General features: G+C 41.9%; 3 protein-coding genes across 3 annotated transcripts; all 3 read right to left on the reverse strand.

The window, feature by feature from the left end:
• Nucleotides 1–7,003: 7,003 nt before the first annotated feature.
• Nucleotides 7,004–13,844, reverse strand: LOC310998625 (homeobox protein Hox-D9b-like; the record flags this gene model as incomplete). Its single annotated transcript, XM_083988768.1, has 2 exons — nt 7,004–7,248; nt 13,145–13,844. 2 exons carry the CDS (start codon nt 13,842–13,844, stop codon nt 7,004–7,006), a joined length of 945 nt encoding a protein of 314 aa, XP_083844894.1.
• An 8,140-nt stretch (nt 13,845–21,984) lies between these two features.
• On the reverse strand, nt 21,985–120,396 carry LOC310998628 (uncharacterized protein; the record flags this gene model as incomplete). The annotated part of the gene is made up of 19 exons (XM_083988775.1): nt 120,269–120,396; nt 119,690–119,809; nt 77,391–77,510; nt 77,008–77,201; nt 72,920–73,191; nt 71,059–72,088; nt 70,263–70,794; nt 69,083–69,256; nt 65,061–65,234; nt 64,480–64,653; nt 62,793–62,966; nt 62,110–62,283; nt 60,409–60,582; nt 55,802–55,975; nt 43,659–43,832; nt 27,630–27,892; nt 26,660–27,007; nt 25,051–25,153; nt 21,985–22,078 (listed from the first exon to the last, which is right to left on the reverse strand). The coding sequence occupies exons 1-19, from the start codon at nt 120,388–120,390 to the stop codon at nt 21,985–21,987; spliced, it is 4,590 nt and encodes a 1,529-aa protein (XP_083844901.1). The 5' UTR covers nt 120,391–120,396.
• LOC310998551 (uncharacterized protein) lies at nt 88,620–116,661 on the reverse strand (the record flags this gene model as incomplete). The annotated part of the gene is made up of 7 exons (XM_083988660.1): nt 88,620–88,676; nt 88,882–89,050; nt 89,551–89,724; nt 90,517–90,693; nt 91,199–91,372; nt 105,556–105,729; nt 116,132–116,661. The coding sequence occupies 7 exons, from the start codon at nt 116,659–116,661 to the stop codon at nt 88,620–88,622; spliced, it is 1,455 nt and encodes a 484-aa protein (XP_083844786.1).
• Nucleotides 120,397–144,179: the final 23,783 nt, after the last annotated feature.

A 144,179-nucleotide genomic window follows, 5' to 3' on the forward strand; every position in this document is an offset into this window, starting at 1 on the left:
CATCCAACTTTATTTTCTATACAATTACTGAATTTTCTCTTTTTAAACCAAAAGTTAAAATCAATAAAAATCTATTCTTTTTTTCTGTTGAATCTCAATCGATGAGATTGATCGATTGATTCTGGATCAAAATGACGAGGCTGTGATAAATAATAATAATAATAATAATAATAATAGTGTGAATCCAGCTGTGAACATCTGCAGCTCCTCCTCCTGTTTCTGTTTCCCAGAAGCACCGAGTGTTTCTGACTTCTGATCAGTTTTATTGTCGCTGATAATCGATTAAGATCATGTGAGTTTCCACTGAGCTTTGAAGTCAGCGACACGCCGACAGGAAACACGACAGCGCCACCCAGCGGACACACACGGTCACCACACACACACACACACACACACACACACACACACACACACACACACACACACACACACACACACACACACACACACACACACACACACACACACATTAAAGGCTGCTGCTACTGTGTTTTTATATATTAACAAACACCAAATCTGCAGTTTATCGATACATTATTGATCATTTAACGTTAATAACACATTGATTTCCTCCTAAATACAAATATATATCAGTGAAACAACAGATTCTCTCTCTGTCTCAGCAGCAGCTCTGATTCTTTCATTATAAACTGATTAGACCAAAGTGAACAGGGATCAACGTTTAATTATCGATCAGCTCATTAGTTGCTGCTCGATTTAATTTCTGCAGCTCAGTAACTAACTGTTCCCTCCGCTCCTCCTTCCTCCTCCTTCTCTTCCTCCTCTGTTTCACCTGAACTATAAAAACTTTAATTGATCTGTTTAATCTGATATCAATATTTAGTATCTTATTATTGATTATTTTACACATGAATTAAAAAGTCATTCCTGTGACGTTTTACTTTGTAGTAATAGCGTTGTTGTTGTTGTAGGTTATTAATGAGACAGGGATCAACTAGGCCTACCTGAATAGTAAAACCAGAGGAACTGATCATCTATCTATCTATCTATCTATCTATCTATCTATCTATCTATCTATCTATCTATCTATCTATCTATCTATCTATCTATCTATCTATCTATCTATACTGCAAAAACTCAAAATCTTACCAAGAATATTTGTCTTATTTCTAGTCAAAATGTCTCATAAAGTCAAAACAAATCTAATTCTACTTAAAATAAGGCTCATCACATAAAAAGTAGCTTGTTTTTAGACACTTATTCTTTCTTATTACGAGCACAAAAAACTTGTTTTCACTGGCAGATTTTTCTACTCCTGTTTCAAATGAAAATTTGTTTGAAACAAGTGAAAATGATCTAAAAAAAAAAACAAGTTAATTTTCAATGTGATGAGTCTTATTTTAAGTGGAAAGAGATTACTTATGACTAGAAATGAGACAAATATTCTTGGAAAGATTTTCAGTTTTTTCTATCTATCTATCTATCTATCTATCTATCTATCTATCTATCTATCTATCTATCTATCTATCTATCTATCTATCTATCTATCTATCTATCTATCTATCTATCTATCTATCTATCTATCTTCACTATATCCATCCAGTCATGTGTTTTACATCATCAGCTCAGAACTTCTTCTCTGTGTGTTTCATTTAAACACATAGCCTACTCATGACGCCATAATGTAGAAACCAAAAGTTGCAGCTATTTATGAGGAGAAAATAAATTAATGATAATAATAATAAAAAAAAAGCAGCTTTAATCCAGTGGATCCTTTTCTCTTTTTTTCAGCTGTTTCTGAGACACATGAAGCTGTTTCTGTTTCTTTTTCTTTTTTCTCTCTCATGGTGCGTTCACTGTCTCCGCCTCAGTCAGACAATGACTTTAACATTAGGGAAGGACAGTTGGAGGAAGCGGCGACAATAAAACCATCCAGACTGTCTGGACTAAATGACTTTATGACTCTCTCTCCCTCTCTGTGTCTCTCTCTGTCGGGGGAGAAAGTCACGTTTATTCTCCAAATTCACGCTGTTGCTTTATGACCCTGCTGCAGGATGAGCTCGAGCTTGCGGGGCGGGTTATATGGCGGCCATAAAGGAGCTCGTGGAGATGGAGATGAGAGGGGTGCGGGGGGCGCGAGGCTGATTCGCGCGAGCTCCGTGCCTTGGCCTGCAGCTCTGACTTTGTCTTTCTCTCTCTCTCTCTCTGCACGTGGCGCACCTGAGCTCCAACACCTTGACGTTGGAATAAAAAATAAAAAAGACCGTGGTGATAGAATCAAAACCATAAAGAGAGTTTATAGAGCCTGTGTTGTGTTGTTTACCTGTTTGTCCGCCACTGAAACAAACAACAACAAGGAGTGTAGTTAAACCTGTATGCATGGGTGCAGAATAGATCCCGTTAATTGCCCCCCCCCCCCCCTCCCCCCAATAAAAATACCCCAAATTATTCAAAATTGAACAAATGTATTTTCAGACTTCACATTCTTCACATTTTAGATTCACGTCTAAAAAGAAATGATTGAAATGGTGGAACAAATCATGTTTGACAAATGTATTTCTGACTCCACATCCCATCATGGTCTGGTCTCCTGCAGTACGATGCAAATGAATGGGTAGTTCTTTAAAAAAAAAGAAAAAAAAAGAAAACGACCCCCTCAATCTTCGGGCTTCATATTTTGATATTCATCCATATCAATGAATCATGTATAATAGTAGTAGCCTACTGTAGTCCCATACACTGGGAGAAAAGGAAGATGGTGAGAAGAACTGGGGATCTGGGAGGCGAAAGAGAAGAACATGAGTAGTATTATTATTATATTATATTACATGTCCGAGACCCTTAAAATGGCAAGGCAAGGCAAGGCAATTTTATTTGTATAGCCCGTTTTTACAAACAGTTTGTCTCGTCAAATAAGGGCTTCACATGGCATCGTAACAACATCTTCTGTCCTTAGACCCTCACATCGACTGAGGAAAATGATAATTTACCATAATATAACAGCAGTGATACGGCTGTTGGCTGTTTAGGACAAATAAACAACACAGGTATAAGCACAATAAATGATTCCCTGTGCAGGACTTTATGAATGATATGCCGCCGAGCCTCTACCAAGTTGAGATTTATGCTGCCATGGCTGCAAACGGGAAAAAAAAATCTGCAGCCCTGCCTGTATGTCATAGATTTTCTTTTACTTTAGTTTAGTCTTTATTTTTTATTTAATTGTTGCTGTATTTCTTTATATTTGTTCATGTTTAAATCTCTCTTTTTTTCTTATGTTCTGTGCAAGTCAACTTCCTGTTTACTGTGATAAAAGCAAAACAGTTTGTTTTAATAAATAGAAAATGATGTAATTGAATTGACTATAAGATAATAATCCTTATGCATTATTAATATAAGTAGCAGTAAGGTCCATAACATTAATTAGGGTCCTATAAAGTAGCCTAATTAACCCTTTAAATTTAGACTGAAATAAAGAAATGAAAAACAAAAATCTGCAGTGAAAGCAAAAAAAAAAAAAAAAAAATCAATCACATGAAGTAACTCGTGTTGAACATCATTTATTTTATTTATTAATAAAAAAAAAAAAAATTAAAACAATTAATCACCGCGAGCAGCAGACGGAGGCGTGACGTCACATATCACGTGGCTATAACCCTCCATGTGACGTCACCGCCGTGGGCTAACATAGCCCGGAAGTGTGTCTGTTCTTCTCCCGCAGAGAATACACGTGTGTGTGTGTGTGTGTGTGTGTGTGTGTGTGTGTGTGTGTGTGTGTGTGTGTGTAGGGATACATAATCTGCTGCACATCAGACCCACAATAACAATACAACAATAACAACACACAAACACTTTACCATAGCAACAAGAACGACAACAATAACAACAAATATCGCCCGCGAGGCTTCATGCACATCAGTCTGTAGAAAAGAGGAGGAGGAGGAGGAGGAGGAGGAAGAGGTGGGGGTGTGGCTGGTTGTAACACGTCATCACTCCTCACCTGGACACGTGGTTTGTTTTGTTTTTACTTCCTGGTTCAGATGTTGCAGCGTCAGTTTACTTATTCATCATTTATAAAACATTGTAACTGCATTTATAATAATTATACTGTAGTTTATTAACACTGTTTAACGTGTAATAACCTCTTCTACTAGATATGGGTTTAATTATTGTATTTTCAAACCTAATAATAATAATAATTTAGCCTATAAATAAAGTTTTATATCAATAACAAACCAGCTATTTAGGCGACATCATGTGTAAAGTCTCAGTTACAATCAACATGAACTACATTTTTGTTTTATTTTTCTGTTATTTATACATTACAGATTAATTAGTCTAAATGTAGGTAGAATACTTTATAAATGATGAATTAAGTATTTAATAATGCTTCATAGTGTGGAGGTATTATAAACATTGATTCAAAGCTGATTAATAATCAATAGAATCGCTGTTTAAAAAGTCATTTAGATCCAGTTTTTATATAAACACACAGTCTTGTTGTTGTGTAATTGAGTCTATATATATTTATATCTGTCTATATATACGACCAATGAGTTTCTTCAGCTTTGGTTTTTTTTGCACATTTGTTGGTCACATGTGGAGCGTTAACAATCACATGGGAAACAGCCGCAGCTCAAACACGTGTGTGTGTGTCTGTGTGTGTGTGTGTGTGTGTGTGTGTGTGTGTGTGTGTGTGTGTGTGTGTGTGTGTGTGTGTGTGTGTGTGTGTTTTCTCTGAGTGTGCTTTGTGTGTCTGAAGCTTCATGAATTCATTAATTAACTAACTAACTATCTATCCAGCCGTGTAAACGACAAACAGATCGTATTCCTAAAGACTCTGGGAATCCTCTCAGAGAACTCCTAACTTAACATAAAAATTCCCAGTAAGGAGTTTAAGGAATGGACAGAAACTCCTGTGGTTGACCCCCGTTGCTAGGTATGAGTCATCATTTTAGAAGCTGTGATTGGTTGATCCTAAAAGCTAGATAAAAAATATACTTTTGGTGATAATGGGCAAAGGATAGACCCTCAAATCGATAAACGTAACCATAGAATCTAATCTCATGAAGACTGTGTAATTGTCAATAATATTTCACATAAGCTATAGCCTACTTTAAAATGATCCTACAAAATGTGTGAAATCGTAGGCCCACTTGCAGAGTATTCACATATGATAGTTATATTTATTTGCTTATATTATGTAATTGCCATGCTGGTAATTTTTGCACTTTCAACATTTCAACTCGAGAGTAAAATGTCTCAGTTTTCATCAATGTCTGTGATTTGCTGAGCAGACAATAAGAAGCTTTCAAATCTACCACAAACCAGTGAACAGCAGTGGAGAAGAAAAGAACAAGGAAACCCAACGGGACACAGGAACAGAGTGTTTGCTTGCGGCTCAATCTGTCAATGAGCATAAAAGTGTTTTAAGAGGTAAATTTGTCCGTCCGCCATTTTGTCCTCTGCTTAGGGAACTCGTCCTCTTCCCTGCTCTGAACAGATCTCACCTTAGGAGCTAGGATTCTTTAGGAATAGCTTTTATCTTTACTAGGATGAGGATCTACTCTTCACTTTTAGGGGAAATTCTAAGAAAACATCAGGATTTTCTAAGGATTTTCTGAGAATTTGGCCACGAGGAGCAAGTTAACTCTTTGCACCGAGAATCTTTAGGAATACATACGACCAAACTGAAGCTTCTTCTGCTTCTTATTCTCAGGGGAGGTGTGTGTTTTGTGTATGTATGTATGTATGTGTGTGTGTTTTTCAGAGAGCAGCTCATATTACTGTAAGATGCAACAGTTTCAGCTTTAAATCATAAAAAGCACAAAGTCGCATTTTAGCCCAAACTAAAAAAATAAAAACCAAGAAAAGAAAAGAAAAAGAAAACAGAGTTCATGTGGAGTCAAGTGTTTCCAGTCTGAGTGTGTGAGATCAAAACCACATGTGTGTGTTCATGTTCACTCTTTGATATCAACCACTGTGTGTGTGTGTGTGTGTGTGTGTGTTATTTACAGCTGTCCAGGGTCGCAGGTCGACCGTCTTCATGCTGGATGGAGGATTTCTACATCATGAGGTCAAAGGTCAAAAGAGGAACAAGATCTTGGAAAAAAGTTGTTTTTCTTTTCTTTCTTTTCTTTTTTTCTTCTTTAAAAACGTTACAACTCATCTCAGGTCTTTTCTTTTCCTTTTGTCGAGGCGGCGGCCATGTTGGTAACGCTTTATATTAAGGTCCTTGTAATATGCGTTAGTTAATAGGTAATAAGGCCCTTATAAGTGATTACAAGATGCTTATTAACATTATTATGCGTTTATAAGACTATATATGTATTAATAGTCTCATTATAATATAGTTTATAGCGGACTATAAGAGACTATAATAAGACATTGTTCTCGCTTTAGATCCAGTACCTGCAAAAAGCACAGTTAACTGTAAACAAGTGCATAGTTAACTTATAATAGATGAGCAATAAAGTATATATTAATGTTAATAAATCAAACAAAAAGAAGATTAATAAAGGCATGACAAAGTGTGTTTGTAATGTTATTATGAACAATTTTAAGATACTACAATTAACTATATTATAATGAGACTATTATTACTTGTAAGCACTTATAAGAGCCTTATTACCTATTAACTAACGCTTATTACACGGACCTTAAGATTAATAAAGGCATAACAAAGACATAATGGTTGGGCTAGTTGAAATGGATCACACACACAAATCTTCTCACAAGTAGTATTGATCACTGATTCCACCTTCCACCTATAGTCCGCTATAAACTATATTATAATGAGACTATTAATACATATATAGTCTTATAAACGCATAATAATGTTAATAAGCATCTTGTAATCACTTATAAGGGCCTTATTACCTATTAACTAACGCTTATTACAAGGACCTTAATATAAAGCGTTACCGCCATGTTTTTAGTCCCACAATGCACTGCTGCCTCCTCCTCCTCCTCACTCAGGCCATGCATGTGGATGTTGAATGTCTTTTTCTTTCTCTTTCTCTATCTCCTTCTCTCTGTGTGTTCAGTCGTTGATGCTCCTCCGCTCCCGGATCATCAGCTTCTTCATCTTCATGCGTCTGTTCTGGAACCAGATCTTGACCTGTCTCTCCGTCAGGTTCAGCAGCCCGGCCACCTCCAGCCGCCGGTCCCGGGTCAGGTACATGTTGTAGAGGAACTCCTTCTCCAGCTCCAGCGTCTGGTGCTTGGTGTATGGACAGCGCTTCTTCCTGGTCGACTTGGCGTAGATCCAGCTGGCCGATGGGTTTCCTACAGAAACAGAGAAAGACTTTATTTTAAAAGAATATAGTTCACCTAAAATTGAAATTTCACTCATTAATCTATCTATTTATTTATATAGAACATTTTAAAGTGCTGTTTTATAAGTAAAACACATAATAACAATAAAACTAAATAGGTCACACAGTAAAAACATGCAATAAAACAATGAAACAGAGGTGACTTTAAAATGCCAAGGAAGAATTTCACATCAACAACATCCAAGTGTAAATGCACTCAATTCTACTGTAGCCACACGGCTCATTTCCATTGATAGTCCCTCTATACTGAAATAAAAGCAACAGATTAAAGGAGACACAATATACCATTAAGTACAATATTTAAAACCATGGGGCATGTACCCCTTTTTTTCGAATAAAAAGGAAAAAAAAACAAACCAAACAAAACAAAGAAAGTAACACAATCATAATACAACATAATACAACTGTGTTTTACAGTAGACACAGAGGTAGGTGGTAGGTTAAAGTGCTAAAGTTGGGTAGTAAAGTGCTGGAGAAGAAGAGAAGTGTTTTTAATAAAGACTTCAAGGGATAGTTCACTCAAAATTGAAATTTCACTCATTATCTCCTCCCCCTCATGTGGACTAAGGGCTGGGAGAAGTTTCAGAGTCCTCCGTGGCTTCTCTGAGTTACAGGGGGTCTCGGCGTAGCAGTGCATGTCCATATAACGGTTGTAAATGGATACCAACTGTCTTCGTAACAAAAAGACACACCAAAAAACATCCAAATACCTCCATGCTGCTCGTATGTAATGTCCGTCTTGTATTGAAGCCCCGAAATGCGAAATTGTTCCGAAAAAAACTAAATAAGTCTATAGTTCAAGCTTGTTTTGTAGCGGAAGCTTCTCTTCCTGGTTCGTCCAAATCTCGCCCGAAAAAAATCCAAATACTGACGCCGGCGCAAATCTCGCAAGATTTTGATTTTTTTTTGAACAATTTCGCATTTCGGGGCTTCAATACAAGACGGACATTACATACGAGCAGCATGGAGGTATTTGGATGTTTTTTTGGTGTGTCTTTTTGTTACGAAGACAGTTGGTATCCATTTGCAACCGTTATATGGACATGCACTGCTACGCCGAGACCCCCTGTAACTCAGAGAAGCCACGGAGGAATTTTGAGTGAACTATCCCTTTAAATCTTTATTATAAAAACACTTCTCTTCTTCTCCAGCACTTTACTACCCAACTTTAGCACTTTAACCTATCACCTATACTACCTCTGTGTCTACTGTAAAACACAGTTGTATTACTGTTGTATTATGATTGTGTTACTTTCTTTGTTTTGTTTTTTTACTTTTTATTCGAAAAAAAAAAATAAGTACATGCCCCATGGTTTTAAATATTGTACTTAATGGTATATTGTGTCTCCTTTAATCTGTTGCTTTTATTTCAGTATAGAGGGACTATCAATGGAAATGAGCCGTGTGGCTACAGTAGAATTGAGTGCATTCACACTTGGATGTTGTTGATGTGCATTGTTCCTCTTGATGAAATAAAGGAAATTGAAATTGAAATTGTTCCTTGGCATTCCTTGTTTCATTGTTTTATTGCATGTTTTTACTGTGTAGCCTATTTAGTTTTATTGTTATTATATGTTTTACCTATAAAACAGCACTTAAAAATGTTCTAGATAGATAGATAGATAGATAGATAGATAAAGTGACATTTCTGTGAATGTGCCAGTTTTAGCTGAGCAGCTGAACTCTTGTGTAGCCTATATTAGTCCAGGTTGTATATATATATTATGTAAGTGTATAGTACTATTACTACTATTGCTCAGGGGTCATTACAATGAAAAATGAATTTCTGTGTATATAATATATTTTGGCAGCTTTACCTGTGTTTTATTCTTCAGCGTCATTTATTGATGTTTTCCTATCTGACTTATTCCTTTAAATTCTTTTAAAACTTTTTGAAACTCTTTAAACCAAATCTCTGCATAAACATCCCTACTGTTCCCAGCTTGTCTGTGCATAAAATGGCAAAATAAACTTCCTAAATCTTGAATTTATGCACTCATACACACACCATCCATACATGTAGCTACACACTTTTAAATAGGTATTAGCATATTTGTTGTTGTCAAACATATTTTGTTTTGGACAGTGTTGCTTGAATATTTATAAGGTGAAGCTTTGTCTTGGGTTTCTCTTTGCACTGTAGCTGTATCACTATATTTCTGTTTCTTTTTAAACTGTGCTAACTCTCGGAGGAACTGGTTTTTAATTAAATTTGGGCCGAACCATTTAGTTCTAATTTAAAAATGAGCCGATTAAAGGGCAGGGGAAATAAGTTTTCTTCATCCACCTGCTTCTTTCCAGACATAGAACGTGTAAATTATGATCTCTTAACATTTTGTAATGTATTAATTGAAAATGTCCATGCATGGAACAAATACAAATGAAAAATCAAACTAAACTAAACTAGCAGCTGTATCCTTGGACAAAGTGTTCACTGCCAGTCTGTAACACAACAACATATACAAATGACATGGTATATCACTTAAATAATACGACGTAAACAGGGCCGGCCCCTGGCATAAACACTCTATGCGGTTGTTTAGGGCCACAGCCGTTAGGTGGGGGGCCACATGATCAGAAAGGTACCGGGGTTCATCAAGTCATTTAAACATCCTGAGGTCTGCACGTGCAGCTATGAGCTTTATATGTCATTTGAAGTCAATAATCAGCTTCTTTTATCTCACATTTGAGACATTTGGTGAAAATAGAACGGCAGAATGACAACATTTGTGCTCAAAAAGATATCTTACAAAATTTCATTTTAGACTTGTTTTCTACACTTATCTATTACTGTATTCATATCCTGTTTCAATCACCAAAACAGTTCATTCTCATGACTGAAGGTGTGTTTTCACAAGGGATTTGACATTTTTCAAAAAGCAGACCTCAAATTTCCAGCATTTGGCCTAAATTATTTCTTTCTACAGTGTTCTAGGACAAATTGGCCTCAGTGTGCTTACAGCGGAGGTTCTAATATTTAGACATAAAACACTTGAGTATTGTTACATCTGCAAGTATCTTAAAAAGATACATTTAAGAAAATATGTAAAAGTCGAGAAAATGGCCTCAAACCTCAGAGGCATAAACACGTCTGTATTCAGTTTTAACCAGTGATTTGGTGTTTGCGCTTAGAGTGCAGGGCCACAAACAAAGATCTTGTTTAGGGGGCCACCAAAATCCTAGGGCCGGCCCTGGACATAAAAGTAGAAATGTCAGTAAAGAAAGTAGAAACACATGCAGCAAATAGAGACATAACATAAGGATGTAGCAGAAGAAGAAGAGGAGGAGGAGGAGGAGGAACACAACTAGAGCAGACCAACACAGTGTGTAACCATCATGCAACAAACATTTAAATAAGCATGAAGCCGAACAGAAGAGGAGGCGACAGCGACGTCAGAGCAGAGAAAGACAGGAGGCTGACCACCGACTGAAATATATAAATATAGACATCAACTCTCAGAGGAACTGGTTTTTATGAGGCTGCAACTTGTGGATCATTAGAAAGAGAAACAATAACACACACACACACACACACACACACACACGCTCCCATTCCCTTCCTTCATTTCAATAATTGAACATAATGTGACTGTGTGAATGATGTTTGCACTGGTGGATGTTTAAAGATGAAAATGTGTTTGGAAGGAGAGAGAGAGAGAGCAGCGATGAATAAAGAGTGTGTGTGTGTGTGTGTGTGTGTGTGTTGACGCGCAGCCAAAACTCAGAAATATATTAAACTGCAACATATTTGAACCTTTGACTGATATTAAAATGTTTTATCGACCACTTAAAGAGAAGCAGCCTCAGATTTCAATATGAACACACACACACACACACACACACACACACACACACACACACACACACACACACACACACACACACACACACACACACACACACACACACAGACAAGTGTGTGTCTTGTTAACAACGCTGCAGCAGCTTTTAGTCACTTATTGAATCATGAATTTATTATAATTAATAAAATATAATAAAGTGGACTTCAGCTTGGAGCTTCATTTAACACTATTTTTTTTAAATATATAAAATCTGAGTTTAAACTATTAAAACAAACATTTTAAAGTTTAAATAAGTTAAGTTTTTAAAATTCTGTTGCACATTTTAACAACAAACCAACACAAAATATAAAATGTGATCAGAAAAATCGATTCAAATAAAGAAAAATGTGCAACAAAAACATGAAATTGTTTATTCTAATCTAATATTTCCCCCCAAAATAACTTTTGCGGATTTGAAGTTTAACTTAGTTTATGTGCAGTAAATAGTTTATTATTTTATCTTATTAAGGATTTTATTTTATAATCAGGCCCTGTCCGGTCGCGCGCTCAGCTGCTCCTACCTGCGTCTTTGTGACAAATTGCTAAATAACAGCAATATGAGCTTAATTATTTTAATGGACAATAAAGTTTTATATTTTACCGTTTACAAGACATTTATAGGCCAATAAAAGTCACACACACTCACTTACTGACTTGGGCCACATTCACTGCTCTCTGCTACACACACACACACACACAGACGGACACACACATAGACGGACACACAAACACACAAACACACACACACACCTGTGTAATGTCACTTATAAGCGCTAATAAACATTCCTGTGTTTGGAGCAGTGCTGTAGTCTATGTGATACTCAGGTATACTCAGTATATCCACTGAAAATGCTTAAATATTTCAGTATACCCAGTACAACAAAACTATATTTTTCAGAAATGTTATCACTTTTTAAATTATTGTTTGACTTTTAAAAACATTTTTTTTTTACCACTTTTCCTAGAATTTTTGAGAATTTTTTTTACCAGTTTCTTCTTTTTTTTTTAACTATTGACTATATACTATTTTTACTTTTACCACTTGTTTTTATTATTGTTTGACTTCATTTTTTTTTTTTGTGGAAATGTTACCACTTTTTGAGAAATTTTACCACATCAAAAAAAAAATGCGAAATTGTATTGTATTGTATTTTTATAACTTTTTTGTTTATTTTTATTTTTTTAATCTTACCACTTTTTTCTAGAAATGTTTCAACTTTTTTAGAGAAATTGTACCACTTTTTTCCCCAGAAATGTCTCTATAATCTTTAAAAAAAATGTAGGCCTACGCCTAATTTAAACGTAGCTACATTGATTGTTTGTGTATTTCTGGTGTTTGCTTCAAATTTTTGTCCAATGGGGGTCCGTGGTCTAATTTGTGTCAATTTTCTTCCTCCTCTCCCTCTCCCTCTCCTCCTCCTCCTCCTTGAGAAATTTTTTACCAGTTTCTTCTCAATGTTTCTTTTCTACTTTTTACAATTTTTTTAAAAAGAAATGTTACCCCTTTTTGTATTATTGTTTGCCCCCCTTTTTACCACATTTCACCACTTTTTCTAGAATTCTTGAGAATTTTTTTTTTACCAACTTCTTAGAAATGTTTCAACTTTTTTGGAGAAATTGTATCACTTTTTTCCCCCAGAAATTTCTCTATAATCTTTCAAAAAAAAAAAAAAAAAAAAAAAATTACGCCCTAATTTAATCGTACATTGATTGTTTGAGTTTGCTTCAATATTTTGCCTAGTTTGTGTCAATTTTGGGGTCCTTGATGATGAGGTAAAAGGAGAAGGCTACAGAAAATTAGACTATACACCACTGGTTTGGAGGATCAGTCTTTACCCGGCTCAGCCTGCTGCTGCTGTGGTTGTTGTGGTTGATGTGTCTTCTTCCTCCTCTCCTTCTCCTCCTCCTCTTCCTCCTCTCCTTCCTCCTCCTCCTCCTCTTCTTCCTCCCGCTTCGGCTCTGGTGGTTTCGTCCCCTGCAGCTGCTGCAGCTCCTCCGCTGTGCCGAGCCGCTCCAGCACCGCGGGGCTGGGGGCTTGGGACGGAGGAGCTGGAGGAGCAGGAGGAGGAGGAGGTGGTGGTGGTGAACTCTCCGGCTTCACCGCCTCGTACCTCGGCTGGTTGGAGAGGTCACAGCCGGGGAAGGCGGCTGCTGTGGCTACGGCTGTGGCTGGAGCTCCTTCCCAGCAGCGGACGAACCTGCTCTCCGAAGCCGCAGAGGAGGCGAGGTGCTCGGCGTGCGTCTGGCCGTAGTAGGGGTGGTTGTGGTGGTTGTTGTGGTTATGGTGTGGATGTGGATGATGATGATGATGGTGGTGATGGGGGTGGTGGGGGGGTTGACTCAGGAGGTGATGTGGATGGAAAAGGCCGGAGATGGAGGAAGAGGAGGAGATGGAGGAGGAAGAGGAGGAGGTGTTGGTCCAGGGAGAAAACCCGTTCAGGCTCGTCTGTTTCTCGGAAGAAAAATGTGAGAAATCCGGTATGTGTGGAGCTCCGGTTGCCCCCCCTTCCTCCCCTTCCTCCTCCTCCTCCTCTTCCTCCACCACCACCGTCCCCACCGCTGCTGCTGCTCCCCGGACTGGCTTCACGCAGCCGGCCGTCGGCCCCTGCAGCAGGCTGCTGCCCGGGATGAAGTGCGCGCTGCCTCCGTACGGCTCCTCGCTCTGCAGCCCCATCATCGAAGAATAATAATTCGTTAGCGACATGTTTATTTTATTATTTCAAATAAAATATATATATATATATATATATATAAATATAAAATAAAAAAAAGACACTTAAGTGCGCCTGTAAAACGTTGGATGGAGGAGGGGGGGCAGCAGCTTAGCTATACAGCGGATCACATCCTCCCCAAAAATGGTAGTAATTTTTTTCCCCAGCCCTCACCTCCCTCCTCGGCCGCTGATTGGTTACACCGCGGACCACATGGTCGAGACTGTATTTACCCAGAATGAGCAGATAAATCAAGTCATTCTTTTGTGTTCAGAAATGTGATAGTGAGTGTGGTGGAGGTGGAGAGGGGAGGAGGAGGAGGAGAGGGGAGGGGGGAGAGAGGCTGCAGCCAGCCAGATGGACGTGAACGCAGCACGTAATGGTTTCAGGAAGAAGAAAAAAACGTTTTACAAGCTGGATAAAAGTAGCAGGAGGCCGTTTACAAGCCTGTTTGATGTGTGTGTGAGTGTGTGTGTGTATGTGTGTGTGTAGCTGCTTCTTCTGGTGCAGAATAAATAAGATATCCTGTGTTTTTTATTAGTGACAGGATCATTTAATATTATATGTATATTATAGGCTATATAGGATAGGTTGTGTTACAGTTTTTCTCAGTTGGTTTGGCTCGTATCTAGAAATTACATTCTCAAAACTCTAAGATCATTTGGTAAAACAGAGTTACAGTTCAGCACAACACCACAGATCACTGGCAAAAGCTCGTCTCTCTCTCAAAACAGTTCACTCATGTGTCAAAACTACATTTCCTTCTCATATAAATAGTCAGTTTCCCCCAAAATGCATCGTCCCTTTGGCCTCGTGTGAGCACTGCAAGTCAAAATGTTTAGATGTTTGTCACTATGGCAGAGGAGCATTGGAATATCCTTCATGTCCACTTAGCCCAGTGCTTAATTCATTGACAATAGTTACTGTATTATTTGAATTTTTTTGTCTAAGAATACAATTGTGTATAAAAATAAAACAGGATTTTAGGGTAAAAGTAGCCTATAAGGTTTGACATCACATATTGCACTCCTACTGCCAGGGAAAGGTAGCCATTTTTATTCACATATAAAGTAACTTCCATTCATCAGAGTAAAAAGAAAATGTATACAGCATAATATACTGTAATATAAACACAATGAACAAAAACAAGGACAATGATATGTAGCCTACAGTGCTGTAAATAAATCTATGGTATTCATGGTTTTATGTTCTTGACTAATTTAGACAGTTAACAGACTATTGTGCATGTGACGACTTACAGAATGAAAGTTTAGATCAACAAGATCTATTCTCTTGGACATTGTGCTACTGCAGCTATCTGTAGCCTACTTAACCATTTACAAAGATATACAAAGACATTTGCAATTTGATTAAATGAACAAGAAATACAACATTTTCCGAGTGGTTTGGAGGTTTGTCCGTGTTGTTTAGAGAAATGAGCCAAACCAACGGAGAAAAACTGTAAGATGCATATCATTTAGATTTGACGCCTTTGAAGTTCTTACTCCCAGTTCATTCATTAGTGAGGAGGAAACACACACACACACACACACACACACACACACACACACACACACACACACACACACACACACACACACACACACACACACACACACACACTGACAGTAACAGTCCTATATATTCAGACTGTTTGTGTTTGAACTTTATTGTCATGTGATGTTTTGTCCAGTTTCTCTCATTTAGATTTTCTTTTGTTTGAAACTGTGAGGAGATGATGTCTTCGTGTTTTAATTCAACTTCACTTCAGTCTCTATTAGATTTAAGATCATTAATATAGAATAGTTATGGACTTAAATAGAACTGATACAGGTTTTTTCTTGAACTCTCCTTGTTGATTTTCTGATGGGGCAAATACAGCATCTTAACTTTTCTTGCCTCATCAATAATGTTCTTAATAAAAGGCCAATCAATAGAGCTGATATGATCAATAATCAGTCTAATCAGTGACATATTTGTTAAACACTCTTTCTGTTTCTGAGTCAAACTGAACTTTCTGACTTCTCTGTGCAGCCTCAGCGCCACCTGCCGGTCAGAGGCGTCATTACAACCTCCTCCTGTCTGTGCTGCAGCACTGACTCACTGACTCACTCCACCTCATCATGCTGCTCTAACAGTCACAGTAACTACACTATAACCTTCAGTGGTTTTAGTATGTTTCTATTTAATATGTATTTATTTTACTGTCAGTGAAAAGTTCAGTTCTATAAACACTTGACACTCGTTCTTATAGGTATGTTACCTTATTTTATTTGGTGATGAATGGTTATATGTTATTTCTGAGTGCCAACATAATTTTGTTGTAGCAATGACAAATAAACATCCTTATGTCCTTAAAACTATAGGATACATTTGTATATAATATAATATAATATATGTAGGCTATATATACATACTGTTATAGTTTTATCTTTATATAGGTAATATAATCTATGAATATATTCATATTGTTATAGTTGTATCTTTATACTTTGTAGTTTGATCTTTTAAATTAAATATATTTGATTTGAACTCGTACAAATGTGCACAGACTGAACACTGTACAAATATGTTTGGATATGACTTCTTTAGGGTGTATTGCGCGCGCGCGCGCACACACACACACACACACACACACACACACACACACACACACACACACACACACACACACACACATATATATATACATATGTACATATTACAGATAAACAGATGTTTATAAATTGATGTTTTCTCCATTTAGTGAGTTTGTTCTCTGCACATTGTCAATAAAGTTGGACTTAAGCAAATTATTTCTTTTTCTAAGGAACTTTATTTATTCTGCATGATACACTACTGTATAAATCTGCTCTAAACCCTTTTTTATTATTAATTATTGAATCAGTTCTTTTGGTATTTCATGCAGATTCTGTAGATGATGTTTTATTGGTTTTCCTCCTCTTCCTGTGTGAACCTGGTCCAGAACTGGTCCGGCTCAGACTGGACTAAATATCACATCATCTTCATCATCTTAATCTTTTTTTTTCTTCTTGGGAACTTCTGCCTCTTTTATCAAAGTGAGTATAAACTTAGTAATAAAGTGAATCAGCCGTCAGTCGTGTGATTCAGTTCCTCTGGACGAAGACGAGGAGCCAGAGCTGGATTCGTCCCGGCTGCTCCTGGATCAGTGTTTGCTGTGTTAAAAAGTCACCGTCGTATAAATTTATAGGACAGCCCATAAGAAGTAATGAACGATGCTGGCAGCCGTCGCCATGGCGGCGCAGCAGCTGATGCCAACAGGGTTTTTTAAAGATGAGCATTAAGATAATCATTCAGTGAAATATCACTATTATTTATATTGGTGTTAAACCTCCTTCACTTCTACACTTCTACACTTCTAACCTGCTTGAACTTATTAATGGCTGCAAGGGGAGTTGTTATAGTTTATAAACATGCATTTTTTTTGTTTTTTACAGCTGCATTATCATGTTATAAACTATTTATTCCATGTTTATATGAATAGTAAATGTAGAGATTTAAAACTGATATTACTATGATCAGTCCTGCTATTAGTGCAGTAATACTTATTATTATTCATCGCCATGTTTCAGGCCTGAAGGTCAGTGTGTGTGTGTGTGTGTGTGTGTGTGTGTGTGTGTGTGTGTGTGTGTTTCTATATATTGATCCCTCTATAATATATTATTCATACTGATGCATGTGTAACACTTTACAATAAGGGTCCCTTAATTAACATTAGTTAGTACATTATTAAGCATTAATATATAAACTAATGTGTTAATTAATGCTGAGTAATGCATACATAATGATAATTAATTACATTATTCAACTTTTATTATGTAAAGTTTTTTTTTTTTGTGGCTTTTCATGCCTTTATTCTCTCAACACATGGGGCGGCTGCTCTACCTTTTATTATTACTTAATAATTTATTAACTAACTTTGAGTGGTAAACATGAATTAACTGCTAACTGGCTACATTAATTAATGTGTTTCCTAACCCTAAGTAATACATAATAATGATGGTTAATATATCTGTAAACAGTTAATTAATGCTTAATAATGTACTAAAGTGTTACTGATGCATGTTGTTTGTCCTGTTTTTGACTTTCATCACTTCAAGTTGCTTTAAAAATAAAGTTTTTATTATTATTAGCCTACTATCATTATTATTATTTTAACACAACGTGATCCTACTGCTTCTACAAACAGGTAACAGTGATAATCGCTGCTGCAGCTGCTTGTATTATTAATGTTAAACATCAGATAATACTGTAACATGGTGTTAATGTTTATATCTCTACTTTTTCTTCAACAACATGTCAGATAATCTGAACATTAACGCAGCTTCTTTAAGTCACATGACGTCTGTAAGCGCCACTAAACGCTGCTGCTGCTGCTGCTGCTGCTGCTCACCAGGCTCATCCTCAGCTTTATTGTGGCCATTAGGCTGAATGCCTTTAGTTCCAACCAGAAACAGAAACACAATCTCTCCTTTCATCTTTGTCTTTTTTTCTTTTTTTTGCGTCACACACTCATGCACAGTCCTGCTCACACACACACACATATACACACACACAAAGACAAAGGGGAGAGAGCAGACTGTCTGTATTGCCCCCAATAAAAGCCATTAAAGCGGAGGAAATGGTGGCGGTGTGGATGTGTGGTTGTGCGGTTGTGTTGTTGTGGTCGGTTTGCGGTTCAAGGTTCATTAGCAGCCTTGGACTCATTGTGTGTCATTGTGTGTCTCTGTTGTCTGGTCCCGTGTTGTTCAAAGTCTGGGTCGGGACTCAGAGACAAAGACAGAAAAAGAGAGGACACAACACAAAGCCCAGTGCTGCTGCTGCTGCTGCTACAAAAACACAACAAGAATCTTAGGTTTCTGTCATTTCTCTAAAAAACACAGACTGAACCTTTATTCAGCTTCTCCTGCAGATCTCAGATCAGTTCATGCTTCTCTCCAAACACTAAATCAAACGTTTAGAAAAACCTTGTTCATTTGTGTTAAAGCTGCAAAGTGAATTAAACTGTTTCCCTGAAAAATGAGTTAATCCAGGTTTAATATCATGTTATTAAATGTTGCAGCGTTTCATATAACTCAGTTTAGTTTAGTTCATTTATTTAAACTGAGTTAAAGAGAGGTTTAAATTTAATATTTCTACAGTTTGGTGCAGCAGGATTTAAACTTAGTCTGGTTTAAACTCAGATTTTTTGATGACTATAAAAAAAATGTTGTTAAAATATTTTAATTATTACTATTTTTCATTAATTATTAAAGGGACAACGAGGAGTTTTGGAAAAGCGAAGCGTTTTCACACTACATTTATGAGCCTCCGCGCACCGTGAAATTCTTTGACCGGCGCAAGACAGACTCATGTTTTCATTCATCAACAATTAAAGTCAGAGGTTGGAAGACGATCACATACCGTCGTAGTTCCGACCATAAACGGAGATTCGGCGGCGTTATTCTCATGACTCGCCACGAAACCGAAAGTAAAGAAACGCTGGTCGGCTCGCCCAGCATTTCCACCACCACTAATAATAACAAAATAACGATAGAGACAAAACGATATATTTATCGAAAATGGAGCCATTAACAAGTGGTAACGTAGATTCATCCACATTAATATGAGACTTTTTTATAACCGAATAGAAACTCCTCATTGTCCCTTTAATATTCACTGTGCTTTGAGTGTTACTGTATGAACATGTATTGACTCCTGGAGAAGAAGCTTCGCCTGAAATGTATTAAATTGAAAAATGTGTTTGAGTTTTGATGCAAATTGTGTTTGTTTTTTTTACATTACAAGAGATGAAACTGATCCAAAATCAATTTCTGCTCCTGTAATGATGTAATTTGTTTATCAGATATCAGACGGATCAATAGTTTGTGCGTCTGGTTTGTGGCTGAAAAAGAAGAGCGAGCTGATAACACAATAGTGGCTCAGCAGTTAAGATTCTTACACTTTAATATCAAATATCCTACAAATGTTTTTATATAATACATATATAATATATAGTTTTTACAGATTCTCACACTTTTTATTTCAAATATTCAGTGTGAAGTTGTTTCTGCTTCAAAAATCAACTTATATAGATTTTTATTTGAAATGTTTTTCTCTTTCAGTAGGAAGTGATTCACTTTGTGTGACGTTGCACCACCACCAATGATTATTATTATAAATAATTACAAAAATTAAAAAATACACATCTATATTATAAACCACAATCAGTATCTGTACATGAATTAAAGTGGATCAGAGTGGATCTCTAGTTTTTACTTTATGATATTTTCATTTTGCAGCAGATTTGAGGTAAGTTTTGAAAAATTGAGGAAAATATAGGCTATTATAAACATGTTTTACAAATGTACAAACTGTTTTCATGAGTCATCTGATACAACGATATAGTGATGATGATGTGTGTGAGATAAACAGCATTAAAACAACTGAGATAAAGCTAGATATAAAGTAAAAAAAAAACATTTGTACATTTTATATAAATAGTGTTCTTATTGTAACATTTTTTACAGTAAAATAAGAAAATGTCTAAATGACAAATTTTACATAAAAAATATAAAATTTAACAATTACGTAACATTTATTCATCTTCATCTCATATTGCTCAATATTTTAAATTGATTGTCTTCACTGTGCATCTATTGAATATTGATAAATAATAAAATCCAATATCAAAAGCATCTGCAGCACCGTTACATGAGGTAATTAGATAGATAGATAGATGATAGATAGATAGATAGATAGATAGATAGATAGATAGATAGAATGATAGATAGATAGATAGATAGAATGATAGATAGATAGAACGATAGATAGATAGATAGAACGATAGATAGAACGATAGAACGATAGCTAGATAGATAGATAGATAGATAGATAGATAGATAGAATAGATAGATCACAAATAGATAGATAGATAGATAGATAGAACGATAGATAGATAGATAGATAGATAGATAGATAGATAGATAGAATAGATAGATGACAAATAGATAGATAGATAGATAGATAGATAGATAGAACGATAGATAGATAGAACGATAGATAGATAGATAGATAGATAGATAGATAGATAGAACGATAGATAGAACGATAGATAGATAGATAGATAGATAGATACAGTAGATAGATAGATAGATAGATAGATAGAACGATAGATAGATAGAACGATAGATAGATAGAACGATAGAACGATAGATAGATAGATAGATAGAACGATAGATAGATAGAACAATAGAACGATAGATAGATAGACCGATAGATAGATAGAACGATAGATAGATAGAACGATAGATAGATAGATAGAACGATCGATAGATAGATAGAACGATAGATAGATAGAACGATAGATAGATAGATAGATAGATAGATAGATAGATAGATAGATATAATGATAGATAGATAGAACGATAGATAGATAGAACGATAGATAGATAGATAGATAGACAGAACGATAGATAGATAGAATGATAGATAGATAGAACGATAGATAGATAGATAGATAGATAGAACGATAGATAGATAGATAGAACGATAGATAGATAGATAGATAGATAGAACGATAGATAGAACGATAGATAGATAGAATGATAGATAGAACGATAGATAGATAGATAGATAGAACGATAGATAGATAGAACGATAGATAGATAGATAGATAGATAGATAGATAGAACGATAGAACGATCGATAGATAGATAGAATGATAGAACGATAGAACGATAGATAGATAGATAGATAGATAGATAGATAGATAGATAGATAGATAGATAGAACGATAGATAGATAGATACAGTAGATAGATAGATAGATAGATAGATAGATAGATAGATAGAACGATAGATAGATAGATAGATAGATAGATAGATAGATAGATAGATAGATAGATAGATAGATAGATAGATAGATAGATAGATAGATAGATGTGCAAGTCTCTTCAGTGTCTTTAGTGTCGTCCTCGTTTACTTCCTGGTTCTTGTAGAGTCACGTGACCTCAACGTTTCCTTGACAACGACGAGGAGTTGTTATTGATCGATCAGTTTGTTTGTACCTTGTATTTATATTTATCATCCGGCCAACATGAAGCAGAGTTCAGTCTTCTTCACCTCCGCTCCGTCAGAACAGATGGTACTGTGTGAAGAACTGCACTCTCTCTCTGTTCAGCTTCTTCTCTTTCATCCGCCTGTTCTGGAACCAGATCTTCACCTGTCTGCACAAACACAGCACGGTGAGTCGCTTTGTTTAAAGGGATAGTTCAACATTTTGTCCAATTGGCCTATTGCCATAATCCCTATCTATAGTCATAGCAGTAGGTTTGTTAGCTTTAATTGTCGGTGCAAGCTGTTTTTAGAACGGCGGAGCAGAGCCGTGAGCTGCTCAGAGCTACGCTACGGAGGCTCATGGGATTTCTTGGTTTCCCTCATCAAACTCATCAAATACACAATCCAACAACTCCACAACGCTCTGGTGGACAAGTTGTGAGCTGCACATTCACCACGCTATGAGATAATAACACAACGTTACCAGACAGAGTTGTTTTAGAGGGAAATTCAGAGACTGTTGATGAAAAACTGTCCCTGAAGGCAACACGCATCAGCGGTTTTGCATGAATTTCCCTCTAAAACAACTCTGTCTGGTAACGTTGTGTTATTATCTCATAGCGTGGTGAATGTGCAGGTCACAACTTGTCCACCAGAGCGTTGTGGAGTTGTTGGATTGTGTATTTGATGAGTTTGATGAGGGAAACCAAGAAGAAATCCCATAATGAGCCTCCGTAGCGTAGCTCTGAGCAGCTCACAGCTCCGCTCCGCCGTTCTAAAAATAGCTTGCACCGACAACTAAAGGTAACGAACCTACTGCTATGACTATAGGGATTATGGCAATGGGCCAATTTGCCAAAATGTTGAACTATCCCTTTAAATACACAAACATCAAAACATCCAACACAATGTGTGCATGGAGAGAAAATGTCATTTCCGCCTCAAAAACAAGCGTACAATCAGTTATGAATTAATCTGCTGGTTAATCTGGTTGATTAACTGAGTCCAATGTGTCTGAAGAACAGTTCCCATGCTCCTGAACGCCTCTCGGAGCCCGAGGTGACGTCTTTATCTCTCCGAGCCGCCGTCCAAACGCTCAGACTTATTTACAGGCGTGTAATGAATTCACCAGGGAACTAAATGTTTTCCCTTGTTTCTGTTTCTGTTTTTTTTCTCTGCTCCATGATGATTATGATCTGAGATCTGCTCGATAGCCGTCTCATAAATCCACAAGAACAAGAGCAGATTCTGTTTTACTCATGAAAACATTTCTCAGAAATCTAAAAGATAATAATCTGCGTAATTCAGTAAAACAGGGCAAACTGTTTTTCTCTGTCCCCCCCAGTGAACGCATCGCTGTGATAAAACTGATATAAAACAACACAGTTTGGCCCAATAGTCCAATCATTTTATGAAAAAAGGTTGAACAAATTGCAACAGAAGCAAAGCCCCGAAGAATCCCATTAGGGGAAAGTTTCGAAAAAGACCCAAATATAGCCCATTCATACGTCTATTAATTCTTTTTCTCACGTGAATAGGGTAAAATTTTTAACCTTTAGATATCTCCATGAAAAATACTGAGTTGATTACTTAGATTAAGACAAACAAAAAATGCATTACAAGTTTTTTGAAATTCTTTGTTAACATGAGCAAATCTGCATAAATGTGCATAATTCCACCATTTTGACGGCACATGTATACAGTAAAGGTGCTGTGGTGGTACCAGCATGAAAATTGGAATGAGTTGACTCCAGAGGTTCATAAAGGGCCTGCACTCATCTTGAAATTTAAAATGGTTTCTTGTTAGTTGACCAATGGAGTCAACTCATTCCAATTTTCATGCTGGTACCACCACAGCACCTTTATGTGGTCAAAACGGTGGAATTTATGCAAATTCATGCAAATTTGCTCATTTTAACAAAGAATTTAAAAAAACTTGTAATACATTTTTTGTTTGCCTTAATGTAAGTAATCGACTCAGTAATTTTCATGGAGATATCTAAAGGTTAAAAATTTTACCCTATTCACGTGAGAAAAATAATTAACAGGCGTATGAATGGGATATATTTGGGTCTTTTTCGAAACTTTCCCCTAAAGGGATACAATACCAGTTTGCTTCTGTTGCAATTTGTTCAACGTTTTTATGGTTAAAAACTACAGATCTAAACCTGATAATGAAGCTAAAAAGCAGCACAAAGAGCCGAACACTGTTGTTGTTCTGCAGAGCTGCAGCGTCGTGTCTGACACCTGGAGAGAGACTCATCACAGCCTGATGAGATGCGTTCAGGCTGCAGCTCGTATTTCACAGCTCCTCCTCAAAATGTGTGTGTGTGAGCGTGCATCTAAAGTCCAAAGCAACAAAAACATGTAGGAGAGAGAGAGAGGATTAGTGCACACAGACTATGGCAAGCAGATTTAACATTTAAAAGCTAAGTTTGACTATCTGGAATTAACATTGTAGATATCAACAACGTCTTTCTGACTGGTCGTAACTAAATTTTGAATAGTTGGATTTTTCATTCAAGATATCTGTAATTCAGTTTTGCCTCATCAAAAAGAACATTTCAGATATCCACAACTACGTTCTTTATAGGACAAATGACGTCACTTTTGCCGCTTTTGACTGAATTACAACTATTCCTAATTCCAGTTTGAGATATCTACAATTTGATTCTGACTTGTCATAATTCCATTTACAGATATGATCTACAACATAATTTCGCCTAGTCAAAACTTAATTTAAGATATCCAAAAAGGGACATGTAGATATCTTTAATTGAGGTGAATTAAAGATATCTTGAACTGGAATTATGACTAGTCAGAATCAAATTGTAGCTATCTCAAACTGGAATTAGGAATAGATATCTGTAATTCACATAGCGGATATCTGCAACTAAATTGTAGATATCTGTAATGACAAACCCCCATACACATGAATGCTTAAAGTGACATAATTTGTCCTATAGGAAGAACGTAGTTGCAGATATCTGAAATGTTCTTTTTGACTATAGGCAAAACTGAATTACAGATATCTACAACACATATCCAGTCTGGCTTTTACATGTTAAAATGGCTTGCCATACACAGACACACACACACACAGACACACACACACCGGTCTGTGAGGAGGAGGAGGCGGGACAGCTGCAGCCGTCTGTCTTTGTTGATGTAGACGTTGTAGAGGAACTCTCTCTCCAGCTCCATGATCTGCTGCTTCGAGTACGGACATCGCTTCTTCCTCCTCACTGACGATACACAGGAAGTAGAAAATGTAAAATATAACATATAAAATAAAAAAAAACAGGGACAAAACTGAAAGAATATCACAGAGTCCATGTTAATCTTCTACTGACCATGACTTTAATTGATTTAAACTTTTAATTGAAGGTGAATGTCAAGGTCTTAATGAAAAACAGTGAGCGTGAGACGTTCACTGTCACTGGTGTTTGTAGAGTTTTTAGGCTACATCTTATTATCATTAGAAAATAAAAATTTGAAATTTATTTAGATCTAATAACTAATAGGTGACTGTTTCACTAAATAAAACTACAATTAAAAAACCAAGTGGAAATTGAAATATTAGTGAACTTTTTTTATTGTTATTATTATGAATAAAGTTTGTGCAATTTGATTAGAGTAGCTAATGACAACATTTAGCAGCTTGATGCTACATTAAAAATAAGAAAAATCTATGGAAATGTAGTTTTGAATATTAAAAGTGTGGTTTTTAAAACTTAAACAAGCAGATCAATAAATACAGATTATTTAAATGCAAGTTCATTTAGCTATTATGTGTATTATTGATTATTGTTGTTAGCTAACTTTAAGTGAGTTTTTATTTTGAAAAGAAAAACATTAACCCCAGAAGTGGACAAAAGTATAAATGAAAAGATAAATAAAAGCAGTATTTTGTACAGTACCTGTGACCTTTGACCTCTGACTCTCAGATATTTTCTGTTCATCTCAGTCTCAGTGAGTTTCTGTTGTCTGGAGCTTTAAGTGTAAAGATAGGCTGGCTAATTCACATTTTACTGGATCGATCAGTAATATCGCTGTAAAATTAACTCTCAAGCTAACATGTAGGAAGTTTTCTATGTGTTCTGATTCTGTGAAGTGTTCTCTGTCCAGAACTTACATAACACCTTTATACACTGCCCAATTGTGGTCCAATTATAAGCAAAAGAGCATGCAGAGGCTCTAGGTAGCATATAAGGATGCAATGAGGTTACTGCTTTGTGTCCCATAGTGCCAGTCATTTGTTTGTGTCTAATAGAGTGCCAACTTGTGAGGCACTCTTAAGAGAGCTGATGTTTAGCTATTTGTGTTGCCTAGACAAATCAGAGAATCACATAATTGAAGCCCTAGTCAGCCCATTAAAAAGCTGCTACAGATTCACTTCTAGGCTAAGGTGGCATTGGTGCAATAGCCTGTATATTTTATGAAATACACTATTCTTAAAAGCATTCCAGGACATTTTGGAGCTATTTGTGTATTGAATGACATGTTATATATTTAGGCCTAATGTGTGTTATTGTGTGATTTCATGTGGTTTTATGTGGTGAAGCCAAAGACAAATTTCCACATTGTGGCCAATAAAGATATTGAATTGAATTGAATTGAATTTTCCTTTCTTTTTACTACTATTTATATTGTATGATGTGTGATATGGACCTGTGTCTGAAATAAAGCTTCTATAGGCTATCAGTTATTAGCTATATATTATTTATCATAATTTCAGATGAATTCTAAACCTGTGTGTGTCTCTCCGTCTCCTCCGCCGCCGCTGGATGATGAAGGCCCGTCCTCCTCGTCCTCCTTCCCGGCCGGAGGTGACGCTGACCCCGCCCTCTCCTCTCCGCTCTCCCCGCTCCTCGCGGCTGCAGCTGCTGCACCAACAACAACATCAGACCCTCCTCTGCTTCCACTTCTCCTTCTCCCATCACCGCCTCTCTGATCCTGCTGCTGCTCCTCGAAGAACCGGTCGAACACCGGCGGTAGGACGCTGCGCCGGTTCCTTCCCACCGGGAGGAACGGGAGCTGCGAGTCCGAGTCCTGCTGCTGCGGCCTGAAGGCGCCGCAGGCACCGTACGGGAACCGGTCTGTGGTCAGTGGTGGACAGTAACGGAGTAAATTTACTTGAGTACTGTACTTCAGTAGGCTACATTATATCCAGAGGATTTGTACTTGTATTAGATTTCTTTGGTAGCCTACTTATTACTCTTACTTGAATACATTTCCAAGACAAATATTTTTACTTTTACTCGAGTTAATTTCTAGGAAGGCTGAAAAGTACTCGTTACTTTCAGGTCTGCTCTTTTTTTTCTTTCTAAAATACTATTAACTATTAACTAGCCTACTATATAACACAAGTGTTTGTCAAAGAAGGAAACCCTAACCCCTAAAAGCAGCACGGGTTTCAAAGAGTTAATTCTGAGAAACAAGAGTTAAAACCTCCTTAAATTCATTTAGAAAAATTATAGTCCTAATTCATTGATGTGAAAAATAAAGAAATTTACTCTTACTCTTATTTTTACTAATAATAAGTTAAAAATAATGCTTGCTTTTAAATTTAAAAGCATGTACTTTTGGATACTTAAGTAGGATACCTTTAAAAGCAAGTTACTCTTACTCGAGTAACATGTCGACTGAGCTACTTTTACTTGTAACGTAAATTTTGACCGGTAGTATTTGTACTCTTACTCAAGTACTGGGGTCGAGTACTCTGTCCATCTCTGTCCGTGGTGGTCGTGCTGGTGGTGGTTGAGTCCGGCGGTGTGAAGCTGCTGAAGCGTGGAGCGGCGGTGAGGATGGAGCCGCCGCTGGCCGCCGGGTAGAAGCTCCATGAGGCCGCGTCATGGAGGCAGAAGCCCCGGTACTCGGTGCTCAGCCGCTCCGGTAAAAACATGGAGGAGAAGGAGGAGGAGGAGGAGGAGGAGTGCGTTTTAGAAACTGAACTTTTCCTCCCAGTGCCACATAAAGTAGGCCTAGAAAAAACACCAACCCCAATAAAATACAGTAAAACCGTTGCTATAGCAACAGCAGCATCATGCACTGATAGAAACTATAAAAAAAAAAGGCCTCGAACCTGCAGCTCAAGAGTCTGTGACCTCGTCCTCCTTCAGTCAGTCAGACACACACACAACTACTGTATCTACTACACCTACAGGATGTGTGTTTTTGTAGTCAGTCAGGCCTGGCCAGCCCCGGATACACACACACACACACAGCAGAGCTACAGTTCAGTCTTTATGGTGTGTGTGTGTGTGTGTGTGCTCGCTCCCTTGCTGTATAAAATATAAACACACTGCCAGGGGGGATGAAATTGAAATGTAACTGTCTCATGCATGCAGGGAAAACAAAGACGTCCTCAGAGCCAGTTCGTGTAGGCTACAGCCCATAATAATACCAAATCTGTTCTTCATCTGCACCATAGATTGATTATCTACAGGCCTGTGTGTGTGTGTGTGTATATGTGTGTGTGTGTGTGTGTCATAGGATTTCCAAACACACCTGAAGTTCAAAGCAGATTTCCAATAAGTGCAAAAACCCCCCCCCCGCAAAACACAAACAGGTTCTGGAAAAAGTCTGAGAGCTTGAAAGAGTCCAGACGACGTGTGTGGACATTTACGACGAGGATGAGGCTCAAAGAGCTTTTATCTCCTCTACATGTTGAAGGGAAACATGTCAGAGCTGAAGGAGGAGGAAGGGGAAGGAGAAGAAGCTGCAGTGAAAAATCTAAGTTTTATCTGCTCATCTGAGTCGTGTATCATCACAGAGACGATGCATCTGCAGCCAAAGTGAGAATAATAATAATAATATTATTACTGACAGACTCACAAACTGAGTTTTATGACGCTGCAAATCTTCAGGGTTGTTGAATTTCAGCTTCACATTGCTGCTTAAAAAGTTTAAGAATAAAACTGGATTGCAACATGGAAGATAAACTTTCTATATGCATCTTTAGTCTTCTATATTCTATATTCTTATCTGTAAAATGATCAATATGCAACTATAGATAAGACAATATTGAGAGTGAGAGCAGCAGTGACTGGTGGTTCATAAAGAAATAAACTGGATGTCTCTAATGTTACATACATTTTTACAGCTGAACTAGGACCAGTCTAAAATTTTAATCTCTAACAGAGAAATTAGTCACAAAATTAAATTATAAAGGCAAAACAAAGAAAAGAAAAAAAAATCCTTGTTTTTTAATTCTTGTGTGGAGGCTTTTTTAAATTATTATTCCATCCAAACAGAAAAACTAATGTTTTTTATATCCAGCAGATGTGACTCATAAAAGAAATAATAACCAACACTGATCCAGAATCTGCAACAGTCTACAGCTTTTAACTGAGTAAAAATGGTTTTCAGTCTTTTATTTTAACCTGAACTGTATTCTAACGTGCATTTTCTTTATATTGTATCTCATTCTGCTCTTTTTTTTGTTATTTTAGTTTGTTTGCTCATGTTACTAGTAGCCTACAGCATCTTAAATCTAGTAGGGTATATGTTATTGTTCCTCATTGGCAGCTTTGTTCTTTTCCTTTTATAGCTCATCGATCATCTTGAAGCTCTGTGAAAAAGTGCTTTACAAATAAAGTTTGATTGATTGATGATTAGATCTACATATGTACGTATGTACGAGCTGCTGGTGAAAAAACTTTGGGAACCTCAACAAACAAACTGAAGAACATGAAGAACCTTTTCCACCTGTCAACATATTTCAACACAGACCGTAAATGTGTTGGATGTAAATCACAGACTGAAGTGGCTTTTTATATCTTTATATATATTATATTATATATGTGTGTGTGATGTACAGTTACAGGACAGCTACAAACCTCTGTCATGAAGAATAAAGCAAATTAACAGCGTGTATGTTGGTTTTATACGGCGATAAACACAACAGACGTCCTGTCAGATGAACAACAGACCACAATAATAAAGTTATTACCGAGAAAAACACACAACAAAGGGAAGTTTTCTGTGTTAAAGAACATTTAGCAGTGAACATAAATGTCTCAGAGCTATGTGTGTGTGTGTGTGTGTGTATATATATATGGGGGGATTTTCCCATTTATTACACGATGCAAATATTCATGTGTGATTAAAACAGTGAGGCTGTTTGATGCTTGTGTCCTAATGGAGAGGTCGAACACGCTCTTTGATCTAATGCAGAACATACACACACTCGTGATAGTCTTATAGGAAACACACCAGGCGTCATCAGTATGTCACGGCCCCGAGCCATCATCATCATCATCATCATCATCATCATCATCATAGGTTATATCAGGTTGCATGTAAATATATAAATAGAGCAGTAAAGTGGAAATAAAGGCAGCATGCAGCACACAGTCGCCTTCAGGACACAGAGACCAACAAACACACTGTTCTGTTTCAGCTCTGACTGCAGCTCCACTGTCCGCCCTTATAATAATAAAGATTTAAAGGGATACGCCAATTTTTTTTTTTTTTCATGTCTTGCCTCACTCCCGCGAGTCCATGACCAGCAGATAGACACCATCCTTTCGACTGTGCGTGCAGTAACAAGGGAGATAGAGCCCGTATCGCCCGTAATTAGCTTAGCTCAAATGCTGGAAGTGTATGGGTAGTGTTAGCCTGCCTCTACCTAAAGTCGCTAATTAGCTTAGCTCAAACGCTGGAAGTGTATGGGTAGTGTTAGCCTGCCTCCACCTAAAGTCGCTAATTAGCTTAGCTCAAACACTGGAAGTGTATGGGTAGTGTTAGCCTGCCTCCTACCCGAGCCGAAATCAACAGTCAGAAGCTGATTTAATTTTAGCTCTAAACTCTGTAAATATATCACTTTATCCACATTTCAAACATTTTTAGGTGAGAAAGTAGCCGTTTAGATCAGCAGAGTGTCGTTAATTTGTCAAAATACCAGCTGTTTACAATTTTGTTCGCACGAATTCGGCGCTACTCAAGCTAGCCGTTGTGACCAACGCACTTCCAGTTACTTTCACAAAATAAAACACCCGTTGCCCTTTACATACAGAAAACCATGACGATAGAATTTGTGCTTTTACTTTGAAATAGGAAGCTAACCTACCCTCAATGTAGCTAGCTTGAACCAAAATAAACCGTCTTTGCTTGAACCCTCCGTTTTGACCGATCTGGTCCCGTTAGCGGCATTTGACCGCTCAAGATGCCTTACCGGAGAGTTTTGTCAGCTCTGAGACGAAGATCGGCCCGCCGGTTTCCGTTTAGAGTTGCTGAAGAGTTTCTCTGATGACTTTAGGTGGAGGCAGGCTAACACTACCCATACACTTCCAGTGTTTGAGCTAAGCTAATTAGAGACTTTAGGTGGAGGCAGGCTAACACTACCTATACACTTCCAGCGTTTGAGCTAAGCTAATTACGGGCGATACGGCGCTATCTCCCTTGTTACTGCACACACAGTCGAAAGGATGGTGTCTATCTGCTGGTCATGGACTCGGGAGTGAGGCAAGACACGTAAAAAAAAAAAAAATGTTGGCGTATCCCTTTAAAAAGCATAAAGTCAATAGGAACTGCACACAGCTACAGCTACAAGGTTTCCCTCGTTAACCTACAGTCAACACCCCATAATCACAAGACAAAAGAAGAATTTTAGAAATGTCAAATTTTCTAAAAAGGGAAAATGGAAATATCACGTACATCAGCTGCAGTTGTTTTTGTGATAAAGTTGAATTGTTGTGCATTGAAGCAGCAGTGTAAGTGTTGTGTTGCTACGGAGACGCCCTGGAGAACAAAATCCTTTGCTGAAGACGTAACACACTGAAATCATAAACATCTGCCAGTATAATCGCATTATGATGTGTTTTTTTTTTAGTCTGAGGACGCACGACTGCAGAGCCTTTAAACTTCAACTTCGTCTTGATGATCATTGAGACGTTCAGACTCCACCTGTGGTTAACTCCGCCCACTGGACATGATATAGAAAAGTATATAACACACCTACTAGCTATATTCTACATAAGGTCTCAGAGATCAGAGGTGGAGGGAGCTCAGTGGCAGGAAATCTTCTCCTCGGTTGGATGATACGACAACTCTGTGAACGTCCTTTAGAGATCCAGCTGTGAAACTCCTGGAAATGTCTCCACCAGGGTATAGTTAGGCTACTAAAACTAAGACTAAAACTATAGCAGTGAAAAAATAAATCTGCAAACTGAAATAAAAATGACAATTTTTCGATAACTAAATAAAAACTACAATGAACAATACAAAACTAACTAAAACTAAACTGAATGTCAGATAACATGAGCTATAGACACAGACGGCAAGCAAGGAAACGTCACTTCCGGTTAGGGCCGGGGGGGAAAACAAACCGTGTCCCCCATACACACTCATGCAAAAACGCGGCATTTTAAACCTTTGTCAAAGGCTTTTTCGCTGTCCTGTCTTAGTTTTAATCACATGTAGGGTGAATTCAGGTATATTGGGACAATTTTTGTAAATTCATTTTCTGAGCCATTTTTTGTCATCAAGATTAATAAATAACCCAACAAATGAGATATGTCTGGATTCCTCTAGGTGTCTGCATTCTTTATGTGAAACAATTATGTGCTAAAATTATTTTGTGAGAGCACAGCACTCTATTTTAAAGGTTTTGACACACAACTATTTTTTTGCAACTTGTTTGGTAAATTGGGACAGTAGGTTTGGTAATTTGGGACACAGGCTTATGCAATGGGATTTTGCATGGAGCTGCAATTACATTAAAAAAGACATGAATAGATTGCTTATTTATGTATATTAAGCCTATAGCCTATTATTTTTATGTTGTGTATTGTTTATCATCTCGTGATTTGTAACCAAATCAACCAAATATACGAATTATTTCAACAAACAGCAGATTTAATAGCCTAAAACATATTGCGAGCAGACTATTGACCTCAGGAGAAGCAAGCTAGTTTTAAAAATACATTAATTTTTATATTTTGTTAAATATAAATATATAATAAAAGATAACTCATGACATAATAAGAGATAAAACAATCTGACCTATTTTTGAACGTCACTTCACATATTCCACATTAACCGCTGATTTGATATTCTGAAATGTACAAAGGTACTTGTTTTCCCTATATGTGTAAGAATTTCTCACTTTTAAGCATGTAAGATATGACTACACTATTGAAATATTTCAATATAAACCCAGAAACACTGTCCCAAATAACCTGAACACGCTGTCCCAAATTACCATACCACTTTGGTAATTTGGGACAGCAAGAAAATGTCCAAATTAAGAAAATGTAAACATCCTCACAAACCAATGTTTGTTTATTTTAGTACACTAATGCATCACACATCTTAATATAACTTTCATACCTACAGTAAATTAGTCATACAAATGTAATAGCCTTATATTAAATTCCAACAAAAGCACATGCCGTTTTGCTGACCTCCTGATATTTGGGGTCAGCGTCCTGTTTGATGCTGACCCCACCCCCCTGTGTGATGTCACCCAAAATATTTAATGTGACTTTTAATGTAGACATCCAAAGGAATGTATCAGCACCTTTAACTTTGCCATAGCCCATTCAAGGCAAGTGGAAGCATTGTTTTTCCTTAACTGTCCCAAATTACCTGATGTCCCAATATACCTGAATTCACCCTATATGCTGACAGAGAGCTATATTTTTAGAAACTCATCACGATCTGGGTCGATTGTTGTCCGTACATTTAAAAATATTAGGTATTTCACAGTCAGTCATATTTGTCTTCCCCCACGGCTCTGACGCTCTTTTAGTCGCCGCCGGCCGGCTCTAGACACTCGTAGACACTGCCTGAGTTATTGTGTATTATTTTGCACCGCAAATAAATTCAAAAACCACAACCTGAACTTTTATATCGGAACTTCGCACATCTTCTCCAAACGTGTAACGCTCTGACCGGAAGTGAAGGTTGCCGACCCTGCTGACTCGGTGTAGGCTATGGCTGTGAAAACTTTATATTTTAAGATGTACGGACAGCAATCGACCCAGATCGTGATGAGTTTCTAAAAATATAGCTCTTTGTCAGCATATACATGTGATTAAAACTAAGACAGGACGGCGAACAAGCGTTTGACAAAGGTTTAAAATGCCGCGTTTTTGCATAAGTGTGTATGGGGAAAACGGTTTGTTTTCCCCCACGGCCCTAACCGGAAGTGACGTTTCCTTGCTTGCCGTCTGTGTCTATAGTTTTAGTTTTCAGAGATGTCTAAAGTTGGTCTCACAGAGGCTTTCTCCTAAAACCTTAAAAACTAAGACTATCAATTCCTCAAAAATAAAAACTAAACTAAAATTGCTTAAAGGGATAGCTCAACATTTTGGCAAATTGACCCAATGCCATAATCCCTATAGTCATAGCAGTAGGTTCGTTACCTTTAATCGTCGGTGCAAGCTATTTTTAGAACGGCGGAGCAGAGCCGTGAGCTGCTCAGAGCTACGCTACGGAGGCTCATGGGATTTCTTGGTTTCCCTCATCAAACTCATCAAATACACAATCCAACAACTCCACAACGCTCTGGTGGACAAGTTGTGAGCTGCACATTCACCACGCTATGAGATAATAACACAACGTTACCACACAGAGTTGTTTTAGAGGGAAATACAGAGACTGCTTGATGAAAAACTGTCCCTGAAGGCAACGCGCATCAGCGGTTTTGCATGAATTTACCTCCACTTCCTGTCTACTAAGTGGGCGTGGTCACCATCCTACCACCTCATGTTGTGGATTTATAAAAGTTGTCAGTAGAGGAAAGTGAGCTATTTATATTTTCTTATGATAACATTAAATATTCACACAGCTATTCAACAAGATATTCAACATTACCGCACAGATGCAGGAAACTAACTGTCTTTGTCTCAACTAAACACAAAGTACAGAGTCTGACTTCTTACAAAACTCTACTTTTGCCTTGTTATTATGGGATGCAGAGTCTGAATATAGGCTACTGTGTCAGTCCTCTGTATCTCTGTTATAACCTGAGTGGAGCTGCAGAGCTGGACCCTCCGCCTTGTGCAGCCTGTCAGCGTACAGTATTTCAGCAGATAGAGGCCGTAAACGTGTGTTGAGGATGTAAATCAATCATGGAGGAGAAGTGGCTTTTTGATGCACAGTTACAGGATTACAAACCACTGTCATGAAATATTACGCACATTTACAACACACAATGTTATATATATGTGCAAATGTATGGTTAGTTTTTCATGACTGAGGACATCAGATAACATATATATATAAATGAAGAATGCACGAATGTCAACAAGACTATGCAATGTGACACCCAGGAATTATAACTAAAGTAGGCCTATATGTAAAATCGTACACAATGCACCGTTTGTAGAGTAAAGACCAAATTTTTCAGTAGGCTATTTATGGGGGAGGATCCAAATACATCACATCTGCAATAAAATACTTTTTACACAACCACCTCTTTTTCTAAAATAGTAGACACATCAGAGTTATGTGCTTTGTTCTACCTCCAGTGAAGATATCTCAATAACTATAAGACTTTGTCCCAATAAATACTGTGAAACAACTGTCGTCATCACATCCTATTTGCATATCAGCCTGTCTCCACCTCTCCCTCCCGCTTCCTGTGTTCACGTGTTTAGCCTACATTTTCAACAGTTTTTGAATAAAGTTGAATTTAAAATAAAGCTGCAGCAAATTAAAATCAGTGACTCAAACATGGCGCCAGTTTCAGACACACCTTCAGGCACCTTCACCAACCACACAGGTGAGTTACAGGTAAAAAAAAAAAAAAAAAAAAAAACTACATTCATGCAGCACAATAGCCTATACTCACACTTATCGAGTCTTTTCATGGGCCAAAGTTTATCCAACAATCTTTACATTTGCCTTTCTGTACTTTTTCTTGAAAACAAAGTCTCTAAATGTCGCTGTAAACACGTTTATGTGTCAACACCGCGGACAGTAGCAGCGAAACGCCGCCATTATAGCTACACTTCCGGGTATTAATTTGAAAAGAGAGCCTAGCCAATAGGATCGCTCCATATCAGTCACGTGGTATTCAGCTGACCAATTGGAGTATTTAGCCAAACATTAGCGAACTTTCGCGATGGTCGGTGCTAAAAACGAGTTCACCCCTTGGACAAGGTTTGTTTTGTTTGTTGTGTTTATTACGTTTATGGTGATATGGTTGATACATTAAGTGACGTCACAGTGCAGCGATTCTTTGTAGCCTAATGGGCTTAAAAAAAAAAAATCAGCTTCAAACGCGAGTCAGGTGAGGATGCAGCCTGTAAAATGTGTTTTACAGGCTGCTATTTATAGAATATGTACATGACACTGTCACGGACAGATGAGCTGGTTAATGAGCAGAAAGCCCTCAGAAAGAAGAGAAAGAAGAAGAAGCCGTAAAGTTATGCATATCTCCGTGGTGTGGCCACGTGGGGACTTTCCCATTTAGGCTATTACATGATGCAAATATGTCTGATCAAAGGAAGCACGAGGCCGTCACGTGCGCTCAGCTTGTGTTGTAGGCTACAGTAGCTTAAACCAGAGGCTGTTAGACTAGAGCTATCTGTGTGTGGATATAAGGATATCCTATAATAAAGTAAGATAAACAGCTAAATTTATATATTTATTGTGTGATTCCTGCACAGACAGAGAATGAAAGAATGAATGGATGGATCGATGGATGGATGAAGGTCATGGTTTGTTGTATCGCGCAGGCCGTCCTGCTCTGTGTGAACAGTATTTAGACTAAAGATGCTGTTTGAAACTTGTGTAAAACGAAATATATTAATGTGTAAAACAAAACTTACAACCTATAAATGAATAATAATTTTCATATTTTAAATCACTTTAGCTTTTTTTTAAATTTGATTTGTATTGCTTTTCTTGCTGAAAATGGCTAAAAAGCATAATATTAAAATAAATAATAGTAGGTTAGGATACTTTATTATTATTATTATTATTATTATTATTATTATTATTATTATTATAGGACACGTGAAATTAACTGTTCGATCCTGACATGAATCCTCTTCCCGTTTAAATTAAATTAAATTAAATTAAACATTTAAATATTTGCCTATACCTAGGCTACATATTATTTCCTTTCACATTTTTTTCTAAATAATCAATGCAAGATTGGCAAACAGGTCGAAAATCAGGCGTAACTTTATGTAGTAGGCTAGGCCTACATATCCATAGGTTATTAGGCCTATAGGCCTGTTTCCTCCCATTAATGTAGTAGTATAGTAATAGTGTTTTAGAACATGTAGCCCTGTATAATTCCTCGGCTGTTTTATATTATAGAGCTGTTATAATGATTCATCTGTAATTTTAAATATGTCTTTTTCCCATTTACATAAATTAACGGATCAAACGTGTTGAGACTTCACGGCCTTCATTAAAATCCAGTAGCTGCTTTACGTTGCATTCAGTGTCGTGCAGGTCAAAGAGAGAAACCTGAGAGCTTCTAGGGATTTAATTAAATGACTCATTAAGGGACGTGATAAACAAAACAAAAAAGAGGATATTTATAAGAAAAGCTGCTGCTGCTGCTGCTGCTGCAGGGACCAAACGAGGCGCAGCAAGAACAAAGAAAGACGAGAACAGAAACGTAAACAAATGAAAACATAAAGTGAATAAACATGAATAATTAAAGTGAAGTGTCTAGATCTGCAGCTTTCTTTTTTATACTATATATATTTTTTAATAGAGACTCACTGTGAGAGGCCGAGAACCACCGCGTCCACTCCACAGTCCACAGTCCACAGTCCACGGTCCTTCTCGGTCCCAAAACAGGAGTCTCACTTCAGGACAACACACACTGACCGTCAAGTCCAGTAAATGGTCACCAACTATCACCCCCCCTCTAACCTCCACCCCCTCCACCCTAAAACCTCCAGCGCCTTTGAACCATGTGTCTGAAGGAGCCATAAGTGAAGATCCAGGCAATGGAGCAAATGGAGGTTTGTACTGACTCAGGCCTTGTGCAAAGACCTGCATGTATGTGCAGGATGTAGAAAATAAATCACATTAATATCAAAGTATCACAGATTTAACAGATGCATGTTAGATATTTAACATTTAAAGAAGGTGAAACATGAAAACACACATATTTGGGCTGATTACGCATGTTGATCGCTGTCATATCTGTAATAAAGAGGCTGCTGCAGGATGTTAGATCCATTCCTCTCTCACAGTTGGATAACTTCTGCACTCCAGACTGCGGAACTAAAACCCGCTGAATTAGTTGGTGCAAAGCTCGTGAAACGGTGTAAAATAGTAAATCCCAGTTATCCAGTGAAGTTCTGGTTGGTTTGGAAACCCGGTGCACGCGTGAATAATGAGATCTCACGCTGCTCTGGATTTAAAAACCACTGGAAGATTAAAACACAAAAAAATAGTGAATTCTCAACAGGCCTGTTTGATTTTATTGTATTTAATTTAGTCTTGATGGCCTTTTACATGATGTGATTACTGTTTTGGAGTCCTGTGGCTCTGCAGCAGCCGTCCGTCTGTCCCACTACACACGCACTCTACGCATCTGTGTGTGTGTGTGAGTGTGTAGGCTAAGTGTGTGTAAGTGTGGTACAAAGGAGTTGGAAAGGTCTTTGCTGTTCATTTCCATTCAGTGTTTAATTTATTACGGGTTAATGAATCGGAAATAACATCAGCATCAGGATTACTCATCATAATATACATCAACACCATATCGTGTGTGTGTGTGTGTGTGTGTGTGTGTGTGTGTGTGTGTGTGTGTGTGTGTGTGTGTGTGTGTGTGTGTGTGTGTGTGTGTGTGTGTGTGTGTGTGTGTGTGTGTGCGCGCGCGTGTGTGTGTGAGAGAGTGGGGGAAAGAGAGAGGTAGAGAGTGGTATAGAGAGAGAGTTTTATTAGGCTCATAACTCTGCAGCCTCTGGAGGAAGCTGTAAGCATTAAAGCTGAAGGCCAGATCTGTGCACACTGCAGAAACAGCTCAGGAGGGAGCTGCACGTGCTGCTGCATATTAGAAAAATGCCACAACATTTTTGCTATGGTGTGATAACACTGGAAAACACAGTGGGACGCAGTGTGTGTGTGTGTGTGTGTGTGTTTGAGGAGCAGAGCTTATAGGGCTTCAGTGTGTTCTCATGCAACTGGGATATTCTGCTGCCAAGATTTTTTATTTATTTTTCTTCTGCAGAGTTTTAAATAAAAATAGAAGAAAATGTACAAAATGTTCACTTCAGGTAACATCCGAGGCTCTGCAGGGCTTCATCCTGCAAACATTACAACATTTTGCATTTGATTGTATTGTAGCCTATAATGTGTAGCAACTCGTCACACTGGAGGAAAATGCATGAATACATGGTGACCATTAACTGAAAAACGAAAGCTGAGACATTATGACACTTTACTGACAACTCAATAAGAATCCAGGCTGTTCTCCTTTGTCCCAGCTGAAGAATGGGAGGTCACATGAAATAATACAATGGCGACATCTAGCGGCCAAACGCCTTAATGACAATATAGTCAATTGGTTTGGGCTTATTTATTTAGATTTTACATTTTTTAATATTGCTTATTTAAAAGGAAATATTAACATTTTAATATTACTATGAATATTTTAATGTAAATGTAGTTTATTTATACAGCCCTTTACAACAAACCTTTCGGTGTACCAAAGTGCATTACAGGAGGTAAGAAATGAGAACAATTAAAAAACAGTAAAAAAAGTAATAAAATACAGCAAAATCAAATAAGATAAAACAAGATAAAAGTGTTATCACGTTACTGGGTATTAAAAGCCATCCTAAGTAAATGGGTTTTTAGCCTAGATTTGAAGAGGCCCAGGTCAGAAATGAGACACATCTCGGTGGGGAATTAATGAATGAATGAAAAAAAATAGGCCTAAGTATCAAATCATAATAAAGGAGTAGGAAAAAGTATGCACTTTTTTTTAAATTCCCACCCCTTTCTACTCATCATGGTTTTTATATGTCTTCTACATACATATCCATACTACATAAAAATACAAAACATCCATACCAACCTGTAATATATGTTTATCTTCCATTCCATATACCTATTTAGAAATATTTTTTTATGCCTCTTTTTAAATATAGTTATTTTTGTACTGTACCCTAGAATTAGAGATACTCCCTTTGGAAAGAACAATACACTTATTTGACTCACCAACTGGACTGATCTCAAAGCTCAATACACGGATTAATGACTGTTAATGACACTTGAATATTAAGTACAAATGGGAAAAGGACTTGGATTCCAACTACAACAATCAAGAATTGGAAACAATCCTTAGGACTCACAAACCTTTTTAAGTTCAACTAAACACAGACTGACTCAATTTAATGTCTTGTATCGCACATATAACACCCCTTATAGATTAAACCACATGTATCAATCAGTCTCTTCATGTTGGACAAGATGCACTAATGATGGTAATCTAACCCACATGCTATGGGACTGTAAGAGCCTTCAGCCGTTTTGGCGGCTGTATACCCCTATGACCCCCTGGTAGCTATTCTTGGGGACCTAAACAGACTTCACAACTTCACACTGTATCAGAAAAATGTTATTTTATTATCCATTACAGCCACTAAAAATGCATTTTAAAAAATTTGAATACAGTAATATGCTTTATTGTCATTGTAAACAGCGTAACAACGAAATTGGTTTGGGATACCCTAACAATAGTGCAATACTATGACAATAAATGAGACAATAAATGTAAATGTAAATATAAAAGCAATAGTATATAAAAATGATAAAACACAGCATACTAAAACTATAAACTATCCCACCCACACATCATTCATTCACAACATCTTATTGTTCAAGAGCCTGATGGCACAAGCGTAAAAAGTAATAATAATAATGGATTACATTTGTGCTTTTCTATACCTGATACACAAAGCACTTACAGTACTACTAGTAACTACTGACGGAAGCGTGGCAGCCAAACGACCACCACCATGATCATTCATACACATTCACACAAGGCAAGTTGGGTAAGGTGTCTTATCCAAGGACACGACGACAGAGACTGTGTGGGATTCGAACCGCCAACCCTCTGGTTATTGGATGACCTGCTCTACCCCACTCTACGCCACTGCTAGGGCTGGGTATCGTTTGCATTTTCATCGATTCCGATTCCTATTTCGATTCCGATTCTTTTCGATTATCGATTCCGATACCAATATTAATTAGAAAGTAAATAAATATAGTATGTTTTTGTATAACGTTACTAGGGCTGCCTCCAAATAGTCGACCAAGCAAAAATCACTGACTGACCAAAATTTAATTGGTCGCAGGAAAACAACAACAACATTAAGGAGCTGTGTCTTGTCAAAATTAAGTCAAAATCAATATGACTGAACAGTATAAAGGCTAGGGGTGGGACGATATGGGTAGCTCACGATTCGATACTGTGGCGATATTTGGCCCACGATATAATGATAATATCACGATACACGATATCTGCGATATTCGATATATTGCAAGAAAGTTCATCAACGATATATCACGATATATGTGAATGAAAAAAAAAACATAAAAAGGAAAAAGTCTCATGCATTTATTCCAAAACTTTGTACAATGTACAAATGAATAAACACTGTACAGCTGGAGACATTAAAGTGCATGAACATTAATAACATGTCTTATGTAAACCAAGACAGTGCTTTATGATACTGAAAAGTCAGTAGCAACTTGTTTTATGTAATTTTCCATTCATGGTATTTAAAAATCATTTTCTGTAACATTATAAGACAGCGCCGCCCCCATTTTATACAAGTGCAAGTTACAACAACATATTTCAATTGGATTTAGGTCTGAAACATGATTTATTATTTTAAAAAAAAATTGAAAAAAAAAATTTTTTTTGAAATTTTTTTTTTTTGAAAAAAAAATCGATATTTAAATATTGAATATCGATATCGTATCGCGGTATAACGTATCGCGATTATATTGCCATATCGATTTTTTTGCCCACCCCTAATAAAGGCTATAGAGGGCTTTTAATTTGAAGGGCCAGATACAGGAAGTTGTGACACTCACTCGCTGTCAGTTTTTTGTTGTTGTTGTTGTTGTGGTTACACGGCACGGCAGAGGCCTGTACTGCGAAGCCAGTTTAGTGGGTTAGCGAGGTATGTTGAGTGTAAAGCCAGCCTCTCCTGTACTGCGAAGGTGGCTGTCTTTTAACGAGGCTAGATCACCATGGTAACTTACGTATGCTTAGCTCATAACCTGGTCCCGACCAGGTTATGTTCAGAGTTTAATCATAAAACCGGCTATAAAAGCGCCGCTGTTTCACTATTTTAACTCATTTACAGCTGGCGGCACCTTTACTTTGAAAGTCCAGTGGAGCTGGATCAGAGCGGAGCGTTTGTACGGAGGGAGAGATCAGCTGATCACTGCTGCTGACTTTCTCTCTGAGCGTCTCCGCTGAGTCTCCGCCTACAGTTGTTCTCCTCACCCGTTGAGCTGAGCGTCAGGAGCTCATTATATATTAGACTATAGCCTATATTTTACTTTTATATACAGTCAGTCACCACTGATAGAAGTTGTTCCCTAACTGCCGCCCCTAAAAGTTTGTGTGTTGCCTCTAGACCCTGTACCTCTTGCCAGAGGGCAGCAGGGTAAAGAGGCTGTGACCGGGGTGAGATGGATCACCGAGGATCCTCTTGGCTCTGTTGAGACAATTCTCTGAGCCTGTTTTATGACTCCCTGCGGGGCTTTCCTGTCCTTTACAGTGCGGCCGGCGTACCACACTGTAATGCCGTATGTCAGTACTCTCTCCACTGTAGAGCAGTAGAAGGTTTGCATCAGGTTTGCCTCCAGGTGAAACTTCCTGAGCATTCTCAAGAAGTGCGGTCTCTGCTGAGCTTTGCTGACCGTCGCTGTTGTGTTGGTGTTGGGTTTATTGATGGATTTGATTTCATTCTTCCAATTGTCAATCTCTCTCTCTCTCTCTCTCTCTCTCTCTCTTTCTCACTATGTCCTGTAGAGAAGAAGAAGCAGAAGTTTTAGGGAGGTGATGAGTCACAAACTCTTCAGTCAGTGATGTCATATCCCGACAGGTTCACCTGTTTACAAACATTTTCTCTTCACTGCTGCACTTTGCATTTTATTTTACTCCCATAATCATCAGCTGTGGAAACAGCAACCGATCAAACTCACATCACAATCGTCAGTCGAAAGTCTGGATTCTCTGCAAGGTCACGAAGCTGCTGCAGAGCTGAATCCTGCAGGTTGTTTCCATGCAGGTCCAGGTGTCTCAGGTGGGAGGGGTTGGACTTCAGAGCTGAGACCAGAGAAGAACAGCTGATCTCTGACAAACTGCAGCTCCCCAATCTGAATAAGGAATAAAAGAAGAAGATAAAGTGATTGATAATTGATCAGATGTGTCATGATCAATGATCAGTGTCTAAAATGAGTAGAGGGACTTTGTCCTTCTGTAGGAAGAACTACAACACTGACTACAACACTGTGATTCAGGACTGAACTGGATCAAAGTTTAACGGTCCAGTCCTGATCCAGGACTAAGGTCTTTCTTGTGTGTTGTGTGAGTTGTACCAGTGAGGACTGAAGTGAAATGAGCTGAAAGTGAAGAATCACTACCAGTGTGAGAGAAGAATAGAAACATGAGACAACAACTATTTCAAACGTCCTTCATTCATTAAATCAAAGTCAATGATTCAAGTTCTGAGTGAAGATCAATCAGGTTCAGTTGTGGATCAAAAATCTCAGATCTACAACAGTAACAGTCAGTGAACTCACTGTAGAATCTCCAGTCTACAGTCTGGACTCTCCAGAAAACCACTCAGATCCTTCACTCCTGAATCCTGCAGCTTGTTGTAGCCCAGGTCCAGGTGTCTCAGGTGGGAGGGGTTGGACTTCAGAGCTGAGACCAGAGAAGGACAGCTGATCTCTGATAAACTGCAGTCCACCAATCTGAATAAAGAGTAAAAACAGTGAATTGAGGACAAAGCTCCTTGTTGACAGCGTTCAGTGTTTCATTATCTGTTCAGAGCTGAAAAAGCTTCAGAAAGAACAAGTTTAGAAAGTGAAAGTCCAACATGTGAAGCAACAGGAAGCAGGTTAAACAGTCACATAGAGAGAACAGCTCATTAATATTCATGAGAAGCTGCTGCTGCTTCAACACAGTCGCAGTGACTCTGCCTCTTCACCTGTCAGCTCCACCTGTGGCTCCATCTAAACAAACTTATGTTGTGCAGCCACATTGATCAGAGATTTACTGATGATGCTGAAGTTTTCAGACAACTAACAAGGGCCGCGTTTCCCAGATTTGTTAAGAAGCTCTTAGCGCTAAGATCTTCTTTGGAGCGCTCTTAAGAGCGCTGTGAAAGAAGAACGTGTTTCCCAGAGTCGCTCTTAGCTTAAGAAGATCTTTCACTAAGAAGGAAATGTAAGATCGACCTGACCCACTCTTTTGAGTCGTCTTAGCGACTTTTTAGCACTTTTTCAAGGCAAATCAATATCACACTAAGCAAGATTTAAACAGTGCACATCGTATGTTTAAAACATATTAAATATGTGCCGAAATAAAAAATAGAGATAAAAAATAAAATAAGAACAATAACCTAAATATGAGGAATAACGTGTGCTCTGCACATCAGGCACACAAATAAAATTAATCATCATGACTATCATTTATCATAATTTTTACGCACACATCCACGTCCCATATCTGCATGAACATCAAAAACACAGCCGTTCTTAAATCAACCCCTAGTGTCGCTGTTGCATCGTGTTTTTATGCAGTGGGCAGCTTCTTGGTGTGGTGGGGGCATCGCAAGCAAGGGTCAGTGTCACGGAGTGTGGCAGCCGTGACACCGATCCTCCCGTGCCATTTTATGCTGGCACTAAAAAGACTTTCACTCATTAACACTCCACTGCCTAAATATATATGTAGCCTATATACATATGTATAGCATTGATCATTCAGTGATGATGAGAAAAGAAAAACGTGTTGACCACCAAAATAATTTTCTATTGGGTGGATTTGAACCCAGACCACAGCAATGCTTCAACTTGCAGTGGGGATACTCTATGAAGTGAGCTATTTGCTACCTTGTGTTTTCATCCTTTCCAGAGTTGTCTGGCTGTAAACCAGCCAGCCCCTGTGCACATTTTTATTTTTATTTTCACACACATCAATCACATGGTCACGCAGCCGTCTGGCCGCATCTTTACGCGGCTGTGCCGTGTCACCTACGGCCAGTCTGTCGCTGCCCGAGACCAACGCGGCAACAACAGCGGAGAAGTTTCTAATCAGGCCTGCCGACACCTGTGTTAACCCCATGTTTGACAAGTGGAAATCCCGTTTTCGGTTTATTCATCGCCCGTCGGTGCAGCTGTGCTTGTCACTGTGTGTGATTTATGTGCGTAATAGGTGGCGTGTGATATAATAATCGATTTGCCTGGCATCGATTGATTCAGTTTCAGTACTGTGGTGGTGGACAGCTCCCGTTAAGAGCTTCTTAAGAAGCTTCTTTGGCGTGATCTTAAGAAGGCAGTTAAAGGGATAGTTCACCCAAAATTCAAATTTCACTCATTATCTACTCACCCTCATGTCAACTAAGAGCTGTGAGAATTTTCAGAGTCCTCCGTGCCTTCTCTGAGTTACGGGTGGGGTCCGCGCAGCAGTATTTGTCCATATAATGGTTGTCAATGGACACCAACTTTCTTTGTCCAAAAAGACACACCAAAAAACATCCAAATACCTCCATAGTGCTCGTCTGTAATGTCCCTCTTGTCTTGAAGCCCCGACATGAGAAATTTTTCCGCCGGTCAGTGCAAATCACGCGAGATTGGCACTGACACAGGAAGAGCAGTGAACTGAGACACTGGGAGCTTCCGCTACAAACAAGCTTAAAATATAGACTTATTTATTTTTTTTCGGAACAATTTCTCATGTCGGGGCTTCAATACAAGAGGGACATTACAGACGAGCAGTATGGAGGTATTTGGATGTTTTTTGGTGTGTCTTTTTGGACGAAGAAAGTTGGTGTCCATTGACAACCATTATATGGACAAATACTGCTGCACGGACCCCCCCGTAACTCAGAGAAGGAACGGAGGACTCTGAAAATTCTCACAGCTCTTAGTTGACATGAGGGTGAGTAGATAATGAGTGAAATTTGAATTTTGGGTGAACTATCCCTTTAAGAACGCATCTGGGAAACACCCGTATCTTAGCGCTCCTTCTTAGCCGAACCCTTCTTAAGAGCCTTCTTAAGTCCTTAAGAAAGATCGAATCTGGGAAACGCGGCCCTTAGCGCTAAGATCTTCTTAGGAGCGCTCTTAAGAACGCTGTGAAAGAAGAACGTGTTTCCCAGAGTCGTTCTTAGCTTAAGAAGATCTTTCACTAAGAAGGAAATGTAAGATCGAGCTGACCCACTCTTACGAGTCGTCTTAGCGACCAACGCTCACTTTTTCAAGGCAAATCAATATCACACTAAGCAAGATATTTAAACAGTGCACATTGTATGTTTAAAACATATTAAATCATGTGCCGAAATAAAAAATAAAGAGATAAAAAATAAAATAAGAACAATAATAAACTAAATATGAGGAATAACATGTGCTCTGCACATCAGGCACACAAATAAAATTAATCATCATGACTATCATTTATCATAACTTTTTACGCACACATCCACGTCCCATATCTGCATGAACATCAAAAACAACCGTTCTTAAATCAACCTCTAGTGTCGCTGTTGCATCGTGTTTTTACGCAGTGGGGAGCTTCTTGGTGTGGTGGGGGCATCACAAGCAAGGGTCAGTGTCACGGAGTGTGGCAGCCGTGACACCGATCCTCCCGTGCCATTTTATGCTGGCACTAAAAAGACTGTCACGCATTAACACTCCACTGCCTAAATATATATGTAGCCTGTATACATATGTATTGCATTGATCATTCAATGATGATGAGAAAAGAAAAACGTGTTGACGACCAAAATAATTTTTTAGTGGGTGATTTGAACCCAAACCACAGCAATGCTTCAACTTGCAGTGGGGATACTCTATCAAGTGAGCTATTTGCTACCTTGTGTTTTCAACTTTTCTAGAGTTGACCCTCGGCACGTTTTTATTTTTTATTTATCAATCACATGGTCACGCAGCCGCCTCGGCGGCATCATTACGCGGCTGTGCCGTGTCATCTACGGCCAGTCCGTCACTGCCCGTGACCAACGCGGCAACAACAGCGGAGAAGTTTCTAATCAGGCCCGTGGACACCGGGACCTGTGTTAACCCCATGTTTGGCAAGTGGAAATCCCGTTTTCGGTTTATTCATCGCCCGTCGGTGCAGCTGTGCTTGTCACTGTGTGTGATTTATGCGCATATTAGGTGGCGTGTGATATAATAATCAATTTGCCTGGCATCGATTGATTCAGTTTCAGTACTGTGGTGGTGGACAGCTCCCGTTAAGAGCTTCTTAGGAAGCTTCTTTGGCGCGATCTTAAGGTTCTCCTAAGAAGGCAGTTAAGAACGCATCTGGGAACCCGTGTCTTAGCACTCCTTCTTAGCCGAACCCTTCTTAACTCATTGAGTGCCGCGCTCCTTTCCAAAGTTTTAGTCAAGTGTACCGGCAATTTAGACCATTTTTGACTTTTTATGTAGAGCCACAGTGTATTCTATATTATTGCCACCAACACATACTGTGGCTCAATTGAAAGGTTTACCTTAATGCTTCAAGTGGCCACAAACCGTTTGTTTCTACGTGCCTCTGTTCCTGAGAAAAGTCAAGCTAAACATGGCTGGGTTTCACCAAAATCCCTCCTTTTTTTCTAGAAAAGGAGATAGAGCGTCTTTTATGAAAGGTGCGCTGTTTGTGTCTGTCGCTCTTCTGACACTCGCATTTCTGGATCAAAGGGCTCGTATAAGATAAATATATACAACAGTTGTTGTTCTATTCACAAAACCACCATCGGGGGCGGGGGGGGCGCCACTAAACAACAATAACACAGACGCACCGTGCCGTGTCACAGCTTCTCCCCGCGGAACGTGAGGGTCTGTCGGCCACCGCGGCTCGGGAAGACCGGTCCCGCCGGTGGTCGCGGTCCTTCTGTGGTTCGGGTCGGTGATGCCGGTCTGCTTTGGTCCAGAGACCATCAGATTTTACCGCGGGAGGACTTTGGGGAGGACACGGTGTTGCTCCAGCTGAAGACCGGGCGGACTGTCGGCTGAGAGCTTCCTGGTTCAGCTCCGAGCAGCTGGAGCAGCTGGAGCAGCAGCGCGGGTGAGAGCAGAGCAGCTGCGCTGCATCTGCATGCAGAACTCCGTTTGCAGAAGCCGAGTTATGATAAAAACTTCCAGATCATGAGCTGTCATGTGACTTTGATCGTCATCTATTTCAGTTCTCCTCGTCGTAGAGTCCCCAAATTTACATATAATGTGTATTAAAGTGTCTATTTTCATAATTTAAAAAAAAGCAAAAAACGTAAAATTACGTTTTCGGCACTCAACGCATGGGAACGAAAAACGAGAAATTACGTGGTTGGCACTCAATGAGTTAAGAGCCTTCTTAAGTCCTTAAGAAAGATCGAATCTGGGAAACGCGGCCAAGAAAGGCTAAACTCTGTTGCCATGAGCCGGTGCATATTCTCATTTTTCCAGGTCATAGTATTTCAAAGGAGGTTAAATCGAAAGCAACTGGACTTAGTTATTTGTCTAAGAAGACGTTTCACCTCTCATCCAAGAGGCTTCATCAGTTCATGTAGCATCTGACCAGGCTGGGACTGGTCCAACTATCTGGTGTGGAGACTCACTATTTAACCTCTTGTGTGGGCGTTCACAAGGGGTGATGATGTCACTGGTTCCCTTTTGTGCTCCAAGTGCCAACGACAGTCGTTTAAATGACTGTCTTTGATGGAAAGTTGGTTTCGACTTCGTTAGTGCCTTATGTTGTTGTAACAACAGTCGTTGGAGGCACTTGCCACTTGTGAACAGTTGTTGTTCTTTGAGGCTAGATTGTTGAATCTCCTGGGAAGGGATGAAAGGGCAGCATTGTAATTTGGAGATAGGTGGTGTCTGAGACCACCTCCCCTGTTGAGGGATGGTTTCTCTATTTTTACATAGATGGCTTCTTTGACTCCTCTTTCAAACCATCTGTCCTCTCTGTCCAGGATTTGGACATTGCTGTCCCCAAAGGAGTGGGCTTTCTCCTTGAGATGTAAATGGACAGCAGAGTCCAGGCCTGAGGAGTTTGCTCTCCTGTGTTGGGCCATGCGTTTATGCAGTGGTTGTTTTGTTTCTCCAATGTAGAGGTCTTCGCATTCCTCGTTGCATTGGACTGCATACACCAGATTGCTTTTGTGGATGTGTGGTGTTTTGTCCTTGGGATGTACCAGTCTCTGTCTGAGTGTGTTGCTGGGTTTGAAATACACAGGGATACGGTGTTTGTTAAAGATCCTCCTGAGTTTTTCTGATACTCCAGACACATATGGAATGACTATGTTGTTTCTCTTGTTTTGTCTTTCTTTCTCAACCACTTTGCTGGTTTTCTTTCTGGAAGCAGCTGCAGTTTTCACAAAGGTCCAGCTAGGGTAACCACAAGTTGTGAGGGCGCCTCTCAGGTGCTTGTGTTCTGCCCCTTGGGCCTGTGAGCTGGTGGGCACGTTATCAGCTCTGTGTTGCAAGGTTCTGATAACACCAAGCTTATGTTCCAGAGGGTGGTGAGAGTCGAAAAGTAGATATTGGTCTGTATGTGTGGGTTCTCTGTATACCCCAATGTGGAGGCTCCTGTCCTTTTTCATATGGACGTCACAATCTAAGAAAGGCAGACTATTGTCCTTGACATCCTCTCTGGTGAACTTGATGTTTTTGTCCACTCAGTTAATGTGTTCGGTAAAAGCTTGTACCTCTTTGGTTTTGATTTTTTTTTTTTTTAAAGTATATTTTTGGGGGGGCTTTTTTGCCTTTATCTGATAGCACAGTGAGATGGACAGGAAAGGGGGAGGCAGAGAGAGAGGGGGAATGACATGCAGGAAAGGTCTGCCCGACGCGGGATTCGAACCGGGGACGCCTGCGTTGAGGACTGTAGCCTCTACATGGGGCGGCCGCTTCAACCACTGCGTCACGCACCGCCCCAGCTAGTTCATGACCAATATTAACAAAGAATTTGTTAAATTGTTCAGCTATCTCAAATGGACTGTTAAGAGAATTTACACCATCAAGGAAGACGGAAGGCAGCTCTGAAGCAGTTCTTTCTTTTTGCAACAACTGATTTATCACTTTCCATGTGGTTTTAATATCATTTGAGCAGTTCTTAAATTTTTCACTGTAGTATTTCTTTTTTACAAATCTAATGGAATGAACATATTTATTTCTATAGGCTTTGTAAGCACTATGGGTAAGAGGAGTAGGATTAGGGACTGTTCGTTATTTATCATCAGTGCCACCGGAGGGACTCACAGGACTTTTTTTTTTTTTTTACATGACCCCCCTGTTGGAGTCAGTAAATTTTAACATGACCCTGCATTAAGCCTTATCAAAAGATACATGACCCCCCCCCCCCCCCCCCCCCCTCAGCCATCGACACGTGACATCGCATCACGTAGCGCGTGACACTACATTATTTCATTTTGACAACTAGTGCAACACCTTCTCATCACAATGCCATTTATCAGCTGTTATTAAAACCCAACTCATCAATAACAGAATCGCGATTTTGGACCAGCTCACATTACACAACAAGCCATTAACAATTAATCCACACTCAAACCGAAGCAACAATAATGTGAACCGTACTCAACAACAACGTATTATTACAAGGTTTACGACAGATATGACAGACAACTGTGTGTGTGTGTGTGCGTGTGTGTGTAAGAAAGAGAGGGAAAGAGAGAGAGAAAGTACGTAAAACCAGCTAACTGTTAGCTACCGTAGCTCAGGCGTCGGTCTCCCGTCAGGTAAAAGCTGCCATTTATTCCTCAAATGTAGTTCATGAAGTTGAGCCTCTCCGGTACAGTTATCCATCACTGCAGTTGAATTAGCCGCTAAACTGCTGGACTCTAAAACCGAGGGGGCGTCTGTTTGTTTACAATTCACAAAAGCAACGTGAACGTACGTGCTGCTCAGACTATGTAGAGTTACGCAATGAGGCAGGCAGGCAGCGTAGCCTCTGTACGGTACTGAAGTTAAACTCACTCACCCATAAAATACGTGCTAAGCCGCGGGCAAAATCCTTATTGAGTTCTTGGCGAAGCGGTTAGCATCGTCGCCTGCGGTGCGGGAGACCCGGGTTCGAAACCAACTCAGGGCAGATCAGGGCAACATAAAATAACGTTGTGATTCGGGGGCTGTTGCTCTCATTGTCATCAGTGCTTGCAGCTTTGAAATGTCCCGTTTTTGTTTTGTTTTTGTTTTCTGCGGGCATTGCAGTGTCCTCCAGACAAAATGTTGAATGACCCCCCCTCACTGACCTTTTTTTTTTAGTGGACCCACCCCTCAACAAAGAATATTATGACATGACCCCCCCCCCATTTTCCTCCGGTGGCCCATTCCATAAATAACGAACGGTCCCTTAGAAACATATTTTCTGTACAGTTTGTTCTTTTTCCTTAAAAGTTTCAGCAAATCATTTGTAAACCAAGGCTTGTTGAAGTCTTGGCTCTTCTTAGTAAAATTACCAACTGGAAAACAATCATTGAAACAACCATTAATGACTTTAATAAAATGTTGATATGCATAGTCAGCATGATTTTCCTCATAAAGATCATTCCATGAGGTTCTGGCAAGCATATCTTTGAATTTAGAAATATTTCCTTTACTCATAATTCTTTTTTGCATTATTTTTTTAATAGGTTTAGGTCTATTTAATTAAAGAATACTGGAATATGGGGAAATGATCTGACAAGTCTGAGTACAAGACACCAGATTTCATTCCTTCACTTAACGAATTTGTTATAATATTATCGATCAAAGTTGCCGAATTTTCTTTTACACGTGTAGATTTATGAATAAGCGGGAAAAAGTAATTAGAATAAAGAGTATTGAGAAAATCTCCAGTTTGAGTATGAGATTTATTTTAAAAGAGATTTATATTGAAATCTCCTAGAATATAGCAGAATTTATTTTCATTGTTTATCAGGTAAAGCAAACTGGACAAACTATCATTAAAATCATTGAAAACAGAGTCAGGAGGGCGATATATAGCACCAACAATAATATTCTTTCCACCAGGGACACCAGAGAGCTCTATAAAAACAGATTCCACCTCAGGCCCATCTAACTTCAGAGAGAAGTCTTCTCTAACTTTAAATGCATAGTCTTCATGAATAAATAGAGACACACCACCACCAGATCTATTTTCTCTTACGTAGTGAACTGCATTGTATTTAGGTAATTTAAACAAGTCTTTAGAGGCTTCTGTAAGCCAGGTTTCTGATAAAGCAATGATGGAAAAATCATGTTTGAGTAAACATAAATAATGAATGAATTTATCATAATTGCTAGAAAGACTTCTTATATTCAAGTGGAAAGTAGAAAATGTATCAGAAGGCATAGAAACACTTAAATCATTAAATTGTGATTCATTATAAAAGCTACAGAGGTTTGAAACATTAAATAATGAAAGAAATGTTGGTCTGGGTCTATATCTAAATTGTAAGTGTCAATTGCAGAGAGATCAAAGGGATTAAAGGTCTGACTTTCAAAGACAGATGTATTATAGTCCATAAAATGTATAAAACAACAAACAACAACAATAACAACAAAAGATGTATAGTTAAGTAATCAAAAATACTGCATGTGTGTCAAGTAGTTAGTGAGCCAAACTCTGAGTGTTGGCCTTCCTTTGTTGTGATGAGTTTTGAGTAGGTGAATGAACAATAAGTTTATCGTATCTCAAGTATGCAATATCACCTCTCTCTCGAGCTGCCTTCATTGCTGGAAGAAGTTCTTTTCTTTTTTGCCGAACAGCTTCTGGGAAATCCTCATTGATGAAGATGCCGGAACCCTTTTTAGCTTTATCCAGAACAGCAAGTTTGTCTTTCAGCCGCAGGAATCTCACCGCAATGGGCCGGGGCCTTTCAGATGACGAGGGCTTCCCAGTCCGATGAGCCCAATCCAACTCTATTTTTAGATGATCCAGTTGTAACTTTTCAGCGAATAGTTTTCTCACTTTTTCCTCAGAATCAGACATCTTTTCTTTCCCAGACTCTTTAATGCCATCCACCACAATATTGTGGTGTCTTGACTGGCCATCCAAATAGTCTGTCTTGTCTGAGATAGACATCAAACTTTTGCAAAATGTGTCCAGATCTGCTTTGGTTTCACTGCAATGCTTGGACCAGGTTTTACATGAGTCTTTAAAATCATCAAATTCCTTTTGAGTCATCTCTAGACTCACCTTGAAGTCGTAAACTTGCTTGGACAAATCATCAATCCTCTTGTTTGAAGAATCCACTATAATCTGTACACAAGTCTTGAAGCTTTTTTCCTGTTGTTCAAGCAGAGTTTTGTAGAAGTCTTTTTGTTGGTCCAACAATTCACGCACTTGAGCCATGGTCACATACTCCTCAGTGATGTTGTTTGAGGCTTTAGGTGGCATGATGTAGACTTCAGTCTTCAAGGCCTACTAGGCCCAAAACTCAGCAGAATGGTCAAAAACCTCCAGCAGATTAAAAATAAATAAAAAATGTCCACAATTTGCTCTGTAAAGTTAGGTAAGCTCTATATTAGTCCACTCAGCAATACAGAACTGTGTTCTATGCAGGATTCCTTAGATTTTTGATAGATAGAAACCAGCAAATGGTTCAGAGCAGCAGAGCAGCAGCAGCACATGAGCTTGCCGACCTCCAGCTGCGGTTTTCTCCACCTCTAACCTGGCTATCTTCTCTCTATGGGCCCTCTCCTTTTCCCTCTCCTGGGATTCTCGCAGCTGCATCTCCTTCTTCTCAGCCATTTCCCTCTCTTTCTGCTCTCTCTCTCTCTCTCCCTGTTCCCTCTCTCTCCGCTCTATCCAGACCTCCTCCAGCCCCAACTCCGCTATCAACCGAGCTGCAATTTGCGGCTTTTTCATGCCTTCTTCCAACGAGACATCTTCCTCCTCGGCTAACGCTATCAGCTGCTCTTTCTTTAGCCTTCTGAACTGTTCTCGGGTCAGGTCCACGCCTGCCAACACGCCACCAGCCGAGCGGAAAAACAACCACACCGGAAAATACACGGCTACCAATGAGCTACGCTAGCCCCGCTAACAAACACCGCTAAACCAGACAAGAAAAAAAAACCGACACACGGGTGAACGCACCCACCTATGCTGTCACTTCAATCCAGTTCACTGTCCTGAATTTAGCAAAGCATCCCCACCACTGTTAAAGCTATCGCTAACCACCGGCTCTGCCAATGAAAGGTCCAGACTCGCTCAGCTGTTCTGAGCCCAAGTGTATACCCCTCAGTTTCTATCTAACCTGGCTGTGTACACTCTTTGATGAACCGCACAAAACGACTCCGTCGCCTTTCCTGTTTCAAAAACAGAGCCAAAACTAAGCTAAACAGAATAATCCTGACCTACCACTAATGCTATCGCTAAATGCTAATACCATCCCAAATATACTAACTCACAAACGGTTTAGATCCTTGGACGAGCCCCCATAAATATGTCACGACCACGCGCCACCCTGGCAAGTTAAATTACACAATCAAGGCTCTAACAAGTCTAGGCTTCAGGGCGGACACAGGTGCACATATTTCTATTACTAAAACCCTGGAGTCTGGTGGGACTTCGCTGCCATATCGCCCAATGGTTTTGACTCACCGGTTGCTTCACGGTCATCACCTGTAGCTTGGCCGGCGAATCCCTCTTAGCAGACCGGCGTCCTGCTGCGATGGCACCGGGCCGGCACCAGCTCGGCGTCCTGCGTGCATCGACCTCTGTCCGTCGTCACGCGGTCGTGGCTTTGTCAGTTCATTTGTGTTTAGACGAGACAATAACTAAACAATAATTCAATCTTGAGGTGAAACGTGTCCTTTCTCATCGTCAAGTTCCCTTGACTACTCAGCGGGGCTGCAGCCTCGTCTCCACACGGCTCCCACCTTGGCGTCTTCCCAGCATCCCTTGCTCCTTGCGCTCACGTCAGACTTAAGCGGACAGGTAGCCAGGCAACCAATCAAAACATTACACAATATGGCAGTACCCCTTCTCAAACCTACGAAAGTGACCGTAACACCATGAGAAAGAAATATGACCTCTACCTGTTTAAAACATCACATTTCATGCCGAGAAATCAGCAGTTTATCGTAAAACAGCAACAGAAGAATGTATTTTGTGTGACGACGCTCTACGGACTACAAATCTGGTGTCCCACAAGAAATACGTCACCAACTGACACGGGAAAGGGCGCCATTTTGTATGTGACGTCACCTACGCGACCTGTAGTCTTTCTGGTTACAGATTCTTCTGAATTTTATTTTACAATAGGTTTACAACAAACTGCTGATTTCTCGGCATGAAACGTGATGTTTTAAACAGGTAGAGGACATATTTTTTTCTCATGGCACAATTCAAATTAAGGACCCATGGCGCCGTTACTTCCTGCTTCCGCTTCGGCACTCTATAAAGTCTGGAACAACGTGCATCTTTTCTGCATTTTTTCCCCTTTTTTCCTTTTTGACACCGGTTCTCATCGGCAAGTGTTACATTAAAATGAGTAGGCGACTTGGCATCCTGGAAACCTGCCTGATTTTGGAGATATGCAGTGTTTGTTTGCCATTACTTTCATTATTTCCGCTACGATCACGCACGTGAGTGGGCGTGAGTAAATCATGCTTTGTGGAGTTTTGGCAGTAATTTAAATCAAAGTCAATGATTCAGGTTCTGAGTGAAGATCAATCAGGTTCAGTTGTGGATCAAAGATCTCAGATCTACAACAGTTAACAGTCAGTGAACTGACCTCAGCGTCTCCAGTCTACATTCTGGACTCTCCAGAAAACCTCTCAGATCCTTCAGGTCTGAATCCTGCAGCTTGTTCTCACTCAGGTCCAAGACTCTCAGGTGGAAGGGGTTGGACTTCAGAGCTGAGCCCAGAGAAGAACAGCTGCTCTCTGACAACCTGCAGTCCCTAAATCTGGATAAAGAATAAAAGCAGTGAGTTGAGGACAAAGCTCCTTGTTGACAGCGTTCAGTGTCTCATCATCTGTTCAGAGCTGAAGAAGATTCAGAAAGAACAAGCTTAGAAAGTGAAAGTCAAACAGCTGAACCAACAGGAAGCAGGTTAAACCACAGCTCATTAATATTCATGAGAAGCTGCTGCTGTTCCAGACTTTATTCATTAGATTCACATGACGTCACTGTGTTTCTGCGCCGCCATATTTGTGTCCGAATCAGGGCAATCTGGGCACAGATCACAGCATATCACGTTACCAGAACAAGTGGAGTAGTAGAAGGAAATCAGCAAGAGACCGAAAATTGACGTTATTTGAAAGATGCCAGGATTATATTGTGCTGTTGACTGTGATAGCAGTCGCCAAAAAAAACCCCGGACTGCAGTTTTATTCCATCCCAAAAGACGTAAAATATAGGCGGAATAAATGGTTGACTGCAGGTAGTCTATCAGTGCAGCATGGGCTGTGACAAGTCTCACTGAAAGAGGGGATTCACTTTTTTTTTAATAACATGGATATATTGAATTCTGCATTTTGATTACTTTCTTATTAATTACTCACTGATTCTGCATTTAGGGTCTTTTATTTCTGTATAACAGACCGTTGCTAAGTAAAACGGGCCGTTGCTAGGGACGCCGCTTTGATCAGCGGAGCAGGGCAGAAGAACTATCAAGGATTTTTACCTTGTGTTTCATTTTTACCAGCTTCAGACTAATTGTGATGTTAGAAAGATGACTTGTAGCTTGTTAGAGGGAGAGTGGAGGCTCTCTGCCTCCCTCACCGCTGCTGGAATCAAACCTGCGATCAGAGCGGACAGAGCGGACGGGCCAGCGCAGTCTCACAGCTGTGACCAGCTGTGTCTGTGCCACCACGAGTCCGTGACACAAACGTGTCCCGTAACCGTAATCTCTTATGACAGACAGGACTACATAAATGCACATCGTAACATTTATATGATAATTCATCAATCTACTGATTGATTATCAAAAGCTCGTTGAAAACAACTACACACGAGTCGACCGAGAGGAGGGTGAGGAGCAAACAGCGGAGAAGTGACCGGATAAGGACTTTGATCAACATTACGTCTCAAATTAATTAATTAATTCATAAACTGTGAAATAAGTGGGATAATATAGAGTTAGTCTGTTGTTATAGAGATATAAACCCAGACTGGATGTATGAAACCCTGTCATTTTGTCAAGAAACTCTCATTTCCATCCTGCGGTTTGCATGCTGTCATATGAGGAGACCTGTCAAATCGGACACAAATATGGCGGCGGTCCCTTCGACGTGACGTCACTGCAACCCATGAATAGAGTGCCGAAGCGGAAGCAGGAAGTAACGGTGCCATGGGTCCTTAATTCGGAAAAACTCTCCATGCAAGTGAACGGGACTGAAAGTTTTATTTCGTGATCCGATTGAATTGCGCCATGAGAAAAAAATATGTCCTCTACCTGTTTAAAACATCACATTTCATGCCGAGAAATCAGCAGTTTATCGTAAAACGGTAATGGAAGAATGTATTTTGTGTGACGACGCTCTACGGACTACAAATCTGGTGTCCCACAAAAAATAAGTCACCAACTGACACGGGAAAGGGCGGCATTTGGTGTGTGACGTCACCTACGCGACCTGCAGTCACGGATTCTTCTGAATTTTATTTTACAATAGGTTTACAACAAACTGCTGATTTCTCGGCATGAAACGTGATGTTTTAAACAGATAGAGGTCATATTTTTTTCTCATGGCACAATTCAAACGGATTACGAAATAAAACTTGGACTCCCGTTCACTTGTATGGAGACTTTTTCCGAATTAAGGAACCATGGCGCCGTTACTTCCTGCTTCCGCTTCGGCACTCTATAAAGTCTGGAACAACTGCATCCTGACCGCGAACAGCACCTGCATGCAGGGCTCGACAGTGCGAGCCCCTCGTCGCAAATGCGAGTAAAAAACAGATCAGTGCGAATTGTGAAATGCAATTAGTAGCACGTGTGCGACTACCGAATTTTACCGTTCAATAAATGTTTTATTATGTGTTGCGAACGTTTGGAGGTTGTGGCCGGTTGTGTATGGAGCTAGAAAAGTCTCATAATGAATAAATGCATGCGTCATGTTTATACAAATCCCCAAATACATTTGTGAATCTTTTTTGTGCATTTATTAATTTCTGTGTGCATTTATTCATTATGAGACTGTTCTAGCTCCATAGGTTGTGCACTTGAACGCTACCTCAGCTGAAAAAAAGAGATCACGTGATTTATGGCCCGGTCGCACTACATGCGGAACCGAAGCACAGCGACCCAGCCAAGCGCCCGCGGAGGCGGAGCCGGGTGTGTAAAGCAAACTCGTTCATGCTCACAACCCAAAGCAGCGCCGTGTCCGCGAGCACTCGGTGTGACGGCGATGTGGTTTTTTTTTATTCCGTGCATGTCCGTGGAGCTGTGCACCGCGGTTCTCTACGTTGCTGTGCCAGGCAGCTGTTTCCCACGGAGCTCGGCCCTGTTTGAAAAGAAGCCCGTACTGTATGTGAAAAGACGTCACGTCCGCGATGTAGAATGTGTAGAAGAGAAACACACATTTCAGGACCACTGACTTGAATAATCGGGTCAGACAAATGTAAACACAGAAGGCTGAACATCACTGGACATGTCTGTTGGGATTATACAAAAAAGTAAAGTACGGTAGAGCTGTCAAGATGTATGCAGTGTACTGCAGGCTATCACTCATTTCCAATGTACAGGTGCATTAGAATATCATGGAAGAGTTTATTAAGGCCTACAGTATGTCACTAATTCAATTCAAAAATTGAAACTAACACAATATATATCCATCACACACACAGAATGAAACATTACATGTCTTATTCATTCAGTTTATTTTAATAGTAATATGGCTAACATTTAAGCAGAAGTAAGTGATATATTTGTGTTAATATAAGTCTTAAATAGTTATATCTTCCGACAGCAATCACTTACATAGAGTGTTTGGACTGAAACACGGGTCTGTCAGTCACTCTGCTCTGCTCTGAGCCGAGGAGAAAACATTTATCGTATCCTACAGTTTTTATCCAATGAGGAGAGAGAACGGCATGCAGGGCTGTGTGTGCAGCCAAGGGACGCCGTGAATGTGGTGACGTAGCGACGAGGACTGTTATGGTGCGTTCAAGGAAACTCGTATTTTTCCGACCGTGAAGTGGTACCAGTTCGATCTGGTACGAGTTCACCGGTCGGAAGTTACGAGTGGCCGTTATAGTGACTTTCACCGGTAAAACAGGTCGGAAAAACACGAGTGGGTTGCCTGAAACGCTACAAAGTCGTAAGTTGTGACTTGAAGCTGTAATTTACGATTTCAAAAGCCTGCCTGGAACGCAGCATTAGCGAAAACGACCGGACCACTTACTTCTGCTTTAAATGAAGACCTGAAATTCAGTATTCCCAAAAATGTAAATACTACTTTTTTTTTTTCTTTGAAGCATTTTTAATATAGAAATGTTGTCCATCTATATGCACTCAATACTTGGTTGGGGCTGTTTGATTTGAACTACTGGAAATTGACTTTTCCATGATATTATAATGTATTTAAATGCACATGTATTATGTTAATGGTGAGTGTCACCGCTCTAAGCTCTTTTTTGGTCCTGACCTGTTGGCATCCCTGTTAAAAAGCTATGAATTGAACTGTTTTGCTTATAAATACCTCCTCATTGACCTCATATCACTTTATTATTTAAAATTATTTGTGTGCTAGTAAATTATTTGTGTGCTACTAGATTTTTCAACTTAGTAGCACACGTGCTACCTGGGAAAATGAGTATGTAACTTCCGCTTCGGCACTCTATACATGTCCGTCCTCTTCCCTCGTCTCTGACCAGGCAGCATCTCAGTCCTCACAGCCACGATTTTGTGTAATTGTGTAAGAGTATTTTCCTGAACATGATTGTCTGTTAAGGCTACACAGCTGTAGGTAGGGATGAACATTATGTTTTTACTGATGACCGACGCCATGCTCTGAGTGTCTGTGGCTTGTGCCGGTCGCTACCTGATCCTCCATCCTGATGGTTTTTTTGCGGTTATAAAACCTACATTGCTAGCTAACACTGCTTTGACTACAATAGATCCATGGAGTAAACTTCAAGGTAACCATGACAACCGGTTCTTTTTGCAGTCCAGTTTGCACGCATCCGCAGTGTTGGTAAACAAATAATCCCTCTATAGTCTAGGTGAAATGTAAAGAGAAACAGTGACTGGACTAAAACCAGAGAAGAAGGAAACAGACGTCACCTTGACAACCCTCAGTGTGGATCAGTATAATATCAGCCTCATGTCTGCAGCTCAGTGTCAACATAACTTTTACATCACATTCATCTGAGCACAGAAATAAAACAGAGTCTGACCCCAGAGTCTCCAGTCTACAGTCTGGACTCTCCAGAAAACCACTCAGATCCTTCAGGTCTGAATCCAGCAGGTTGTTTCCACTCAGGTCCAGGTGTCTCAGGTGGGAGGGGTTGGACTTCAGAGCTGAGATCAGAGAAGAACAGCTGATCTCTGACAAACTGCAGCACTCCAATCTGAATAAAGAATAAAAGACGAAGATAAAATGATTGATGATTGATCAGATGTGTCCTGATCAATGATCAGTGTGTAATGAGGAGAGGGACTTTGTCCTTGTGTTGTTGTGGATCATCATCATGTGGCCTTCTACACACATCATCCACATGTCAACACAGATTCATCAGCTGCTGCTGACCTCAGGTCAGTCTGTCAATATACAATCAATATCTGATTAGACCTGTTGGACTAAACACTGACTACAACACTGTGACTCAGGACTGAACTGGATCACAGTTTAACGGTCCAGTCCTGATGCAGGACTAGGGGTGTAACGGTATGGGATTTTACAGTACGGCACGGTAACGGTATTAGTACAGTATACCGCGGTATTTCACGGTGACGGTATTAAAATTAAAGTACATGCTTTATGTAAAGTAATACAACTTATATTTGGTTTATACTTAAGTGTCAGCTAAATTCAGTCACTAAAGTCTCTTTCTCTACACATATGTCTGTGTACACTACACACACACACAGCCTCTATTATGCATCTCTCCGTGCATCTATCTATTATAATCCATCTTTCTCTCTCTCCTTCTTTCCTTCAATCTTTCTCTTTCTTTCGTCTTTTTTTTTTCTTTGGCATGACGTCACGTACTGATTAAGTTCGGCTTGTGGCTTCATGGAGCTAACGCTAACATGCCACACACACACACACACCATGGATCTTTTATAAGATAATGTAATACATCATGACACACACACACACGCCTTCGTGTTTTGGAACCTTTATTCATGTGTGTGTGTCTGTGTCTCTGTGTGTGGCCGTGTTAGCGTTAGCTCCGTGTTAGCACTAGCCCAATGTTAGCAGGGCTTAGCAAACACTGCTCTCCGACCACGAGCCAAACTCCCCCCCTCCCTCTCTCTCTCCCTCCCTCCCTCTCTCTCTCCCTCCCTCCAACAACGTGTTTCTATGGTTTCCTTCGGCTTCAACCAATCACGATCTAAAAGCCTGTTGTAAACAAAAGCATGTGTGCACAGTGACATGTGCCTCCCAGAACTGTGGGGGAGCTCCGGAGAGGGGAAAAAAACAGAAACCAACGAAGGAGCGAGCTATTTCCGGCCGACTTGCATGTGAACGTGAAGTGAAATGTCTTGAGTTCCCGACGTGTAAGTGGAGTTGCGCTGCAGCGCCGCATAATATTAAAATAATTAATTAATTACCGTCACCGTGAGCTTGGAATCTCACGGTGTCACCACCGTGGCTTTACACCACCGCGGTATACCGAAGTACGGTATACCTTTACACCCCTATGCAGGACTAAGGTCTTTCTTGTGTGTTGTATCAGTGAGGACTGAAGTGAAATGAGCTGAAAGTGAAGAATCACTATCAGTTTGAGAGAAGAACAGAAACATGAGACAACAACTATTTCAAACGTCCTTCATTCATTAAATCAAAGTCAAGGATTCTGAGTGAAGATCAATCAGGTTCAGTTGTGGATCAAAGATCTCAGATCTACAACAGTAACAGTCAGTGAACTCACATCAGAGTCTCCAGTCTACAGTCTGGACTCTCCAGAAAACCACTCAGATCCTTCAGGTCTGAATCCTGCAGGATGGTTCCACCCAGGTCCAGGTGTCTCAGGTGGGAGGGGTTGGACTTCAGAGCTGAGACCAGAGAAGAACAGCTGATCTCTGACAACCTGCAGAGCCTCAAGCTGAATAAAGAATAAAAGAAGGAGATAAAATGATTGATAATTGATCAGATGTGTCCTGATCAATGATCAGTGTCTAAAATGAGTAGAGGGACTTTGTCCTTCTGTAGGGGGGACTAGATAAGCTTTTGCTTCTCCCGTTTTCCCTTTCGGCCATGTTGCTGTATTACTTAAACTGATGTGTGATGAAGTCTGATTGAACTAACATGTCCGAAGAAGTACTAAACACTGTGACTCAGGACTGAACTGGATCAAAGTTTAACGGTCCAGTCCTGATCCAGGACTGAGGTCTGTCTTGTGTGTTGTATCAGTGAGGACTAAAGCGAAATGAGCTAAAAGTGAAGAATCACTACCAGTGTGAGAGAAGAACAGAAACATGAGACAACAACTCTTTCAAATGTCCTTCATTCATTAAATCAAAGTGAATGATTCAGGTTCAGAGTGAAGATCAATCAGGTTCAGTTGTGGATCAAAGATCTCAGATCTACAACAGTAACAGTCAGTGAACTGACCTTAGAGTCTCCAGTCTACAGTCTGGACTCTCCAGAAAACCACTCAGATCCTTCACTCCTGAATCCTGTAGGTCGTTGTCACCCAGGTCCAGTTCTCTCAGGTGGGAGGGGTTGGACTTCAGAGCTGAGCCCAAAGAAGAACAGCTGATCTCTGACAAACTGCAGCCCTCCAATCTAAATAAAGAATAAAAGCAGTGAGTTGAGGACAAAGTTCAAGTCATTTAACCATCACAATTACTCCCTTTTAAATAAACTTAATGTGTTGATTCTAGATTAATTATCTGATTTCATCTCAAGAAAAAAAAGCAATAAACTCTGTAATGGTAAATTTGAATATTCCTTTGTCTGATCACTTGAGACGTCTCCACACCCTGCTTTCCCCCAAGGTATCAGATCTCCTTTTGTTTACTACCCATTTGTGTATTTTAATGTCTAGACCTTGTAATTGCATTTCAAGTTTCAGAGACACCCAACCTCCCACTTTCTCATGATACACTCAAACCCTTTTGTATTTTAAATTGCGTTGATTAGACCTCTTAGGCCCCATCCACACGAAAACGCGGCTTCACTGAATCCGATCTTTTTCTTAATCGTTTTGAAAAAAATCTCCGTAAACACGGCATCGTTTTCAGAAATATCTGCGTCCACACTGATCCAGTGAAAACGACCCAAAACGCTGTAGTACATCCTCCAGGCGTGTGTGGAGCGGGTGGAGTGTGTGTGGCGCTGTAGCACTGCCACACACAAACACTTAAGACAGAGAAGAAGACGGGAAGTCCCCGCTGTAATTCAATAGAAGAAGAAGTCCCCCGCTGTATTCAAACATGGATTAAATGTTGACAGGGAGTCGTGTCAGAGTAAATATGATGATCAGTGATGATTAAACAGGCGCGATTCAGCCGCAGCAGCGACCCGACGTTAGTCGGCCGTTGTTATTGTTACGTTAAGTCCATAGACTGTCAGTGTGCAGCTGCTGCAGCGGTGTGTGTGTGTGTGTGTCTCAGGTTACAGGTAGAGCGGCGGAGGGCATGACATCGTTTCTGAAAAAATCTGTATTGGCCGTCCAGACGAAAACGCTGGGGCGGCGTTTTCAGATTTTCCCACTCTGGGACCCGTTTTAAAAAAAATACCGTTTTCACCCCTGAAAACGCCGGATTCGTGTGGACGCGAGGCCGATCCGATAAAGTATTTATCCGGATTCGAAAAAAACGGATTCGTCTGGACGGGTGCCGATACCTCTGAAAGACAAGAGTGTGAAAAGACATCCTGAGTAGGGGGCTGGCCCCTGCAGCAGACAAAGGGGTGTGGAATATACCTGAGGGGGCATTCCTCAGGTATAAATGTTTAGGTCTCCCCATTGTCTTGGTCTTTTCTTACCCATCACTGCTCGGATTAGAACTGACCTTTCCTTGCAAGGAAATAAAAACAATGTCGGCCGGCGAAGTCTCTATTTCATTATTCACCAACAGCAAACAGCTAAAATTTCCACGACAACTCAATCACAGCAAATTAATTAGTTGTGTTTAACTGATCAACAGTCCTACTGGAAACATGAGACAACAACTATTTCAAATGTCATTCATTAATTAAATCAAAGTGAATGATTCAAGTTCTGAGTGAAGATCAATCAGGTTCAGTTGTGGATCAAAGATCTCAGATCTACAACAGTAACAGTCAGTGAACTCACATCAGAGTCTCCAGTCTACAGTCTGGACTCTCCAGAAAACCACTCAGATCCTTCAGGTCTGAATCCTGCAGGTCGTTCTCACCCAGGTCCAGGTATCTCAGGTGGGAGGGGTTGGACTTCAGAGCTGAGCCCAGAGAAGAACAGCTGATCTCTGACATCCTGCAGAACCTCAAGCTGAATAAAGAATAAAAGAAGAAGATAAAATGATTGATAATTGATCAGATGTGTCCTGATCAATGATCAGTGTCTAAAATGAGTAGAGGGACTTCTGTTCTTCTTCCATCTGTAGGAAGTACTAAACACTGACTACAACACTGTGATTCAGGACTGAACTGGATCAAAGTTTAACGGTCCAGTCCTGATCCAGGACTAAGGTCTTTCTTGTGTGTTGTGTGAGTTGTACCAGTGAGGACTGAAGTGAAATGAGCTGAAAGTGAAGAATCACTACCAGTGTGAGAGAAGAATAGAAACATGAGACAACAACTATTTCAAACGTCCTTCATTCATTAAATCAAAGTCAATGATTCAGGTTCAGAGTGAAGATCAATCAGGTTCAGCACAGAAATAAAACAGAGTCTGACCTCAGAGTCTCCAGTCTACAGTCTGGACTCTCCAGAAAACCACTCAGATCCTTCAGGTCTGAATCCAGCAGGTTGTTGTGACTCAGGTCCAGGTGTCTCAGGTGGGAGGGGTTGGACTTCAGAGCTGAGCCCAGAGAAGAACAGCTGATCTCTGACAAACTGCAGTTCATCAATCTGAATAAAGAATAAAAGCAGTGAATTGAGGACAAAGCTCCTTGTTGTCAGCGTTCAGTGTTTCATCATTTGTCCAGAGCTGAAGAAGCTTCAGAAAGAACAAGTTTAGATTATAGCTGCTGCGCAGCGATGGGTCGGGTCCGGGCTACTTTTGGGCAAATTTAGGCAATTCTGAGCAACAAACAGGAGAATAGGAAGACAAGACAGTTGACCTTATAATGTTCAATATGCATCAGTTGAGGATTGAACCCACAACCTCGGGAACCAAAGACCGTTGTCTGTCGCACTGAGCTAATTGAAAAGTGGCAGTTCAACAGTGGCTTCACAAATTGAGTAAGCCATTCACTGTCGTGCAGGCAGATTTGAAACCACAGTAAAAAGAAAAATCAGTTTTTGAGGTAAAATAATGATATGTATTTGTTAAACATCTACTATGAGTCTAAGATGTTAGGAGCCTTCGCACATGGTCCAGTCCAAGCTATTTGGATTTTTAAATTTAGAGGCTTGCTGTGATGCCACCATTAGGACAATTGTCTTGTGTTTCGTGTTGAGGACAACTGACATTTTGATCTGTCATCATCATCATCACCCTTGCTGGGTCTCAAACTCACAACCTCTGACACCAAGAACCAGCTCCTAACTCGCTGAGCTAATTAGCTGGTAGTGAGACCTGCTGTGTAGCTTCATTTATCCACTCAGGTGAGTCAGTGCCCGGGCAGCTGTTGTCAAGGCAGATTTCGGAAATGGTCAAAATGTCAGAAATTCTGTTATCTAAACAAAAATCTGATTATACATGGGATCTGGCATGGGGTTGGACATTTCTGTAAGGTTTGGTGAGTTTTCACCCATGGGAAGTATGATTTCCTTGGAAGTAGAAAGAGGAAGATGACTCTGGACCTTTGTGCAAAATTTAGTGAGCTTTCGCCCGTGGTCCGGTCCAAGCTATTAGTTTTTTTTTAATTTTGCTGCCGCTAGGGTGCATCTAGATTTCTAGGCTAGTCAAATACAACATTAATCCTGAATGCCAAAAATTCAGCCACAATCCAGCTACGGTGGGTCACATGTTTTGGTTGTGCAGGGCTCTGAACAGCTTTTGGACAGGTGTTTAAGCTCAGATGTTTTTATTAAGGGTATATCTATATGTGTGAGTGTGCATCTTATTTTTTTTTTTTTCAAGCATGTGTTTATTAGTTTTGTTTGCATTTACACCAAATCAAACAAGACATTTTTACAGGCAAGGAACAGGGCAAACTTTTTCTCCAATTCTCTGTATTGTGTGTAGTCTTATCTGTCATAAACAAGAGATTAACTTTCCTGTTTAGGGGGTGTGTTTGTGTCGTGGAGTTGCGGTGCCACTGAGACGAGAGGAGAGCTGTGACACCGGGTCAGAGGCTCTGATCAGCAGGTTTGGTCAGTGTTGCCAACTTTGCGACTTTATCGCTAAATTTGGCGACTTTCCAAACCCTCTTGGCGACTTTTTTTGTGAAAAGCGACTAGCGACAAATCTAGCGACTTTTTCCGGTGCTGTTACAAACGTTTCTGGTTTGGACACTTGGACCTCAAAGCACATTATCACAGCTGTTTTCAACGAGCTGCGGTGCTGCCGCGAGCCGAGCACTCACCGGCAGCCAGCCTCACACAGTAGTGTCACGGAGCTGTCTCCGCTGCATTCAGAGACGCGCACTGCTCCACGCCGCCGCCGCGCCCCCTAGGGGTGTAAGAAAATATCGATACGGCACAATATCGCAATATTTTGAACGGCGATACTGTATCGATACACGGATGCCAAGTATCGATCTTTTATTATATAAATTGAGGTGGAAAAAAAGGTGAATTTAATGTTTTGGTACTATAGTTGTAGTTGCTTGTTCAGCCCAGTAGATGGTGTTGTTGGAGGCATCAGAGGAAGAGATCAGGAAAGCACCATCAGTGTTTAAATCAAACATAATGCACATGTTTTATTAAGTGTAGAATGTGCCACAGTGCGACCGACACCGACAGTTACTCATCCGTAGCAAAGCTTCCCGTTACAACAAACACCAGTGAAGTGTGCTGGATGAGCTCGGGTTTCAACGCTGTGAAGGACCAGAAGAGACCGTGGCTGCACCTGGAGCACCGCCGCCGAGGCGTCACCTCAGGCGGCATGTCAGATCACCTCAATGGGGCAAGCCAGGCGGCATCTGTGCCAGGCTACATGCTAATCCACATAAGCTAACAGTGCCTGCACTCATGCTACCAAACATCTCTCCCTCGTCAACAACATGGATTACTGCAGACGTGTGTATGTATACATGTATAGATGCCTTTCCAGCCTACGTCATCAAAGGATGCGTACGGATCATTGGCCCAGAAACACCGGAAGACAGAACGAGTAGCTGCAAAGATTAGTGTTTTTTTTAGTTAAATAGTTGTAAGTAAGTAACTTACTTACTTACTAAATAGTTGTATTTTATACACTAACATGCCTAGCTGTTGTGTGTACGGGTGTACCAATCAATATCAAAGATGTTCAATCAAACCCACATAGTTTGAAACAACGTTCAAAACACACACAGCCACTGTCACAACATATAAAGTCCACTAGCTTAATGCTAATTTATAATGTAAAACCTCATAGACTGGCTAAATTAGCATCGCCATTTCGCGGCAACCGACAGCCATAGCAGTAAAGCTGCTAAAACTGTTTTAATTCTGGCTTTAGTGCTGGTAACACATCACCGTTATATACACCGTTTAATCCTCTGTGGTCTGTGTGAGCCGCGACAGGAGACCATGGCAGCGGCTGTCACAAGGGCAGTAGCCCGGTCTACTGAGCTGATCTGCCAGGGACCGAGCTCCGTCCTCATCCCAGGGGATCCCGCATGCTTTGGAGGTTTACCCCTGGCTGGTTAAATTCTCTTTAGGAGATTAATGTTGGTCTCATTGATGAAATTTAACAACTGTGGCTGCCACATTCGTTTGTTTGAATGAAAAGTGAGCAGGGCTGCCTCTGGGCTACGTAGCCTACTGTAATCACCACATTTGCCTCAATAAATAAATGTTTTACAATGAACCGATCAGTCTAATACATTTTATTTTGTTAAGTCAACATGGTAACTGTACATGGCAAAGATTATTACCACTTTATGACTTAAAATTGGTCTGTATTTCTATGGGAGTCCTATCGCCACTCTGTTATATCAATCGCTCTGGTCGGCAGTCGTCGGGGCGGTGTGTTTCACTGTTTCCTTTCTCCCGACTGGCCGACAAGAGGCGACAGACTCGTCGGACAAAGGCCGTTGACGTCGGGTCGGGGCGGTGTGTGGGGGCCTTAAGTGACTGAGCTCAGGCTGTGTAAGACGGTGGGGTGGGGGGTCAGTGGCGTGGAGCGGTGCATATGCTGTGTGACACTGTGAGACTGACTGCCGGTGAGCGCTGTGGGACGGGGCCAAGGCTCATCCGGCCATTGGTCATCAGGCCACTTTGTGAGTCTTCCTCCCACTCTGTAATTCCATAAAGATCTGGAAGTTGCTTACCATTAGGTAGCATTAGTTTTTTGAAGTAATTTTCACAATCTTTTAAAGTTAATCCACTCGTATACATTGACAAACTGTCACTGAACTCCGACATTCTGCCTCAACAATGCGCACTCATCCTGATTACGTCATCATTGTTTACAAACTGGAAAGGGGTCTATAGTTGGTCGGTTGTTATGAAACCATACAACCTGTCAGGGTTTATTTCTCCATAACAACCTCCGAACTATACATTATCCCTTACTGCTTCAATACAAGTGACTCTTCTCTGCCAGCTCCACCTGTGAGGACAAAGTGGAGACAAACTCCAACAGGTCCAGTCAGTGAACTCACCTCAGAGTCTCCAGTCTACAGTTTGGACTCTCCAGTCCAGCACACAGAACCTTCACTGCTGAATCATTCAGGCTGTTGTAGCTCAGGTCCAGTTCTGTCAGGTGGGAGGGGCTGGACTTCAGGGCTGAGGACACAACTTCACAGTGGCTCTCTGAGAGTTGACAACCAGCAAGTCTGTGAAGAGAGAAAATAAAACGTGTCAGAATAAAATCAGCTTTAGACTGTAGTAAAAACACAGTTGATGTATCTGATGAAAGGATGTGATGAACATCTGAGGCTCAGTTCATCTTCTCTTTCTGAGTTTGACATGAAACATGGCTGGTGTGTTCAGACCAAAAAACCAAAAAAAACAAAAAATCGAAGCTTCGAAGCTTCGTTCGTTGCCATGGTAATCGATCTTTAAGTCCGTGATCGATTGTTTTTTTTTTCTTCCTTTTTTCCTTTTTGACACCAGTTCTCATCGGCAATTGATATTAAAATGAGTAGGCGACCTGGCATCCTGGAAACCTGCCTGATTTTGGAGATGCAGTGTTTGTTTGCCATTACTTTCATTATTTCCGCTACGATGGCCTCCATCATTTTATCTTCCACTTGTTGAACTGTTAATATCAACAGAAATTTTGACCAGGTTGTTGCTGTTTAAAGCAGAAGTAAGCGGAATGTTTGTGTTAATATAAGTCTTAAATAGTTATATCTTCTGACAGCAATCACTTCTATAGAGTGTTTGGTCTGAAACACGGGTCTGTCAGTCACTCTGCTCTGCTGTAAGCCGAGGAGAAAACTTTCCTTGTATCCTACAACCTTTATCCAATGAGGAGAGAGAACGGCATAAAGGGGCAGTCCTCTCTGTGTGTGTGTGCAGCCAAGGGATGCGCGTGCATGTGGTGGTGTAGGGACGAGGGCAGGGACTGCTAACTCCATCAGCTGACAGGAAGTTAGCCAAAACCACCGGATCGCTTACTTCTGCTTTAATCACCAACAACAGTTACAGTGTCATGCAAAAGTTTGATCACCAACTTTTGCATGACAATGTAACTGTTGTTGGTGATTAAACAGCAACAATCACAACCAGCTAAAGAATCAACATGTTGGAGCAAAGTCAAACTAAGAATAAATGAAAACTGTTTTATCTGAACTTGACTAAACTACCAATAACGATAATGATCATGTCTGGACTCACCGAGCCTTCTTGCAGTTCCTCACAGCTGGGATCAGTCTCAGTCGTCCTTGATCTGATGTGTTGTACTTCTTCGGGTCGAACTCGTCCAGAACCTGCTCTGACATCTGCAGCATGTAGGCCAGAGCTGAACACTGGAACTCAGAGAGTTCCTTCTCTGATCTGTTCTCTGACTCCAGGAACTGTTGGATCTGCTGATGAACTGACTGGTCCTTCATCTCCGTCAGACAGTGGAAGATGTAGATGCTTCTGTCAGGAGAGGTTTCATCACTGTTCATCTTCTTCAGGTTGTCGATAACTTTGGTTTCTGGACTATTGTCTGTCCGACCCAGCAGACCTCCTAACAGCCTCTGGTTGGACTCCAGAGAGAGGCCATGAAGGAAGCGAACAAACAGGTCCAGGTGACCGTTTCTACTGCAGAAGGATTTCTCCATGGCTTTCTTCAGAAAGACATCCAGGGTTAAAGCAATACGTCGTTTTCCTTGGAACTTCTTTTGGAGCTTTTTGTTCCTTTCAACTGTTTCCATGAAGATATCTGGGGTTGAACCTCTGTCACTGTCTGCTTCTTCATCTTCATCTTCATTGTCATCATCATCTTCGTCTTCATCTTCATATGCATATGAATGTGCATATTCATGTGCAAATGAATGTGAAGATGAATATGTGTAGGCACATGCATAGGCATAGGCATATGCATATGAATCTTCATATTCATCTTCATATTCATATGGATATTCATCTTCTCCTTTTGAAAACAAAATACTGCCAGAATTTCCAATTTTTGTTTCCAAGAACACACCGAGGACCTCTGTGTTCCTGTTGGTGAAACAGTGGAACATGTAGACTGCAGCCAGAAACTCCTGAACACTCAGGTGAACAAAGCAGTAGACTGTTTTCTGGAAGAGCACGCTCTCTCTTTTGAAGATCTCAGTACAGAGTCCTGAGTTCACCAAGGCCTCTGTGACATCCAGACCACACTGCTCCAGGTCTTCTTGGTAGAACATGATGTTTCCTTTCTCCAGCTGTTCAAACGCCAGCCTCCCCAGCTTCAGAAGAACTTCCCTGTCGGCCTCCATCAGCTCCTGTGGACTCGTCTCATGTCCTTCACCGTACTTGTTCTTCTTCCTCTTTGTCTGGACCAGCAGGAAGTGTGAGAACAGGTCAGTCGTGGTCTTGGGCAGCTCTCCTCTCTGGTCTGTGGTCAACATGTGCTCCAGAACTGTAGCACTGATCCAGCAGAAGACCGGGACTTGACACATGATGTGGAGGGTCCTGGACATCTTGATGTGTGAGATGATTCTTCTGGACAGATCTTCATCACTGGACCTCCTCCTGAAGTACTCCTCCATCTGGACGTCAGTGAAGCCTCGGACCTCTGTTACCCTGTCGACACATGTAGGAGGGATCTGATTGGCTGCTGCAGGTCTGGAGGTGATCCAAACCAGAGCCGAGGGAAGCAGATTCCCCTGGATGAGGTTTGTCAGCAGCACGTTGACTGATGACGTCTGTGTGACGTCAGACACAACCTCCCTGTTGTTGAAGTCCAGTGACAGTCGGCTTTCATCCAGGCCGTCAAAGATGAAGAGAAGTTTACAGACAGCCAGCTGCTCTGCTGTGACCTTCTCTAATGTTGGATGGAAAACATGGAGCAGACTGAGAAGACTCAACTGCTGATCTCTGATCAGGTTCAGCTCCCTGAACGAAAGCAGAACCAGCAGGTCGACATCTTGGTTCTCCAAGCCCTCGGCCCAGTCCAGAGTGAACTTCTGCACCGAGAAGGTTTTTCCAACGCCAGCGACGCCGTTGGTCAGAACAACTCTGATGGGTCTCTGTTGGACAGGTGAGACCGTAGAGATGTCTTCTCTCTGTTGGACAGGTGAGACTGTAGAGACGTCCTCTCTCTGTTGGACAGATGAGACCGTAGAGACGTCCTCTCTCTGTTGGACAGGTGAGACCATAAAGACGTCCTCTCTCTGTTGGACAAGTGAGACTTTAGAGACGTCCTCTCTCCGTTGGACAGGTGAGACCGTAGAGACGTCCTCTCTCTGTTGGACAGGTGAGACCGTAGAGACGTGTCTCTGTTGGACAGGTGAGACCGTAGAGACGTCCTCTCTCTGTTGGACAGGTGAGACCGTAGAGACGTGTCTCTGTTGGACAGGTGAGACCGTAGAGACATCCTCTCTCTGTTGGACAGGTGAGACCGTAGAGACGTCCTCTCTCTGTTGGACAGGTGAGACCGTAGAGACGTCCTCTCTCTGTTGGACAGGTGAGACCGTAGAGACGCCCTCTCTCTGTTGGACAAGTGAGACTTTAGAGACGTCCTCTCTCTGTTGGACAGGTGAAACTGTAGAGACGTCCTCTCTCTGTTGGACAAGTGAGACCGTAGAGACGTCCTCTCTCTGTTGGACAGGTGAGACCGTAGAGACGTTTTCTCTCTGTTGGACAGGTGAGACCGTAGAGACGTCCTCTCTCTGTTGGACAGGTGAGACCATGGAGACGTCCTCTCTCTGTTGGACAGGTGAGACCGTAGAGACGTCCTCTCTCCGTTGGACAGGTGAGACCGTAGAGACGTCCTCTCTCTGTTGGACAGGTGAGACCGTAGAGACGTCCTCTCTCTGTTGGACAGGTGAGATCGTAGAGACGTCCTCTCTCTGTTGGACAGGTAAGTCTTTAAAGATGTCGTTGCACTTGATTGGAGTGTCCTGGAGGATCTTCTTCTTCTTGGACGTTGTCTCCAGCTGTCTCACCTCATGTTGGGTATTAACCTCTTCACTCTGTCCCTCTGTGATGTAGAGCTCAGTGTAGATGCTGTTGAGGAGGGTTTCACCTCCTGTTCCACTTCCTGTTCCCTCAGTTCCTTCAGTCACTCGTTCACATCTGCTCCTCAGATGGATCTTATGTTGATCTAAAACCTCCTGCAGACCACGATCTGCTGAGAGAGAAGAGACAGAGTCAGACTGAAGACAGAGAGTCTGACAATCTGATTTTCATCAGCTACAGAAAAACTACAGACAACTGTTACGGTCACTTTCGTAGGTTGAGAAGGGGGGGCTGCCATCCCAGCAAACACGGACGGACCCGGACCTGTTCGAGAGAGCCCGATTGGGTCGTTATGACGTCAAATCACAACTAGTCCGATCAGGCCCAGAATATGACCCTATCACAACCAATTACTTGCGCACGGATCGAGAGTGGGGTCGTGATCGAGTCATATAATGACCAGTTAGAGACTATATCACCATATCTCTAAATATATTAGGCTAGTGTATTTATTTATTCATGTGATGTGGTAAAAAACGTATTTGCGACATACAGTCAAAGATAAACCGTCTTTTGATATTTGATACAGTCTATGATTGATTGCGACCGAGTTTTTTTTTTCAATCAAACTTTATTAACATAAACAAACATGACATTATACAAGCGGAAACAACAGTGAAGTACAGGGAGTGCGTAATAATAAAAAGAATCACACAAAAGGAGCACACAACCAAGTCTTCTTGGTGAAAATCATGGATGTATGGTGAAAATACAAAAAAAGGTGAAGTGGGCGTCATCTGACCTACGACCCAGCACGTGATGCAATTCTCCAACACGCACACACGGTGCTGCACGGTGCTGCACGGTGAACGTCGAGCAACAGGATTCAGCAACTCAGCGCGAGTAAACCAGCTCTGTAAGTAACCTTTTCATGATTTCGGAGTTTGATTGAAGTAAAAATAATACTGTTGAAAGTGGTAGCCGAATTAAGAAGAGTACACACACACTCAAAAAAAACTAGGCCACAAAGGCCTGCTAGCAGCATTTGACCGCACTCAGTCCAACACAGCGAGGCTGAGAAAATAGTCATGTAAGTTCCTTGACTATACTGTTTTTTATGTTGAAATAAGCCAAATAGCAGATAAGAAAATACACACCATAATAACTAACTATTTCGTTATTTTCTCGCCGAATTACGAAAACTAGGTCGTTGACTAGGTGGCGAAGGCCTGCCGCTAGATGCTAACAGCATTAGCGCTTGTTGCAGTTCAAACTGGGCCCCTCCTCTCGGGCTCAACTGTGTGGCCTCCTGCCCCTGACAGCAGCAGTTCATGAGTCATTTTAATGAACTGATTCTAACTTATTCTGTACAGTCAAAAGAACTGCTGTGTGTCTCAAGCGACGGCATGTAAGTTTCACATGATGGCCTCTCACAATTACAGACACTGGCTTAATTTGAAATTGTTTTTTGCATAAGGTACAATATGTGAATATGTGTATTGTTTGTTGTTCAACTGTGAATTGTGCTTTGTCAAATAAAGCAACGTTTGAGTAATGTAAGTAGTATGTAAGAATTAGCATGGAGGTTTCTGTAGAAGGGTAAACCTTTTCAGTGTACCATAACAGTAGTACTTTATTTCAGTGATCGCAAAGGCAAGATGGGTGTAGCTACATGCAAAAGTTATACTTTTCATTTAACTCTAATGTCCCATGCAAAAAAAATGTATACTTGCTGAAAATATAATGTAATTAATTACTTTTCACATTGTGCTTATACTATAGTGAGGAGATCCCCAAGGAAAAGCCAGCAGCCAACCACTTCCTTGACCTCACCAAGGAAGAAGGCGGCTGTTGGCTTGCCAGGGGGCACATCACCAGGGAAGAGGGGGAGCCAGAGGCCAACGAAAAGCACCGGCCTTCCCAGTGTCCCAAGAAAGTAAGTATAGCCATGCATATACAATGAGTTGAATTGTATAAAAATGTAATGTTTTTGAGGTGATTTGATTGCATCAATAACGAGATCCCCTCCCATCTGTTGTCTGTTACATCCTTATATTGTACTCATGTGCTCAACTAAAATATTGAATTGCCATACTTCCTCAAATAGTAGCCGGGGCCTTTATTTACACAACTGCTCAGTATATATGGCCTTTTTTTCCTAAATACCTCAGTTTGTTTTTACACATCAGTGACTAATCTCATCGTTCAGTAGCTCATCTTAATTTTTCTCACTTGTTCTGAGTTTTATATTGTTTTGTCTTTCTTCTATTTCAGATTGCTCACAAACAGCCTGATGGCTAGCATGAACATGAGGGGGAGGGGGATTAAGATGGCCTTCCGGCCTACGGCTCTACAGGCTGTTGTCTTGGGTAATTACAATATTGTTTGTTATTAATGTTTTTACTTTACTAGAATTAAAGTTTTCAAACTCTGACATTGTTATTGATTTTGTATTACAGATGCCATCAAACACTGGGACAAGTCAGCTGTTGTCATCAGCTGTGAAAAAACATGCCCCAGGAAGGTCTGGTGGAGGGGGGTACGACAAAAGGAACCCGGCAAACAACGTGGCTTTTGATACCCCTTAAATGGCGTCATTTGCAACCCTCTCCTCTCCCCATAACACTGGCGAAAGTTAAATAAAGTTTTATAATGTTGAAGTGAAGGTTTTTAAAATAAATGTTTAGTTTCATATTTTTACACAAGTGAGTATTTTTAATTGAATTTGTAAAATGTTGTTTGTTTCATTAGTGTTGTTGTGTTCAAGGTTGTTTCTGTTAATTTGTTTAACAATAGATAGTTCAGTTTGAATGTTTTGTGTCTTCAATATTGTTTATATTTTTCAAAAATATTGTAGCTACTGAAATTAATTAAATGCTACATTTTGTAAAAGATGATTGGTCATCACGTAGCCTATTGCATATTGCCTTAACTTGGACAATGATAGTGTAAAATTAAAAATTTGATTTGGCACTTTTCTCTCGCTCTGGATGTTTTAATATGACGCGAACGTTATTGCTTTACAGCAACGTTTAGTAATAGGCCAGATCACAGCTGATTAGGGGGCATTTGGACGTCACTTCCAGGACGTGGTCACCAGGACGTCCTCTCGACGACATAAATTTGACCGGTAAGTGGTCCGTCAGGGTCATTAAAAAGCCGTCGAGGTGACGTCCTGTTGAAGACGTCCTGGAAATGACGTCTAAAACATCGCCGATTTGGCCTAGTCCGGAACGTCACCGAATGACGTCAGCTCGACATTAACTGGACGTCATTTGGCTTGCTGGGATATTGTGTAATGTTTTGATTGGTTGCCTGGCTACCTGTCCGCTTAAGTCTGACGTGAGCGGAAGGAGCAAGGGATGCTGGGAAGACGCCGAAGGGAGGGCCGCGTGGAGACGAGGCTGCAGCCCCGCTGAGTAGTCAAGGGAACTTGACGATGAGAAAGGACACGTTTCACCTCAAGATTGAATTATTGTTTAGTTATTGTCTCGTCTAAACACAAATGAACTGACAAAGCCACGACCGCGTGACGACGGACAGAGGTCGATGCACGCAGGACGCCGAGCTGGTGCCGGCCCGGTGCCATCGCAGCAGGACGCCGGTCTGCTAAGAGGGATTCGCCGGCCAAGCTACAGGTGATGACCGTGAAGCAACCGGTGAGTCAAAACCATTGGGCGATATGGCAGCGAAGTCCCACCAGACTCCAGGGTTTTAGTAATAGAAATATGTGCACCTGTGTCCGCCCTGAAGCCTAGACTTGTTAGAGCCTTGATTGTGTAATTTAACTTGCCAGGGTGGCGCGTGGTCGCGACACAACAAAGAAAAGGTTTGATTGTTGTGGTGTTGATCATCATCTTAAATGTCAGTGCTGTGTGATGGAACAATGACTCTGGAGAAAACAAGGTTTCACTAATGACCACATCAGCAGACAGATGTTCAAACTCACTTTGTACACAGCTGCTCTGATTGGCTGTCTGCAGCTCACCTCTACTTCTGGTTATTTGTCCACCGTGGGGACAGGAGGGGGGTCCTGAAGAAGCAGACTGGTCCCAGTCTGAGGTGAAGCACTGTCTGCAGAACCAGTGTCCACAGCTGGAGGAGACTGCATCCTTCAGGACGTCCTGACAGAGACCACAGCAGGAGAGCTCCTCGTCCACAGAGACACCACTCCTCTTCCTCCTGTCAAGACATGTCTGTGTCACTAACATCATGTCACTGTCACTTATCTATATCTGTTCTCTGATTAACTGATGAAGAGTGTGTTAGCGTGTGTGCGTGCATGCACAGAGTTTCTGTGTCTGTTTCCTTAACATGAGTCTAATGACTGAATCATCTTCAGCTCAGTTTACAGTAGAAACCGTCTCTTACTGTGACTCTGAGGGTCCAGGTTCAGGACTGAAGGTTGGAGGAAGCTCTTTGGACCAGTCACTCTTCATAGACAGACAGATGGATCCTGGAGACTCTGCTCTCAATCTGTGGTCATGACATCTGCAAACATGTTTTCCAAATCAAAAACAACATTGAGGAATGCACATATTCTGTTCATTTTGTGGATGCTAATTGAATCTGTAAGTCATCATCACTCCTTCTAAAAATAATCTCTGGAATTACATTGTTGTTGTTGTTGTTGTGGTGTCAGATCTGTTGCAGTAAACATTATCATGGTTGCTGACTTTATCAGCAACTAAAATATAAGTTTTAGTTTTTATAAGTTTGTCAGTGTAAACAGCACTGAAACATGGGATAATATTACATTTTCCATAATTACTATGTCATTATTTCAATATCTGTATTCATGTTCTACTTGGACCTATCCTGTTTTCCCTGTATCTTCTTCCTCATGGCTCAGTTTTAAGGAAATATGGCATTTCTTTCCATTTTTATGCTGATGATTCACAGATCTACTTGCCTCTTAAAAACAATGGAAGCCCTTTTAATTTGCTTTTAAACTGTTTTAATGGCATCAAAGCCTGGTTGGCCTTAAATTTTTTTAATTTTAATGAAAGTAAAACAGACGTCATCATTTTTAAACCTAGTGGCAGCCCAAGGAACTTTACAATGGACCTAGGTCCCTTTGGACCCTTTGTCACCCCAGTGGCAACAAATTTAGGAGTAAAAATGGATAGTGATTTAAAACTAGATTCTCAGATCAATTCTGTAGTAAAAGCCGGGTTTTATCAACTAAGAATGCTTTCAAAGGTCAAACCGTTTTTATCGTTTTTAGACTTTGATAAAGTTGTTCACGCTTTTATTACCTGAAGACTGGACTATTGCAATGGTTTATATCTGGGTGTTAGTCAGTCCTCACTCTCCCGCCTACAGCTGGTCCAAAAGGCTGCAGCCAGACTTTTGACTGGTACACGTAAATTTGACCATATAACCCCAGTCCTTGCATCGCTGCACTGGCTCCCAGTTCATTTTAGAGTTGATTTTAAGATTTTAATGTTTGTTTTTAAAGCTCTTAATGGGCTCGCCCCTTTTTATCCGACTGACCTTTTAAAGCCCTATGTCCCCTCTCGGTCCCTCAGGTCCACAAACCAACTGCTCCTGGAGGTCCCTCAGACCAGACTCAGGGGCAGAGGGGACCGTGCGTTTTCTGTTGCTGGCCCCAAACTTTGGAACTCCCTCCCCCCTCACGTGAAACAAGCCCCTAGCCTAGCTGTTTTTAAAACACGTCTTAAAACGCACTTTTACTCCCTGGCTTTTAACACAGTCTGAAATCCTAATATTTTAGCAACTATGGTCTTATTATTTATTGGTTTTGCTGTTTTTATCTGTTGTGCTTTTTTACTGAATGTTGATTTTGTTCACTGTTTTCTGTGTAAAGCACTTTGGTCAACTTGGTTGTTTTTAAATGTGCTCTATAAATAAATTGGATTCTACCTAGGGCTGGGCGATATATCGATATAAAAAATATATCGATATAAAAAATATATTGATATATTTTTTAATGGGATATGGAATTTGACCATATCGCATATATCGATATAGTTCAAATTTGCGCTGTGATCCTTGCTCCATTCAGTCTGCTGATCTGGAGCTCCCTGCACTGCTCGCCGCGCTCCACTCCGCCCCTCCTCTAACTATTTTATTCATGCTTATCAGACCTCTGCTTCACCAGCTGATCGAGAGGAACGCACCGAGTCCACGTCGACCTCGTTGCCGTTAACGAGCCGAGCCGCGGCTCTCGAGGCTCAGTCAGCTGCTGTAGCACAGCTGTTAGCTGTTATTAGCCATTAGCACGTCGTCCCCTGCAGCAGCGTCAGAGCTCCAGACCTCTGTGAGCCGCGGTGCTTTCACCAGATTCAGCTCGTAACGTTCGCGTTTACCCCATGGATCTATGATAATATAATACATCCATGGTTTACACACGTTTGTTTTCACTCTGGTCCAAACCTTTTTTTTTTTTTTTTACAGTCTATGGTCCAAACCATGGATCCGTGAGTGTCACGTGACGTTTCCATGATGACTGACCGGAAAAAGACGTGGGGCACGTCACGTGACTCCAGATTTAAAAAAAAAAACTCTGAGAAATAACGCTACACTTTAACAGATACACAAGGCAGTTGTTGTTTTTTAGTTTTTAGTGCAGACAATTGATATTCTTTATTTAAATAGTTTTTTTATGATTGGTTGAACAACATTTCAAGAGTGCCTTTCTATAAGACTCTGCTATAGCTGGTGTTTATGTTACAGAAATGTCTTATAATAAATTATAGCCTACATGATAATGACAATATTTTCAAATTTCCAGCCAACTTTTAACATTGATATTAGAAGAGGCCTTATGGAATCACGCCTTCTAAAATCCATTACTCCATTACTTTGATTTCAAAAAAGGTACTCTTGTCAGGCAGTAGCCTATTTATGTTTACATTTTGTTATTTGAGCAGCTGAACATTTATTCATGAACCAGATGAAGAAACCTGTTTATTATTTATTCATTTGATTTTGCAACTGTTCAGTGAAATAGCCGGTTTCAATAAAAGTACCTGTGACTTGTCATATTTGGCTTTAACTTTGACTTAACATTTGCTCTCACTTTGCGGAAAAATATCGGGATATATATCGTATATCGATATTCAGACTAAATATATTGGGATTAGGGCTGGGCGATAAAACGATAACGATATATATCGCGATATAACTTTACTCAATAGCAATATGAAACATGGTCGATAGAGAGTCGATAGGTTTCATTCATTCATATTTTGAAACAGCCAATGAAAACGAGAGTTGCGCCGCGCTGAACCAATGGCTGAGCCAACCAGATTGACACAGCACAGGAAGACTGTACACAGCACAACAACACGTGGTAATGTTTGGGCTGCTGCAGCCTGGCGTCAGCAGCAGGACATCGCCAGTAAAAAGAGAGAGGATGAGTGTTGCCTAGAAAGAAAAAAGGAGAACTAGGACGAGTGACCGCGAAAAGACGTGGTACGTCATGTTTACATTAACCCAGATTGATGGAACTCTAATACAGTACCGTAAACAACACTAAACTTTAACCACGGAGACACCAGGCAGTCGGAGCGGGTCGAGCTCCGGCCGCCGTCACACATCAAAGGGAGCGCAGTCACGGCGTGGCCGCTCTGCTGCTGCTGCTCTGCTGCTGCTGCTGCTGCTGCTCACACCAGAGCGACACTGTTCAGCTGTGCCTACCTAAACACTGGCCACTTGCGAAGCAAAGCAAACGCTAACCGCGGCGATTTCTCTTCCTTTTTCTTTTTCAGCCGGGTTTAGGCTGAGAATGATCGCTAACTAGACGGACCACGTCAGGTCCGGGTTTTAATTTTCACGTCCGTTTATAGTCTGTAGCAGCAGCAGAGAGATGGAGCAGCTCCTGTAAGGGGAGTGTGGCTCTGATTTAACTCCTGTCTGATGTAATGTTAAAGAACGCCTGAACAGCGGAGTGATAAAAGTCCCAGTGCTGTTATACTGTATATCAGCACTCATGTATGTCTCTTGTCCAATCAAATTATTTGGTTGAAACTAACTGTATATAATACCAGTTTTATTTATCTGAAACTGTTATTAGGCTACTCATTGCTTTTATATGTTAATCATTACATCTGAAATGTTCAATTTTTGACAAAAAATAAATATTTAAATCAGAAATAACCTTCTGATATCTTCAAATCTCACTTGTGAGTATGATGGAACATTTAGGCTTGACAAAAACAGTGACTTGAGTCCTATCGTGATATATATCGATATCGACTGATATGAAAACAATTATCGTGATAGGATTTTTTCTCATATCGCCCAGCCCTAATTGGGATATGACTTTTGGTCCATATCGCCCAGCCCTAATTCTACCATGTAAAAATAAGCTCATTGGCTTCTACTGAGAACTTGAATCTGTGAAAACCAGTTGATGCAGCACAACACACTGGACTCTGACCCAGAGACAGTTTGGACATTCACAGGTTTGTAGCAGCTCTCTTACTGTGACTCTGAGGGTCCAGGTTCAGGACCGAGGTCTGGAGGACGATGTTTGGACAAGTTACTCTTCAAAGACAAAGACACAGACTCTGCTCCATCTTCCTCTTCCTCCACATTAACACTCATATCGGACTTCAGTGAGTCTGACTGTGAGAAAACACACACAGACACATGTTAAAACAAGTCGAGTTGACTGCAGCTATTTGCACACCCATCCCACACCCTCAAACCCAACTCAAATTCCAATATTAAGTGTTGTAAGGTATCTCACACACACACACACACACACACACACACACACACACACACACACACACACACACACACACACACACACACACACACACACACACACACACAATGCTATCTTTGTGACGACACTCATTGACATAATGTATTCCCTCGCCCCTTACCCTAACCTTAACCATTACTCTTAATTTAATATAAGGGTGATTCAACTAGAGAGAAAAGATATTCAAAACTGACCTAACACAGTCTCATAAGTTTAAATAGTTTCTCTAGTTTTAAGATCTGTAAGAGGACAAACTTAGATTACAAGACAAATTGTTAATTTTTTTTAAAAAACATTTTTTCTGATCTGCGATGAACAAATGTCATTTCCACAACATCTCAATATACAACTGTTATTTACGTAATTATAAATAACTTATACCACTCTAAAATTATCTGAGACCCTTTTGTAACTATTTTTTACACTTTTCTCCCCCTCCCTTTCTCCCTCCCCCTCCCTCTCTCTCTACTCTCCCCTTCTCCCTCCCTGCAGCCATTCGCTGTGCGTATTGTTACTTATATTTAATTGCCATGCTCATCATTTCTGTTTTTTTCCTCATCCATATATATTTTTATGGTCATCCTGTAGATTATCTCCTTTCCAACCCATGGCCTGTTGCATCTCTTTCACTGCTCTGAAACCCTGTCTGTTTTATGTTTGTATTTGTGTGGCATGACGAATTTTGGTTTAAAATTAAGAATTGTCTCATAGTTTTATTGATCAAAATGTAAGAATACAATGTACAATAACAATGCAATACAATAAAGTAATATATAGGCTAGTAAATAATCATAAGTTGGGGTAAATTGTGCCATGCCCTTTGGCACAAATTACCCCAAGGCCACCATTTTGAAAAAAATGAATCCCCCAGCTGTTTTGAACTAGCATCATACTAACTGTACAGACTCATGGTGTAGCTTACTAAAGCACCAAAACACGTGTGAACTGTTTTCAAAGTTGTCTATAACTGTTCAAATACAGCAATCAAAAAACATTGATCATCAAATTTTACTTTGGAGGGCAAAAAAATTGTTTTTTGAACGTAAGTGTGCATATCTTTCAAGCCATGTATCTCCCTTCTTTAAAAGATGAGTTAAATCAGTGGTTCTCAAAGTACGGTCCAGGGAGTGACCCCAAGGGGTCCTTGAGCAGGTTCAAGGGGGTCCCCAACTTTTTCTCAAATTTTCATCACTTTTCCCCCCAGAAATATTACATTTTTTTCCAGAAATTTCTTTAAGTTTTTCCAAGAATTCATGCCATTGGCAGTAATTTGAACATGCACTGACTAAAAAATGTAATGTTATTCAGTCTCAGAACAAATATTTGTGTAGTTCTGGTGTTTGTTTCAAAATTTTGTCCAATGGGGGTCCGTGGTCTAATTTGTGTCAGTTTGTGAGTCCTAAAAAAGTCTGAGAACCACTGAGTTAAATGGATGTCTCTTCAAAAATATGTGGTCACAGGACCCAGTTCTTCTATGATTTTCTAGCTAACAGGGGTGGAACTACTTGCCCCTTGGCACCAATACCCCACCCTAAGGTGGAAATGGCGGTGATGGAAATGAGTCATTTCTACAGTATTTTGTGAAAAAATGCAGAGTCTAACCGTCTTAACCCAAAGTCTTCTCAAACAGCCCATGGAAAAAGTGAGGAAAAAATGCAGAGTCTAGTCTTAACCTAAAGTCTTAACCTATACAGTCTAGTCTTAACCCTCAAACAGATGGGAAAAGTGAGGACAGCTGTCCTCACAACGTAGTTAAGTAGAACCCCCCCCCCACACACACACACACTGCTCCTTTACCGCTGTTCTTTTTCTCGCAGTGTCACAAAACTTACTCACACACTCCCAATCTTCAATAATGACCATATAAATGATAAAGTCGTGTTTACACTCACCTGCCTGCCTTTGACTGCAGTCTCCCCCTTTCTGCTCCGACTGCTTTGTTGTCGTGACTTAGCTACGGGTTCAAAAGCAGCTGCCTGGAACGCACCCCATAACATTATTCTCACTTTCAGTCTCGTACGTGGACAAGTCATGTCCCAATCAGGGGCGGGGTTAGGGGATGGCTACTTGGGCTCAAGCCCCGGATGTTTTTGCCAAAGCCCCGAATGTTTTACAGTAGGGGCAAAAAAAACAACCTCAACGCGGTTTATGTCAGTCTCCCTCCGCTGACCGCACCTGAAGTGTAGCCTCATGGACGTCGGGGGAGAGACGCACACTTATCAGTGATTAGCCTATGTGATTTGAAGTTACTTTTACCGCATTTAATCAATCAATCAATGGTTTGTATTCAATCATTAGGCTACACGAACAAAAAAAAGGCCGGCCCTAAATATGAGCCGGGTCAAAAAACAAAACAAAAAAAACTTGTGTTGACTGTCTGTGAAGACTGACAGGAGTGAAGCTGGCCTCGTCCTCTGCTTCAGAGAGGGACAGCTTTCCACTGTCGGACCTGGCCTCTGCTCTGTGTCCGACTCCGGAGCCCGCTCGGGACAGAGAATGGATGTATTATAATAGATTCATGGACGAAGACGGACCGCAGCGCGCCGCACGCTGTAAAAAATGCGACTTGAATGGGATTGAAGCGATACAGCGTAACGGAGACAGAGACACAGGTCCGACAGCGCAGCGAGGAGAAAAGCACGTGAAGAAGATGAAGATGAGCTAATGAACGATGAGCTTGGTCGCTATGTGTAAAAATAAAAGGAGGGATTTAGAAATAAAGGCTTCCCTCAGATAAAAGCCTGCCCCCCATAAAGGCTGTTGGTCATAGCCTACGTCACACTGAGCTGTCAGATGCAGCCTGACTCCACTATGCCAGATGCCAGGCTGCTGTATGGAGCCAGACAGGCTGCATATCACATCAAAAGCAGAGATCTATGCGTTATATGAGATACACTACTCACAAAAAGTTAGGGATGTTTGGCTTTTGGATTAAATTTCAGAATGCACCTAAAATGCACTATAACCTTTACAAGTGAACTTAATTTAACCCTCTCTAAACTTTTGAATGCACGTGCAGTTGTTCAATGTTTCAGTCCTTATTGAATAACATGCTGTTCTCTAACAAGGTGATGATTAACCACAAACGTCTGATTTAGTGGTTCAGTTGTCATTGAACCACTAAATGTTTTGGTTCAATGACAATTTGTAGACAGTCCTCTTCTCTCTCCCTCTCCTCTCCACCATGAGACATCATGAGACCAAGAAAACACAAAGTTATTGAGGCATTGAGATTTTTGTTGTGCTATAGCCACCACTGCTTTTGTTTGAGAAAAAGAAACGACCTGCATCCTTCTACTTAAAAGGCCTCATGATAGAATATCACTGTAGCATGAACTTTTTTATAGGGATATTTTTATCAAATATCCCTAACTTTTTGTGAGTTGTATAAATGTAAGTCAGACAAATTGAGTTTAAATTCAGATTCTTTCCTTTTTTTTAAAGCGTAATGCTGTGGGTAGGGAGGCTGATGTCAATCAGGATTACATGCAGTGCCATATCATTTTTATTTGAGTAGGCCTAGCTTATGATTAGCTTATGATCATGTTTTATATTTTCTTTTTTTTATGATGTAACACCTGTTTGTGGACCCTTCAGGACAATGCTTTTGTCTACCTAAAGTTGATATGTTGAAATTTCCAGTAGGCCTATCACAGTCAGCAACAAAGACAAAAAAAAGGCAGATCTTTGTCTTTCCTCCCTCTGGGCTAAGCCTCGGATCTCCCATGAACCTAGATCTGCCCCTGGCCCCCCTTACTGTTTGCTCTGGCAATCGAACCACTAGCGGTGGCCCTCCGTTCAAACCCAAATAATAGTGGGATTTGAACTGGAAAAACAGAACACAAGCTGTCACTTTAATGCTGACGACCTATTAATTAATCTATATATCCAACCCTATAGATCTGTGCCATAAATGTGTGAAATATTAAAGGAGTAGCCTATAGTAAACTGTCTGGGTATAAGTTCAATTTTGGGAATAGTGAAGTCATGCCTTTAGGATCCTGTACTCCTACAGGTCTCCCTGACTTAGTTACAAGATTTAAATGGAAACCAGAAGGCTTTCTATACCTTGGTGTATTGTGACTTGGATGTCAACTACAGCAATCAAGAATTGGAAACAATCCTTAGGAACTCACAAACCCTTTTAACTTCAACTAAACACAATTTAATGTCTTGCATCGCACATATAACACCCCTCATAGATTACACCATATGTATCAATCAGTCTCTTCATGTTGCCCAAGATGCACTAATAATGGTAATCTAACCCACATGCTATAGGACTGGACTTCAGCCGTTTTGGCGAGGTATCCATGACCCTCTGGTAGCTATTCTTGGGGACCTAAACAGACTTCACAACTTCACACTGTATCAAAAATTTTTATTTTATTATCCATAACAGCCGCTAAAAATGCATTTTAACAAATTGGAAATCCACAACACCACAATCATTGAAACAATGGTGGAATGAAATTAAGAGTACAATAATATGCTTTATTGTCATTATAAACAGCGTAACAACGAAATTGGTTTGGCATACCCTAACAATAGTGCAATAGTATGACAATAAATGAGACAATAAATGTAAATATAAAAGCAATAGTATATATATAAAAAAAAATACAGTATAAACCATCCCACCCACACATCATTCAGAATGACATCTTAGTGTTCAAGAGCCTGATGGCCTAAGGGTAAAAAGTGTTCCTGAGCCTGTTGCGTTTGCCTAAGACCCTGTACCTCTGGCCAGAGGGCAGCAGGGTATGCTATAGTGCGTAACTTCTATCGCCCCCTAGAGGATTTCTGCATTATTACAACGATACGGTCGGCACCTCAATATGGCGTATGGCCCGGTGTAACCCGCCCCTCCCCTCCCCACCGCTACCGTTTGTCACTCTCTTTCTTCGCCAACAAGAAGAACGGGAAGGCTTTTTCTTTTTAGTAAGATTCACTTCTGAACTTCATGGTCACTTCTTCGGGTTCTCCGCCATGTTGCTTCTAGCAGCGCTCTCCTCCCCCCTCCCTTCTCGTTGTCAGGTAAAACCCAGTAGAACGCGTAAGTTACGACTTCAAGTCACGACTTACGAATTTGTAGCATTCCCAGGCAACCCGTAACTCGTGTTTTTCCGACCTGTTTTACCTGTGAAAGTCACTATAACGGCCACTCGTAACTTCCGACCTGTGAACTCGTAACAGATCAAACTCGTACGACTTCACAGGTTGGAAAAACGGGTTGGAGTTACGGGTTGCCTGGAACGCACCAGTAATTCCTGTGCGCGAGCGCGGGAATGTCGCTAAAGACACCAAATACAAAAAAAACAAATACTGAAAAATACCGCGAGGTGTTAGAGGAGGAGAGTGGCTCGGGTGAAACGGATATTTACAGACACGTAGAAGTTACGCACTGCAGCTTTAAAGAGGCTGTGACCGGGGTGAGATGGATCACCGAGGATCCTCTTGGCTCTGTTGAGACAATTCTCTGAGCCCGTTTTATGACTCCCTGCAGGGCTTTCCTGTCCTTTAAGCCAGGAACACACCGACCCGACAGTCGGGCGTTGGGTCGCGTCGAGGAGAGTTGGACGGCGTCAAAACTAATAACAAGCTAATGTTGTCCGCGTCTGTTTGGTGTGTTCATCTGCGTCAGGGAGGCGTGGAAGCTGTAGGGTCTCGTTGGGCCCGATTCGACATGCTCAGTCGGAGAGCGTCGGGCATCAAGAGAGTAGACTCATCGGGTACTCTCATGCGATAGCGATTCTGATTGGCGGTGCCCTAGAAAATCAACGCGTGTGTGGGAGGGGCGGAAGTGACCATAGTAAACAAACGGTGCGGTCTCTCCTTACTTTTTCCCTCCTGCGATGTCTTCGGGCAATAACGAGCCGAGAGCAGACAACGTGACCATCAGCTCAGCCGGAGCGATCATTCTGCTGCCAAGCTTTGTTTTCTAAAACGTCCAAAACGCCTTCTCAAAACTAATAACAAGCTAATGTTGTGTGCACTTTGTTTTTGCTTCCTTTCTCCCGACTGTGTCTGACGAGAGGTAACGTAGTCGTCGGACAAAAGGCCGTCGGGGTCGGGTCGCGTCGGAGCGGTGTGTGGGGGTCTTTACAGTGCGGCCGGCGTACCACACTGTAATGCCATATGTCAGTACACTCTCCACTGTAGAGCAGTAGAAAGTTTGCATCAGGTGACGATTCCTTAGCATTCTCAAGAAGTGCAGTCTCTGCTGAGCTTTGCTGACCATCGCTGTTGTGTTGGTGTGCCATGTCAGGTTGTCAGCCACATATACACCACAAGGAACCTGAAAGAGGAAACTCTCTCCACACAGACACCGTTATCTGCAGTGGGGCGTGGTCTGCTCTCCTCTTCCTCCAGTCCATCACCATCTCCTTGGTTATTCATTGAACACCATGTGACCTCCTCCCTGTAAGCTCTCTCACCCCCGCTGGAGATGAGGCCCACCGCTGTAGTGTTGTCGGCAAACTTGACGATGATGTTTGAGTGGTGGAGGGGGGAGCAGTCATGTGTGTACAGTGTGAACAGGAAGGGACTCCGCACACAGCGCTGGGGAGAGCCTGTGCTGAGCGTTCGAGTGGAGGATATGACCACTTCTATCATATTGTAGCTACTCCAGTAAAAATGATGTATAGTATGAGGGGAAAACCAGAGCATTTTTTCAATACATGGGGATCTCTGATGAAAACAAGTCCACAAATTGAAGCTTCCATTGGCTGAATGTGACTGTAGGTATAATGCTAACTAATAACTAATAACTGCTTTCAACTGATCCTCAGGACCAATGTATCCTTACTCTGTGCTGTAAAAACAGCTACCAAACAATGATTAATACATTTAGGTCGTGATCAGTCCTCTGTCTCTGTCTCTGTCTTTGTCTCTGTCTTTCTCTCTCTCACCATGTCCTGTAGAGAAGAAGAAACAGTTTTAGAAGACGTTTTAGGGAGGTGATGAGTCACAAACTCTTCAGTCAGTGATGTCATATATGATGTCATATCCTGACAGGTTCACCTGTTTACAAACATTTTCTCTTCACTGCTGCACTTTACATTTTATTTTACACCCATAATCATCAGCTGTGGAAACAGTAACAGATCAAACTCAGCTCACAGTCGTCAGTTGAAAGTCTGGATTCTCTGCAAGGTCACGAAGCTGCTGCAGAGCTGAATCCCCCAGGTTGTTTCCACGCAGGAACAGGTGTCTCAGGTGGGAGGGGTTGGACTTCAGAGCTGAGACCACAGAAGAACAGCTGATCTCTGACAAACTGCAGAGCCTCAAGCTGAAAAAAGAATAAAATAAAATCAGATGTGTCCTGATCAGTGTGTAAATGAGTAGAGGGACTTTGTCTGTTCTTGTGGATCATCATCATGTGGCCTTCTACACACATCATCCACATGTCAGCACAGATTCATCAGTTGCTGCTGACCTCAGGTCAGTCTGTCAATATACAATCAATATCTGATCAGACCTGTTGGACTAAACACTGACTACAACACTGTGACTCAGGACTGAACTGGATCAAAGTTTAACGGTCCAGTCCTGATCCAGGACTAAGGTCTTTCTTGTGTGTTGTATCAGTGAGGACTAAAGTGAAATGAGCTGAAAGTGAAGAATTACTATCAGTATTTGAGAAGAACAGAAACATGAGACAACAACTATTTCAAACATCATTCATTCATTAAATCAAAGTCAATGATTCAGGTTCTGAGTGAAGATCAATCAGGTTCAGTTGTGGATCAAAGATCTCAGATCTACAACAGTAACAGTCAGTGAACTCACATCAGAGTCTCCAGTCTACAGTCTGGACTCTCCAGAAAACCACTCAGATCCTTCAGGTCTGAATCCTGCAGGTTGTTGCTATACAGGTCCAGTTTTCTCAGGTGGGAGGGGTTGGACTTCAGAACTGAGCCCAGAGAAGAACAGCTGATGTCTGACAAACTGCAGCCCACCAATCTGAATGAAAAATAAAAGCAGTGAGTTGAGGACAAAGCTCCTTGTTGACAGCGTTCAGTGTCTCATCATCTGTTCAGAGCTGAAGAAGCTTCAGAAAGAACAAGTTTAGAAAGTCAAAGTCCAACAGCTGAAGCAACAGGAAGCAGGTTAAACAGTCAGAGAGAGAAAACAGCTCATTAATATTCATGAGAAGCTGCTGCTGCTTCAACATAGATGCAGTGACTCCGCCTCTTCACCTGTCAGCTCCACCTGTGGCTCCATCGATACAAACTTATGTTGTTCAGCCACATTGATAAGAGATTTACTAGTCTCGCTGGCCAGACCCTACTCCAGAGAAGAAGGGTCTGGCTGGTCCGCCTATGATTCTGCGATCGGAGAAAAAAAACGCTCCGGGCGTTTGGAATTCTTTCAACCAGTCACAGTGCTTATTGCTAGATGGGGTACATGAGCTGACGTCCTGATGTTAGCTTAGCTACTGCCGTTAGCTTAGCTACTGCCCAAACTGAATAAATACCACACATAGCAACATAAAACACACACACACAGAAATAGTAATGTTTCTTCAATCATTTCAGATTTGTCTAAACGGTGATAGGGCGTGAAAAATATGATATATAGCTAAACTCTCGTTCGTTACTACTGTTCTCATTCAAATTACGCGCTGGTTTTCTACCCAGAAGTTCTTTCTACAAGGAGATTCGGTCTATAATATCAGCCTCATGTCTGCAGTTCAGTGTCAACACAACTTTTACATCACATTCATCTGAGCACAGAAATAAAACAGAGTCTGACCTCAGATTCTCCAGTCTACAGTCTGGACTCTCCAGAAAACCACTCAGACCCTTCACTCCTGAACCCTGCAGCTTGGTGTTTCCACTCAGGTCCAGGTCTCTCAGGTGGGAGGGGTTGGACTTCAGAGCTGAGGCCAGAGAAGACCAGCCGGTCTCTGACAAACTGCAGCTCATCAACCTGAATAAAGAATAAAAGAAAAAGATAAAATGATTGATAATTGATCAGGTGTGTCCTGATCAATGATCAGTGTCTAAAATGAGTAGAGGGACTTTGTCCTTCTGTAGGAAGTACTAAACACGGACTACAACACTGAGATTCAGTACTGAACTGGATCAAAGTTTAACGGTCCAGTCCTGATCCAGGACTAAGGTCTTTCTTGTGAGTTGTGTGTGTTGTATCAGTGAGGACTAAAGTGAAATGAGCTGAAAGTGAAGAATTACTATCAGTATTTGAGAAGAACAGAAACATGAGACAACAACTATTTCAAACATCCTTCATTCATTAAATCAAAGTCAATGAAGAGAAACAGTGAATGGACTAAAACCAGCGAAGAAGGAAACAGACGTCACCATGACGACCCTCAGTGTGGATCAGTATAATATCAGCCTCATGTCTGCAGCTCAGTGTCAACACAACTTTCACATCACATTCATCTGAACACAGAAATAAAACAGAGTCTGACCCCAGAGTCTCCAGTCTACAGTCTGGACTCTCCAGAAAACCACTCAGATCCTTCATTGCTGAATCCTGCAGGTAGTTGATGCTCAGGTCCAGTTCTCTCAGGTGGGAGGGGTTGGACTTCAGAGCTGAGATCAGAGAAGAACAGCTGATCTCTGACAACCTGCAGTTCTGTAATCTGAACAAAGAATAAAAGCAGTGAGTTGAGGACAAAGCTCCTTGTTGACAGCGTTCAGTGCTTCATCATCTCTTCAGAGCTGAAGAAGCTTCAGAAAGAACAAGTTTAGAAAATGAACAAACATTTGAGGCTGAACTCTGTTGCCATGACAACAAACATATGAAGCAGCTGATGACGCTCAGAGACAGAAAAACCTGCTGACTGCCTTCACAGATTTAACCCGCTCAAACTTCTTCAAAATGCTGAAACAACAGGAAGCAGGTTAAAACCGTCACATACTAATCCTGAATGCCAAAGATTCAGCCACAATCCAGCTATGGTGGGTCACATGTTTTGGTTTTGCAGGGCTCTGAACAGCTTCTGGACAGATGTTTTTGAAGCTCAAATACGTGGTGTCAATGTAGACCCTGATCCTGTGATTGCCATCTTTACAACAACAACCTCAGAAGAACAATCTTATAGTCATGTAGCAGACCACTTTTTGGTTTTATGTATTGCTGTTACTCATTTTGTCCACAAGAGGGCAGCCTTGTACTGCTAAAATGGTTAAATAAGTTAAAATCTTTAAAAACTAATAGTTAAGTTACTTTAAATACATTGTGACATGATTTCGTTACATAAATATATTTCGTGATTGGAGTGCATTATGGTAAAATGTCATTCATCTGGTTTTTATATGCATATTGTCCGTTTTGAAGGTTATATTTGTAATGAGCTTTTATTTTGAAGAGATCGCTAACCTACTATGTCACTTCCTGGCTATGTTGTGTCTTCCGGTAAAAACAAGGTGATACGGAACGAGTTAACGGCAAAGTAATAAGTTAAGGTAAACAAAGGAGAAAGAGGCAATGAAAGAGTTGCGGTAAATGAACAATAAAGGACTGGAAATAGCAACCCCCCGAGGAGGCACAAGGTTAGCAATTTGTAGTGTTTACGGTACTTGTGTTGATGATTTGTATCAGAAAGCTAAAGCTATGCTAACTGTTTTGCACATAATGAAAACATAAATGTAACTGGTGTATCTTTGTGTCTTATCAGTTCTCACGTTGGTATTCAACGAGTTGGTTACGGAATGGTTTATGGAAATAAATGTTGAAAACCACCAGTCGAGTCCTAAATCTTTCGGAGGGTATGCTACAGTGAGAACTTCACCCAGCGAGGCACCAGGGATAACTTCGCTCATCAAGGCTCCGGTGACTTCGCCCAGCAAGGGACCAGTGACTTTACCACATGCATCGCCACTCCGTCTGTGAACTCCACGGTCAAGCAGCACAGCACGGAGCTACGCTACAGCATCGTATGGTAAAGTGATGGCTCAAGGGACGGTAAAGACTATAAATACAGTAAAAATGGATGTCTTAAAGGAACAGATAAATAAACTACAAGCAGAAATTGAAGAAAATAGAGGATTGCTAAATCAAAAGGATGAAGAATGCTTGTCATGGCAGGAATTAAAGGAGCTAACTGAAACCAAAAATAAACAACTAGTTGAGCTTCAACATGAAATGAATGAAACGGAGGAAATAAAAACACCACGTCATTCAGAACGCAAAAGTGTACCCACAGAGAGGTTTCTTGCCTATCAAAGGGAGGAACAAAGTAAAAAAGAAAGGAGACTGCTTAGCCTTTATGAACAATGGAAAATTCAAATCAGATCAACGAAAGAAAACCTAAAGCAAAACACAACAGATATGGAACTGGCTAAAATGGCAGACACTGTTGAAAACGGAAAAGATGACATCATGAAAATTTACCACGAAATAAGACAGGGTACCACCCCATCCGCTGATTTAAGACGCAAAATAGATGCTTGTGAGGCAGTCACTAAAGACATTATGAAAATAATAAATGAACGCTTATCCGGAATAGACGATGTCTTTGATGCAGAGCGTGAAAAACGCAAACTCCGTGAGCTCCACGCTCATAACTACGCCCACTCCATTTATGGGACTGCTTCTCAGTCAGCTAATAGTCACTTCTCTGAAGCATCAGTCATGGCTGCAAAAAGGGCTGAAGCAGTCGCAGAGCTCGCTGCAAAAGAGGCTCAATGCAAATTAATGGAGGAAGAAAGAAAGCAGAAGGAAAAAATAAGGATGATGGAATCTGAATTAGAGCGTTTGCAAGCAGAAAGGGACAGAGAAGTAGCATGTGTGAGGCTGGAAAGCTACGACAGAGAAATCAGACAGGAAACTGACAATCAGCCCTTACAGCAAATGAACAGTCTGCCTACACAGCAACAAGACAGTAGATACAACAGGCAGAGCCCTGCCATCCCCTCTGTGTATCACCAAAACCCTTCCATAGTCCCACCAAATTCCTCCACTGACATCTCCTCTTTAGCCCAAGCGATACAAGACAGCATAACCATCAACAGACTCCCCATGCCAATGCCCACAGTGTTTGGAGGAGACCCCATCCACTACATTGAATGGAGAGCTTCATTCATGTCACTGATAGATAGAAAAAGCATCTCATCAGCCGACAAACTTTATTATCTAAAGAAATATGTCAGTGGCCCTGCTCACAAATGTATTGAAGGCACCTTTTTCCGAGACGATGACGAAGCATACAGAGATGCATGGAATAAGCTCAACCAACGCTACGGGCAGCCATTTGTCATTCAAAGGGCTTTCAGAGACAAGCTGTCAAAATGGCCAAAAGTGCAAACCAAAGACGCTGAAGGGTTAAGGGCCTTCTCTGATTTCCTAAATGCCTGTCTCCAAGCCATGCCTCACGTGAGAGGTTTAGAAATCTTGAATGATTGTGAAGAGAATCAAAAGCTGACACAGAAAGTCCCAGATTGGCTAGCAGCACGGTGGAATCGTCAAGTCTCAATAGCTCTCATGGAAGGAAGAGACTTCCCCACTTTTGAAAACTTCGCCAGATTTGTGTCAGTGGAAGCGGAGATAGCATGTAACCCAATCACTTCCCTGCATGCTTTACACTCATCCAGCTCATCCTACGTCAAAAGAAACACAAATGAAACAAAGGGAAACAAAGTAAGTGTCTTCAGCACTCAAACAAATGCAAACACTGAAAACATAAGGCCAAATTATGTAAAAGAAAAGCCTCCCTGCATGTGGTGCAAAGATGACAAGCATCAACTGTCCAAGTGCTCAAAATTCAAAGAAAAATCCCTCGAGGAAAGACGAACATTCATAAAAGACAATAAACTGTGCTATGGATGTGTCAAACCAGGTCACAGCGCCAAGGAATGTCGTCACCGTCACACCTGTGATCTGTGCAAGGGAAGACATCCCACCTGTCTACATGATGAAAATTACAAACGGTATGAGGAGAAAGACAGATCTGTAAGCATGGAAAGAAGGAAAATTACAGCAAATGTGAACACAGCTTCAAACTGTTCAAATGAAATTGTGACAGCTAGCCCACTCTGTGTCACTAAAGAGGGTCAGTCATACAGCACCTCCATGATTGTCCCTGTGTGGATCTCCTCTGCCACCCAGCCGTCCAAAGAACAGCTCGTCTATGCACTGCTGGACACCCAGAGCGACAGCACCTTCATAGAGAGAGAAGTAAGTGATGAATTACAACCGAACACTTTCCCTGTACAACTGAAACTCACTACTATGCTAGGAGAGAGCATGATAATGAGAAGTGAAAGAGTAGAAGGACTTCGTGTCAGAGGCTACAATTCAGGCATTTACATTGATCTCCCTCCTTCATACACAAAAGACTGTATCCCCATGAACCGTGATAACATACCTACCCATCAAACAGCAAAACAATGGCCTCACCTAGCAGCAATCACAGATCAGATACCCCCTCTCCTCAGCTGTGATGTCGGACTCCTCATTGGGTATAACTGTCCAAGAGCTATAAAACCCAGACAACTGATTGATGGAGCAGACAATGAGCCCTACGCCGTCCTCACAGACTTGGGGTGGAGCATTGTGGGCTGCTCTACACCTGGCTTTAATGAAAGACAGTCCAGCCTGTGTCACAGAGTCACGGTAAAGGAACTTCCTCCAGTAACGCCGATGGATGTGATAAGCGTCCTGGAGTCAGACTTTAAGGACACGAAAGGAGATGACAAAACTGTCTCACAAGAGGACCTCATGTTCCTGAGCACACTCAAGGATGGTATAAAGAAAAATGCCCAGGGACATTACGAGATGCCTCTTCCATTCAGAAAACGGCCCTCCTTACCTGACAACAAAAGGCTCGCTGAAATCAGGCTCAGTCATCTTCAACGCAAGTTCAGCAGGGATGAAAAATACAAAAGAGACTACACAACATACATGAAGGAAATCATAGAAAGAGGTGACGTGGAAGAAGTGCCCACAGATGGAACTGAAGGTGAGCGGTGGTATATTCCACATCATGGCATATATCACCCTCAGAAGCCTGACAAATTGCGTGTTGTGTTCGACTGCTCTGCAAAATACTGTGGCACAAGCTTAAATGAACACCTGCTCCCAGGACCAGACATGATCAATAACCTGACAGGTATTCTTATAAGGTTCAGACGGCATCCCATTGCTCTTCTATGTGACATAGAGAAAATGTTTCACCAATTTCATGTCCAAGAGGAAGACCGCAACTACCTCCGGTTCCTCTGGTGGAAGGATGGAGATACAACAACACAACCTCAGGAGTACCGCATGAAAGTACACCTCTTCGGTGCGGTGTCATCCCCTGGGTGTGCGAACTATGGACTTAAGTATTTAGCCAAAGAACACAGCCACACACACCCAGTAGGAGCACAATTTGTTGCAAAAGACTTTTATGTAGACGACGGAGTGACAAGTACAGACAATGTGAAAAGAGCCATTCAGTTGGCACAGGAGGCAAGGGAGATATGCAGCAAAGGTGGTCTCCGTCTCCACAAATTTGTGTCAAATAACCATGCTGTATTGCAGAGCCTGCCCCCATCAGAGTGTGCAACAGAGACAAACACAAAGGACTTAACATTCAATGACACACTGGAACGAGCTTTAGGAATTCAATGGAGCATAAAAGAGGACAGCTTCAGATTCAACAACACCTTAAAGGACCAACCAGCCACACGGAGAGGCATATTATCTACTGTCGCTTCCATATATGATCCTCTCGGCTTTCTCGCACCATATGTCCTCCACGGAAAGAGAATCCTCCAAGAGATGTGCAACCAGGGCACTGGTTGGGATGAACCCCTGCCAGAGAGGTTAAAGCCACGGTGGGAGAGTTGGCAACGTGATTTCACCAACCTACAGAAAATAAACATCAATCGCTGTTACTTACCTGCTGACTTTGGAGAAGTTGTAGAGACTGAATTACACCACTTCTCAGATGCGAGCACAAGCGGATACGGGCAATGCTCTTATCTGAGAGTCAAGAATAAGAAAGGAGAGATTCACTGCTCACTGGTGATAGGAAAGGCCCGTGTTTCTCCAACAAAAGTGACCACAATACCACGGCTCGAATTAACTGCAGCAGTGGTTTCAGTCTCCATCAGTAACATGCTCCGAGAAGAATTGAGAATTGTTGATGGAAAAGAATACTTTTGGACTGATTCAAAGGTGGTGTTAGGCTACATAAATAACGATGCACGGCGATTTCACACTTTTGTAGCCAACCGGGTCCAGAAGATCCGCCACTGTACAGACCCACAGCAATGGCGCTACGTCCCTACGGATGAGAATCCAGCAGATGGAGCATCCCGAGGTAAAACTGTAAATGAACTACTTGCATCTGACTGGTTCACCGGCCCTATGTTTCTCTGGGAGAAGGAGTTACCTATGGAAAATGATGCAGTGCCAGACCTGTCCATAGGGGATCCAGAAGTCAAAAAGGCACAAGCCCTGCAAACAAAAACTACAGAAATAATGAGTCTTGTCGACCGCCTGTCCAAGTTCTCATCATGGTCCCGAGCTACCAGAGCTGTAGCCCGCCTGCTTCGACGAGTCAAAAAGATCACATCACATGCTCTTTCAACAGTGAGTGAAAGAGAAAGTGCTGAGCATGTCATAATCCAGGATCTGCAAAGACAAGCATATGAAGAGGAAATCAAATCATTGAGCAAAGGTAATCAACTACAGCGTGGCAACAAATTACACCACCTTGATGCTTTCCTCGACACAGACGGTCTCCTCAAGGTGGGAGGACGACTCCGCCACTCGTCACTCACTGACTCCTTCAAGCATCCAATTGTCATTCCTAAAGAGCACCATGTGACAAAGTTAATAATAGCTCACAACCATGAAAAGACAAAACATCAAGGAAAAGGATTCACAGTAAATGAAATCAGAGCCAGTGGATATTGGATTCCTGGAATGAGCAGAGCAGTAACATCTTACATCCATCAGTGTGTGATCTGTCGTAAACTCAGGAGAGCTGCAGAGGGTCAAAGAATGAGTGACTTACCTGTTGAACGCGTCGAACCCTCCCCTCCTTTCACACACTGTGGTATGGATTGCTTTGGCCCTTTCATGACGACACAGGGAAGAAAACAGCATAAACGATACGGCCTGCTCTTTACTTGTTTTTGCTCACGAGCCATTCACATCGAGATGTTAGAGGATATGTCCACGGACACCTTCATCAACGCCCTGCGATGTTTCATTGCTCTCCGTGGTGCAGTCCGTCAAATTCAGTGTGATCAGGGCACCAATTTTGTTGGTGCCAAGAATGAATTCAAGACAGCTTTACAAGAACTTGACACACAGAGATTGAACACATTCCTGTCACAGAAACAGTGTGATTTCATCATGAATGCACCTCACTCCAGTCACGCTGGGGGCGTGTGGGAGCGCCAGATAAAGACTGTCAGAAGTGTTCTGAGCTCTACCCTGTCTCTTTCTCAAGGCAGACTCAACGATGCTTCATTAAGGACTGTACTGTACGAAGCCATGGCCATAGTCAACAGCCGACCCCTCACTGTTGATAACTTGAACTGCCCTGACAGCCTTGAACCTCTCACCCCCAATCATCTCCTCAACATGAAATCCAGCACAGCACTTCCTCCACCAGGCACATTCCCTAAAGAGGACCTGTATGGAGCAAAGAGATGGCGTCGTGTACAGTTTTTATTGGAACAGTTTTGGAGTAGATGGAAACGAGAATATCTCCACAATATCACCACAAGGCAGCGGTGGCACACGCCAAAAAGAAATCTAATGGTGGGTGATATAGTGATGGACAAAGATGAACTGTTACCCAGAGGTGAATGGAGACTTGCAAGAGTCATAGAGACAGTCAGTGGCAAGGATGGACTTGTAAGAAGAGTGAAAATCTCAGTAGGAGATAAGAATCTGAGCAAGAAGGGTGAGCGTCTTGCCAAACCTTCAATATTGGAACGCCCAGTGCAGAAGTTAGTTCTGCTTTTTGAAGCTTCTTAAGTTGTGGCTACACAAAGACAATGACACTCTTATTGAGAAAATTATTCTTAGTTCACACTCACAGTATTCAATGTGGAACGCAAATAATTTTGGTGGGAGTGTAGCAGACCACTTTTTGGTTTTATGTATTGCTGTTACTCATTTTGTCCACAAGAGGGCAGCCTTGTACTGCTAAAATGGTTAAATAAGTTAAAATCTTTAAAAACTAATAGTTAAGTTACTTTAAATACATTGTGACATGATTTCGTTACATAAATATATTTCGTGATTGGAGTGCATTATGGTAAAATGTCATTCATCTGGTTTTTATATGCATATTGTCCGTTTTGAAGGTTATATTTGTAATGAGCTTTTATTTTGAAGAGATCGCTAACCTACTATGTCACTTCCTGGCTATGTTGTGTCTTCCGGTAAAAACAAGGTGATACGGAACGAGTTAACGGCAAAGTAATAAGTTAAGGTAAACAAAGGAGAAAGAGGCAATGAAAGAGTTGCGGTAAATGAACAATAAAGGACTGGAAATAGCAACCCCCCGAGGAGGCACAAGGTTAGCAATTTGTAGTGTTTACGGTACTTGTGTTGATGATTTGTATCAGAAAGCTAAAGCTATGCTAACTGTTTTGCACATAATGAAAACATAAATGTAACTGGTGTATCTTTGTGTCTTATCAGTTCTCACGTTGGTATTCAACGAGTTGGTTACGGAATGGTTTATGGAAATAAATGTTGAAAACCACCAGTCGAGTCCTAAATCTTTCGGAGGGTATGCTACAAGTCAAATGCCATAGCTTTTTAATGCTGATGGCCAATGGCAGTTTTTTTCTGTTTGTGAGTGTGTTTGTGGGCATACATGCGTTCCGATCCACAGTTTACTTGGACAGAGCCCCTTACTACCTACTCCCTGCACAGGGAATCTGTTGTAGGGAACTTCATAGGTAGTGTTGCACCGATACCGATACTAGTATCGGTAGGGGGCCCGATACGGCACTAAAATGCTGGCATCGGTATCGACGAGTAAAACAAATGACGCACTGATGCCATTTACTGATAACTAATATGAACGCTGCGCCTTGTGTCTTCTCTCGCCCAACACTCAGTGCTGTGTGATCACACGTGTTCAGCGCATGCCAAGCCAAGTAAGGATGTAAACAATTAAATTAATTGCAGTTAATCAATCCTTTTCAAGGAGTTTTTTTGTGAAATGTAAACAAGCAAAGCCGACATAAAGTAGCGGGATCTCTAAATGTATCTAAATGTGTGAGCACCGCACTGAGCAGCGCACTGAGCACACAAGGGAGAGAGGAGGTGAAAAGAGACAACAACACTGTTACCTGTTGTATACTCAGGCTGTACCATCGCTAACACACAGAGACCAGTGTGTAACGAGTCAAAAAGCCGCCGTCACTGAGCTGCCAAACCGACGCGGATCCGCCGTGCTGAGACACCGGGTCGATTTGAGCTGCGTTCAGGCTGCAGTGACGGCGGCTTTTTGACTCCTTACACACTGGTCTGTGTGTGTTAGCGATGGTGCAGGCTGAGGCCAGTATACAGCAGGTAACAGTGTTGCTGTCTCTTTTCACCTCCTCTCTCTCCTCTCTCCCTTGTGCGCTGCTCAGTGCGGTGCTCAGTGCGGTGCTCAGTGCGCTGCGCACACATTTAAATAGAGATCCCGCTACGTTATGTCGGTGCGGTCGCTACCGGAGCTTAATTAAATTTTTTTAAAAAGCGCTCGTTGCGGTGCAGCTGAGAGCAGCGGAGTTTCCTCTGCTGCAGCTGATCAGCTGACATGTGGTCAAGACGAAGCTACAGAGTAGACCTGTCACTGTCACAGGTGTCTCTCATCTCATCTCATTATTATAGGACTTCAACCTCAGAGCTCTGTCTTCAGACCTGTCCCTGAACATCACACATGGACAACATGGAGCCGCCTGTGTGATTGGTTACTGAGTTTATTAATGTTTACATCAGGCTGTGTTCAACCAATCAGTTTATGCTACTGTGATTTATGTATATACCAGGGGTGGAAAGAGTACCAAAAAAATCTACTCAAGTAAAGTACTGTTACCTCGATGAAATTTTACTCAAGTAAAAGTAAAAGTACTGGTGTAAAAATCTACTCAAGTAAAAGTAAAAAGTAGTTCATTTAAAATTTACTCAAAGTAAAAGTTACTTAGTTACTTTTTTTTTTTGGGGGGGGGGGGGGGGGGGGGGGTAATAATGGCCAGAGATTGGCCTAACATTCTCTGTCTCTGTGTTTCAAATTTGTCCCTTCTCCATCGATACACTGGTCTCCATCATCTTTTAGCTCCTGTGGCACCAACTTGATTCTGACATTCTGACACAGTTGTCCAGAGCCAATCAGATGGACAGTTACAGTTACTGGCACTAAGGTTGTCACGATCATGATCATGATACAAAAATGTTCAACTCAATATCGATATTAAGGAAAATATTCGATACTCAATACCATTTTCAATACGGATAAAAAAAGAAAAGAAAAATCTCTCTCTCCCTCTTTGACTCACACCTGTTTTTTTTTTACTGTCTTTCCTGTCTGCTCTCAAGGGGGGGGTATTTTACTGTAGGTTTTCTCTCTCTCTCGGTCCGGCCTTCAGCCCCGGTGTGTCTGGCAGGGTCAGCGGTCCCGTTACCGAACACAGCCGGACATGTTCATGAGTTCATTAAAAAAAAACAAAAAAAGCCCGGACGCCCCGGACAGGACGTGAGAAGTGGACAAAAGAGGACGTTTGGTCACTGTAAACGTAGCCGAATAGATGGACATGCCTGATAACGTTGTCTTTAATCATTAACGTCAGCTTTTAACCGCTAGCTGTGGCTAATGGCTAATATTAAGACGACAACATAGCGACGAGCCCTGTTATGCACAAACTCACGTAGCGGTGAGGGGGGAGAGAGGTGTAGCTACCTGCTGCTGTGTGCGTCTGTGAAGGGACAGAGAGAGAGAGAGAGGCGGCAGCGGCGTAGCTACTTTTGACACTTTTTTTACTTTGTAACGGAAGCTATTTAAAATGTAACTAAGTAAATTTCTTCCAACAATATGTACTCAAGTAAAAGTAAAAGTACTGATTTTAAAAATTACTCAAAAAAGTACAAGTACACAAAAAAGCTACTTAATTACAGTAACTTGAGTAAATGTAACTCGTTACTTTCCACCCCTGGTATATACAGTAATCATCATAGTGTAGTGGCAGGAAAGACCATTTCATGTATCAAATCTATTGTGTTGGTCAAGTCAGAGGAAAAATGTTTGGGGTGTTTTTACTGTTCCTAAATGTAAAAATGGGTTACATTGGACCCTCAACATTATTTAAAGGTTAAATAACGTGGTACTTAAACATTTTTACCAGGTAGGCAATAAAAAAGTTCTACTGGATTATAGTATTAGAAGAAAAAAAGCTCTTATATATTTTTTTTCCCAAACTGTGTGGTATCGGTACGGTATCGGTATCGGTATCGGCCGATACTGCACAGCCGGGTATCGGAATCGGTATCGGGGGCCAAAAAATGGTATCGGTGCAACACTATTCATAGGTTGACTATGTAGAATTACCAGAACAACAACAGAAAAAGAATTCCAGCAGTCGATTGCCAGACTGTTGCTAGGTAAAACGGGCCGTTGCTAGGGACTCCGCTCTGATCAGAGGACAGACAGGAGGAGAACTATGCAGGATATTTATCTTATGTTTCATTTTTACCGTCATTAACAGCATAATAAATGACTTGCAGCTTGTTACAGGGAGAGTGGAGGCTCTCTGCCTTCCACACCGCTGCTGAAACCAAACCTGCGCTCAGAGCCTCCGCTGTCACTGCTCTCGTCAAGTTGAAAAAAAAAAAAAAAAAAAAAAGAGCTCGGTTGCACCAGGAGTCCGCGACAGTAAACGTGTTTAGGACAGATAAGACTACACAAATACATCCATCCTAACATGTACTGTATATGATAATCCATTGATCCACCGATTTATTATTAAAAAGGCTTGGTTGGAAACAAACACATACGACCGTGAGGAGGCAGGAAAACAACGGAGAATTGAGCCACGTGTCGGCTACGGGCAGGTGCGAATGTAAACAGAACGTTGACAGAAAGTCACTGTCAAGCCCGTCAAAATGTTTTAAAAATATTAATTCAGACTAAAAAAAAATGTTTTATGGAAAAGCAATACTTTCATTCTGTACCCCTCAAAACGCCCAGTGGATGTATTATTTTTTTTTAAATATAGCTTTTAATAAAGATTCTACATATTCAACCTTTAAAGGATATAACTCCAATCGGAACACCCTGCAATGTCACGGCTGTTTCCGGCTGAGTTTAAAAATAAAGTTTTTAAAGTTTCAAAATGTTTCACGCCACTATCACCGTTTAGACAAATCTGAAATGATTGAACATTACTATTTCTGTGTGCACGAGTAAAGCAGTTTTGTGTTGCTATGTGTGGTATTTATTCAGTTTTGGCGCATCACGATGTGTAGAAAGCATCAGTGGCTGCAGCTGACAGCGAAGAAGGAAACAGACGTCACCATGACGACCCTCAGTGTGGATCAGTATAATATCAGCCTCATGTCTGCAGCTCAGTGTCAACACAACTTTCACATCACATTCATCTGAACACAGAAATAAAACAGAGTCTGACCCCAGAGTTTCCAGTCTACAGTCTGGACTCTCCAGAAAACCACTCAGATCCTTCATTGCTGAATCCTGCAGGTTGTTGTTGTAGCTCAGGACCAGGTGTCTCAGGCGTCTCAGGTGGGAGGGGTTGGACTTCAGAGCTGAGACCAGAGAAGAACAGCTGATCTTTGACAACTTGCAGTTCTCTAATCTGAATAAAGAATAAAAGCAGTGAGTTGAGGACAAAGTTCAGTTCAGTGTTTCATAATCTGTTCACATACTGACTAGATGCCACCTTCTGCTTCTCAGTGTACATCAATAGCGCCGCCATCTTGGTACGGGTTTTCTGACCATAGACATATACGTCTGACAAGCAGTCAGACCCTGTCAGACCCTTGTAGAACAAATTTCAGTGTATTTATGCAAATGGGTGTGACTGAGTATGTAATATTCAGTGAGTTATGGCGATTTTAATGGTTGATAGACCTCTGCCTCTGTTGACTAATGCAGGAAGTAGACATGGCTTCCCCCGTACCAAGTTGGCGACGTTGACATATTCCACTCAATAGAGCTGCCTGGAAACGCAACATCTAGTCAGTATATCTATGATTTGTTCAGAGCAGAAGAAGAAGCTTCAGAAAGAACAAGTTGAACAACAACAAAGAACAGAAAATGAACAAACATTTGAGGCTGAACTCTGTTGCCATGACAACAAACATATGAAGCAGCTGATGACGCTCAGAGACAGAAAAACCTGCTGACTGACTTCACAGATTTAACCTGCTCAAACTTCTTCAAAATGCTGAAACAACAGGAAGCAGGTTAAAACCGTCACATACTAATCCTGAATGCCAAAGATTCAGCCACAATCCAGCTATGGTGGGTCACATGTTTTGGTTGTGCAGGGCTCTGAACAGCTTCTGGACAGATGTTTTTGAAGCTCAAATACGTGGTGTCAATGTAGACCCTGATCCTGTGATTGTTTGACAGTGACAGTGACAGTTTTTTTCTGTTTGTGAGTGTGTTTGTGGGCATACATGTGTTCCAATCCACAGTTTACTTGGACAGAGCCCCTTACTCCCTACTCCCTGTGGGCATAGCCTACATACATATACATGTGAGTGTGTGTGCGTGAGTATATGAGATGCAGATGTTTTTATTAAGGGTATATCTATGTGTGAGTGTGCATCTTAATTAATTTTCCTCTGCTTGTGAGGGGTGGCTGGGTGTGGCTGATTTGCTGCTAAATGTTCATTGTTCTGTAACCTGAAAAAAAGCTATAAATAAAATGCTTTAAAAAAGCAAAACAGTCACAAAGAGAGAACAGCTAGTTATTATTCATTAGAACACGTCTCTCTTGAATACTTGATTCTGATTGGTCAATCACCAATATTCTGCGGTGTTTATTTCTCGATAGACCACCTCGGGGGGGGGGGCGTTGCTAGGGACTCTATAGCAACGGCCAACTGGAGGAGCAATCACTCATCAATCAGTGAATCCAAACATTACCAGCTTACACACGGTCTAACAACCGACCAACTATACATGATCCCGCTTATTACACGGTTTACGACTGATATAATTCATTTGAAACATAATGTTGATCAAAATATGACTTTCATCAATTTATAATTGCATCATTTAGCGAATCTGGACTGGTCACGTCCGCTATTTTGCTGAGCCTCCTCCCGGTCGTGCATTTGAAGCCTTTGATAATCAATCAGTGGATCGATGGATTACCATACACGTGTTACGGTGTGTGTATTGTGTGTAGTCGTATCTGTCGTAAACAAGAGATTAACTGTTTATGGGGTGCATTCGTGTCGCGGAGTCGCGGTGCCACCGAGACGAGAGGAGAGCTGACACCGGGTCAGAGGCTCTGATCAGCAGGTTTGGTTTATGTAGAACAGGCTAATTTTACATGAATAAAATCTCTTTTAATCATTATTTTGTTACATTATTGAATGATTTAGTTGTAGGCCGTGTTCTAAGCGGGATAATGTATAGTTGGTCGGTTGTTAGGAAACCCCTCCGATTCGCGTCGGGATTCCATACAACCTGTCAGGGTTTATTTCTCCATAACAAACTCCGAACTATACATTATCCCTTACTGAGAACATGCTGCTGCTTCAACACAGACGTAGTGACTCTTCTCTACCAGCTCCACCTGTGAGGACAAAGTGGAGACAAACTCCAACAGGTCAAGTCAGTGAACTCACTTCAGAGTCTCCAGTCGACAGTTTGGACTCTCCAGTCCAGCACACAGAGCCTTCACTGATGAATCATCCAGGTCGTTGTAGCTCAGGTCCAGTTCTGTCAGGTGGGAGGGGCTGGACTTCAGAGCTGAGGCCACAACTTCACAGTGGCTCTCTGAGAGTTGACTAAGAACAAGACTGTGAAGAGAGAAAATAAAACTTGTCAGAATAAAATCAGCTTTAGACTGTAAGAAAAACACAATTGATGTATTTGATGACAGGATGTGATGAACATCTGAGGTTCAGCTCATCTTCTCTTTCTGAGTTTGACATGAAACATGGGTGGTGTGTTCAGACCGAAAACCAAAAAATAATAGTTTTTTCCTTGCAAAGTGTGACATCAATGATGGACGTGTCATATTCTAGGCTGTGAAGACGAGCAGGAACAGGGAGAAGGCCGTGACTGACAACATGCAGAAAAGGAATTTGCAGTGGTAAGCTGAGGTAACTAAGGGCGTATTCACACCAGGCTCGTTTGGTCCGCTTGAAATTGACTTTTCCTCTGGTGCGGACTTTTTGGGGAGGTGTGAATACAAACTACTGGACTCTGGTGCAGATCAAACAAGTGAACCGAGACCACCTCTGCAGCTGGGACTCGGTTCACTTGTTTGGTCCGCACCAGAGTCCCAAACGAACCTTTCCCGAACCAAATGCAAAATCCAAGCGCCTTTTTGGATTCAACAGGCTTCCGTTGTTGTCAGAAAATGTGGAAATGATCAACAATGAGCCGTGGGTCAACATGGAGCACAGATAGACACGCTGCCTCCTTGATATCTGGTCAGTGGAAAACATTTATCAGATGCTGGAGAGGACGCACCCGTCGCCGATAAGGATGCGCATTCTTAATATTTTTTTAACTGATAACAGAAAGTCGTTATCCGATTAATAACCGTTAACAGAAATAAATGTGACTAGGCTTATGCCGATCGGCAATGTGGCATCCTCAGAGAATGATTATGTTTTTTGCTGTGCCATCCTTTTTTTCTTTTTTTTAGCGCACCATCCTTCAGACGCAGACGTCTGTGTGTTTGTTGTCTGACCATCCTTCACGGGGACGGCTGCTTAACGGCCACATAGCCTCCACGTGATGAATAAGCACAGGACAGGTGCAACTGGAAATACTACTAAATTGAAAGGGCAGCAAGAAACGCATTCATGACCTCCATTGTGTACTTTTCGTATAAGATCCCGCTGATAATTTTTATCCAATGATTGAGCGACTGTGGGACACACGTGCTTTTCTTTATAAAGTTGATCCGCTTGTGAAAAAATGCAATGTGACTAAAAAACCGCACCAAGTAAAAAAAATTTAAGTCCGCACCAAACCAAGTGAACTATCGGACTTTCCTGTTGTGAATACGCCCTAAATGTTTGGTGGCGATTTGGACATCGACACAACTTCAAGAAAAACTAGAAAGCAGCTGCTTCAATCAGTTTCTGGTTGGAATAGAAAAGTCAAAATAAAATTATAGCTGCTGTGCAGCGATGGGTCGGGTCCGGGCTATCTTTTGGAAAATTTAGGCAAATTCTGAGCAACAAACAGGAGAATAGGAAGACAAGCCAGTTGACCTTATAATGTTCATTTTGCACCAGTTGAGGATTGAACCCACAACTTCTAGAACCAAAGACCGTTGTCTATCGAGCTAATTGACAAGTGACAGTGCTGTTGTAACCGGGGTGACAAATCCCTCACTCACGGGGTATCTACTTCTCAACTCTCGCGGTATTATGCCCAAATCTCGCGGGATGGTCACCTGGTTCACCTGGGCCAATCATCGTTGAAGTTGGCGGTGACATCACGGGGTCACGTGGGTCGGCGCGACCAACCAAGTTTTAGTATTGAGCCGCTGCAGTTCAGTCCAAGGGGGCAGTTGTCGGTCTGAGAAGTGAAGTCACTTCCGCGTTCAAAAAACTGCAATCCCCTGGGCTTCCTCTGGGGGCTGGTGTCAGAAAGCAGCATTCTCCATAGACGCCCATGTTAAAATCGCTGACTTTACATCCTCAATAAACATGATCAAAGCCTGGTGTCAGAACGTTTTTTCGTCTCAATCGATAGTTTCTACCCCCGCACACACTCTGAGGGGGGGAGATTTTTTTTTAACTCTACAGTTTTACTGTTATTAGGTTAAAACTCTGGCCAATTAGGGCGCGGAAACGTTGAGTGACAGGTCCGAGCAGCTCCGTGGACAGCTGCTTCGAGGCCAGTGGTCGGGTTCTCGGCCGGCCAATCCAACATGGCGCTGTTCAGGCCGCCATATTTGAGTCACAAAAACGACTCCCCAAAACCAATGGGTGACGTCACGGACGCTACGTCCATTCTTTTTACAGTCTATGGTTCAGTCTCAGAGAGAGAGCAGCGGGGAAGCTGCATGAGAGACGAGCTACAGTTTGGTTCAAACTATGTTTCGCTTGTTTATTTTTAATCATGAGCAACGCCCTCTGATGCATGAATTTATGGTTAATTCATTAACTATAATTAGGGGTGGGCGATATGGCAAAAATATCATATCATGATTTTTTTTAAAATAAAGTCACGATTTCGATTTTATCACGATCTTAAATCGAAAAAAGAAAAGCAGACAGTTTAGGCCAAATAACCTTTCTGAACAGATTTTAATCTAAATAGTTGCAGTTTTGCCAACATTTGCAAACAACGTTCATACTAAAAGATAAACAACAACACTCTGATAAAGTGCAATCTTGCAACATAAAAGGTAGCTTTCAATAAACATGAAAGTAAAATATCAATTACACATTACAGACATTACTGTTTGTTTGGGGGGGGGGGGGGGGGGTCGCCGTAATTTGAACACTGTACAATTAGCGCGATATACTACTGTAGCGCATTTACTGTTTATTAGCGGCCAAGCGCGACCTATCCATGCTCCAGCAGTGTGTGTGTCTGTGTGTGTACGTGCGGTGCGCGGGCACGCACGTGAGAGAGGCGGCAGGTGGAGAGTCTGACTGACAGAGATGAGAGATAGTGAAACGCTGTTTTTAAAAGAAAAAAGAGCGACTAACCCCTCCGTTTGGCTTTCAGCCATGGTTCTCCATGCTGCTACCGCTACACACACAAACAAGGAGGCGGGTAAGAAAGCGTGTCACTGCCTGTAATTCGCTATGATTGGTCATTCAGGTTGACGACGTAATACGTCTGGTGCGTCGGTGCATCATCATAGAATGTGCCCTATCCTACGATCTCTGCACTTTGGCAGATCGTCTACACGCTCTGATCACTTCACGATCTAATATCGTCATATCGCCCACCCCTAACTATAATTTAATTTTATGCTTTGCTAAACATTTTTACATATTTTTTTTTACACATTTTAACGTTGTATACAACGTTATACAACGTTAAATAGGTCTATTGTGTATAGGCCTGAATAAGAGGACAAACGACTCTCACAACTCTGAAGCTTACACCTAAGACAATTCTTTGTTTCAAAACATCCCCAACAAGAAGGACATTATTATCATTAGTTACCATACTTCTTTAAGGATGCAGGACTGGTATTACCATGCCATTATACTAGAATTAATATGTTTTCGGCAACAAGAACTGAAATATCTGTCTCTTCATCTCCAAACACGTCTTTTGAAATAATCCTCAGTAATATGCTCAGTTCATCAAACCTATGCTTTATGAGAGGTGGCAAAGCATCCAGGGCACACTGGCACACAGCATTGCATGCAGATGTATTTGGTCTTGAGTGTGGCCAGGTTAACAGTGCACATCTTCCACAGCTCTCTCATCCTACCTCTGCTATCTGGCCCTACAAATTACAGTTAATCTGCACAGAAGTGTATATTTTTAAATGAGTAGCCTATAAATCGAGCAAAGGAATGTATTTTTATATTTATAACATAATTTACAACCAGAACAGTCACAAGAAAAGGTAAAGCAATTACATGACTTGTGTTGGACTTGATGCATGACGTCCACTTCAGTGGACACATGGTTAATTATAATTTACTACTTATTTGAAATACATTTTTCAAAAATAAAATAATAATTATATTACTTAGATGTTACTGTATATCATCATTTTTTTTTATATCTAGGGTTCTTCTGGAAAAGACGTTTGACAGGATCATAGACTGTAAAAAGAATGGACGTAGCGTCCGTGACGTCACCCATTGGTTTGGGGGAGTCTGTTTTGTGCCGCTACTACGGGGGTTTGAACTGCGCCATGTTGGATTTGACTTGCCATATTTGGAGCGGTGCAGCCGTTAGCCGGCCGAGAACCCGCCCACTGGCCTCGTAGCAGCGGTCTCCAGACCTGTCACTCAACGTTTCCGCGCCCTAATTGGCCAGAACTTTTAACCTAATAACAGTAAAACGGTAGAGTTTAAAAAAAATTCACCCTCCTCAGAGTGTGTGCGGGGGTAGAAACTATCGATTGAGACCAAAAAACGTAATGGTACCAGGCTTTTAACATGTTTATTGAGGACATAAAGTCGGCGATTTTAACATGGGGGTCTATGGGGAATGCTCCCTTCTGACACCAGCCCCCAGAGGAAGCCGGGGGGATTGCAGTTTTTTGAACGCGGAAGTGAGCTTCACTTCTCAGACCGACAACTGCCCCCTTGGACAGGATATGCCAGGAGCCGCCAACCTAGGTGGCTGTCTGGCGGCCATCTTGGATCCAGATAAAATTTACTTGCAGTTACAACGACTGACCACTGAATTAACCTCAATGGAGTGGTGCAGCAGAGAGCCCTCTATGGGCTGATAGGCAATTTAACCATATAAACCTTTGCATTTAGGATGGAATGACTTTCAAACAGCCGTCCACTGTAGTGACCACTATGCACCAGAGGGTTAAATAATGTGTGTAGACTTGTAGGAGCCCCTTACTGTGTTGCAACTGCCGCGCCGAGACCGCGACGGCCGAACGTAGTACGCAGTGGACGACCGGTGAGTCAAATTGTTTGTAGCCGCTAGCATTAGCATTAGCCGCTAGCATTAGCCGCGGCCGCCTTTCACTTTAATGAAGGTGGCTAGCGCTGTATAGCAAACAGGCCTGGGTCTTTGTAATGAGAAGCCAAGGGTTCTTTTGAGAATGAATGTAAAGTATATTGCTGTAATGGGTTTAAAGAGTATTGATGATGTATCATGTCTGTTAGTATTGATAATGAATCATGTTGCTAAATGTTCTAACTGCTGGTTATGATGTATGATTGATACAGATGCTATTTTTTTTTCTATTTCTATTTCTATTTGGTAAATCATGACTTTGAGAATATTAACTATAGTGCAATTAGTACTTTGTTGAATTATGTGCACACTGTATGGATGAATGTATTGATAAACCATGGTGAATGATGTAAGGAACTTTGGTCCTGTTCTCTTGACCAGGGTCTTATAGATGGCGAGCTAAAGGAGCCACGGACTGACAGATTGTCGAATGAGTCGCATCCCTCCTGCCAGGCTGGTAGGGGGCTCTTTGTAGCCCAGTAAAAAGACTCTCACCCCACTCGCTCAGCCCCTGCCCACCACACACACACACCTTCCCCCACACACTTTCCCACTCATTTCCCCTGGACTCAATTCCCCAACCCAGACGTGGGTTTACATGAACTGTGGGGGGGCAGCTGGGATCATCTTTTTGTGTTCATAACGAACCAAGCATTTGGGTTTTTTTTCTTTATTGCTGACTTTGATATCTGTTTATGAATCTGATTCTGAATCTCGATTATCTGAATGTGCATATGCAAATGATTGAAAGAAAGTTAACTTACCTTAATTAATTGTCTGTTTTTAGCAGATCTGTCGGTTCACTGTATATAATAGCACTTTTATTGTTGTGGGTTTTTCATTGCACTATTTTGCTAAAAAAATACATGGTATCATTAACCAGCAACTTCAGTCTCTGTCTGCTCCCTCCTTTAGTCTTACGTCAGCCTTCTGATCACTAGCCTATTGTTGTATTTTACTGTTACACATTAGCTTTAGCATTATGTTTGTGTGACATAGGCGCTACACTGTGGTGGCTTCACAAATTGACTAAGCCATTCACTGTTGTGCTGGCAGATTTGAAACCACTGTAAAAAGAAAAGTCAGTTTTTGAGGTAAGATTCTATTCTATCTATTTTGTATAGAGATGGTGTCGATCGATCGGCAACTGATCAGATCGGGCCGATATGATAAAAAAACGATCGATCGGGAAATCCAATCAAAGGTTAAAATCACCGATACGATCGGATTATCCACCTTTTCCTGGACGTCAAAAACGTAAGCCGGTTTTGACCATAGATGACGTTCAGAAACTTGTGGATACATACAGCAGGGTTTCCCTGCCGCATCCACGCATGCAGACAGTAAAATAAGGCTGCCTGTGTCACAATTGCATGTGTGTAATAGCCTATGGATCATGTAAAGCATGCAGGAGAGGGAGCGAGCGTCTCTCTCCCTCTCTCTCTGTCTGCGTGTGTGTGACTGGCAGCATAGACAGCTGCATCACGATTAAGCCCAATAGCGGCATTTGCTGGGATTAAAGTTCTCCGTCGCAACAACGGATTTCGACCAGTATGTGGGTGTGTGTGTGTGTGTGAGACACCGCAACGCGAAGTGTCGCGATCCTCCGCAGCCGGCTCGCGCCGTGCAGCAATCGTTTCGGCGTCTGGTCTATTTTGTGCGTGAGTGAGAGAGAGCCCGGTCGCTCTCGACACCGGCGGACCACGGACCGAATCCCGCGGCTGGATTCCAAAATTAAACAAAATGCTCCTTACGCTGTCAAAACAGGCTCGTTACTTGTTTCAACCTTATTGACATAGGCTATAGATCGCGCAAATAAGCGATAGAAAACGATTATAGGAGCCACACACGTTTATTTGTCTGTCTTTTGGGGTTTTCGTCAGGTCTCCACGGGTGGCAGTATAGAGTTTTCTTTATCAGCACGGGGCAGGAAGTCAGGTGACGCATGGGGTGGAGGATCATGCGGTTTTTACCGCTCGCCAGGCTCACTCCTTTGTTTTCCAGCCACAGCACTTTATTAGTTTCTTTTGCATTATTTAAGTCATATTTTGTTGTAACCTTTTTGTTTATTAAACGGGAACCTCACCCAACCTGGACCAGCGCATTGGACAGTGTTTATTGAGCGCGTCAAAAACAGTCTCCCACTCCCATGCAGAGTGACTACAAGAGGGCAGGATAGTCGCTATAACGATCTTTTTTCCCTTAGGTGTGTGACTCAGTGTCACTCCCAGTAAGATGCTGTAGCTACTTGGTGTCTGCTCATCAAAATCCTCTACTGAAGGAAAGTCCAACAATGTGCAGACAGAGCAGGAATATGAAAACTCCTGACTGAAAAAAACGTTATGAGTAGCAGGGCCGGTCCTAGAGTCTGGGGGGCCCAGAGCAAAGAAGCCCCCTTTTACATTTAAGTTCATTTCAGAGCCTGTACTTTCTTACTACTTGAGTAAAGGAGTTGAATCAGTACTTCTATTTTTACCAGAGTATTTTTGCATGAGTGGATGAATTAATGGGGAAAAAAGTGTTATCATCAACTCTCACCTTGGGTCTTGAACCCACATCCTCTGACACCAAGAACCAGCTTCTAACTCACTGAGCTAATTGTCTAGAAGTGAAACTTGGTATGTGACTTCTCAAATAGACTCAGGGGGTCAAAGCCAGGCAGCATTTGTCATGGCAGATTTCAAAAATGGTCAAAATGTCACAAATTGTGTTTCTAAACAAAAATCTGTTAATACATAAATTGCATCTTGACAGCATGGAAATGTTGGTGATTTGTTTTTAATAATAAGTGTTTTGCTTCATAAGAGAAAATTTAATGTTTAAAAATGTCAGTCTTACATTGACCGCAGTTGTTCCCATGAGAGCAGAATTCATAATGTTCTAGAAAATTCAGTTTTCGAGATAAAATTATGATATTTGCCAAACTTCATCAACCATAACTCCAAAATATTGTCAATTTTTTTCAGGAAGATTGAAAATGTATTTAGCAAGAATTGGATGGTATATGTTTACAGTCAAACGTTTTCATGCACTGTAGACTCAATTTTTGATAAATCAAAAATCCGAGAAACAAGTTTTGTGGAGGACAGTCTGAAAATGAAAAACTGTGATGGACGTCAGCAGCAAAGTTTCAGCAGTATTGGGGCTACATTGTGGTGAAGTTTCAAAACTGTACCGTTGGTTTGGTAGGAATTTTTAAAGTTTTAAAATTTAAACGCTTATTTGGAGTTGAGTAAATGTGGCATGGGACTGGACCTTTGTGCAAAGTTTGGTGAGTTTTCGCCCATGGGAAGTATGATTTCCTCGGAAGAAGAAAGAATAATTCCTAGGAATATACAGGAATACTTCTTTAGGGTCCGGGCTGCTTAGAGAAGAAGAAGAATTCCTAGGAACACAATAGGGTCCAGGCTGCTTAACTATAATACCTGGTCAAAATGTGAACAGTTAAGCAAGTGGAAGATAAAATGATCTATTTGTCACGTGTACCAGGTATGTACAACGCAGAGGGAGAGGGGGGAAGAAATGTCACAGAGTGATAGTCCTCTGCCCAAATTATTGGAAGACAATAATATATTGGAAGACTAGTAAGCCCCCTCCCCCTTTAAGTTGTTTGTGTACTATTCTTTTCAGCCACTTTTCCTTAGTTTGTAATTTTGCTTTTGTCCAGGTCTGGTCACAACTAAAAACTAGATAAAGTAGCATTTCCTGATGGAAATGCGTGTGAATGCTGAAAGCAGCTGAACGCTGTTGCAGAATTAGCAAATAGTGCAAGCAGTGACTGATCACCACGCAAATGTTTGACCGAGGTAGGAATCGAACCCACAACCTCATGGTCAGTAGACTTTCACTTTGCCTCTAGGCCACAGTGTACACACAGTTGCAAGACTGTTGTCTGTTGATGAGCTGCACTCTGTCTCACTCTGAAGTTAATGAGCCCAAAGCTGCACCTGTTGGAAACACACTGCGTCAACACCAAGAAAGCTTGAGAGTCAAGCTTGAATGACTTAGAATTAAAATTTCTGTGAATTTCAGGCTGAGAGCAGCAGTTTCAACATGAAGCAAGTTATCAGAAGTCAACAGAGGACGACTGGGAAAATAATTCACTATAATTGTTGTTGAGGCAAGATTTGAACCAGCAACCTTCAGATCTTCAGCCTAGCAAGCTAACCACTAGGCTACAGAGACAGTACCTTTAATAAGAGGATCACTGGCTTCTGCTTAAAAAAAGGAAAGGAAAGGAAAGTAAGGAAAGTGCAGAAATTAGCCACACCAAGTAAGAAGAGGACTTTTTTGTGACCTGTGACTATTTTTTGGTGAATTAAAGCAGAAGTAAGTGGTCCGGTCGTTTTCGCTAATGCTGCGTTCCAGGCAGGCTTTTGAAATCGTAAATTACAGCTTCAAGTCACAACTTACGACTTTGTAGCGTTTCAGGCAACCCACTCGTGTTTTTCCGACCTGTTTTACCGGTGAAAGTCACTATAACGGCCACTCGTAACTTCCGACCGGTGAACTCGTACCAGATCGAACTGGTACCACTTCACGGTCGGAAAAATACGAGTTTCCTTGAACGCACCATAACAGTCCTCGTCCCTACGTCGCCACATTCACGGCGTCCCTTGGCTGCACACACAGCCCTGCATGCCGTTCTCTCTCCTCATTGGATAAAAACTGTAGGATACGATAAATGTTTTCTCTTCGGCTCAGAGCAGAGCAGAGGGACTGAGAGACCCGTGTTTCAGTCCAAACACTCTATGTAAGTGATTGCTGTCGGAAGATATAACTATTTAAGACTTATATTAACACAAATATATCACTTACTTCTGCTTTAAAACGAATTAAAAAGCACTTAACAGCAAGTTACAAAGTTGAGCTCCTTCTCCTGCTGCTGTGAAAAAAATGCATTGGGCTGAATGAGAACAGAGAGCTCCCTGGCTGCATTTGAAAAATATTTTAAATTATTATTTAAGTCTCTTTGCATTTTTGAGTTTAATTTGTGGCCGTGCTGACAGTTTAGCCAGATAAACTCTAGAATGTTTTTTTGCCTCTCTCCACTCTGGCTGACAATGTCACCACTCTAGCTCTGCTCGTTAGACGCAACACACACCCATTATAAAGCTGGATTTTGTCAAAAAACTTAATGATTTTAAAACTGCCAAATATCAGAAACTGTTGAAGATATCAATAAGCTGAGTCATAGAGGAACACTTAAAACGTTTGTCTACAGCTTAGAATTTGAATGAAGTCTCTAGCAGAAAGTATGGTGATGCTTTAGTGGCTGAAAGAAGTAAGAAGATTTGAAGAGTTTGAAGACTGTTCTAATGCATTCTCTATGGGGGAAAAAAAATAAGAAAAAGTTAAATATTTGAAAAAGTATAAAAAGTATGAAAAATTTGAATACATCCGATGAAGTCCAGAAAAAGCTGCACGTTTTGATATATGAATTGTTGAAATAGCACAAAGTATGAAGGACTAGAAGAAGTCCGTAAAAAGGCGGAAGGAAATGGCCGAACAGAATAACAATAGTGTGAATGCTGAAAGCATGATCATGTCTGGACTCACCGAGCCTTCCTGCAGTTCCTCACAGCTGGGATCAGTCTCAGTCGTCCTTGATCTGATGTGTTGAAATTCCTCAGGTTCAACTCATCAAGAACCTTCTCTGACATCTGCAGCATGTAGGCCAGAGCTGAGCACTGGATCTCAGAGAGTTTCTCCTTTGATTGGTTCTCTGACTTCAGGAACTGTTGGATCTCCTCATGAACTGACTGGTCCTTCATCTCCGTCAGACAGTGGAAGATGTTGATGCTTCTGTCAGGAGAGTTTTTATCACTGTTCATCTCCTTCAGGTTGTTGATGACTCTCTGGATGGTTTGTGGACTGATGTCTGTCTGACCCAGCAGACCCCCAAACAGCTTCTGGTTGAACTCCAGAGAGAAGCCATGAAGGAAGCGAACAAACAGGTCCAGGTGACCGTTTCTACTGTTGAGGGATTTCTCCATGGCTTTCTTCAGAAAGACATCCAGAGATAAAGGAATACGTTGTTTTCCTTGGAACTTCTTTTGGAGCTTTTTGTTCCTTTTAACTCTTTCCATGAAGAAACCTGAGGTTGAACCTTTGTCACCATCTTCTTCTTCTTCATCATCATCATCATCATCATCATCATCATCATCATCATCATCATCATCATCATCATCATCGTCTTCATCTTCATATGCATATGCATGTGCACATGCATGTGCAAATGAATGTGAAGATGAATATGCGAAGGCATATGCATAGGCATTGAGATATGCATATGAATCTTCACGTGAATCTTCATAGTCATATGGATATTCATCATCTTCCTTTGAAAACAAAATACTGCCAAAATTTTCAATTTTTCTTTCCAAGAACTCACTGAGGACCTTTGTGTTCCTGTTGGTGAAACAGTGGAACATGTAGACTGCAGCCAGAAACTCCTGAACACTCTGGTGAACAAAGCAGTAGACTGTTTTCTGGAAGATCACACTCTCTCTTTTGAAGATCTCAGTACAGAGTCCTGAGTTCACCAAGGCCTCTGTGACATCCAGACCACACTGCTCCACGTCTTCTTGGTAGAACATGATGTTTCCTTTCTCCAGCTGTTCAAACGCCAGCCTCCCCAGCTTCAGAAGAACTTCCCTGTCGGCCTCCATCAGCTCCTGTGGACTCGTCTCATGTCCCTCACTGTACTTGTTCTTCTTCCTCTTTGTCTGGACCAGCAGGAAGTGTGAGAACAGGTCAGTCGTGGTCTTGGGCAGCTCTCCTCTCTGGTCTGTGGTCAACATGTGCTCCAGAACTGTAGCACTGATCCAGCAGAAGACCGGGACTTGACACATGATGTGGAGGGTCCTGGACGTCTTGATGTGTGAGATGATTCTTCTGGACAGATCTTCATCACTGGACCTCCTCCTGAAGTACTCCTTTATCTGGGCGTCAGTGAAGCCTTGGACCTCTGTTACCCTGTCGACACATGTAGGAGGGATCTGATTGGCTGCTGCAGGTCTGGAGGTGATCCAGACCAGAGCCGAGGGAAGCAGATTCCCCTGGATGAGGTTTGTCAGCAGCACGTTGACTGATGACGTCTGTGTGACGTCAGACACAACCTCCCTGTTGTTGAAGTCCAGTGACAGTCGGCTTTCATCCAGGCCGTCAAAGATGAAGAGAAGTTTACAGACAGCCAGCTGCTCTGCTGTGACCTTCTGTAATGTTGGATGGAAAACATGGAGCAGTCTGAGAAGACTCAACCGCTGATCTCTGATCAGGTTCAGCTCCCTGAATGAAAGCAGAACCAGCAGACTGACATCTTGGTTCTCCAAGCCCTCGGCCCAGTCCAGAGTGAACTTCTGCACTGAGAAGGTTTTTCCAACGCCAGCGACGCCTTTGGTCAGAACCACTCTGATGGGTCTCTGTTGGACAGGTGAGACCGTAGAGACGTGCTCTCCCTGTTGGACAGGTGAGACTTTAGAGACGCCCTCTCTCTGTTGCACAGGTGAGACCGTAGAGACGTCCTCTCTCTGTTGCACAGGTGAGACCGTAGAGACGTCCTCTCTCTGTTGGACAGGTGAGACCGTAGAGACGTCCTCTCTCTGTTGGACAGGTGAGACCGTAGAGACGTCCTCTCTCTGTTGGACAGGTGAGACCGTAGAGACGTCCTCTCTCCGTTGGACAGGTGAGACCGTAGAGACGTCCTCTCTCCGTTGGACAGGTGAGACTTTAGAGACGTCCTCTCTCCGTTGGACAGGTGAGACCGTAGAGACGTCCTCTCTCCGTTGGACAGGTGAGACCGTAGAGACGTCCTCTCTCTGTTGGACAGGTGAGACCGTAGAGACGTCCACTCTCTGTTGGACAGGTGAGACCGTAGAGACGTCCTCTCTCTGTTGGACAGGTGAGACCGTAGAGACGTCCTCTCTCCGTTGGACAGGTGAGACTTTAGAGACGTCCTCTCTCCGTTGGACAGGTGAGACCGTAGAGACGTCCTCTCTCCGTTGGACAGGTGAGACTTTAGAGACGTCCTCTCTCTGTTGGACAGGTGAGACCGTAGAGACGTCCTCTCTCCGTTGGACAGGTGAGACCGTAGAGACGTCCTCTCTCTGTTGGACAGGTGAGACCGTAGAGACGTCCTCTCTCTGTTGGACAGGTGAGACCGTAGAGACGTCCTCTCTCTGTTGGACAGGTGAGACCGTAGAGACGTCCTGGACAGTTAAGTCTTTAAAGATGTCGTTGCACTTGATTGTAGTGTCATGGAGGGTCTTCTTCTTGGACGTTGTCTCCAGCTGTCTCACCTCATGTTGGGTATTAACCTCTTCACTCTGTCCCTCTGTGATGTAGAGCTCAGTGTAGACGCTGTTGAGGAGGGTTCCACTTCCTGTTTCATTAGTTCCTTCAATCACTCGTTCACATCTGCTCCTCAGACTGATCTTATGTTGATCTAAAACCTCCTGCAGACCACGATCTGCTGAGAGAGAAGAGACAGAGTTAGACTGAAGACAGAGAATATGACAGTTTGATCTGATTATTTTCATCAGCTACAGAAAAACTACAACAAAGAGAAGGTTTGATTGTTGTGGTGTTGATCATCATCTTAAATGTCAGTGCTGTGGGACGGGACAATGACTCTGGAGAAAACAACAGGTCCTGGTTTCACTAATGACCACATCAGCAGACAGATGTTCAAACTCACTTTGTACACAGCTGCTCTGATTGGCTGTCTGCAGCTCACCTCTACTTCTGGTTATTTGTCCACACTGGGGACAGGAGGGGGGTCCTGAAGAACCAGACCGGTCCCAGTCTGAGGTGAAGCACTGTCTGCAGAACCAGTGTCCATAGCTGGAGGAGACTGGATCCTTCAGGACGTCCTGACAGAGACCACAGCAGGACAGCTGCTGGTCCACAGAGACACCACTCCTCTTCCTCCTGTCAAGACATTTCTGTGTCACACACGTGTCACTGTCACTTATCTATATCTGTTCTCTGATTAACTGATGAAGAGTGTGTTAGCGTGTGTGCGTGCATGTACAGAGTTTCTGTGTCTGTTTCCTTAACATGAGTCTAATGACTGAATCATCTTCAGCTCAGTTTTCAGTAGAAACCGTCTCTTACTGTGACTCTGAGGGTCCAGGTTCAGGACTGAAGTTAATATAATATCCATAGGACCGGTCGCTCTTCATAGACAGACAGATGGATCCCGGAGACTCTGCTCTCAGCCTGTGGTTCTCACCTCTGCAAACGCAAACATGTTTTCCAAATCAAAAACAAAATTGAGGAATGCACATATTCTGTTCATTTTGTGGATGTTTATTTCATCTGTAAGTCATCACTGCTTTGACAAACTAACATTGGTGTTGTTAGGTTTAGTTCTCAGATCTGTTGCAGTAAATATTATCATGCTTGCTGACTTGAACATAGCGTGTTCAATGCAGTGTAAACAGCTCTTTACTCAAACATGGGATAATATAGTATTATAGTTCAATTTTCCATTTAACTATATGTTATTATTTCAATATCTGTATTTATGTTCTACCATGTTAAAAATAACCTCATTGGCTCCTACTGAAGATGTGAAACTGTTAAAACTCATGTAATTTCCTGTTCCAGTGATGTTGACTGCAGCAGGTCAACACCCTGAACTCTGACCCAGAGACAGTTTGGACATTCACAGGTTTGTAGCAGCTCTCTTACTGTGACTCTGAGGGTCCAGGTTCAGGACCGAGGTCTGGAGGACGATTTTTGGACCAGTTACTCTTCAAAGACAAAGACACAGACTCTGCTCCATCTTCCTCTTCCTCCACATTAACACTCATATCGGACTTCAGTGAGTCTGACTGTGAGAAAACACACACACAGACACATGTTAAAACAAGTCGTGTTGACTGCAGCTATTTGCACGCCCCTCCCACACCCCTATCTTCTCAAAAAAAGAAAAAAAACCCGACTCAACACACACAGACATTTTTACAGTCTGACACAGACTACTAGGAAACACTGCTGGTTGATCAGTTTCGTTTTTACCGTGCACCACTGGCATGCATGGCACGCGTTTGTCTCTCTCGCACGCGCGCGCTCTGAGAGACAAAGACGCGGAGATGAATTAACGAAACAATTTAGAAAAAAGAAGAAGCGTGGCGCTGCGCCACACATTGGTCTACGTATGGGAAACAATAGTGTTCGAGTAAAATGAATGTTTGTGTTTCATTCTATAAACTACTGATAACAATTTCTCCCAAAAATTAAAACTGGTCAAAATAACAGAAAAGATGCAGTGTTTCCAGACCTCAAATAATGCAAAGAAAACAAGTTGATATTCATTTTTAAACAGACCACTAATGTTGTAACTCAGGAAGAGTTCTGATTAATATCGATGGAAATTTCATTTTAATCCTGCAGCAGCAGTGATTGTTTACTAATTTACTGATATGACAGAACAACCAAGCATCTCCCTCCACTGACTACCAACAACACAGTCAGGATTGAGGATGCTGATGGATGGAGTACAAAAGCAACTGTCCTGCAAGAAGTTGCTCCACGATCGTACACGGTGAAAACTGATGATGGACAAATTCTCAGAAGCAGTCGTCGCAGTCTATTAAAGACTCCTCAAGGGACTGTTGGTGAGCTCAGTGTAACCTGTGGTGAATCTCAGGTAATCCCCACACCTGCTATGGACTGTAACACTGACTCTCACACACCTACTCCAAGCGAACCTGAGTTAAGAAGGTCCACAAGAGAAATCAGAAAGCCTGATAGACTGAACTTATAAACAAAGAAAATTCAATATGCATGTTAAAGATGTTGAACAAAATGTATATTGATTGATGTTGTGAATGTGTTCTAAATGGTCTAGTGTTGGCTTAGATATGAGTTATGCAATCTGATATAAACTGTTTATACTGCTTATGTGTTGCAGGGTTATGCTGAATGAGAAATGGTTAAAATAACTGACACAGCTAATGTGATGATTCATGTTAATGCATTTTACCTTAGAAAAAGGGGGATGTTATGATTGGATGTTATTACATGTTTGACCGCTAGGCGGCAGTACTGGTTTGTAGTCAGCTTACCGTACCATATAACAGAGTAGAGCAAGACTGCATGGAGCCACATGTATGTTATTGAGAACGTGAGACATTAAACTAAGTTACTTGCTATCAACACGGCCTCATCCTTGGAACACGAACATGACATGGTACCAGGAGTAAACTCGAATGAACGACATGGATTTAAAACCACCGGAAAGTTTGAAACTGACGGGGAATGTCGACGAGAACTGGCGCACCTTCAAACAGCAGTTTCACCTGTATGTTGCGGCTATGGGACTTGAGGCAAAGCCGGAAGCAAGAAAGGTAGCGCTGCTGCTAACAATAGCAGGGCCACAGGCCATAGAAGTATTTAACACGTTCGTGTTTGACAGTCCTGAAGACAATGAAAAGTTGGATGTAGTGCTTAGCAAGTTTGATACTCACTGTTCTCCGAAGAATAACGAGACGTACGAGAGGTACGTGTTTCGGTCTCGTACACAGCGGCAGCATGAGCCCTTCGATAGCTTCCTGACGGACTTGCGGCTAAAGGCGCAGTCCTGCAACTTCGCGACGCTGAAGGACTCCATGATCCGGGACCAGATCGTCTTCGGCGTGGAGGATAAAAAGGTCAGAGAGAGGCTACTACGGGAGATGGAGCTGACACTGGCAGGAGCCATTAAGATCTGCCAGGCCAGTGAGCTGTCCCAAAGGCATGTGAGGACGTTCAGCGAGATGTCTGCAGTCGCCTCGGCGCAGAGCGACAGCGCGGCAGCGGTTGGAGCAGTGTCGTATCAGCGGAGACGGCGCACACAGACCCGGCCTGCACAGCAGGAGGACGTGATGATAAACTGCAAGCGCTGCGGCTCACAGCACAAGCCTAGACAGTGTCCAGCGTTTGGTAAGCAATGCTCCACTTGCCAAGGCAAGAATCATTTTGCTAAACAATGCTTCTCCAAACAGAAAGAGGGGAAGAAAGAAAAAACTGTAAACTTAATAGACAAGCCTGATCTAAGTGACACGTTCTTTGTTGGAATGGTGAATTGTGAAAGTGAACAAATAAATAAGCCAGACAATGTAAATGATGTCACTACAGAAGATAAGTGGATAGCTCCTCTAATGATAAATGGGACTGTAGTCACCATGAGATTGGACACTGGTGCGAAAGCAAATCTCATAAGCATGTGTGATGTGAAGGCAATGAAAAATAAGCCACAAATAAAAAGAAAAGAATCTGGACTGAAAGACTACAATGGGCGGCCAATCAAATGTTTGGGCACATGCAGGTTGAATGTCACAGTTAAAGGAAAAGTGCACCACCTATTCTTCTTTGTTGTGAATGAGGGACGTGAATCACTTCTTGGTGACAGAGCCTGTGAAGAACTGGGGCTTGTGAAAAGAGTGTATCAACTGATATATACTCCAGGTAAACACCTAGTCCTTGCTGATGCCCTATCCAGAGCAACTACAGGCGACAGTGTGAGTGCGACAGACGAGGACATACAGTGTCAGTTGAACATGGTGTCGGCTACACTGCCTGTGTCTGACACAAAGTCAAGACAAATAGCGGAGGCTACAGCAAAGGATGCTGAGCTACAGCATGTCATGCAGAACATGGATGAGGGATGGCCAGCTGGTTCATGTCCACAATTTTACCATGTCAGAGATGAGCTTAGTACTGTGGATGGTCTGCTGTTGAAAAAGGGCAGGATTGTTATTCCACAGGCTTTGAGAATGGACATGTTGCACATGTAGCAAGGAGGAGGGTGAAAGGAAGCAGGTGATGACATCACTGGTAGGGAGGAGGAAGGGAGGTTAGAAATCAGACCACCTGTGAGAGTCTGGGAGGCGGGAAAATCAAACAAAGGAGAGACTGAAAGGAGGAAGGAGGTCTGAACCCAAGAAGTGAGAACATAAGGAAAGGAGGAAAAGAGTTTAAAGTAAAAGTGAAAAAAATACTTTAACTGAGGAAAGCTGAGGAATCTGTACGTGGACCCAGGACTCAGGAAAAGGAACTGAATCCCTGGAGCAGGCGGATTTGTCACTGCTCGGACTCAGGCGTGGCTTTCTCTCCGGGTCGGAGGACAACCGTGTACCCCTGTATCAGCAGATAAGTCCCCTTTACCCCAAACTCTCCTGGCTTCTCCCTGTCTGACCTGAGAATTACTCCTGTGCTCTCTCTCTCTCTCTCCCTCTCCCTCCCCTACCTGACCCACACATACCCCATCTCCTACCTGCCCGGAACTGGATTCTCTTCTCACCCTCCCTCCCCCACACACCTACATGCACACTCCTATGAACTGAACTGAACTGAACTGCATTCACTCCCACACTTCACTCCCTCACCTTCCCTGGAACGGACTGGCCCCCTGAAGACTCACATACAACCCCTGCCCCTCCCCACATACACCCCTACACTCATACATACACACTCTTGGACTTCAGTTAAGCAGAGACTTTATTTAAGGAAACAGTCTGCATATTTACGTTTAATTTAAGTTCTGTGAATTGACTGTTTTACCTCCTGATTTATCCTGCTTGATCTGATTAATTTGATTAATACGTTAAACTGTTTGATGATGATGATGATGATGTTGATGGCTGTCTGAGAGACAATAAGAATCTTTACTTTACCATCCTTAACCTCCTTGAGTTTGATGTGTTTGATTTGATGCTTCCTTTTGATTTGCTGATTGTGACGTGATTTATGTAGCAAGGAAGTGAGCTGCTGGGTTTTCTCTCCCTTATGAAGTAATCGTTTAACAGGAAAATCCTAATATAAAAGTGACAGTCGGGACTTACAATCCTGCTGTCTGGCGCCCAACCTTTTATTCTATTTAGGGAGAGGCTTCTACGCTACAGAAATGGCGCCCAACGTGGGGCCCGAGCCATAAGCTCCTGCTTTATATTGCGTTAAAGGAGTAAGACATTTTTTTGTTGTGCCTGTCTTTTGGGGTTCGTTTTGTGGGTTTTCAGGTGCAGCCATCCTGCACCTGCTATTTGCAATGTTGAAATGTTTTCTATGCTGTTTCGACTGCTATTGAAATTTGTTTAAGGTGATGAACAAAGCGGTTGTGCTGTATTCTGTGCCATAATTCGTATTTCATATATTGCAACCACAACCCCCCCCCCACACACCACACACACACCCACACACACCTTGCAGTATGGCTAAACAGAATTCTACGTTATCACCAAGTGTTTCCCTGGATATAGAAGCTCCAGATGTTCAAACCCCTTGTGCCACGCAATGTGCCCCCTCTGGATTCGGTGCCCACCTGCAGACTTACTTTCCGACCCCCAGACAAATTCTAGATGGAGCATTGGAAGCCACAGTCCCGCTTAAATCCTCTCCCCCCTCGGATAACTTACATGCAGTTGATCAATCTCTCGCTTGGGAAACTGAGCCTTCCTCACCTTATTCAGCAGCGTCTCCTCCTCAGTATGAACTTCCCCGGGCCATACACACCCCCGCTCGGGGTCTGAATCATCTCGCAGAACAAACACAGAAAGGCTGGAACAGGATGCACACGGAAATGAAGGAGCAACATGTGGCTATTAAGGAGCTAACAACATACTTAAAGGGAAGCCAAGATTCTTCAATGGGACAGATTAAAGATCTTGGGAATCAAATAAATACCAATCATCAACAACTTCGTACTATGATTGCATCACTTAAAGAAGGTACGGAAACTGAAATGGATAAGCTTGTAAAAGGAGTCAAACAGATTGTGGAAGAGGAAGTGAAAGCCTCTGAAAAATCTGTGTTGTCTGTGGTTCGCTTCATGGTGGAACAACTTCAACTGGAGGTCCAACAGGAGCTGAAAGGTTTCCACAAGAATACGCAAGAATGTGTTCGTAAGTTGGCACAATCAGTGGAGACAAGTAGCGTTGAGCTGGCCAGGATGGCGGCCAGCCTGAGGAAAACTGAGACTGAAAATAAGGAGCAGTTGGCACGGCTGGAACAGACCTCTTCTGGTCTGGAAGGACGGCTACAGTCATTCATGTCAGAGGTCAAATCTACCTCCTCTTCTGTAAGTTTTAAGGAGTCTTCTGACAAACCATCCCCAGCTATCGGTACAACACCACCTGTAATGAAAAGTGATCATATCCGTTTGACCTTTCCCACCTATGGAGGGCCGGAGGATGATCCGGATCCCCTTAATTATTTGTCTAAGTGCCATGACTTTCTTGCCTTGCATCCTTTAATCGATTCTGATGTTCTGGCCACTTTCAGAACTGTCCTCCATGGCACTGCTCGTGACTGGTGGGAAATCGCCAGAGTAGATGTCACTACTTGGAGCCAGTTTGAGACTGTCTTTTTGTCTGCCTTTCTTTCAGAAGACTATGAAGATGAGCTGGCTGAACGTGTCCGAACCAGCCGACAAAAAGAGAATGAATCCATCAGAGACTTTGCTTTTTCTTACCGAGCTCTCTGTAAAAGATGGAAGCCCTCTCTTACTGAGTCTGACATTGTCAAAAGGATCTTAAAAAACATAAAACCTCTTCTTGCTAGTCAGCTCAGGGGTCGAGTGGATTCTGTTGAAGAGCTAGTGCGTCTTGGTCATCAGTTTGAAAAAGACTTTGAGCAGCAACTTGAATACAATCGTAGAATGGGGACTAGAAATGTTCCTCCTTTTCACAAGCATGCTACCTTAGTGCAACCTACTGACAAACCGAGACCAGCTGTTTTGTGCTGGAGGTGTAAGGGAGACCATGCTCCTGGCTCTTGTCCACATTACCATTCACCTGGTGGCTCTGCTACCCCTTACCGGCAGCAGGGGCCGCCAAAGCACCAGCCCCGACCCCAAAAATCAAAAGGGTTGCCCGGAAATGGTTCGGTGTCAGTGGTGAAATCAAAGAACTCTCTCGCACCATCCTTTCAGCAAAAGCAAAATGGATCCTGTGCATCCATCCCTTTAACTCCAGGTGCCCCACCTGAGACCTCTAGTCCCCAACAGCTCGTTGTCCCAGTTTCCATTGGTGCATGGCGTGGAAAAGCCATCGTGGACACAGGGGCTAGCTATACTCTCCTTCACGAGTATCTCTGGGTGGAGTTAGCAGGCTCCAAGGCGAGCCTCCAACCCTGGACGGAAAGTCCACTGTACCTGGCGAATGGGGCGGCCGCCATTCCCATTGGATGGGGAAAACTGAGCATTGATCTTCAGGGAAGAGTGTGCACTCTACCTGTCGCTGTACTGGGACCAGAGGCTCTGGCCTATGGTATGGTGCTAGGCCTTGATTTCATTGCTAGTGTGGGGATGGTAATCACTGTAGCTGAAAGAGCTTACAGTTTTGTGTCTGACCCTTCTGTAACCTACCCGTTTCAGCCAGGTAGTGCTTACTTCCCACAGCACACCTCTTGGCTGACAAAAAACAAGCCAGGCCAGTCACTTTCCCTGATCAGCTCTGTTCCACCTCCCATCCTCACTCTGGAACCAGTGCGAATGGAAGTGCAAGATTACATCAACATCGCTGTGTCTGGTGCTCACTTAAAGGAGGAAGGAAAACAACAATTACGGCATCTTCTGGAATCTAACCCACAGGTTTGTAACCATACACCTGGGAGAACTGATGTTCTGCAACACACCATCTACACCACTAACTGTGTGCCAATCAAACAGAGACCTTACAGAATGCCGGCTGCTAAGCAAGCCATTGTGGAGGAACAGTTAAGGGAGATGATCGCTGCTGGAGTTGTTGAACCCTCCCATTCTGGATGGGCCTCTCCTGTAGTACTGCCTCCGAAGAAAGATGGTGGACACAGGTTTTGTGTTGATTTCCGGAGGGTCAATGCTGTCACAGAGACAGATGCCTAGCCTCTCCCTAAATAGAATAAAAGGTTGGGCGCCAGACAGCAGGATTGTAAGTCCCGACTGTCACTTTTATATTAGGATTTTCCTGTTAAACGATTACTTCATAAGGGAGAGAAAACCCAGCAGCTCACTTCCTTGCTACATAAATCACGTCACAATCAGCAAATCAAAAGGAAGCATCAAATCAAACACATCAAACTCAAGGAGGTTAAGGATGGTAAAGTAAAGATTCTTATTGTCTCTCAGACAGCCATCAACATCATCATCATCATCATCAAACAGTTTAACGTATTAATCAAATTAATCAGATCAAGCAGGATAAATCAGGAGGTAAAACAGTCAATTCACAGAACTTAAATTAAACGTAAATATGCAGACTGTTTCCTTAAATAAAGTCTCTGCTTAACTGAAGTCCAAGAGTGTGTATGTATGAGTGTAGGGGTGTATGTGGGGAGGGGCAGGGGTTGTATGTGAGTCTTCAGGGGGCCAGTCCGTTCCAGGGAAGGTGAGGGAGTGAAGTGTGGGAGTGAATGCAGTTCAGTTCAGTTCAGTTCATAGGAGTGTGCATGTAGGTGTGTGGGGGAGGGAGGGTGAGAAGAGAATCCAGTTCCGGGCAGGTAGGAGATGGGGTATGTGTGGGTCAGGTAGGGGAGGGAGAGGGAGAGAGAGAGAGAGAGCACAGGAGTAATTCTCAGGTCAGACAGGGAGAAGCCAGGAGAGTTTGGGGTAAAGGGGACTTATCTGCTGATACAGGGGTACACGGTTGTCCTCCGACCCGGAGAGAAAGCCACGCCTGAGTCCGAGCAGTGACAAATCCGCCTGCTCCAGGGATTCAGTTCCTTTTCCTGAGTCCTGGGTCCACGTACAGATTCCTCAGCTTTCCTCAGTTAAAGTATTTTTTTCACTTTTACTTTAAACTCTTTTCCTCCTTTCCTTATGTTCTCACTTCTTGGGTTCAGACCTCCTTCCTCCTTTCAGTCTCTCCTTTGTTTGATTTTCCCGCCTCCCAGACTCTCACAGGTGGTCTGATTTCTAACCTCCCTTCCTCCTCCCTACCAGTGATGTCATCACCTGCTTCCTTTCACCCTCCTCCTTGCTACACTCCTCCTCCCATCGACAAGACCACGTCTAGTGGTCGCACAGAGCGTCACTCCAAGAATCCGACGAAATCCTCCTCCTCTGAACTTTCCTGGAAGATGTCTAGTATCTTTTGTTTTTCCAGGCGCTCCAAGTCCTCCACACTCGGATAGAAAGGCTTCAGATTACAGACATGGACCGTCCTTACATCCCCACCCGTATCTTCCAGAACGACACGGTAGTTCAGGGGTCCTAATTGTTGGACCACCCTATAGGGGCCTTTCCATTTCTTCGCCAGCTTAGCCGTGAACTTTCGCTGAGCATGTTGTTGTTGAAGTTGTTTATTTATAGTAGGATAAGCCCCTTGAGTTGTAACAACTCGTTTACGAGGGGGTCCTACACAAAAAACATCAAGACATAACACAACTCAGCACAATACAATGAAAAGAAACAGGACAATACAATACAATACAATACAGACACTAAGACAAAACAAAAAAACAAACAAACAATCAAACCAAAAGAACAAACAAGACAGACATATACAAAAATTACTTAGACAAAATTGCAACCAGAGTTTGAACAAATATTAGATGAGAAAATAATAGATGAGAAAATAAAAATAAAAATATAAATATGGTGACAGAGTTAATGAAAGCAGGAGCAGGGTGTTTCAAGGTAGGTGGATAGGACTTGATTAAAACAGGTTAATGATTGCGATGATCTGATAACTACAGGTAGATGGTTCCAGTCGTTTGGACCTTTGAACATGAATGCTTTTGTACCTATTGATTTTCTATTGTGAGGCACTGCAAAGTAAGGATAAGTAGATTGCCTGGTTTGATAGTGAGATGTAAGTTGTACAAAATACTGTTTTAAATAGGGCGGGTAATCATAATAAATACATTTAAATATAAATTGAAACCAGTGTGTCTGTCGTCGAGTATGAAGAGAAGGGAAGTGAAGAGACTGGTACATTGAACAATGGTGAGTATGATAAGGACAGTCCAGTATAAATCTGCAGATTCTATTGTACACTTTGTTAAGAGGAGCTAAAACACATTTAGAAGAGGAAAAGTAAACAACATCACAATAGTCAAATATCGGAAGGATCAGTTGCACAACCAGTCTCTTTCTAACACGATTTGTGAAACATTTTCTGGATCTATATAACATGTTTATCCGACAATTCACTTTACGTACAATACTTTCAATATGTGTATTAAATGACAAGGTGGGATCCATCCATACACCGAGATATTTAAATTTGTCGACCTTCTGCAGAAGTGTGCCATCGTTACAAGATATAGACAGTGAGCTTGATATAGATTTCAATTTCAAGTTAGAACCAAAGATCATAGTGACAGATTTGTTTTTGTTAAGAAGTAATTTGTTGCATGAGAGCCAGTCTTCGAGTCTATTAAAGTCAGATTGAAGGATGGCCTGCACTTCCAGTGGGTCAGATTTTGATGTATAGATGACCGTGTCATCGGCATACAGTTGTACAGAGGAATTATTGAAGATTGATGCTAAATCATTTACATATATAGAAAAAAGAAGGGGTCCTAAGGTAGAACCTTGTGGCACTCCTCTTTCCTGGATCAGACAGTCAGAAAATTTGCCATCTAATACAACACATTGTTTTCTATTGTGGAGAAACGCACTAAACCACAAAATTGCATTCTTAGATAGACCTATATTGTACAGTTTATCTAATAACAAATACCGATCAACAAAATCAAACGCTTTGGTTAGGTCAATAAATATTGCACCTGTGACTTCTCCATTGCCTGCAGCAGTGAAGATGTCATTTGTTATTTTCAGCAATGCAGTGGTTGTTGAATGATTGGATCTGAAGCCTGATTGAGCGGGTGATAGAATATTATTAATCTTGAGATAATCTGTGAGTTGAGAATGGACCAGTTTTTCAAAGATTTTTGCAATTGAACAAATAATAGATATGGGTCTATAATTATTACAGTCAAGAACATCACCTGCTTTGTGGAGCGGTGTGATTCTTGCCAGTTTCCAGATGATAGGTAATTCATTTGTTGAAAATGATAGATTGAACAGATCCGCAAGAGGATACATAAGAACATTGACAGCTAATTTGATATATCTATTTTCTAGTCCATCAAGTCCAGCGCTACTATTACCATTGGATTCTTTAATAGCATTCAGTACTTCGGTTGGCGTGATTTTTCTAAATGAAAAAGATGAACTGACAGGAGGTGAAGTGCTGCCATACCATTCATTGGTGTTCGAGACAGGAAGAAGAGTAGAACAGACAGAAGAAAAATGCTGATTAAATGCTTGGGCAACGGATAAAGAATCATGCAAAATATTACCATCAATTCTTAGTTTGTTAATTATATACTTTTCTTTATCATTTGTAATCGATTTCATCTTCCGCCAAAATTGTTTTGAATTTTTGAATTCAGAGTTCAAACATTCATTATAATAATTAGACTTGGCATTACGAGTTATAATTTTACTCTGATTTCTAAGTTGTCTGTACACTTCCCAGTCATCATTATTTCTCGTTCTCCGATAAACAGACCATGCTTTGTCTCTCTGCCTGAAGAGACTGATAAGTTCTGGGGTAATCCAGGGAAGATGTTGGCCTCTGACCTTGATCATCTTCCACGGAGCATGTTTATCAAGCACTTCGTTATATTCAGTGAAAAAATAGTCCCAGGCATCCTGAACGTTGGGTATCAACTGAAAACGGTCCCAATTTATATTAATTAAATCGTTACAAAATAATTCTGGATCCATTTTCCTATGTTGCCTGATCTTGATCAGCTTTGGTGGTGATTTGGGGAGCTTAATTTTCCATATACAGTAAATGATCGAGTGATCGCTAAAGCAGTCCGACATAACTCCAGATTTAATAATCCTGTCAGGATGTGAGACCAATATCCAGTCTAGTAGAGAGTTTGTTTTTTTGGTGACCCTTGTTGGTTCATTTATTAGCTGGGTAAGATTTATGCCAATGAATTTTCTTTTAATTGTGTCGGATGACTTATCTAGCCAATTTCTATTGAAATCACCCAGTAAAATTAGTTCATTCGTGGCAGATATGGATGTAACAGTTGAAATCAAATTTTTGAAAGAGTCCACTGGAGAAGAGGGTGGTCTGTATATGCTGCCTATGTGTAAACTCTTGTTAGTATGTAAAATAATTTTCACAAAAACCGACTCAAAACCCTGTGGAGCAACAGAGGGAGTAATAAGTTCAGATACAATGTCAGCAGAAACATAAATAGCCACCCCTCCATGCCTAGTGAGTCTATCTGCCCTATATAATACATAATTTGTTATGCTGATTTCATTATCAGAGATGTCACTATTCAGAAATGTTTCCGAAAGTGTAATGATACTTGGTTTGTGCAAATAAACCCACGCACGCAGTAAATCAATCTTGGGTACAAGACTTCTAATATTTAAGTGAATTACTTTTAATCCTTTAATATCATCCATTGTATTTTTTGATGCTATCGATACCGTCACCAGACAAAATATTTAACACAAAAATGAGGTTGCAATAAGTCAAAACACACATAAGACACACACAAAACACACACTCACAACAAATAACAAAAAAATAAAAAGATAAATCAATAGAGGATGCCCAAGCTTTAACCCAGGTAGCATCAGGTTCCATGGGTTCCATAGCCCAGGGCATACCAGTAAGGATTCACTAAGGACTCAAAATGCTCTGTCTGCTTACAGAGAAAGGGAGAGAAGGAGAAGAGAGAAAAAAAAAAAAAAGAAAAAAAAATACACACTCCCATGTTCATACATAATCATAGCCTGCAGAGAAAAAGCAGAAAACAAAACAAAACAAACAAAGAACTACAATATCTGCAATGAGAAAGAGAGAATAAAAAAAATTATTATGCACAGGCAGCATCATGGCCTACCCATGGCAACCACGAGGTCCTCTCACAAACGTCTATAGGGGAAGTGACGCGTTTGTTCTGCGACAGTCAGAAGTAAACAATGTGGAAGACCAATATCTCCCGATCAACACAACAGCCAGTATATAAACACAAATATAGCAAGGCATCACTAATAATCCCCATTTAAAGAAAAGGAAAAACAAAAGAAGAGAAGATGAGAAGAAGATTCAGAAGAAGAGTCAATCAGCCACTTTTGTCCACCAACTCAAGCCACCGGCAAGATACTGGTTAGCAGCTGAAGGCTAGCCCAGCGCTAGCCTACACGGGGCCAGCAAGCTACAGCCATACTAGCACATACTTTCAGGAGAGTTCGGTGTTGATATTAGGGCAGCTCTTGCCCTCTTGGGACAGTTAAAGCGCTGTTCTTTGCCGTCAGTAGAGACACACAATGTGCATGGATATCTGACAAAGTACTTGATCTTACGTTCACGGAGATCACGTTTGATTCCGGCGAAGCTCTTGTGTCGCCTTGCCAAGTCGGCGCTGAGATCCGGATTGAAGTAGATGCGGGACCCGTTGAATTCCACTTTCTTTTTCTCCCTGGCCAGTCGGATGATTTTCATCTTGTCTTGAAAGTTGAGCATCTTCAGTATAATGGGCCTGGGAGTGTCCCTGTCATTCGGACGTTGAGTCGGTGAGCGGTGGGCTCTTTCAATGATGGGAGAAGTAGGGAAATTCTCCCGGCCCAGGAGCGACGGGATCAGCTGGGACAAGAACCGGATCATATCAGAACCTTCGGCAGACTCAGGGATTCCAACTACACGGAGGTTTGAACGGCGAGACCTGTTCTCCAGATCGTCCACCTTCTCGCGTAGGTAAGTATTATCTGCTTCAAGTGCTCTCACTCGTTCAGTCAGATCGTCAATATTGTTCTCATTTGTGCTGGTTCTTCCCTCTAATAACTCGACTTGTGCTCCCAGTGTGTAAAGGGAGGTCTGTATATTAGTCAGGCCAGTCTGAATAGGATCAACTTTTGCGTTGATGTGGGTCAGCATTTCCGTCTTGCTCTTCTCGATGGCGTCCAGCAAACTTTGTAGCGTTAAAGTTGCCATTGTTGCGCCCTCCGAATACAGAAAAGAGTTCACCAGGATACAACTAAAAATGCCTACACTTGGCTGACTAATAAAAGTCGATCAATTGCATAAAATTGCAGTATTGTCGGCTACAATAAACAGAGCAGACAGAGCGATCGAGACACGTACTCTCACGCTGCGGCCATCTTGGCCAGTTAGCTGTGTGACTGAGGAAAATTCCTAACCCACACTCGCTGTTTGGGTTGGAAATCAACATCACGGCGAGTCTTGTTATAACTTCTCAGTTGCCTTTGTTTCGCTTTCTTTATGTTTTCCTCCACATTTGCTTTAAATTGCGACAGCTGCTGGACGACATCATAGGCAGGCGCATCTGGGGAATAAACTTTTCCTTTTAGAACTTTATCCAACGGGCTGCTAAGCTTCCGGCCGATATGTAGTTCAGCAGGGGTGACCCCTGTAGTTTCTTGGACTGCAGAGTTAATGGCAAACCGGAGCTCCGGAAGGAGTTGGTCCCATTTAGCATGGCTGTCATCGACGTAAGACGCGATCATACCCTTTAGAGTACGATTTACTCTTTCAGTCAGATTTGTCTGGGGATGGTATGCGGTGGTGAGCTTGGGTTTTACAGTCCATTGTGCACAAAGTTCCCGGAAGACCTCCGACACAAACTGACGTCCTCGATCCGATAAGATGTGATCCGGTACTCCCCATCGTGTGAAGATCTCAGTCCTCAGGAAGCGAGCAACCGTTTGGGCCGTAGCCGTCCGTAGAGGGGAAAACTCGACCCAGCGGGTATAACAGTCAACCACTACCAATAAATATTCGTGCCGTTGCGGACTTTTGGGTAGGGGTCCCATGAGATCAATGCCCAGCATCTCGTTGGGCCCGGAGACACGGGTCTGCTGAATTTTGCCGGCGGGTTTCTGGTTGCCTGCTTTCAAACTCTGACAGACCGTACACTGCCTGATGAAGGCTTTTACATCCGACCACATCCCAGGCCAATAGGCTACTTCATACAGCCTTTTATAGGTTTTGAAGATGCCTGCATGTCCACTCAAAGGGCTTTCATGATAATTCTGGAGGATTTCATGAACAAGACTGAGGGGGATGTAAAGCCGGTAGTGGAATTGGTGTTCAGTTAGTTGCTTTTTATGATATAGTTTGTCCTCCATGACCGCAAACTCCTGTTCCACCTTTCTGTTCTTTTCAGCCAATTGCCTCAAGATTTCCTCCACTTTTTTGTCCTTATGTTGTTCTGTCCAAACCCTTTCAAGAGATAGGGATATGTTCTCGTCCGTTTTTTTAGAGTACAGACCACACTGGACCTGAGGAGGGATCCGGGAAAGAGCATCAGGAGCACTGTTTAGCTTCCCTTTCCGGTATTCCACAATGAAATCAAAACGTTGCAGCCTTAGTGCCCACCTGATCAGCCGACTCGTGGTTTTCGTTGAGGAGAGGACCCATTTTAAGGCAGAGTGATCCGTGACAACAGTGAAGAGCTTTGGTTCCAGATAATGCTGCCATCGTTCTAGAGCCCAAATGATTGCAAGACATTCTTTTTCTGTTGCCGAATAGTTCTTTTCCGCTCGGTTTAACGTTCTACTAGCATAAGCGAGAACTACTTCACCGTCGGTGTGGTCCTTCTGGGTCAACACAGCTCCTAGTCCAATGTCACTGGCGTCAGTATAAACTGTGAAGGGAAGTTCTGGGTTAGGATGCCCTAAGATAGGGGGAGAGATCAGACAGGACTTCAGCTGATCGAAAGCATGCTGACAGGATTGATTCCAAATGAAAGGTCTCCCTTTTTTCTTAAGATCGTTCAAAGGTTGAGCGACTTTTGAGAAGTCGGGAACGAACTTATGGTACCAACCTGCAAGTCCTAGGAATCTCTGAACTTCCTTCAGGTTCGTTGGTACAGGGTAGGATCGAATTGCCTCAACTTTGTCCGGATCAGCACTGACTCCGTTTCCCGAGACGATGTGCCCAAGAAATTTGATTTCTTGCAGGCAAAATCTAGATTTCTTTAGATTGACAGTGAGATTAGCGGTGCGAAGTCGATCCATTACAGCCTGTAAGCGCTCAAACTGTTGGGTTACAGAGGATGAGTACACGATTATATCATCAATGTAGACGAAACAAATTTCACCCCGCAGACCATCCAGGACTTTTTCCATTAGTCGTTGGAAAGTGGCCGGGGCATTTTTAAGTCCAAACGGCATGACATTAAAATGATACAGGCCGACATGAGTGACAAAGGCAGTCTTGGCTTTACTATCAGGATCCATTGGTACCTGCCAGTATCCGCTGTTTAAGTCTATTGTGGAGAACAAAGAGGAACCCGAAAGTGACTCCAGAATTTCATTGATGTTAGGGAGAGGATAGGCATCTGTCTCTGTGACAGCATTGACCCTCCGGAAATCAACACAAAACCTGTGTCCACCATCTTTCTTCGGAGGCAGTACTACAGGAGAGGCCCATCCAGAATGGGAGGGTTCAACAACTCCAGCAGCGATCATCTCCCTTAACTGTTCCTCCACAATGGCTTGCTTAGCAGCCGGCATTCTGTAAGGTCTCTGTTTGATTGGCACACAGTTAGTGGTGTAGATGGTGTGTTGCAGAACATCAGTTCTCCCAGGTGTATGGTTACAAACCTGTGGGTTAGATTCCAGAAGATGCCGTAATTGTTGTTTTCCTTCCTCCTTTAAGTGAGCACCAGACACAGCGATGTTGATGTAATCTTGCACTTCCATTCGCACTGGTTCCAGAGTGAGGATGGGAGGTGGAACAGAGCTGATCAGGGAAAGTGACTGGCCTGGCTTGTTTTTTGTCAGCCAAGAGGTGTGCTGTGGGAAGTAAGCACTACCTGGCTGAAACGGGTAGGTTACAGAAGGGTCAGACACAAAACTGTAAGCTCTTTCAGCTACAGTGATTACCATCCCCACACTAGCAATGAAATCAAGGCCTAGCACCATACCATAGGCCAGAGCCTCTGGTCCCAGTACAGCGACAGGTAGAGTGCACACTCTTCCCTGAAGATCAATGCTCAGTTTTCCCCATCCAATGGGAATGGCGGCCGCCCCATTCGCCAGGTACAGTGGACTTTCCGTCCAGGGTTGGAGGCTCGCCTTGGAGCCTGCTAACTCCACCCAGAGATACTCGTGAAGGAGAGTATAGCTAGCCCCTGTGTCCACGATGGCTTTTCCACGCCATGCACCAATGGAAACTGGGACAACGAGCTGTTGGGGACTAGAGGTCTCAGGTGGGGCACCTGGAGTTAAAGGGATGGATGCACAGGATCCATTTTGCTTTTGCTGAAAGGATGGTGCGAGAGAGTTCTTTGATTTCACCACTGACACCGAACCATTTCCGGGCAACCCTTTTGATTTTTGGGGTCGGGGCTGGTGCTTTGGCGGCCCCTGCTGCCGGTAAGGGGTAGCAGAGCCACCAGGTGAATGGTAATGTGGACAAGAGCCAGGAGCATGGTCTCCCTTACACCTCCAGCACAAAACAGCTGGTCTCGGTTTGTCAGTAGGTTGCACTAAGGTAGCATGCTTGTGAAAAGGAGGAACATTTCTAGTCCCCATTCTACGATTGTATTCAAGTTGCTGCTCAAAGTCTTTTTCAAACTGATGACCAAGACGCACTAGCTCTTCAACAGAATCCACTCGACCCCTGAGCTGACTAGCAAGAAGAGGTTTTATGTTTTTTAAGATCCTTTTGACAATGTCAGACTCAGTAAGAGAGGGCTTCCATCTTTTACAGAGAGCTCGGTAAGAAAAAGCAAAGTCTCTGATGGATTCATTCTCTTTTTGTCGGCTGGTTCGGACACGTTCAGCCAGCTCATCTTCATAGTCTTCTGAAAGAAAGGCAGACAAAAAGACAGTCTCAAACTGGCTCCAAGTAGTGACATCTACTCTGGCGATTTCCCACCAGTCACGAGCAGTGCCATGGAGGACAGTTCTGAAAGTGGCCAGAACATCAGAATCGATTAAAGGATGCAAGGCAAGAAAGTCATGGCACTTAGACAAATAATTAAGGGGATCCGGATCATCCTCCGGCCCTCCATAGGTGGGAAAGGTCAAACGGATATGATCACTTTTCATTACAGGTGGTGTTGTACCGATAGCTGGGGATGGTTTGTCAGAAGACTCCTTAAAACTTACAGAAGAGGAGGTAGATTTGACCTCTGACATGAATGACTGTAGCCGTCCTTCCAGACCAGAAGAGGTCTGTTCCAGCCGTGCCAACTGCTCCTTATTTTCAGTCTCAGTTTTCCTCAGGCTGGCCGCCATCCTGGCCAGCTCAACGCTACTTGTCTCCACTGATTGTGCCAACTTACGAACACATTCTTGCGTATTCTTGTGGAAACCTTTCAGCTCCTGTTGGACCTCCAGTTGAAGTTGTTCCACCATGAAGCGAACCACAGACAACACAGATTTTTCAGAGGCTTTCACTTCCTCTTCCACAATCTGTTTGACTCCTTTTACAAGCTTATCCATTTCAGTTTCCGTACCTTCTTTAAGTGATGCAATCATAGTACGAAGTTGTTGATGATTGGTATTTATTTGATTCCCAAGATCTTTAATCTGTCCCATTGAAGAATCTTGGCTTCCCTTTAAGTATGTTGTTAGCTCCTTAATAGCCACATGTTGCTCCTTCATTTCCGTGTGCATCCTGTTCCAGCCTTTCTGTGTTTGTTCTGCGAGATGATTCAGACCCCGAGCGGGGGTGTGTATGGCCCGGGGAAGTTCATACTGAGGAGGAGACGCTGCTGAATAAGGTGAGGAAGGCTCAGTTTCCCAAGCGAGAGATTGATCAACTGCATGTAAGTTATCCGAGGGGGGAGAGGATTTAAGCGGGACTGTGGCTTCCAATGCTCCATCTAGAATTTGTCTGGGGGTCGGAAAGTAAGTCTGCAGGTGGGCACCGAATCCAGAGGGGGCACATTGCGTGGCACAAGGGGTTTGAACATCTGGAGCTTCTATATCCAGGGAAACACTTGGTGATAACGTAGAATTCTGTTTAGCCATACTGCAAGGTGTGTGTGGGTGTGTGTGTGGTGTGTGGGGGGGGGGGGTGTGGTTGCAATATATGAAATACGAATTATGGCACAGAATACAGCACAACCGCTTTGTTCATCACCTTAAACAAATTTCAATAGCAGTCGAAACAGCATAGAAAACATTTCAACATTGCAAATAGCAGGTGCAGGATGGCTGCACCTGAAAACCCACAAAACGAACCCCAAAAGACAGGCACAACAAAAAAATGTCTTACTCCTTTAACGCAATATAAAGCAGGAGCTTATGGCTCGGGCCCCACGTTGGGCGCCATTTCTGTAGCGTAGAAGCCTCTCCCTAAATAGAATAAAAGGTTGGGCGCCAGACAGCAGGATTGTAAGTCCCGACTGTCACTTTTATATTAGGATTTTCCTGTTAAACGATTACTTCATAAGGGAGAGAAAACCCAGCAGCTCACTTCCTTGCTACATAAATCACGTCACAATCAGCAAATCAAAAGGAAGCATCAAATCAAACACATCAAACTCAAGGAGGTTAAGGATGGTAAAGTAAAGATTCTTATTGTCTCTCAGACAGCCATCAACATTATCATCATCATCATCAAACAGTTTAACGTATTAATCAAATTAATCAGATCAAGCAGGATAAATCAGGAGGTAAAACAGTCAATTCACAGAACTTAAATTAAACGTAAATATGCAGACTGTTTCCTTAAATAAAGTCTCTGCTTAACTGAAGTCCAAGAGTGTGTATGTATGAGTGTAGGGGTGTATGTGGGGAGGGGCAGGGGTTGTATGTGAGTCTTCAGGGGGCCAGTCCGTTCCAGGGAAGGTGAGGGAGTGAAGTGTGGGAGTGAATGCAGTTCAGTTCAGTTCAGTTCATAGGAGTGTGCATGTAGGTGTGTGGGGGAGGGAGGGTGAGAAGAGAATCCAGTTCCGGGCAGGTAGGAGATGGGGTATGTGTGGGTCAGGTAGGGGAGGGAGAGGGAGAGAGAGAGAGAGAGCACAGGAGTAATTCTCAGGTCAGACAGGGAGAAGCCAGGAGAGTTTGGGGTAAAGGGGACTTATCTGCTGATACAGGGGTACACGGTTGTCCTCCGACCCGGAGAGAAAGCCACGCCTGAGTCCGAGCAGTGACAAATCCGCCTGCTCCAGGGATTCAGTTCCTTTTCCTGAGTCCTGGGTCCACGTACAGATTCCTCAGCTTTCCTCAGTTAAAGTATTTTTTTCACTTTTACTTTAAACTCTTTTCCTCCTTTCCTTATGTTCTCACTTCTTGGGTTCAGACCTCCTTCCTCCTTTCAGTCTCTCCTTTGTTTGATTTTCCCGCCTCCCAGACTCTCACAGGTGGTCTGATTTCTAACCTCCCTTCCTCCTCCCTACCAGTGATGTCATCACCTGCTTCCTTTCACCCTCCTCCTTGCTACATAAAAGGCTGTATGAAGTAGCCTATTGGCCTGGGATGTGGTCGGATGTAAAAGCCTTCATCAGGCAGTGTACGGTCTGTCAGAGTTTGAAAGCAGGCAACCAGAAACCCGCCGGCAAAATTCAGCAGACCCGTGTCTCCGGGCCCAACGAGATGCTGGGCATTGATCTCATGGGACCCCTACCCAAAAGTCCGCAACGGCACGAATATTTATTGGTAGTGGTTGACTGTTATACCCGCTGGGTCGAGTTTTCCCCTCTACGGACGGCTACGGCCCAAACGGTTGCTCGCTTCCTGAGGACTGAGATCTTCACACGATGGGGAGTACCGGATCACATCTTATCGGATCGAGGACGTCAGTTTGTGTCGGAGGTCTTCCGGGAACTTTGTGCACAATGGACTGTAAAACCCAAGCTCACCACCGCATACCATCCCCAGACAAATCTGACTGAAAGAGTAAATCGTACTCTAAAGGGTATGATCGCGTCTTACGTCGATGACAGCCATGCTAAATGGGACCAACTCCTTCCGGAGCTCCGGTTTGCCATTAACTCTGCAGTCCAAGAAACTACAGGGGTCACCCCTGCTGAACTACATATCGGCCGGAAGCTTAGCAGCCCGTTGGATAAAGTTCTAAAAGGAAAAGTTTATTCCCCAGATGCGCCTGCCTATGATGTCGTCCAGCAGCTGTCGCAATTTAAAGCAAATGTGGAGGAAAACATAAAGAAAGCGAAACAAAGGCAACTGAGAAGTTATAACAAGACTCGCCGTGATGTTGATTTCCAACCCAAACAGCGAGTGTGGGTTAGGAATTTTCCTCAGTCACATGCTCAGCGAAAGTTCACGGCTAAGCTGGCGAAGAAATGGAAAGGCCCCTATAGGGTGGTCCAACAATTAGGACCCTAACACATACCCCATCTCCTACCTGCCCGGAACTGGATTCTCTTCTCACCCTCCCTCCCCCACACACCTACATGCACACTCCTATGAACTGAACTGAACTGAACTGCATTCACTCCCACACTTCACTCCCTCACCTTCCCTGGAACGGACTGGCCCCCTGAAGACTCACATACAACCCCTGCCCCTCCCCACATACACCCCTACACTCATACATACACACTCTTGGACTTCAGTTAAGCAGAGACTTTATTTAAGGAAACAGTCTGCATATTTACGTTTAATTTAAGTTCTGTGAATTGACTGTTTTACCTCCTGATTTATCCTGCTTGATCTGATTAATTTGATTAATACGTTAAACTGTTTGATGATGATGATGATGATGTTGATGGCTGTCTGAGAGACAATAAGAATCTTTACTTTACCATCCTTAACCTCCTTGAGTTTGATGTGTTTGATTTGATGCTTCCTTTTGATTTGCTGATTGTGACGTGATTTATGTAGCAAGGAAGTGAGCTGCTGGGTTTTCTCTCCCTTATGAAGTAATCGTTTAACAGGAAAATCCTAATATAAAAGTGACAGTCGGGACTTACAATCCTGCTGTCTGGCGCCCAACCTTTTATTCTATTTAGGGAGAGGCTTCTACGCTACACACAGGATACATGAAGGCCATCTCGGCATCGAAAAGTGCAAAAGGAGGGCGAGAGACACGGTTTTCTGGCCCGGACTGAACAAAGACATTGAAACACTTGTAAGTAAATGTGAAACATGCCAGAAACACAGGAACAAGCAGAGCAAAGAGCCTATGGTGGTAGCTGAGGTGCCAACAGCACCATGGCACAAAGTAGGAATGGACTTGTTTCATCTCAGAGGTAAAGACTATTTAGTGGTAATGGATTACTACTCAAACTTCCCTGAGATGGCGCTACTAACAAGCTCAACATCAACTTGTGTCATAACACATGCTAAATCTATCTCCGCCAGGCATGGCATCCCACACACCGTGGTGAGCGACAATGGCCCCTGCTTCATTCTCAAGCAACTCCTAAAGAAAGCAGCTGACAGTGACTCGGATCCCTATCTGGCTTTATTGAGCTACAGAGCATCACCTCTTCAGTGCGGTCTATCACCAGCTGAACTGCTGATGAAGAGGAAGCTCCGAACAACATTGCCGAGTCATCAAAACGACAAATTAAAGCAAAAGAATCACTCAAAGATTGAACATAAGCTACGACAACAGAAAATGATGCAAAAGTCATTCTATGACAGAACAACCAAGCATCTCCCTCCACTGACTACCAACAACACAGTCAGGATTGAGGATGCTGATGGATGGAGTACAAAAGCAACTGTCCTGCAAGAAGTTGCTCCACGATCGTATACGGTGAAAACTGATGATGGACAAATTCTCAGAAGCAGTCGTCACAGTCTATTAAAGACTCCTCAAGGGACTGTTGGTGAGCTCAGTGTAACCTTTGGTGAATCTCAGGTAATCCCCACACCTGCTATGGACTGTAACACTGACTCTCACACACCTACTCCAAGCGAACCTGAGTTAAGAAGGTCCACAAGATAAATCAGAAAGCCTGATAGACTGAACTTATAAACAAAGAAAATTAAATATGCATGTTAAAGATGTTGAACAAAATGTATATTGATTGATGTTGTGAATGGGTTCTAAATGGTCTAGTGTTGGCTTAGATATGAGTTATGCAATCTGATATAAACTGTTTATACTGCTTATGTGTTGCAGAGTTATGCTGAATGTGGAATGGTTGAAATAACTGACACAGCTAATGTGATGATTCATGTTAATGCATTTTACCTTAGAAAAAGGGGGATGTTATGATTGGATGTTATTACATGTTTGACCGCTAGGCGGCAGTACTGGTTTGTAGTCAGCTTACCGTACCATATAACAGAGTAGAGCAAGACTGCATGGAGCCACATGTATGTTATTGAGAACGTGAGACATTAAACCAAAGACGGTTTATTAAACTAAGTTACTTGCTATCAACAGGGCCTCATCCTTGGAACACGAACATGACATAGTTCTAAGATTTTCTATTAAAATAAAGTCAATAATGACATTTTTGTATTCTCTTTTTATTTGGAAAAGTACCGAAAAGTATCGAAAACCATCCAAAACAAATCCCTAACTTTAACCATTAGGCTACTCTTAACCTAATAGCCTATATAAACCATAACCTAAAATCTTAACCCAAGTCTTAACCCTCAAACAGAGGATTGGCCAAAATGTCCCACTTCCCAAAAATGTTAAAACGTTAGAGACTCCTCACAACGTAGCTCCTTCCTGTTTTTTTTTCCTTTTCTCGCAGTGTCTGAAGTTCACTGTGACTTTTCTTCCCTCCACAGTCACAAAACTTACTCACACACTCCCAATATTCAATAATGACCAAAATGATAAAGTCGTGTTAACACTCACTTGCCTGCCTTTGACTTCAGTCTCCCCCTTTCTGCTCCGACTGCTTTGTTATCGTGCCTGGAACGCTCCCCATTAGTCACTGAACACTGAGTCAGTCTCGTATGTGGACCATAGACTGTAAAAAGACTGGATGTGGACATATCATGCCCCAAATTATGCAATGGAATGAGTCAGAGAGAAAACATGTCTACGCATGCGTTTATGCCTCTTTTTATACAGTCTATGATTTGCATACAGGCGTCATTCCTACTATTCGGTGCCATTTCAGCTTGGTATACTCACCTGTCGTCTTTTTAAAATCGCCTGTTTGGTTTTTGGTCATTTTCTCCAAAACCACTGGCCCGATTTCAACCAAACCTTCTGCGTTGGACTCCCCTCGGACCCCCAGATGATATATTCGAGTTTGGAGAAATTTTAAATTTTCGTCAAAAAAAAAAAAAAAATTGGTCAAAAAAAACCGACAGGCGCGTACCTGTCGTCTTTTTAAAATCGCCTGTTTGGTTTTTGGTCATTTTCTCCGAGGCGTCCGTCAGGGCTGCAACCTCAGCCCTGCACTCTTCAATATCTATATTAATGAATTGGCAACCACCCTAGAAAAGTCCTCGGTACCTGGTGTAAGTCTCCACAATCAGGAGATAAAATGTCTTCTCTTTGCAGATGACCTGGTTCTGCTGTCCCCGACAGCACAGGGTCTACAGCAGAGCCTGGATCTGTTAGAGCATTACTGTCAGACCTGGGCCCTGACAGTAAACCTCAAAAAGACAAAAGCAATGATATTTCAAAAAAGATACAGATCCCAAGATATTTTACCTAAATTCTCAATTGGCACACAACAGGTAGAATACTGCACACACTACACCTATTTAGGAATAAAAATAAGTTCAACCGGAAAT

This window comes from Trachurus trachurus (assembly GCF_905171665.1).
Source record: "Trachurus trachurus genome assembly, chromosome: 15".
Classification (NCBI taxonomy): domain Eukaryota; kingdom Metazoa; phylum Chordata; class Actinopteri; order Carangiformes; family Carangidae; genus Trachurus; species Trachurus trachurus.